The sequence below is a fragment of the Onthophagus taurus genome, chromosome 6 (genome assembly GCF_036711975.1).
Source record: "Onthophagus taurus isolate NC chromosome 6, IU_Otau_3.0, whole genome shotgun sequence".
Taxonomy (NCBI): Eukaryota; Metazoa; Arthropoda; class Insecta; order Coleoptera; family Scarabaeidae; genus Onthophagus; species Onthophagus taurus.
The window spans coordinates 21,305,340-21,429,323 of NC_091971.1; the positions used below are offsets into that span (position 1 = coordinate 21,305,340).

General features: G+C 33.7%; 5 protein-coding genes and 1 long non-coding RNA gene across 6 annotated transcripts; all 6 read right to left on the minus strand.

The window, feature by feature from the left end:
• Window positions 1-2,256: 2,256 nt before the first annotated feature.
• On the minus strand, window positions 2,257-46,360 carry LOC111422698 (uncharacterized). The gene is made up of 5 exons (XM_071196525.1): window positions 46,107-46,360; window positions 12,468-12,618; window positions 2,814-2,954; window positions 2,543-2,758; window positions 2,257-2,361 (listed from the first exon to the last, which is right to left on the minus strand). The coding sequence occupies exons 1-5, from the start codon at window positions 46,358-46,360 to the stop codon at window positions 2,257-2,259; spliced, it is 867 nt and encodes a 288-aa protein (XP_071052626.1).
• A 2,055-nt stretch (window positions 46,361-48,415) lies between these two features.
• LOC139429917 (uncharacterized) lies at window positions 48,416-48,899 on the minus strand. Its single transcript, XR_011640512.1, has 2 exons — window positions 48,781-48,899; window positions 48,416-48,725 (listed from the first exon to the last, which is right to left on the minus strand). It is a non-coding gene; the product is annotated as an uncharacterized lncRNA (long non-coding RNA).
• A 2,826-nt stretch (window positions 48,900-51,725) lies between these two features.
• On the minus strand, window positions 51,726-52,245 carry LOC111422692 (adult cuticle protein 1-like). The gene is made up of 3 exons (XM_023055910.2): window positions 52,164-52,245; window positions 51,933-52,105; window positions 51,726-51,877 (listed from the first exon to the last, which is right to left on the minus strand). The coding sequence occupies exons 1-3, from the start codon at window positions 52,167-52,169 to the stop codon at window positions 51,772-51,774; spliced, it is 285 nt and encodes a 94-aa protein (XP_022911678.2). The 5' UTR covers window positions 52,170-52,245; the 3' UTR covers window positions 51,726-51,771.
• Window positions 52,246-54,471: 2,226 nt separating this feature from the next.
• On the minus strand, window positions 54,472-55,005 carry LOC139430041 (adult cuticle protein 1-like). Its single transcript, XM_071196629.1, has 3 exons — window positions 54,924-55,005; window positions 54,679-54,851; window positions 54,472-54,623 (listed from the first exon to the last, which is right to left on the minus strand). Exons 1-3 carry the CDS (start codon window positions 54,927-54,929, stop codon window positions 54,518-54,520), a joined length of 285 nt encoding a protein of 94 aa, XP_071052730.1. The 5' UTR covers window positions 54,930-55,005; the 3' UTR covers window positions 54,472-54,517.
• A 4,904-nt stretch (window positions 55,006-59,909) lies between these two features.
• LOC111422703 (uncharacterized) lies at window positions 59,910-84,442 on the minus strand. The gene is made up of 5 exons (XM_023055919.2): window positions 83,893-84,442; window positions 83,627-83,843; window positions 61,170-61,327; window positions 60,888-61,085; window positions 59,910-60,817 (listed from the first exon to the last, which is right to left on the minus strand). The coding sequence occupies exons 1-5, from the start codon at window positions 84,337-84,339 to the stop codon at window positions 59,960-59,962; spliced, it is 1,878 nt and encodes a 625-aa protein (XP_022911687.2). The 5' UTR covers window positions 84,340-84,442; the 3' UTR covers window positions 59,910-59,959.
• Window positions 84,443-113,810: 29,368 nt separating this feature from the next.
• LOC139429995 (uncharacterized) lies at window positions 113,811-118,904 on the minus strand. The gene has a single exon (XM_071196527.1). It carries the CDS (start codon window positions 118,902-118,904, stop codon window positions 113,811-113,813), a length of 5,094 nt encoding a protein of 1,697 aa, XP_071052628.1.
• Between the last annotated feature and the right edge of the window lie 5,080 nt (window positions 118,905-123,984).

The window sequence follows — 123,984 nt, forward strand, 5'->3', positions numbered from 1 at the left end:
TGTCATATCTACTGGTTATTGATGGTGTCCTCATCAAGTTGTCTGGTGCCTCGAGTACCCAGTCTCTTAGTAAGAACCTGATATGCCGTGCCTCAGACATCCGATTCCTTGTAAAGGTCTTTCTACTTTTGCTATTTTGATCTTTTAATTGTCGTCGAAAGATCTTCTTTCCTCTTCTATATTGTTCCTGTGTCTCGTTGTTCATGTTTCCACCCATTCCTCCCCAGCTTCCTCTTTGCGTCTCTCTGCGCTTTATAATACATTTTCTTCTGGCTTCTGCGATATCCTGTATCCACCAATATCTCGGTTTTCTTTCGTTATCTTTCTTCGTTCTAGCTTTAAACGTTTTATTGAATTTACAATATACATGAATATCTTTACCATTTATTTTCTTTTTATTTCTGAGCACCTCTAATATAGGTACTCGTGTTTCAAAAGTATCTTGATTTCGATTTCATTGATGGATTCCTTAAGCAGTTTTTACTTGCATAATTACGATCGCTGCTGAAGAACCAATATTTCTCCAATGCTCATGTCATTTCTTGTAATTTTATTATTCGCCGTGTCGTATAACACATTGCCTGCTTTGTATCTGTCTCACATCTTTTATAGTATCTGATCAAACAGTATGCCGCTTTTTACAAGATTAACCTAATTTATTCATACCATGTTTACCAATCACCAAATTTCTGCTTAACACTGCTTCGGGACACAAAAATTGAATCTGAGAAGTTGTAATTTAATCAACTATATTATTTAGAATCAAACGACCAGATCGTTCCATTGTTCAAATATGTTCTGATCTCTTTAACGCTGTATCGCTATAAACTTGCAACGCCTCGACTGCAAGGGGCCTCGGCTTGATAAAACTAAATCTATATTCTCCATTCTAAATTTAACGGAGATGCTGAATATATGTATATTGTTTAATTCAGCAACGGTGTTGTCTTAATAGCAATATCACCTCGCACAATGCTTCTTACATTCTTAGACCAGCAAAAGACAAAAATACAGAAATAAACATAATAAAGCGATCAATATATGGATAGATGGCTAAAAAGAAAAGAAAATACCATCTAAAATTATCTTCAACGTTCCAATCAAACACTCTTGTATAGAATAAAATGCCTATTTCAATATATTTTGGTCTATATGCAAAGGTCCGATATAATTTCTTGTTAATCTAGAGACGTTTTATTACATAACTTCTTGCTTTAACATCTTACATCTCCTATGCGTTTAAAACGACTTAAAATATTTCCAACAGTTGGTTGTTCTTATAACTGCTTTGAGATTCCTAGCGGTCTAGATCTACCATTTTTATCAGCATTTATATAAACAAATAGATCTCGCTTATATAAACAAATAAGCAATATGAAATTTTTATTGTTATTTTAACTATTTTTCAATATGGTTTACATAATCAAATTTAATATTTTGAGGATTAAAGTTTACTTAAAACAAAATTTGAAAAGTTCTATATATATTTATTATTGATACGATTTCAAGTGAATTTCTTTTTTCATAGGTATTCGGTGTAAACCGGAAGGGAAAGGGAGTTGGTCCTCGACCAACATTGATTTTCATCGAACTCCGGGTTCGAATATTGTGATACGAACGTGGCAATTGTGATTTTTCTGTAAAACGTTGATTGTTATAGTTTGATATTCAGTTCACGTCTACCAAGAAAAGCAAATGATTACTTCTCTCTTGACATCAACGCAAAACGAAGTTCGTATAAATGAGAAGGGGTTCGTTTTAATTATTTTCTCCCCGGTGTAAATATCAAACTGGATTATATGTAGATTAAAATAGAGATAAACATTTTTAGGGTCCGTTTTAATTAGAAGCAACATTACAAATAACGAGTTTACATTTTACCCTTTGATTAAATGATAAAATTTAATTTGTTGGGTTAAATTAAATTAGAGATTTTTTTTTGTTTGAAAGGAATTAAACGATTTTCGTTCTAATAAATCAATCAATATTATTATTATGGGGTATAATATAGTAATGTCATAAACTAAATTATCGCCACATAATGGTGTTTGTGTATGAGTGGGAACTCATTATCGTCTTGACGCTTATGTTAATACCATGGTGTGCGTCATTATTGTTTATCACGATCATTACACTTTTTTCTTATCGGTGCATTAAATAAAGCTAAACAATTTCGTATCTAATTATTTTTATATTAAATTATATTTAATTTATAAAGTAGTTAACATTAAAATTAATCTTTATAACTAAATTTTTTCATAAATTTTTGTCGCTGTGTTGTAAAATTTCATCAGGTTTTCTATGTTCAGTTTTTATTTTTCCAATTATTTCATCTGCAAGTGCATACATTTCGTGTACAGTCTAAAAAAATAATGGTAAAGATTACGGGTGGAAAAGAATGTGCGGCGGTTTGATGTAATCATTTTATAGGGATAATATTTCTGAAGACTCCCACACAGCTTTTCCGCGAATATTTTCTTTAGTTGCTAGGCTAATATTTCTTTCGTACACACTGAAAGAAGCGGGAGAAAAAATTTATTACCTCACAGTTTTTCAATTCTTTTATCAATGGATTTTCGTATTTGACAAGTTCAATGCCTTCAGTCCCAAAGTGCGCTTCTTCTTCATCAGTGTCCTCTCCTAAATTATTTTCTATCGGAGACAATGCATCAATTTTTTCACAGTGTGTGCTTTCAAGTATCGGTAAAGTTTCTATAGAACTCGATCGGTTGGTTAACTTTAATCTTTTTGTTTTAGACTAAAATTAATAAAAAATATATTTTGTGGCAATAATTTTTTAATAAATATCTAACATCTTTTTTTGTAGAAAATTCTTTTGGATTAAAATATTTTTCGATTAACATCACTGGATGATTAGCCATTTCAATGGGAGCTTTTTCTAAGGGAATTTTACCAACCAATACCAAATTTTTCACCCTTTCCAATTCTTTAGCCTGAAAATTAATTAACGGGTGACAAAAATTTATTTGAAACCGACGATTTATACCGGTAATAACATCGTTTTTGGAATGTAAAACTTTCAATCTAACTTTACCATTCATTTTCATTAGATCAATAAATCAAATAAATCGTTCTTTTATGAAAAATAGGTAATTTTAAGGTACTGATTACAAACTTTTAAATCGTTTTAAATATTCGAACGAGGTATGAATAACCATTTGTAGCCAGACAATTGTGATTTGATTTTATTATTACTGTTTGTTTATATTAAAACTTACAAAATGTGCATTTTTACGTAGTTTGTGAGAGACGGTAGTGACTTGGTAACGTCAGATATAAGATTCCGAAGATGGACATTTCCGAGAAATTGCGGCTATAGCATCGGATTACATTTCCAACTATCCCGACCATACATTTAAACCCCAAGAAAAGTACAAAGAGGAAACTAGATGCGAGCATTAGCATGATTTTATTAAAATTTAAAAAATTAATTGATCAAATAGAAGGGTTAATAACTGAAACTCTCCAATAAATTCTGTAAATATGGGAACTATAGAAATTCTTGGGAAATACACCAATGGAAGGGGAATTAAAACAAATGCAATTCTTCCAAACTGGTTTTTTGGATAACATCAAGATGAAGAAGAAAAGAAGCAGAAAAAAGTTACACGTTTTGAATAATAATAAGCATTTTATTGTTTTTGATAATTACAATTTTCCCCTTAATACATCCTAATATAATATATGTCATTAGTATATTATTTTCACCCTCTACCCTCTTCCTCCATTTCCATACCCTCGGCTCCTCGGCTCCTCGGCCCAATCCTCCCCTCATCCATCCCTTTGTCTCCTCACCCCCACAACCATTCTCATCCATCGTTTCCCCTCTCCCCCCTCTCCTAAGATCTGCCCTCGGTCCAACTCCTCCTCCCTCAACTCACTGCACCCACTCAACATATGTTCCAACGTTTCCCATTCCTCCCTGCATAGCCTACACCACCTCTCCTCATCGGCCATCCAGTATCTGTTCGCTCTCTCCTCGTTTCCACAACGGAACCTAGCCACCAACTTCTTCCCTTCCTCATCTCCTTCCAATAACAAGTATCTAGGCAGCCCCTCCGTAATTATGTCCCTGTATCTTTCGTTATACCTCCTCTCTTTTATTTGTGTCCTTCTTTCCTGTCTCTGCACATCTCGGTCCCTATCTCTCAACTCCCTCCACATCTCCCTACCCACCCTTTGTCTACTATTTATCTCAGTTACCGAGTAGCCCGCTCGTCTATAATAGTTGTCTCTGTCTCCTTTCCCATATCTGATCGTTCCCTCTCTAATTTCCCTCCAACACTCCCCCAAGATCCCGCAGTTTGGCCTCCCTTCTATTCTTTCTTCATATTTCACTGCTCTCCTGCCCCCCTCCACTCTGACTTTATTCACCTTCACCTCTTCCCTCACTATATACCCCGGTGTTTCTCTCGCCACCCCAAGCACCCATCTCCAGTAGCTAGCTTGCACGTCCTCCAGCATTGCCTGCTCTCTCCATCCCCATACCTCTGCTCCATACATCATCACACTGCTAACCAGACCTTCAAACATAATCTTCCTCGCTGCCACATTCCTTCCAAAGACTCTCTTCCCCAACCCCATACTTGTCCCATCACCTTATTCGCCTTTTTTGCCATAGCTATCACATGCGACCCCTCCCTGTTGTCCTCCCTGAACACATACCCCAAGTAAGTATACTCCCTAACCTCCTCGATCTCTTTTCCCGCACATCTCCAGTTTTCTGTTCTTTCCCCCCCCCCCTTACAAAACTTCATCATCCTTGTCTTCCCCACATTCACTTCCAGCCCGTTCCCCCTAAAATATCTTTCCAACGTTTTGAATATTGAGTCAGTAAAACCATACGATTGTACGAGACTTTTATAATGAATTAGTTGGCAGTGATTATCATATTCAATACATTTGACAGTTAAGTTAACATGCATAATTGGGCTTGTTAATAACGTGGATTTGCTGTTACACCTTATTTAGAAAATGGTCAGTCATGTGCAATCACAACGCGAATCCCGCTGACATTTTCATTTACCGCCTCATGCTCCTGTTTAGACTGTTAACTTAAAAAATGGTGGGCCGAATAATAAGAAATTATAGAAACTTAGAAAATTAGAAAAAAATATAGAAACTGTACGAGTAGTGACTGCAAGAAGTCGTCAAAAAATTGCAAGGCGTCATAACTCATTTCAACCTCAGCGAATATGTTAATAAACATAACTTTTGATATTAGGCCGCTGAAGACCCTCATCAAATTCATGAACAACCTCGCCAAAGTTGCAGCTTGATGTGTGATGTCTGTCGCGATATGTTCGAATGCTGGAAACCATTTTTATTTCACGATAATGGCTACAAATGAGAATACTCGTTTCCTACAAGATGATGCAACTTGTCACACAGCTAGGGTTACATTGAACTTTCTTAGACAATTTTTTCGCTTCACCAGTAAAAATGCGAATATTCATTAGTCTTCACGATCGCCAGACCTGAGCTCATGTGACTATTTTTTAGAGGTACGACTTTATTCTTTTTGGGACATAAGAATTTTGTTATTGACAAACACGAATGTGGAACAATATCCTGCTTTTCCATTATGAAATGATTGAGGTACTTCCCCATTTGTTTTTCCTCAGTGCTCCAAGTGTGGTAATGTTGTGATCGACTAATATTTTATTGAAGAGGTCTACAGAAGAAAACCTGTTGTTAACTTGTTTAATGCACACAACCCTCATATACAATTCACGATTGAGAAGGAGAATAACAACTCGGTCCCCTTCTTCGGATTAATCAATCGCCTTGGATTGGTATCGCAAACCTACATATACAGGAAGGTTTCTCAACTTCTATTCTTGTCATACCCCCAGGATGAAGCTCAATACCTTCGTAGGGATGAATAACCGTGTTGTGCGAATTTGTAATAACACCTTTAGATTAAAGAATCTGAGGCTTCTGTTTACCATCTTTGTGAATAATGGCTTCCCCCTTCTTTAGTAAATAGGTTATAGTTCACATCTGGTTCATCAGCTGCCTCGGGCGACACAGAATATGGGTCTGTCCTCAATAGATGTGTCTCTGATTCACACACCTGATTTGGATGTGTGCCTTGTGAGTAGGTACGTCAAACTTCCGTTTGTACCGGGCCTCACCGACAACCTTATCAGTCTTTTTAAAGACCAACCTCTCAAGTTTGCAAAGTATACTTGCAAGCAGCTAAGGGGCATCTTCTCTGGTTTTAAAAATCACCCCCCTGATGGTCTCAGTTCCAACCTGATTTATAAGGTTAGCTGTCAGGGTAGCAGTAGCTGTAATGTAGGTGTAACGAGCCCATATTAAAAAAATAAACTCAAACAACATCAAAGGGATTGTAAGTTAAAAAAGTCAAATGCTAAGGCCTGAGTAGAACATCACCTATCTACGGGACATACTTTTGACTTCGAAGGTGCATCCATAATCTGCTTGGAGCCATCCTACTTTAAGCGTCTGATTTTGGAGATATTTTACATTCTTAGGGAAGCTGATTCCGTCAGTTTCCGTTGTGACGTTCAGAATGTCAGTGACATTTACTGTCATTTAATCAGTTTGCATGACAGTGCACGTCCCCCTCCTCTTGATGACTTTTCTTTCGGGGCTGTTTGGTTCTAGTCGGCACTTATTATTCCAGTCGGCTCTTTTGTATTGGCTTTCTCTGTTCGGCGTCGTCTTTCTTTCTCTTTTCGCCAACTAGGGAGATTCATGTATGTACAGGGTTAGGTTGGCTGCTTATTGACGGTTATTAATTCTCAATCAATCTGTTTGCTGTGAAGTGTGTGCTGCCAGAAGAGGCTTTTTTAATTTAACGTGGTTGATGCCAATTTTGCATCGTCATTAACCCTCTAATCGTTAGTCAAGGTTTGGATATAAGAGGTTGTCTAGGTTTATACGCAACCATACTGCTCATTACGTCATTGACAGAAAATAATACCAGGAAATAATTCAAATTTTTAAAATAATGTGGGAATATGGGGGAATATGAGGAAAAGGACAATCAAGGATGTAAACAGAATCAATCAGAGAGGACAATCAGCAAACAAAGGATCTAGAGAGCATCTACTACAGGAAACGAGTTCAGGGTCTCGACTCGAGACCCTGAACTGCTGAAGAAAGACAGGGTCGAGCCCTACTGTATGAGGAAGAAGAAGACAAAATTTAATAATAGTGTTGAAGTATATCAAAGAATTATTAATAATATCTCAAGATTTGCACTAGTTTACATACTTAAGGATAAAACTGATATTCAAATAGCTAATTAATTAATATTCTTAAGTACGAAGGCTTTCACGGCCGGTGTGAATTAAACTAAAATTAGAACTAAAACTAGAACTAACACTAGAAACTTTCGGGTTTTGCCGTGCGTCTTTTAATAAAAGGTTTGACGTTTCGGATGCCATGTTGCAACCTTCTTCAGAAACTGGTTCGAAGTCACTTTTATTAAAAGACGCACGGCAAAACCCGAAAGTTTCTAGTGTTAGTTCTAGTTTTAGTTCTAATTTTAGTTTAATTAATATTCCTTTTATATAAAATCGACAGCTATTAACAACTCTATACTATCATGAAGGTAATAACCGTGTAGACAGTACTTATAACAGTGGCATATAACTCAACTATTAATCCATCGTTTAAGTTAATCCCATTTGAAATAGTTTGTGGATACACTCAAGCACGAGATCCAATTGATATAGAAAACAAACAACAATTTATGCAGATTTGCATGAGTGAACACCATGATTTTCCAAAGCAACTATATGGAAATCATCATAAAAAATTATAAAATAAAAAATCAATTTACCAACAAAAGAGTGTCGTAAATATAATAACAAAAGTTGGCCCATATAATATAATTGAAATTATGGATAATAACCGATTTAAAATTGAGTTTTAAATAAAAAATTTAAACAGAAAACGTTATACATCAAAGAAATAAAACGTCGAATTGTTTTAGAATCGTCGTCCTGCCTCATTTCAGGACGACATGGAAATAATTACGTAATTCAATCATTAACATTCCCGTGTATCAATCACGCAGTTGTGTATTTATTTTACAAACAAATTGTTGAAAATATAGAATAGCCTGTCAATTTATGTTAACAACATTCTCGTTGAAATTGTTTCCAAATGTAATTATTTGGCTTTATCTCTAAATGATAACCAAAAAATGAATAAAAATCTTAAACAATAATGTAAGAAGAGATTTAAATTTAGCTATTGTAGTTAACAATAAAGAGAGTTAAATAACAGAAAAATTAGAAATATAATGTTGAGGACGAAATCTCATCTTAAGGGGGAGGAGTTCATCCCTCGAGAAGTCGTAGTCTTTAATCGTTTTTCCTAGAATATAAACTGCTTTTCCGTATCTTTGTTTCATATCTCGACGTCTTAGCTTCAGTTTTAGTTGTGCCACCAGTAGAATTGTTTGCCCATAAAAAATTAATTCTACTTTCAAATAAAGTGGCTTTAATTTCAACCATTAAATTTGTAGGTAAAAGTCATCAACCTTCTCCTATGAGAGTAACTCCATCTTCGTTATTTAAACGTTTAACGATTTACTACATCCCACTCAGATTGAAATCAATTTCGGAAACTCCTCCATATTTAGAACACTCGACCTTGGGAGCTCTCGTTGCACATTAGGTCGAGCTGCACGTTGTTTAGAACTTTGAGACTGTCAGGACATATGTATATTAGTAGTACATGGGTCGACAACTTAGGTAGGTAATCCGCAACCCCCCTCCCATTTAATCGATGGTAACATATACATAAACTCAAAGTCAAAACGGTCGGTATATCCAACTAGCTACAGGTACATTTCATGAAACAACGAAATAAATTGGTGAGACCCCTATTTTATTTCATGAATAGAAGAGAGTGATAGATCGTTATATACTGAAAATTACCTTTTTCAGAAACGAGTTACAGATCATGACGAAACAACTTCAAATATACAAATCGTTTCTAAATCGTGATAGAAAAGATATCAGAAAGTGGTTTACTGACAAAAAATTGTTACTATCTGAAAACTAACAACTACATTACAATATAAGTACGAAGGCTTCTAATTTTCTTCTAATTCTTCTAATATTCGGTTGTCAACTGCTTATCACCTGGTTGTAAGTGGCATTGCATTTGGTTATCATTCTTACAAGTTTTAGGTCTCCTTAGCTACGCTCACAGTGTTTTCTTCTACTTCTATCACTTCGGAATCTGTTCTATGACTCTAACAGTTTCGGTTTAATAAATATTCTCAGTCTCTTTTTCAAATACGACATTATCAAATATCTTTAGTCCTATGCGTAATATCGAAACTCCTCTGTACTTACTGCAGGTCTTTGTGTATAGGCACTATTCATTTTGTATAGGTGCTATTCCCCAATCTTGTGGTATTCTTTCTTTTCTCTAGGCATTATTACAAATTCTATAAGGTTACTCAATCGCTGCTACTCCCGCATTCTTCACCATTTCCGCTGTAATTATTTCTTCTTTAGTAATTTCACTGCTTTCATCGTCATCAGTCCCTTTTGATTCATCTGTTTCTTGATTTTCTATTGAGATCCCTTCTTACTTTCTAACACTTCCATTGAAACAACTGTTTATATTTTTGCGTTCAACAAGTCCTAAAATTGAATAGTTTGTGGGAGATACTAAAAACATACGCCCAGTGCAAAACTCATTTGCTCACACGCTTATGACTAACCTCACAGCTGGCCGAAAACCACTGTATAAACAAATGCGTATGCAAATTGTTGATATTCCTGTGATGGAAACATAAAAGATTTTCTTGCTGTCAGACTAAATTTGGCATTCTCACATTTTTGACTGCCCTGGGGTTCGAGACTATAACCTACAACCATAAAGGAGAAACGTGAAGTGTCACGATATTATTTGGAATGGTTAGAGGAGTAAGACTGAAATCAAGCATCATCGTCTCTAAGAAAGTCAATGGTAGGCAGAGAAACCGTTAACAGGTCACGATGAATCGAATCAAAATCCTTGCTGATGCTTGCTGAACAATCCTGACCAGCACTGATGTAATACTATGGCCTGGTTAAAAACTAGGTTGAAAATCTTCGATTAGTTTATCCCGTAGTCGGTGAGGTGACTTTTCTGTTACGTAACTGGTGACGTGGGGTTATACAAATCCCACTACATATTTTAAATTTGTAGAGGTAATGTATAAATAAAAGCTAGATTATGTTATTTATTCTTGTTTGATATGCATAAGGACATGAAAAATTAAGTTTTTGTTATACAGTAGTAAGTTATACAATGTAGTCAGTAAAGAGGCTTCAATACTAATAATAAACGAGAAAAAAACGTAATTTGAAACACACTTACAAGTTTTCACCAAGTTGGAGAAACGCAAATCCACACATTCTAATTGGCACAATCCTGCAATACAATTTCCGCAAATAGGACTCTTACAGTCCGCACAGACAAATTTGGTCTTTCTGTCCTGATTTCTTGGACACTTTTTACTTCTGACCTGCTTTTGGAGTAATTCTGGAGCAGATGGCTTCTGGAGGATTCTTGAAATACTCATCCGAAATTCACGAGACAAACGCAAATTCACTCTCTGCCAGCTACCTTGCCAAACATTTTGTGAAAACAAGTCTATTTTGTGGTTGATTACGTTGGAAACTAGAATACAGAACGTACGAGTTCACGAGATTAATATTCATTAGTGTAAAAAATATTGCAAGTGGCCACCGATTCGTTCATTTAGTTGTGGAGTACACCGTACATTTCTCGTCTAGTGCATCCACGCCACCTTTTGTTTCATTATAAAATTGAATCATCAAAGGCTTCCCTGATTGTATGTCTGTCACGGCGCTATGGTGCATAGAAGACATTAGGAGAACAGCTTTATTCCGCTTTGGCACAAATGATAAAAGTGTTAGTTCATTTGTAAATCCGTAGAGTGATTGAAACTTTCCTGGTTTTTATTGGAAGAAACTCTTTTGGCACTTCTCCTTTATTTTTTCGTAGAGTACCACAGTAAGTTAGTCCTCTCTTTTTTAGCTTCTGAACAAGTTGTATGGAAGAAAACCAGTTGTCCGGCGAGACGTCGTTTTTCGTTGGTTAGAGTTGCACCATCGCTTCCCTTACCTGAGTATATCTAGGCATTAAGAAGGTAATGCGTCGGTTAGTGCCATGATTTTCAGACCATACTTTCTGGACTTACAGAGGAATACACATCCTAAACTTGCAGCGCCCTCTAAAGCCTACAAGCATGTGTACTCTCCTATAGAATAGCACGTCTGGCAATTGCGTATGAACATATTGAAAATGCCAAAGAATTACAATCAATGTTGGCATGCAAAAAGTTGCAACTATACCAAGAGCATGGCCTTCCAAAACGTTGTTGGGGTTGTATAAGATAACTTCTAACAAATATAATTTTATTGCATATCAACCTTTGTTAGTTACTGCAATTTGAAGAAATAATTAAAAGGAATCGGATAATTTTACCGATTCGTAATGGAAATAATTCGTCGAATAAGTGCTTTGGCAGCATTACGCTTCTGCATAAAACCTCTAATTTCGCAATTTAACGTTCAAGTTTGTCATCAGTTGATAATTCGAAATGTATTAAATACCGTTCGGGGAAGAAAATTAGAAATTCATTATATGCGAAGCTTCATGGAAAACCAATAATCTCGAATGGCATTTACCACGTTCGCTACAAAAACCTCAAATTCAATCACTATTGAATTAAAGATTCTCATAGTTTGGAAATAATAGAGAAATTATTGTAGAATATCCACTCCAAAATTCCTAAGTTTTTATGGAAGTGGTCGTTAGATCTTTAGTGGCGAATCTGTTTCCAGTTATCATTTAACCATGTCCTATTGATACTTGGAATAATATAGCTTTTTATAGGTTTATTACACTTAATACTCTGAAAGCTTCGAAATAATTATTACAATGGTAATCATTAAAGCTTACATAATTGACAATATATTATGACGATAATGTGTTGCTTTTATACTTATAACTCATTATCTGTACTCTATCAGGTCGCAATAATTTTAATAACTAAGAAACGCTGGGTATAGAATCCAAACATGCGACATATTAACCTGTAGATTAAATTACCGGGGCCTTACATTATCGATGCGAAAGGTTGACTAGCTAGAGAGTACATCACTGAAGTTCAATATATCGTGGGCTCGAAGATATTATATCGATCCATTTCTAAAATTTTAATGTCAACGGTAGTTTCATAAATCAGATAGATGTATACTAAAATACAAAGAAATCGTTAAAGTTTTTTATGTAAAAGAACTTACTGCTTTCATGAAAATGAAAAATATCGAAAATCTTACCTTATAGCGAAAAACGGAATAAATATTTGTAATCAGTACCCAAAATTAGCTTAAGTGCGCGTATTTATATAATATTTTGTTTATTTTTTATCTTACCTGTCTACTTGAAATTCTTTTGCTCATATTTTCAGTATAATCTTCAACGATCCTTCGTTGTAACTTTTGCATATAATTTCTATCGGTTAAACTAACTAAATTTGATCCCATTAATTTTTCAACACGTGATTTTCCAACCGGATATATAAGCCTGGAAACAAATGCAATGAACTGAACCGTTTGAAACAAAACTACAAACTAGAAAGATATTTATGCAAATCCACGAAGTCATTGTCGTGTATTCCAACCCTTAAACACAACTTTCTCATCAGATTACACCGTACTTAAAACTTGTGTAAATTGGAACTCGACATGAAACAGGATATAAAAATTGCTTTTTTTAAAGCTTAAAAAGTTTTTACGATACATTCGCATGTTTTCATCAAATACTCATATACCAATCAGAGTATACTTTTTAGTGGATGTATATATAAATCTTTCTTTCTCGTGAATGTTGGATTTTAAGCTTTAAATATATTTTAAGAAAAGATTTTTAGAAAAATGCTACAAAAACTGAGTGTTGGGTCTTTTGTGATTGTGTAAAGTGCGATTTAAATAAAAGATGTTTTGTTACGTTACCGAAAAGAAGGGGTTTTCGCGTCCGTCTCAACCCTCGAACTTCGACCGTGTGCTGTGCGGTTAAAGCTTTTCGAGACGTTACCGACCGGTATAAACACAATTTTGTACGCCAACGTGGATAACGTAACACCCGCCGGAAGTAAATTCACGCAAAGTCGAGGGGTTTATAAAACGAGGGATAAAATTATATTAATTTACGACTTATAAAGAACAAAGAAAGCAATCCTAATAAATTTGAGTTTAATAAATTGGATACAAATGTTTTGTCTTTTTATATATCATGGTTGGATTAACCTAAATTTTCATTATTTTCTCTATCAATTATTTCAAAAACTGTGATAATGTTAATAATAATTTTGAATTAATCTCTAAATATGAACTATGACATGTTTATTAACACATATTAAAAAAATCGTATCTCAAAAAGTAATTGATTATGAGAGTATCATAGATATACAACGAGCTTTAGTATTACTGGTAGATTTGTAGGTAATTAAACCTCATTAGGGAGATATACGAGTCTGTTTGAAAGAAATTGGGCATGATATGCGTGCTTCCTATAATAAAGTGTTGAACAAATAGAAAAACCTGTCATTTGTTTGAAATGGAAATAACAGAAAGTGATGCAAATATTAATTTACAGGAGAGTAGTGATTTACTGAAAACATTATTACAATGTTTATTGATTGGAATTGTGATGGTTCAAGAGGTGATATGGACAAAGTGATATGTATGGTGTCTATGGTGACGTTATAGCTAAAGATAACACTAGACCAAAACCAGACAGTTTGATATAAACACCGGTTAAACGATTGAAGACTCATACAATTTAAATATGCCGAAGAAACTACTTAAAAAACGAACACAGAAAACATATGAAGAAAAAATCACCTCAGAAGAACCTTGTACACTGACCAGTCAACACTACATAAGTAAAATTTATGGTATATGTTATATGCTATTTGGGATACAGAATACCGTTTCAAAAATAGTCGAGTGTTGTGTAAAAAAATACCGACATTAAAGAAAATAGAAAAACGAAAATTCAAAAAGTATTTAAAATGAGAATTGTGCTCCAAGCTGATTTTGTTAAGCAGGGTAGTAACCAACTATTAAACCAGTGTTAGAAGATTGCATAGATTAAATAGTGTTTTCACGAGACATGTAATTTGCAACTTTGTATATAATGACAAGATTGTTATAAAAAGTGTATAACGTAAGAATATATACGTTTGAATAATCAACTTCCGTTATTATATTCCGCATACGGAACAGAAATTATGTCCATAAGTTGACTTGCGTTAGAGTGAAGTGCCTTCTAATGAATACGTCTGCTGTACAAAATAAATATATACGCGAAAAGCTATGTCTTTAAAATCTAAAACGTGTGCAAAGTTCAGCGTGTTTAAAATGAATGTCTGTAAACTGTTTTCCTTAAAAGCAATAGTACTGAGTAGAGAAGCAATGATGACGTTGGTGAACGTCAAATCACGTCAAACTAATGAAAATATAAGTAGCACATAGTATTCTTAATGAAGTAAGTATTTTTAATTTTATTATCACAAAGGTAATTTTTATTTAGGGAACAGCTGAAGCTTTTGGGGTTTCGGTATGTTGTAAGAGAAAGGTATATTTAGAAAGAAATGTACGTAATTGTGTATGCTAATAATAGCAATATCTGTTATTTTCTTCAACGTCGAAGTTATCCATCATAAAATATAGATAAAAAGTGGTTCACCGAGCAGTTGCTTCCTAATTTAGAAACGCAAAGTTTAATAATCCTTGATAATACATCTTATCACTCACGGCGAAAGGAAAAACTGCTTACCTTAACATGACATAAGTGAAAGCTAGTTCACGATAATTATATAAGATAGTTAATTACTATCGTCATCACATTATTTTGATTATCAAAGTCAAAACCTAAGGCTTTCAAAGCCCGTATTATTAAACATAAAACTAAAATTAAAAACGTCCAGGATTTCGCATGTGTCTATTAAAACACTAATCACTGTTTATTAACTACTTCTTAAGTAACCACTTACTCTATTAAAGGACTTCCTGAATCTAAGCGATACGAAAACGAAACATATAATTCATTAACAAAACCCTCAAAATTGTTAAAATCGTTTTTAATACAGGTTTGTAATCAACATGTAATCAAGAATCGAAGTCTTTATTCTTTACTATTATTATTGCATTGTGAATTCAAACAGTAGCGTCATCCACTCTGACAAGCATGTTAAGAAAATACCTTTTATTGTGTACCTATTTTCACAGTCAAAAATGTTTTGAAGAAAAGTCTGGAGAGGTGGGTGGCCACGCTATTAGTTCACCCCAATTTATTAGAAAAATATATCATTATCATGTTTAAAAAACATTGTTGCACGTTATTGTAAAGGAATGTATTGTATATTACACCTCGTGAATGGTGGTTCTTAGCAGAAAATAAAATAATTGGGGTAATCTATCTTCAATCGCCCATTCTAAACGTGCTGTGATATTTGTACATTTTCTCTAATTTTTAATTATTTGACAAATTTCTCTTTCTTCTTTAATACGTCCATTGTCATATTTCCCTAACTTAAAGTTATCCTTTAACTTTTCAAACTCTGCAATGTCTTTAAATCTATCTTCATTGTCTTTGCCTAGGTGTTTTTCCTTTTATCTTTGTTACTGTTTCTGACCAAATTTACTCCATTGTAATTGATATTTACATACAATTTGAATTACAATTGACAATTTATAATCTGAATTTTTGTAATTGTGGTCGCGAAAAGAATATCGTTTAAAAACTGTTACAATAATTTATTATCAAATATCTTATCAAAATTTTATATCGACAATTAAGATACAGCTAAAATCTATCTCAACTGTCTGAGTCAATTGTTTCGTAAAATGGATTTTTCACTTAGTTACCACCTGATTAATTTAATTAAGCTAAAACTAGAACTAACAGTAGAGCTGTCACTAGAATGTTCTCTTCGTTAGAACGTTCGAAGTCTTGTTTCTTATTCGAACTTGTTTTTGAAGACGATTGCAACATGGCATTCGAAACGTTAAACACTTTTTCAAACGATGCACGGCTTTACCCAAAAGTTTCTAGGTCTAGTGTTAGTTCTAGTGATAGTAGCAAAACTGCTTTTAGTTTTATAATAATAATAATAATCTCTTTATTTCCTCGCTTACAAAGAACAGAAAAAAACGTCCAGTTACAAGTTAAACTCAAAGAACTCGCTTAAATGATAGAAACAATGCTCCAATAACAATAACTTTAACTTACATTTAAATAATCTTAAATTTAGAGATTTCAACGGTCTCGGTAGGTGGTTATATATTTTTACTCCTATAAAATTGGGACTATTTGAGGTAATAGCCAAATTATGCTGTGCTATCGCAATGTGATCACAGCGCGTATTATGGTCGTGTATAGCATTATTTTGAAGTATAAGAGCTGTTTTATGCTTGTGGATATAATGAGCTATTTCTAAAATATAAATACATATTACTGGTAGGATATTCAGTTGTTGGAAAAGCGGTCTACATGAAGATCGTTGATTTACGTTGCAAATTGCTCTCACTATTCTTTTTTGATGAACAAAGATCTCTTTCAAGACTGAAGTTGAACCCCATACTGTGATACCATACGTCAGCTTTGGGTATACTTCGGCATAATATATCATTTTTAGTATCTCGCAGCTTAATGTTTCCCGTAATATTCGAATTTGAAATAAAGTTTTATTCAAACTTTTTATTATTTTTTCCGTATTAGAATCCCATTTTAGATTTTCGTTTAATGTTATACCTAAGAGGCTGATATTATTTCTTTGTTTAATGTATTTATCTCCGTACTTCACGCTTAAAGTTGTATGCCACTCTCTTTGAGGCATTCGAAACATAATGAACTTATTGTTGAATAAGTAGATCCATTCTTTCTTTAACCAGTGCGGTAATTAAATAAAATCGAAAATTTTTGTTACAACTGGTTTATTTTTAAGTTTAAGTTCAACCTGACATGTTTCAGTCAAATGACCATCATCGGAGGTATCGTAAAAGGATAGTATTCTTTGTAGATAATATCAAGTTAACGTGGCTCCCGGTTATCTTGATTTATCTACAAAGAATACTTCCACACACATCTGCTAGAAGTTGCTCTATTTTAGTGTATGTTGTTTCTCATATATCCTTTTACGATACCTCCGATGATGGTCATTTGACCGAAACATGTCAGGTTGAACTTAAACTTAAAAATAAACCAGTTGTAACAAAAATTTTCGATTTTATGTAATGAACTTAGATTTGTCCGTATTAAGAGATAGTTTATTCGCTGTGAGCCAGGTGAATAATTGTTGTGAAAGTTTGTTTACATTGGCTTCCGCATATTCTTTCTTCGCTCCGATGACTAACGTCATGTCGTCAGCATAATTAACCACAAAGAATTCGCTTAAAAACTTTGTAATATCATTTATGAAGAGGTTAAACAGCAGTGGCCCCAACACAGATCCTTGCGGAATACCTGTATATATTGGTAAAGTTGTCGAGTTTACTTTGGAGGTTGATCTACCATTCCTGTGCGTTATTTGTACAAACTGATTTCTGTTTGTGATAAAACTTGACAGCCATTTCAGAGCATTTCCTCTAATACCATATAGTTCTAATTTGGTTAATAGTTTATTGTGTAGCATGCATTCAAATGCTTTAGTTAAGTCACAGAAAATTCCGACTGGGATTCGCTGCATTTCTATTTGTGATATAATCTCATTGTAGATATCAATGATTGCTGTCTGTGTTGATTTGCCTTTTGTAAAGCCGTATTGTTTTTCGGAAAGTATATGGTGCTTGTCAAAGAATAATTCTAATCTTTGTATCATAGCAACTTTAAATAATTTCGATTAATGCACTCCAATAATATACAACCAATCAGAGTAATGATCGTTTAAAATTTCGACCAATAACGTGATTTTTTAAGTGGATAAAAGTTACCTAGGTTTTTCAACTGAATAAATCACACGTGATATTTTATAACTGATAAAAACGCGACTACCATATATATACTTTTGTTTACCTGTCACATTTTTGACAACTATATTTAAGTCAAAAATAGTTAATAAATAATTAAAAATTGTCGATAAATTGTGCAATTGTTGTGTATTAATCTCCCTAAAATACGCTCGAGCTTGATTTTAAATCAGGATAATTTTATTTTTAATTCACTCAAGTTTTGTTACCCTTTGGAAATAACTCTCAATCAAAATCAAAAGATAAAATCGCTCCAGCTAAAGCTGTCGTGATTTTATCATGCTTTTGATTTCGAGTTATTTCCATGGTAACAAAACTTTCGTGTAAAAATAAAATTATCCGATTAAAAGTCAAGCTCTTGTGTATTTACCCCCGAGAAAACAGAAATTAGTGATATTGGTCGGTAATTTTCTCTAAGATTTTTGTCGCCTCTTTTAAATATGGAAATTACTTTGGTTGTCTTTAACAAATGTGGAAAAACTCCAGTTAAGAACTTGTTACAGTATTGTAGTAGCCGAGGAGGGACCTCGTCGGCTCCTGGGGATGATTTACTATTTAATTTTCCAATTAGAGTGATAACTTCTGTCTCGGTGTATGGTGTAAGGAATATTGTGCTATCGATCTTCTGAATATGTTCATCAGTTATTTCCGTACGCGGAATATTTTCAATGATTTCAGAAGCTCCCGTAGTAAAGTATTTATTCAGCACACTAGCCGCCTCCAGTGGATCTCTACTTGACTTTTGTTTGTATATTAGTGATATATTCTCCTGTTGTGTTTTCTTGTGCTTCTTTTGCATTTCTTCTATTATTTTCCATACTGTTTTGGTTTTATTTTTCGATTCAGTGAGGCGACGAGTTAACGATGCCCTTACAGTCTCAAATTTTTCTTGAACTAATTCATTTTCTATAAATTTTTTTGGCGCCGTTTTATTTAGGTCTGAAAGAACAGTTGCATAAGATTTAGTTTAATTAACACCTGCTGTGAAAGCCCTCGTGCATAGATTAATTTAAGTATAAAATCGTCAAATTTCGGTTTTCCCCAGTCTTCACTGATCAGAAATTATTCCTATTTGGTGTGGTTATACCCAAAAATTGGTTTAGAAAGCAGATCATCATTTCCTGATTTATACTATGTTCATATTACACTCTATAACAACCAAGATTTAGCATTATTGTTACAGATATCCTAACAAATGGCATCTTAGACAATGATTTTTGGGTTATGTTGATGGATATAAAAGGAAAGGTGCAGAGGCCAAACTAATGTGTAATACCGATGAGATAAAACATTGGCGAAATGAAGTATTTACGAAGATAATTAAAAATGTTACATTATAAAAATTAAATTTTTACAAACTGTATTAAACTTATTTTTACATTAAGCTACGTATATATTTCATTTTACTTTACAGAAAATTTTTCGGTAAATTACCGATATATCAATGTTAAAATTTTCGCTAAAAACTGTGAGTTGTAGCATTTATACATTGAACAACTGTTACATCTTTTTTTGGCCCTATGAAAATCAGTGCATATTATCCATGTATTTTCAAATTACATTCACTTTATCGGCGTTATACAATAAAATACGTTTATTATGTACATGGTTTATAACGTTAAATCGAATTTGTCGCATATTTTCGTTTTAGTTTTTCATTTTAGAATTCATTTGAATTATTAGCTGTACTGTATTAGTTCGTAAAGATTTCGGGATATTCCTAAAGGCCTGTTTCGTGTTTAGTAATAAATTACCATTTTTAGTAGTAGATACAGCAATATGTCTGAACTATGAATAGCGGCGTAAAGCTTTAAGCTTGGATGAAAAGGTGTCTATTGCATACGAAAATAAAAATGGGGTTTCTTAGGCATCAATCTTTTTACATCAATCGATGCAAAAAGATTAGGAAAACTACGTATAAAACAACGAAAATTAAAAAAAATTACTGCACCAAGACGTAGACTGTACTTTTTTAATATGGTTTTAAGCTACAATGATTTTAACTATGATTTGGACGATTCATACCAAAACTTCATACCAACTTTTTCTGTTGATTGAAAATAGTAATTGTACATTTCTCACCTGACAATTCAATAGTCATCTTTCCAAATGGTTTCAAGATGGAGACTAATTCCGTCATCTTCGTGGTAATGATATTACTATTACTGGGCCTTTATCGCTAAAACTTTTTCTGTCATAATTAAAGAAGAATTCCATCTAGTAGACATATCTTGTTTCACTTATAGCTCAGGGTATCCCACTTGCTTTTGCATTCTTTTTAATTTCTCAGATGTCACTACGCTGTGCTTAAAATGAGCTACTAATATTGTACATTTCTTTGTCAGTTGCAGTACCGGTTCGGTTGAGTTAATGGCATCGGTGATACATAGATTTAAAGTATGCGCAATACATGGATGATGTCTTTTTTAAGTTTGTCAATTATTGCATGTTTTATATTAGCTCCGTTGTCACTAACAATGGTAATTATTTTATCCTGAATTTCCCAAGCATTGAAAACCTCTGAAAGGGCAGAGGCAATGTTTACATCTGCATAGGCTTCAGGTATTTCCTTCCTTGCCAAAACAGCATTATGTGTTAAGTCGTTATAAAAAAAGTGAATTATTTTATTATTATTGCTGTTAAACGTCCATATATCAGTAGTTATAGCGACATGATCAACTTATGCCAATATTATTTTAACTTTCTCACGAATTTGATTGTCTGCTAGGTAATATTTTCAAAGATAATAATTTTCTGCTTTGTGCAAGAAGATTTTTTACAATTGATATAGGCTGGTAGTCAGTAACAATCATTTTAATTAAAGTTTGATCTATTTCATCATTTTCTTTGTCTGTAACTAGGTACTAGTTTCATTTGTCAAGATCGTTTCTTGAATGTATGATATGGTGTTATAGATTTGGATAGTCTATGTTGAACTTGAGACTATGTTAATGTGGATCAAAACTGTTGATCTTGGGTTGATGTTGACGGGTTATTATTATGTCGAACTCCTAATTGTTGGAATTCATCTTACCTATATAAACTATCTAATTCAAGATACCAGTGGTGCTTGCGCCGTAAATGGTCGTGGATGTTGGACGTGTTAGCACTGAATTTCAATTGCTTTTTACAAATTTTGCAAGTTGTACTAGACGAATATATTTTAAAAATCTCCCATACAACTACACAACTTCACTAGAATAACAAACAAGGAACAAATTGTTTGAATGAATGAATTTACTCGAATAAATCATTCGATAATTCGAATCATTCATTTACTAATTATTTGATGGTGCCCATCACAAAGTTCTGTTAGTAATGAATGTTATGATGAATTACAAGCTTAGAGTAGAAAACTAGAAGAAACTGCAACAAGAGATTTAATTCATATATCATTTTGGGATTGTTACCATGAAGTTGCTAATGACATAAATAAAGTTGTATTAAATGAAAAAAATCCTATTGGGGTTGAACTTGATTATTAGTCCCGAAGAAGAGCAATAATTGCTCGAAACATTTGTCGCACTGATTTAACTCAATAAAGTACTTTCATCGTTTCGCCAGTTTTTCAATTTTAATTAATTATTAGTGTCCAACAACAAAGATGCTAATCTCGGTGAATAGTGGAGCACCAATAGCTTTTTAATATCCGACCAAAGCCGGATAATTGCCGGATATCTACTACTTTCCACCATACCCAGGACAACGGGCACAGGCAGCAGTGCGGATTAAGAAGGTTGCGAAGAGAAAGCGTTTTTCCGAGCATATTGTTCCTCGACTGTGATATGGAAAAAGACGATGTTCAAATAATAATGTTTGAGGATAAAACATGGAAATTTCGCTCTTGTCTGCTTTTTCCATAGAATAACATGGAAAAAGAAGACAAGGGCGTTAAATGTAATACTCTACAGTGCGTACACGAGGCTGCACATCTTTTTAACACTCCTAAGCAGCAGTAGCGATTTTTCTTGTCTTTACTATAATAGTATCTCTTGTGGTATTATTTGCTATTGAAAATCCAACCTTTTATCGTCAATTGGTTATATACTTTGTGGAGCACGTCATCAAACGCCCGGATGGAGATTCTAAATATTCAAAAAACCTTTTGCCGTCATTTGTTAAGTATTTAAAAAGATGGTGTTGAGCAAAGCCTGTTTCCATACATAGCTATTTTCACTTAAAACGAGAAGGTTATATACCTACTTTATCGGACATCATTATGATAGCAACCACAAAAAATAAATTTACTTGTGTGAGTCACTACCTATATAAATTTCTCACCCAAAGAATAGAGCTTTAATTAAAATAACGGCTCTTTATGGAAAATTACTGAGTACGTTCAAAACTGAAGGATTTGAGCAGTTTATATTTTATAAATTATTACATTATCCTAACTTCTGATTTAGTATTTATCGATTAAATGTTTAATTTTTTACAAATCACACATAAAGACCACAAAGGATCTTTTTCAGATTTAATGCATAGTATTATATTTCATCAATATGTATTAGAAATTAATCAGTTAAAATTTATTTAAGATTAATCCGAATCTGATATACCACAATAATTAAAACGAATCAATTTTTATTTTCTCTATATACACCACACCCTATACGCATATTCTATTCCTGCCGACCCTGTTTTTTGCATCACGACATTTTTACGTTTCCATATTTTTCCTAACCAAGGGATTACAAGAAATGTGATGGTTCGTGACTTTATCGCCGTTCTAATTCTTGGCAGGAACGAATGTGACCTGTCTAAGGAGTTGTAATAAATGAAGCACAATTTTCGTTATATATATTTTTTTGATTTAAAGCTTTTCTGTTTTTCTACATCTTTCTTTTCTTACCCTTCCTTTCCACTTTTTGAATCAACATAAAAAGGGGAACGAACTGGAAAAACAAACAATTTCAAATCAACCAATGCAGTCAAGGTTTGTGGTTTTTCTACTTCCCTGTACGTTCCAGGTATCGGTCTTATTACGTTTCGAATTATCCCCAAGGAAAATTCTTTATTGAACTTTGATTAAACTCAAAGGTTACATCAATAAACACGTACAAGTAACATTTTAACGAATGAAAAATCATTTTCTTGTTCAAATAGATATTTTTAGATTAAATGCTTAAGATTTATTATTATAAACGATGCGGGCTTGTGCATGATTGAGCTTGCACGTATATATTTAGGGCAATCGATTTAAATGCATGCTAAGTAATAATTTATTTTTATTCGAAACAATTTTAGTTTTTTTATTTATTATGCCGACATACAAAATAAATTCAAAAGGTACAATGTAATGAATGAAAGTAATAATTCAAAAACCTCTCAACAAGTTAATATGCGTAATAACATGAGTAATAAAGCAACATGTGCCCAAATATTTACGTAGTCAATTAACCGTGTTATTTATAAAACACTCAACGCGAGCGTAATGAATATTTATGAACCGATAATTAATCGAAAATTTGGTAATATCTGTAAATATTCATGGCAAGTGTCATTGATAAATGTAATTGCATGTAATTTATTATTGATTAGAAATAAAATCCAAATTGAAAATCATTATACAGCGTTAATGATGTACTCAATTAATCTTTTATAAAGACATCTCATTATATTCAATTTAATAATTCGTGTTTTGAACGATAGAAAATAATTACAACTTAAACGATTAATTTTATTTCAAGTTTCCAACTTCGACTGTGTTAAATAACTCGAACTAAATTAGTCGTTTTCACGACTAATTACTTTACACCAAAGTAACCCTCCCCCATACTTTGTTTCAGGAACGACAGTAAACGTATTTTTCATCAAGATAACTTTCAATTTATTTTTATTTTTTTCCGCTTCTTTTTATTTTTTTTTTTCGACAGTTTTACAATTTTCTTCTATAAGAAGTGAAATCATTCAGTCAATCATCAGTCCGTCGTCGTGTGAAATAGACGATAGTCGTGAGCGACTTTACGATTGAATTGGAACCCGTGCCAGTGGAAAATCGACGAGAAATGCGTGGGAGAGTGGGTGAGAATCAGTACAACCCTGTGACATGACCAAACTGGGGAAAAGTTGGGGTGAAAAACATGCTTTGTGACAATGTCAAATCATTAAATATATGCGATTTTTTACCCTCAATACATTGTAATAATAATGTCAATTAATAAATAACAAAACAATTTCAAAACCATTTGGAATGTTTCTTGGTTATTACCAAACTTTAAATCCTGAACATCCCGCTATTTGTACCGTTGAATTAAACGTTCGAAAAGAAAAATTTTCAAGAAATCCCTTCAATTCAAAATGCCCATAAATCAATCAATTTATCAAAATCGAACGTAACCTCCTCAACATAAATGAAAACGTGCGCAAGAAATATTAATATCAATTCATCGGAACCATTCTGTCTTCATTATTAATTCATTTTTTATGATATATAATGATAATCTTCACAACAACAACTTGTTGATTCTTTTAATAATAATACTTTATTGAGCCAAGATACGAATACAGAAAATAAACAATGGAATATTAATCAAATAACAAATATGTAAATGAGGTTCAATGGATACAAGAGCAGAAAAGTCAAATGTGCCACTGATTTTACTTGCACCCTATAAAGTCTATCACTAAGCATCGAACGACCGTAGAACCGCTATAATAAAAAAAACTGTACTCCTAGCAACTTAATTAATATTATCTTTATTAACAAATAAACTAGCGTTTTTAGTAAATAAAATTCGTTGAGTCTTGTCAGAATTGAATCCTCTATAGTATAGACTGTAAATAAGATAGGACCAAGTATAGATCTCTGCGGAACACCAGCAACCAATTTAATAGAATCAGAATATTGTGACTTCACCTTAACCGCCTCCGTTCTATCAAACTGATAACTCTTAAACAAGGAAACAGTACAATCAGACACACCAACAAATATGAGAATAGCCAATAAAAGGTCGTGATTCAAATTTCAAATGCTTTACTAAATTCAAGTAACTCAAACACAGTAGATCTATCAGCATCAAGAGCTCTATATACAGGGTGTCCCGTTAAGCGTACGGAGCGGCTGTATCTCTAGAACGGTAAGGCCTAGAGGTTTGGGAAAAAAATCCTTATAAGTAAAGTGACTAAGAGAAATAGCTGGAAATTATTTTGAAGTTCGTAATTCGACCGTTAGGGGGCGTAACTGCCATTGAGAAACATAAAGTTCCCGCTATCTCAGAAACTTAGACGATGAGCTATAACTTTGACAACATCATTTAATAGCTTGGATAATACCGCATCACTTTTGTTTAGCGATATTTCTCATATCTGTCATAATAAGGGAGGGGGAGGCCAATGCGTTTTCATATGTTTACATTTAATATCTCCTAGACCATTCAACCGATTTGAATGTTTTCGGTGTTGTTTGAAAGAGCATTTTATGCTCTTTTTAAAGATATTTTCAGTAAGGCGGTCTGCTTTAAAACAAATGAGCTAGAGGACGTTATCAGCAGCGATTACATATTTTTGTGATTTTTGAAGAAAAGTTAAATGGAACGATACTATTTACTTCACAGACCCTTAGTCACCTTAAAATTTGCAAAATTTTAGTGAAAACCGCATCTCGATATCGCCACCCGTTCTCGAGTTATAGAAGAAAATGTTAAAAACTCGAGTGCCATCAATCGGATCCAATTACCTCATCGAGAAAAACAAATCACATAACCATGGTAACTGTAAACATGTCATTTACTAACGCAGCAACGTATGATAGAGCGTATGATGATTTATTTTCAATGTTTCGAATACGATGCAACTGCATGGCAAAAATGTGACATTTTTCTCTAGAAGTGTTTTTAAGATTGACTTAGCGATTACGGAAAACTGGCAACGTGTAGCCCATTCAGACATCTCTATGAATTCGTAAATCACATTGGTGCGCAATGTGATCTCACATAATCTGGGAACTCCGAAAACAATTGTCCACAAAAGTTCTCAAGAGAATAATATCTCCACCACGTTGTTTTACATCATGCCTTAACAGATACCGATTATGATAATAGACTGAACTATTACCATTGACTTTTAAATATGATTTGGACAAATCCAAACCTTTTATCACAAATGCTATGGATGCATGAAGCACCTATCCACAAGCTGATGTAAACTTGCATAATATGCATTCTTGGTTCGAGCAAAACCCACATTGCTTTCACTCCTTTATCTATTGGGTAGACTAAACGACCTGACTTTTCAAGAAAAACCAGTAACCAGAGAAAATATGACAAAACACTAAATACTAGTAAAAACGTGTCCAGGGCGCCGAGACTTAAGCAGCGCTTTTTTTTCGTCGAAACTGGATTAAATAAATGCATCGAGGTTTATGGAAGGCATTTCGCTCATTAATGAGTTATTTTTGCCAAAAATTTAAGTTATTCTAATTGTTTTGGTTTATTTTGTTTTATTATCATTGTTGATGTTTCATTGATCCGTTGGCTTTTCAACACGCCTCAAAAGTAGTTTTGAAGCAGTTCTAAGCCTGGATAAAGTGTGAAGGAAGGTTGTAGATAATAAAATGTTTGTTCTCTCTTATTTGTTTCCTAAGGTAACTTGATCCGATTAAGATATACGAATTTTTAACATTTTCTTTTATAATTCGAGAATGGATGAAGATATCGAGATGCGGTTTTCACCAACATTTAGCAAATTTTATGGTGATTAACGGTCTGTGAAGTAAATAGTACCGTTCCATTTAACTTTTTTTCAAAAATCACAAAAATATGTAACCGCTGCAGATAACGCCCTCTAGCTTATTTGTTTTAAACCAAGCGGTCTTACTGAAAATATCTTTTAAAAGAGCATGAAATGCTCTTTCAAACAAGACCAAAAATATTCAAATCGGTTGAATGGTCCAGGAGATATTAAAATGTAAACATTTGAAAACGCATTGGCCTCCCCCTCCCTTATTATGACAGATATGAGAAATATCGCAAAATGCGGTATTATCCAAGCTACTAAATGATGTTGTCAACGTTATAGCTCATCGTCTAACTTTCTGAGATAGCAGGAATTTTATGTTTCTCTATGGCAGTTACGCCCCCTAGCGGTCGAATTACGAACTTCAAACTAATTTCCAGCTATTTCTCTGGCCCACTTTGCTTATAAGGATTTTTTTCCCAAACCTCTAGGCCTTACCGTTGTTGAGATACAGCCGCTCCGTACGCTTAACGGGACACCCTGTATATATATATATATGCAGATAATTTTGCAACGACTTGCGTATACAACTTTTACATGTGTTAAACAAGGAATGAAATTTCAATATATTAAATAAAGAGGTACATATCAATTACAATTGACCAAATAAATCCGTCATGATATATCTGTTCTATTTTAACTTATACAAAGCTTATAGCCAGTCTTCTCCCACTTACGCTAAACAGATACGCAAGTCGCTCCCGAAACCAGATTGTTTATCAGGGAGTATACAGTATGGCACAAGAACGAATGCGGTTGGACGTCAATTTCTTTGGTAGCGTGCTATTCTCGAATGAATCTACTTTTACAAACAAAGTACAAGTCAATAGGCATAACATGCACTATTGGAGCGTTGAAAATCCGAGATGGTTGTGTGAAGTAGAACATCAACGACCTTGGTCGGTTAATGTTTGGTGTGGCATAATTGGTGATAAATTGATCGGTCCATACTTTATTGATGGTATGCTGAATGGGGAGAAGTACCGAAATTTTTTAGATGACGTCTTACCATCGTTACTTGTAGATTTGAACAGGGAAAAAAGACAAAATATGTGGCTGCAAAATGATGGGTGTCCAGCACAGTTTTCACATATTGCACGTGAAGCTTTAGATCGGGATTATGCTGGACGATGGATTGGACGGGGAGGTCCAATTTCCTGGCATGCCAGATCACCTAATGTAACACCTCTTGATTTATTTTGTGGGGTGTCCTTAAGGATAATGTTTATCGCAAAGTACCGACTACGCCAGAAAACATGAAAGAGCGAATAAGAAATACATGCAGAAATAGTAGCCAAGAAAACCTTTTAAGATGTAAAAAAGTTTTATAAATTTTATACTTGTTGTTGATTAATAGTATAATTTAATAATTTTTTTATAAATAAACAATATTTAAAACTGTTTGAATAAAAAAATTATTTAGGTTTTGTCTACAAAAGATGTTTCGCCGTCGTACTGGCAAAACCATAGCCACTGCTTTTATCCATAGATTCAGATTTTGCAATCAAAAACATAGGGTACCATACTTTAGACAAACCTGGTAGGACGGCCTCAAATCTTTAAACTCTTTACCTGGTTTCGTTTTAGGAATAGGAGTCACTAGACCACATTTCCATACCTTAGGATAAACCGACATTCTCAGAGACATCATCTCAGAGACATTCTCAAAAATTGAAAATATGACATTCAAAATACGAGGGCAGCACACCCTCAAAATTTTAATCAAATTCAGTGTACCTATGGCAAAATACATAAACATTTAAAACCCATACTTTGATTTAACTCGCTGAAGTAATAATGGCGGATGTGCTATTATTCTATTTTTGTCACATTCAAAATACGAGGACAGCACACCCTCAAAATTTTAATCAAATTCAGCGTACCTATGGCAAAATACATAAACATTTAAAAGCCATACTTTGACTTTACTCACTGAAATAATTATGGCGGATGTGCTATTATTCCATTTTTGTCACTATCCATAATATCGATTGGTTTTTGAGGGTGAGACGGTTCGATTAATAACAGATTTTTAATACATTTATTTCTTGGAAAATACTGTTGCTCAGAAATATGTAGTTATTTGGTAACGATAGGCATTTTTAGGAATTATTGAGTACGTAACTTCAGAAGAGAGTATATTGTTTCTTTGTATCACATATAAAGTCCTAACAGATATGCTACGGCACAGAATCACTCAGTACACCGAGGACAACTTGGAGAGCACCAAGGTGGGTTTAGAGGCCGCAGATACACCACAGAACAGATTTTTATAGTTCGACAGGTAATTGAAAAAGCATGGGAATTTGACACCACACTATTTAACATCATCATAAACTTTAAGTAAGCCATGCAGTATATAGAACCATGAGGAAATAGGAAATCCTTTTAAATTAGTGAATTTGATATGTATGGTGATGAGCAACTCGAAGGGTCCAGTCAAAGTGTATGGACCCGATCTCATATTGTCCAATATAGTGTTAGAAAACATCATTAATGAGAAGAGACACAATTAACAGCATACACAGATGACAACGTAACGTCATAATGGGGAGATCCAAACAAGGAATGAAGCAGTGCTATGAAGAATTGTGAAGAAACCATGGTGCCTGAAGACAACACACAGGCTAGAACAAAACTGGACGATTGGGGACGATAACATTGAAGCGATAACAATGATACCGTTTAGGAAATACGACAAAGAATCATGGAGGGGACTAAAACATTATATGCATTTAATGCAGTTCTAAGGTCATCGCTTATTCAACGAAATACCAAGATTACTATATATATAATACTTTGATGAGATCGCTTGTTATCTACGGATGTAGCGTGGATACTTACAAAGAAATTAGAAGAAATGTTAGCAGTATTTGAACACCTTCCGTTAAAATAAGAAAATTAAGAAAAATCTTTATTCCAATAAACGAAGATGACAGTTGGAGAGTTATACAAAGACCTGGATATTATGCGATTCGTAAAGATCCGAAGACTTCTGTGGGCTGGACACGTGGAACAAATGGATGAAAGAAGGGTCCCTAGAAGAGTAATGACAGGTCAACTGATCACAAACTCGCCCAATGGGAAGATCTCAAACGCGTTGACAACATAACATAAAGAGTAATTTTTTGAGTTGCTTGTTGTAGGGAATTTGTGAACGGCTGTGAAGTATAGGAGTTCTTGGAGGTATAAATTGAAGGAGGTTAAGGTTCAGTCTATGCTGTAACGCCACTGAAAGAAAAAGAACGATTAATAACGAAGTTCTATTTGAATACCTTTGAATCAAATTTGACGATTAAATATGTATCTAAATATGTATTGCTTAACAGACGGAATAGTAATTATAATACATTTTACAAAACATGGTTTGGAACTTCCCCAAGTTTTAAAAAGGAACTTCGTCATCATCATTGGTGTTAATGCTTGCTGTTTGCAAGTACATACACCATTTAAGTTCGTCTAGATGTACACCATCAAACTTTATGGACAGTAAGTTCGTAATTTTGCAACATTTTTAAATATTTCAAGTTGTGTTTTGTTGTTGTTTATTATTGGTTCATTGTCAGCTTTGCTAAAGTGACTGATTAGTCTGCATAAACGACTTGGTGTAGACAGTATAGTTGACAGCATAGAGACAGGGTTAACTACTGATAAGTGTGTTTAGCATATCATTTATGTACACCCACCCTAACTTTTCCAGTCCTTGACTTCATATCATCAGCAACAACAATTTGGTTTTTTTCCTAGGTAATATTTTAAGATGTCAAGCGCCACACCTCGAACTCTGAAGTATTCCACCTTATTTATCCAAAAATACCCCAGTATAGTTAACATTATAAAAAGTCTTGGATAGATCAATGCTAGTCAGTTCCACAAACTAATTCAGGTTAACTGCTCTTAATACTTCTTGAATAGTAGTATTCATGGCAGTATCCACTGACCTTTCCGGTCAGAAGCCGTCTTGACGTTTCGTGTTTTTTTTAAGAAAGTTTAATTTTTGATATAGTTCAATGTATAAATTTAAACAAATAAATTGCTAAATACATAATGCCTACTAAGTAGTCACAATGTGCTCAATGCGTTACTCACAATGCGTTGTTAATGTTACAGTATCGATGGTGTTAGGAAATCTATTGTTACTCTGGTCTTCTCGGATGTTTCAAAGCAATAGGCTTTCTTAGTAAAATGGACACATTGTTGCATTTATCGACAGGCAAGCTATCGAAGTCTCTTTCAACTATATCGAAGGCGTTATTATCCCGCCAAACGAATTCAGGGGTGTTAATCACTGTGTTAAAAATGGGTAGTATTCCCAAAACCCTCTTATCATTTTGATGTTTGATAGCTGTCTCGGGGTAAAGCTCTTAAAGCTGTTTTGAGTTTAGACACGAACTCAAAGTGTTCTTTCACCACACGATATCTTTACGCATTATGAGCTGACTGGAAGAATATCATAAACTATTCAACAAAGCATTCACGATTCTACTATCGTTCACAAACATCGTAATAGTAGATAGGGTTTTCTCCTTTTACCCTAATTTGAGAAGAAGTACAGGATCCGATTTCTCTGCTCTTCTGTGAGAGAGATCGAATTTATTTAGGCCAAACAACAAATTGAAATATTTACGATAACAAAAAAGAAGATAGAAAGAGAACAAAAAAAATGTATGTAGGTATATAAAAAGCGTTTGCTAAAAAGGGCTATAGGCCGTAGTCAATGCTCTTCTGATTTTTTAGAAATACATTAAGAAATCCCAAATTTCCGATTGATACAATCGCGTTATCGTTCCAAATGACTATATTAATATTTACAAGCAATTTGGAACTATGCATGAGAAGTAATTGAAGCGTATTCGACTTGAAACGTTTGCTTGTTCTTTTTCTTTGCGGAAACCATAGATGCTTGTTTTACCCATTTTATTCTACTCATTTCTTGTGATGCAGACGACCAGCTATCTTCACACCATATTGTGGGTTATCTTGGCGAACTTTTGAATGTTATTCTGTCATCTATGGCAATTTTTGACACTTTATTCCTTTTCATTCGTGAATCATGCTCGTTCAAGAGCCTACTGGAACGAGTCTTCGAATCTCAGGGTACGATTCTTCATCTCGGGGTATCAGAAGGAGGAATTTAAACCAAGGTCAAAAAATGCGGTTCCTCCAATATCAAAGGCACCGACATTTTGTAGTGTTTTAACTGTTGAGGTATTAGGTAATCGGAGTGTTCTCACAGTTCTAAAGCGTTAGCTATTTTCAGGGTTTCTTTGCAACCCTACTTTTTTACATTATATTTAAAATTACTATATAAGACAATGAAACCTATTTTAAAAAGTCCGCAAACCTGGTTATGGTTATAGAACTGGTTATAGAACTGCTAAAATCTATATTTTTAAACCATATGGTAGAAAATAGTAATAAATTAATTTATTGGAAACAAACTACTATCGGTTCTGTGCAATATATTTTTAAATAATTATACAAAAATCATAAATAATAATTATTTTATATTTTTTTATCTACATATAACAATGAACGTCGTCTTAAAACGTCTACACTGCTATATTCCGCCCTTGTTATCGTTGTCTGTACTAAAGTGGGGTTCTAATTGTAGTAATTTACACCTCCACTCTTTTATGACGGTCAGCAATCGTATCCTGTTGAACGTTTCCGTTAAATGTGTAAAGCATAAGTATGCTGGTTTGTTATATTCTATTGGTTTTTCCAATAATTGGTTAACTACGAAGGCCGCGTCGACAGTTAACCTGCTTTTTTTAAATCCTTGTTATTCCTTAATTAGCTTGTTAATTACTTCATGATATTGTTTCCTTGGTCCTGTAGCTTTTCTATGAACGGCTGTAATTGTTCGTGAAAGTATTTAGCTTCCTGCAATGGCCTTCCGATGTCTGGTGCGTAATTTGATATTATGCCTAGCGAGTTTAGTCTGTTATTAAGGTGACTTTTAGTATTTTGTCGTGTTTTATTATATTCAATGTTGGTATTGGTGTCGGTAATTTTTTTTTATTAAACAGGAGCATTCCTACTTCAGGCGTTCTTTCATGTTTGGGTTTTCTCGAGTGGATCAGAATATAATCGTTGTGTTAAAAGAATAAAGTCTTCTTTTCAACAACATCTTATTTTATTTTTTTTTTTAATTTGATTCATTTTATTTTATATTAATTTCAGAAATATTATTATTATACAGGGTGTGACAAAAGTATGGAATATAGCTAGTAAATACGCCTAGAAATCTTCCTAAAAGTGGACGACCTAAGCCACACACAGATGATGACACCATATTAAATGAGCTTTTGGCTGTTCAAGAACAATCTCAAAATCCACTAAGAAATCTGCGCTGAGATAAGGGAATATCTTTTGCATTATCATGCACAAAAGCAAGACTTTTAGTAATTCAATGATTAAAAAAACAAGTTGAAGAGTTTATTATAAAAAATATAGGGTTTGTAAAAACATTAAACGAACAAAACAAAAAACAGAAAAACTACAATAAATGTTCAAATTGGGCACCATTTACTTCCACGCAAATTTTAAGGCGACTTCTAAAATTTCAATTCGTTGTTGTTTCGCATAATTTGTTGTAACTGACAATTTTTTGACGTTTAATGGTGTAATCGGCGTCATTTCAGTTCCTACTTTGATTCTAATTTGCTGATTAAGGGCCAACAATGAATTCCGTGTTTCACGTATCTACCACTCTTCGCAACAAAATCTCTGGAAAGAGTCCAGTTGAATCGCCGCGTCACTGTGGACCTGATTCTGTTTTGGGAAAATACTGCGAAAATTTATTAGTGGATTGGGTGTTGAATTGTGCCAAAATAGGATTTCCTGTAGATAGAGAAGGTCTTCTATACTCAGTAAAGAGGATCGTAGATTATTCCAATATGAAAACCTCATTTTCCAACAATAAGCCTGGCAAAAAGTGGTTTACTTCTTTCCTAAATAAATATCGTGTTCTCTCCCAGAAGCACGCTGAATATGTCAACAAAGCAAGGGGCACTGTTACTGAGGATAAAATACGGAACTGGTTTAAGAAAGTTGAAATTTTACTCACAGAAGAAGAAATTGTGGCAATAAGGGATCCAGAACGCGTCTTTAATATGGATGAGACTTGCTTCTTTTTGGCTCCAAAAGGAGGACTCATTATCGGGGCAAGAGGACAAAACGTTTACAATGAATCTACAAATTAGCACCTCTTACCATATATTAATACGGCCGACTTCCTGCAAGTTTAGTGGCAGCAGCTGCAATCGGATGGGGTATTGGCGAAACAGAAAATGGTTGGATGACATCAGAAAGCTTTTTTGAGTATATAGCCAACGTTTTTTTACCATTTTTAAAGAAAAAATCAATAACATTCCCTGTTCTTGATGGTCATCGATCTTACATGAGTTTAGAAATTAGTCGATTTTGCCATGAAAACAAAATTGTACTTGTGACACTTTACCCAAACTCTACTCATATCTTACAGCCACTCGATGTAACTGTGTTTGGACTACTAAAGAAGATGTGGTAAAGGACCGTTCGCAAATGATGCATTGATCATGATGGAAAGGAAATTTCAAAAGCAGATCTTCCAGCGATATTATCAATTTTAATAAATGAGCCTATAGTACCTGATAATGTTAATTCAGGCTATTAATCAATTGGATTGTTTCCGTTTGATGTCAAAAATGTTGATTTTTCCAAAATAATTATTCGGGAAGTACAGGCTAAAACAATAACTGATGTTGAGAATTTGAAACTTTATCTTAAATACATTGAATCTAAAACTGATCCTGGTCTTCTTCAACAGTTTAAACATGCAAGAAAGGATAGCTACGATTGGGACGGCAGTGTTGAAGCTGTGACGTTATTTATTTATGCTATGGTCAATTACAAGTATGTTGCAAAAATTTTATGCATGTTGGATGACGGTGAGTTTGAAGTACAATGTCATAAAGCTTAGATTAGACTAAGACACATTTCAAAGTGTTACATAATGACAAATGTGCCATTACAAAGGAAGAAATCCTTGGAACGCTTCCAGAACCCAAACTGAAAAATATTGGTCGAAAGATGATTGCTTTCCACAGTGCTGTAGACCTATTTCAAAAACAATAAACGTATTCATCTCTTTAACTTTTGTTGTATCTATGTGCCTAATAAAATCTAAAAATTGTACTTAATTGCGTTTGATTTCTACGCAAGCTAATTATGGTAGCCATAAGTGGAAACTGTTATGACCATAACAGCGGTTTTGATGGCCATAAATGGGGAAATTGATTTACTTTTGAAAATTATTTTTTGTAATAAAAGAAGAAATAAAAATAAATAAAATAGAAGGTGTCTATAGCAACAAGAGCTATGAAATACAATTTTGATTTTTTTCTCGCATGTATTCCATTTTTTAACTAAGATACCGAAATTTAAAAGTTGAATGTGGCCATAACATTTTTTTCTACCCTAAGTACACCAAATTTAATAAAAAATCCATGTAAAATAAACTGAGATTCACACTCTCACCAACTATTGAAGTTGAAGACATAATTAACCAGGAAACTTTTATTTGATACATTTTTCATTTAAATCACAAATAGCGTATTCACTAGCTATATTCCATACTTTTGTTACACTCTGTATAGAGATATTTAATTGCAATAAAACATTATATGCAATCAAATTAGATCACAAATTTTCAATCAATTCAACAGATAATTTAAAACAAATAATTGTTATTTCCCAAAAATATAAAAATACACTTGTTATAATATACATATGAAACATAATAGACATATGAACATTTTTACGAAAATACTTTTAAATTTTTTTAAATTTATGTTTATTACGGAATCTGAAAGAGATTCTTTTTCTGAATCTAGTACAGTCAATATTAATATTGGTTACATAAGAAAATTTTCGTGAAAAATTACTGTAAAGTTTTTTTTTTTTGTTTAATTTTTATAAACCAAATCAACATAATAACTAATTATATACATATGTGCTACAGGTTGTTTTAGTATCTGTTCATTATATTTTTAATTCGGTAGAAAGCGACTGACCCTTCGAATTTATTTAATTTATATTATTCAGGTAGATGAGTATCTTGCGGTAGCTGGCGGTTTAGTCGAGTGTGTAGATTTCGTATATTCAGCTTGTATTCTCTTGCGGAACTACAAGACTGGATCTTTTGAAAGAAAGTTTTAGTTGTCCTATGTATAAAATTCTCAATCGCCTCTATATTTCAGTCGTTTTTTATTTGTTCATTTCTAACAAACCAGGGTGCATCTACTGCTATTCTAATGACTTTGTTTTGTAACGATTCTAATTTCTTAATATTTGTTTTTAATGTATTGCTCCACACCGGGCTAGCATAAGTTATTAGTGGGCGAATTAGTGATTTATATGGTAATATCGTGCAGTAATTCACGTAATCTGTTGTACCTTTGATTTAGCTTGTAGTTGATATGTATACTCCATGTTAACCTTCGATCTAGCATGACTCCCAGATATTTTACTGCTTTTTCTTTTGGATTCCATTTTATTTGGTTATTTATTATTAGCAAGGTAGGGTTTCTTATTCTTCTCAGGGTAAAATTTTTTTTTGGGTTTAGTTGTATATTCCATTTATTCAGCCATTTAATAGTATCGTTGAGTGAACTTTGCAGCTGCTCTATAGTTTCCTCGAGATCATAGTTTTGTGTTAAAATTACCAAGTCATCTGCAAACATTCCTAGACTGCTTAGCCTAGGTATTGGTATGTCATACATATATATGTTGAATAGCAAAGGCGATAAGGAGCTGCCTTATGGGACCCCTGCTATCACTTGTTTTGTCGTTGATATATATCCAGTAATACGTACTATAAAGGTGCGGTCTTCCAAACATGAGAATATTATAGCTCGTAGGTAAATTGACAGTTTTATGTGATGCAGCTTGTACTTCAAACCTTCTAACCACACGCTATCGAATGCTTGTGCTACATCTAGAAAGCCAGCCGCTGTGTACATCTTATCTTCGTAACCTTGTTCTATGATATTTGTAACTCTGGTTAGTTGATGTACCATTGCATATGATTTGCGAAATCCAAATTGGAAACTAGGCGAGATCTTTAGATCGTCAATTATGTCTGATAGCCTGGTATGAATAATTTTTTCCAATATTTTGGAAAGAGAAGGTAATAGGCTTATTGGTCTGTAGTTTTGATATTCACTATTTCTTTTTTCCCGGTTTTGAAAACACCCCTGGAAGATTTTTCAGTACTATATTGGGTATTAAATTGTGTCCTGGAGCTTTCCTGGTTGGTATGTATTTTAGTATTGCTCGTATCTCTTCTATCGTGGTGGGGTCGCATAATGTGTTAACAGGGAGATGATTTTCATTGAATTGTTGTACCAGTGTGAAGAAACGTTGATTACTATTGTTAGTGTTTACCTTAAAGTTTTTTCCAAATAATCTCCAAAAACTTCTACCTTCCTTTTATCTTCCGTCACCATACCTACTTCGGTTTTTAACGGGGGTATATTCTCGTATATCTTTAGGATCTTTCTGGTAGTTTTCCACATGCCAGGGTTGTTGGTATCATATGTTGATGAAAAATTTTGATACTTTTCTATACGATCTTGTTCCAATGCTTTATGTATTGCGTGTGTAAGTTGATTTATTTGTTGTTTTAATTGAGGTTGATGTGTTCGTTGCCATTGTCTTCTGATATTTCTTTTTTCATTTATCATATTCATAATAGACCTTGAAAGGGAATGGTCTCTTCTCATATTAAAGTTAGGTGAGTTATTTATTGTAGAAGTATGGACCGCTTTTGCTATATGTTGCGTTAGCATTCTAACACAGGTGTCTATGCTTTCTATTGTCTGTCGTGGGGGCTCTAACTGAAAATTATTCATAGTATTTTTAAAACTTTCCCAACATACAAATTCGTTGATTAGTCTAGGTATTTTAGAGTATGGAGTCAGTTCTTGATTGAATGTAATTATGACTGGTAAGTGGTCAGAGTCCAATTCATTAACTACTGATTGATGAATGGGAAATTTAAATTTTTCGTTATTTCTAGATCTATAGTCGAGCCGTCGAATTTGTGCAGTGGTAAATCACCGTGACAGGTACTTACAAAAAAAGGGGTAGTCGGTTCTTTCGTTATGTAACCGCCTACTCCCGCCAGGGTCTATAAGGCGCAGCTACACTATACGAGAATAAACCTTCCTTTACAGTCAGATAAGAAGTTATGAATACCGTTCACAGTGCGTCGGCGGCTTTTATTATTTTTTTGTCCCCAGTAACGCGCTCAGTGCGCTACCCCCAGGAGGGGTGTGGTCACTTACTTTGACGAATCCGGACAGGGCGACCTTCGATGTGAGAAATTTACCTACCTGTCACGGTGATTTATCACTGCACAAATTCGACGGCTCGACTATAGAATATCCGGTTGATAATCCCTTCTATAGGGATAATAGGTATTTTCATCTGGTACATGTACATTTCGTTGATATTGATGACAATTTTGCGTTATTTTAGGCATATTTTGATAATATTCAATATGTTTTGATTACTTTAGGTCTGTTTACTTGATTACTTTTGATTACTTAGTAAACTACCTATTTTCACAAAAAGACAAAACAGACAATTAAAGAAAACTTAGCAGTAATAAATGAATTTCTAGGTAACAATCGCAATATTATACCTATGGACCCACAAATTCCCAAATTGTACGCCTTACCAAAAATTCACAAAGTTAATTTGCCAATTAGTCCTATAATTAGCTCAATAAATTCAAGCACCTATCATCTAACTAAAATTTTACAAAAGTTTATGAGGAATAACATTAACTTCAAACCGGAACATGCAATAAATAACAGAAACCAATTACCAGAAATAATTAATAACTTGGAACTGTCGAATCACGTTAGAATGATTTCTTTTGACGTTAGCAATCTCTATACTAACGTACCCATAACAGAAACTCCACTCATTCTAAAAAAACATAAAAACAGAAATCAAAGACGATACTAAAACCGAAAGTTTCCATAATTTATTCAAACTATGTCTAGAACAAAACTTTTGTCTTTTTAATGGTAAAATTTTTCAATACAACGATAGCCTTCCTATGGGTTCACCATTAAGTGGAACCATGGCTGACCTATTTATGGATGATCTAGAGAAAAATTATATTATCAACAATAACAATCCTTATCTTACAGAAATCATAACATGGATAAGATACGTCAATGACGTTCTGGTTTTTATTAAAGATGAACATCAGATTAACAACCTTCACGAATACATAAATAGGCTACACCCCAAAATTAATTTTACAGTGGAAACTGAAATCAAAAACAAGATCAATTTTCTTGATTTCACACTTGAACGTTGTCAAAATAAACTTTTAGATTGTACATACATAGAGTCTTCACCTCGAATCTAGAACAACAAGAAATACAAAAGGAATTCCAAATTATCCAACAAATTGCTACCGAAAATGGTTTTCCACACCAACAAATTCAAAGACTTACTGCAAAAATACAAAGGAAACTTGACTTAGTAAAAACAACTTCTCTTCACGACAACACAAAAAATGCAGAAACTACTTACAGATCGATTAACTTCCCGGGAGACCTTTCTTAGAAAATCAAAAGAATATTTCACAATAACAATATAATAATGTCTTTCAAGAACAAGAATACCATTAGAAACTTGTTGGTTAACAACAATGACAGAACACCTCTATTATGCAAGAGTGGAGTTTATATGTTGCAATGTGATACATGTTCAGCAACATATATAGGTGAAACTGCAAACCAGAATTAAAGAACATAAAGTCAGCCCAAAATCCTACTTCGGTAGACATTTAACCTTCAATAACCATGTGTTTCAAGAAGATAAAAATGTTAAACTTCTACACCAATTAGAAAACAGCAACTTAATGGAAATTACTGAATCTTACGAAATTAATAGCTAAATTATAGGAACAATTAAAATATTATCAGTTTGAACGAACAAATTATTCCCAATAGAAATGAGCTTGGTGGCGACACATTTTTTGCACCACTTGCACCCCACGCCTAAACTTATTGTTAATATTTGAAGATTTTATGTTTTGAATTCGTGATTTTGACTTCTATAACACAGAGCAACAGTGATTCTGCGGCATGAGATATCTTAGTCAATTTTGGTTCATTTTGGTCCACTGAATATAAAACTAGTAATTTATTTGTTGAATTGACTCTAGTTTTTGAGATAAAGTATTAATTTATACAGAAAATTAAATTTTGAGAAAAGAGAATATTGTTGAAATCTATATTTTAAAATTATTTATCCATTCGACTTAAAACAAAAAATAAAACAATATTAACTATAATAAACAAAAACATATCGATAACTTTTAAGAAAATCGTTTTCTGTGTGATTTTCTATTGTGTTTTTGATTAAGGCAATCTCTCTGTAAATTCCAGCAATAATCCGTCATCATATGGTGGTCCCACCGCCCTTTATATCTCTCTTCCATAATCTTGATATCTTGTTGAAACCGCTCCCCTTATTCTTCGCTGTAGTCACCCAAATTATCTGGAAATTTGTCGAAATGGCTGTGCAAGTAATGCAGTTTCACGCTCATGTTAACGCCCAGTTTTTGGAATTTTTTAAGCATGTTGTCTACCAATTCATAATGTGTTTCAGCTTTGTGGTTTCCTAAAAAATTTTCGACAACCAATACGAAGCTTGACCATGCTTCCGATTCAACTTGATTCATATGGTTTTTAAAATCTTGGTTTTTAATAAGGGAGCGAATTTTGGGACCGTCAAAAATACCTGCTTTTAACTTCTCGATACTGAGACCAGGAAATAATTCACAAATATATTTGAAGCAGTCGCCGTTCTTATCTAAAGCTTTCACGAATTGTTTCATAAGTCCAAGTTTTATATGGAGGGGAGGCAGGATAACTTTTTCGCGACTTATTAATGGTTCTTCGATGATGTTTGCTTTTCCTACATCCATGTTAAGTCTCGATGGCCAGACTTTCCTGGTCCAGTGTTCATTTTTCGCTCGACTATCCCACAGACATAGAAAGCAAGGATATTTTGTGTATCCACTCTGCTGCCCCAATAAAAAGTTTACCATTTTTAAATCTACACACACTTGCCATTGATGTTGATCGTATGAAATTTCTTCTAAAACAAGCTTGATGTTTTTATATTCTTCCTTAAGTATAGTGGAATGACCTATTAGGATTGATGCTAACACGTTTCTGTTATGCAGTAACACACATTTCAAACTTCTTTTAGAACTATCTATGAATAGTCGCCAGTCTTGTGGTTGATATTCTGGAGGGCCTATTAAATTTAAAAGCCCAGAAATGTCATTACAATATACGATATCATTCAAATTTGTGAAATAAGGAAGAATATCGCGCTCTCTAGTTCGATAACTTGTTATTGACACGCCAGGATGAAGGCAATGTTTTTCTTTCAGTCTTGACGCAAGAAGCTCAGCTGATTTCTTCGATAAATTTAAATCTCGAATCAAGTCGTTTAGCTCACTCTGAGAAAACCCTTTTCGTGTAGGACTACTTTCTTCGAATTCACTTTCACTGCTGTGTTCACTGCTACTGCTAACGTCTAACATTTCAACATCATCATAACAATCGCCGGGTAAAGAAGTAAATTCCTGTGTTGGTAAATCTTTACTATGCAACGTTGGTGGCTTAGCTGATTGTTGTACATCTGGGTAAATCCATGAACGCTTTTTATACCGATTCATACCCTTTACATTTACAGCGCAAAAATAGCAGTCATCAAAGTGGTTTCTTGGCTCTCTCCAAGTCATCGGTATTCCAAATGGCAGCCCTTTTCGACCTCCTTGTGTCCAGTATCTGATGACTCCACACAAGTTTTACAAACTTTATGCGGAACCCAACATTTATCTTGCTGTCCAAGGTGTTTTCCAAAATATGCCTGATAGGCTTGTTTCACGAAATCGTTTATATTCCTTCGTTGCTTTTCCTGACAGTATTTACCACATATATAGCAGAAATGATCGGGATTATTAACACAGGACTTGCGTGATGATCCACTCATACTTTTTTATTTTCAACAACTACGTCAAGATGACAATAAAAATGACATAAGAATGAGTAAACTACACTGAATAGTGATAAAAAAAAACAATGTTAAAATTTTAAGGCTATTTGATATTTCGAGGGTTTTGTTATTTTAATAAAAATACCAGTTCCACAATTTATACAATGAAAACAAGTTGACGAGGAAAAGAGCAATAAATAAAAAACGCGTATGCGATCCCAGATGTGTAACACTCTGCTATACCACCAATGTTGCTTAGTAAAGATTTACCAATATAGGTGTTTACTTGTAATTTTATGAAATGTTAGATAATATTAAAAACGAAAAAAATAGTGAAAGTGAATGTGAAGGCTGTAGTCCTATACGTCAATGGCCATCTTAGGGTGAGCTTGATATTATATTTTTCCCAATCAGACAACTAATTGTCGATTTATGGTAAATTATGTAAAGCTGTCTTTTCATTTTATATAGATCGGTTTATCACGAAAACTAGAGTCAATTCAAACAATCTAATTTATAGCATAAGAACTTCATAATGATGTGCATTTAAATTGGCTCCATAAAATTAGGCCGCAGAAAAAAAATATTGTTTTGTTCCCCTGTGTAATTTTTGGATTTTATTACTAATTACTTTTTGTCTTGTTTTTGTTTTGTTCATTTAAATTCAAATTTATACTGTGTTTCTAACTGTAACAATAGTTATCTACTTTACCCACAATTCATCTTGTCACTCTGAACTTGAATTTAATCTCTAATATCGAGACTTGATTTATAAATTCAATGTTTAACAACAGTTTTCTTTTAATAATATCAAATTCATTCCAATTAACTAGTTAAGAACCTTTGTTTGCTGATATCTTAATGTGAATATTGTATACATATATTATGTTTTGCAAAGTTTTAATGTTGACGTGAGTTTAGTTTTTAAGTTTTTTTTATATACATTACTTATAATGCTACTTTAACCTTAATTTTGTTTAATGTTACTATCTTATATTGTTGTACTTTGTAGGGTCTAATCTACTGATGAAGGGCAGGGCCCGAAACCAGGTCTAGACGATAAATTAATAAATTATCACCAAAGTATCATTACATAATTTTTTCTTTTAATAGTTATTTATATTACAAGTGGGCTACAAACATAATTACTGTACGAGTGTGAAGAATTGCACGACGAGGTCGTAGACCGAGTCGTGCCACACAAGTACTGTAATTACGCTCTAGTCCACGTGTGATATACAGCATTTTATCTACCGCTGTTTAAAATTACTAAAAAATCAATTTCTTTAAACAAGTCTATTTGACATTTACAAATATATTTTGAAATGATTGTTGACAATTTTGAATTGTCAGTTTCAACAACATGTTTACTCATCTGGAATAAGTGTTTCGAAATGTAAAAACATAACAATTAATGTTTGTAATAAATAGTATTGTTTCTCTGTAAGTAGATAGCACTTTTTCTTTTGTATTGTTGCTCGTTTCAATAAATTAAGTCTGTTCTGATTAGGCTAAAAATGCGTTACGTAATGAAACCAGTGCGGTAATGAACTTCATTACGTAACTCAAATCACCTCAAATGAGTGCGGTAATGATGACTGCACGCAGTCATAGAGCAGTCGTAGATAATAGTATATTATTCAACAAGCGTATAATGGCGGCTGTTACCCACGAAGAAGAAGTTGCAACACGAGCGAGCGAAGCGAGCGAGTGTTGTAATCTGAGTGGGTAACATCCATTATACGCAAGTTGAATACTATACTTTATCTACAACTATTTAATTTTGAAAAAAAAATCAAAAAAACGAAAAAAAAATAAACTTGATAGACATTTCAGACATAACCTCAATATAAGAAAGCTGTCATTTCTGTTAATATTTTGTTTTTTGATTAGTAGGCAGTGTCAGAAGTGTGGAATAATGGCCTCATTATTCAACACTTTGTCTGTCATGGGTAATGAGTGTCATTACCCGTCAAAAATCAATTGTATAACGAATAGATAATTCAATAGTTGTAGATAAAATAATATTAATATTGACTGTACTAAAAAAAATGGCGGTAAGAAATTTAAAATCTACACCAGGGATCTACTACTTCAGGGATTTTTCCATAAATCATTTATAATGATTTTATCTATATCCGCTACTTTACGGACTGTATAATTTAATAAAAAGTATTATTTTGTAGTTGTTGACGCTTACACTAAATGGTTAGAAATTTTTCCAATGTCAAATATCGCTTCGACTTTAACAATTAATGTATTGAGATCGTTATTTTCACGGTTTGGATTGCCCTTAACTTTGGCTTCGGATAATGGCAGATTATTAGTATCTGATGAATTTGAAATGTTTTTAAAGAAAAATAATATAAAACACCTTACTAGTCCACCCTATCACCCATCGTCTAATGGTGCTGCTGAAAATGTAGTCAAAACAGTTAAAAATGTATTAAAAAAATCACTTTTAAATAAAACTAATGGTGATTTAAACTGCCTTTTGAGTCGGTTTCTATTTGATTACCGTAATACTCCGCATTGTACTACTGGAGTTAGTCCAGCAATTTTAATGTTTGGTCGTTCGTTAAGAACAAGATTTTCTTCTTTTTTACCTTTTACCAATAATGAAAACGAGTTTTGTAATAAAGATATTAATGATGTAGCTGAAAAGGTAAAAAGAATCAAAGAAAAACAAGTAAAATATAGTAAGGGAAAGAATTATATAAAGTTTGAAATCGATGAAATTGTATTAGTTAAGAATTACGCAATTGTAAATAAGCCAGTTTTTATTAAAGGAAAGATCGTTAAAGTAATAGGAAATCGTACGTATCTAGTTGAAATTCCAGAATTACAGAAGAAGTGGAAAAGAGATCCAAGACAAATAAGAAAATTTACTTTTGTTGAATCACGTATTCCTTTTGATAGTTCTGGAAGTTCAAATAATAATAATCAGTCTAAAGATCCTAGTAGCGAAAATTCATGCAACAACGAAAGCGCAGAAAGTTTAGTTATTAACCGTCCGAAGCGCATGATCAAACCTGTGGATAGATTATGTTATGAATAATAGTTTATGTTTATTTTTTTTTTTTTAGGGAAGATAATGTAGTGTATTTTTTTTTAAAAACGTTTTGTAAACCTGTTTTAACTCAGTTCTGAGTTGACTTCGCTCGAATAAAGATGTTTGTTAATTATAACAAGTTAAAGTCTTTAATTTGAATATACTCAAAAGTAACTCAAATAAAATACATCACAACTACATTATTTAAATTCATGTCATAAGCTTGTGTTTAATAACTTCAAGAAATTTATAGCACCCTAGAATACACAGAAAGTTGTTGATATTGTATAAGTTGGGTTTTGCTGGTACAAATTCTATTAAGTTCATTACGACCACAAACTAAAATAAATGGGACCGCATTACGTCTTTCACCGTGAACACAATCTAATGCGAACCAGTCTAATGGTTAGGGTTTTCCAGGAAATCTCTGGGACATATTCATCCCCCCGTATGAATGGAGTAACACCCCCACAATTCCTCTTTCACTAGTACACCCGATAATTTATTTCCCAGTTTTTCGGAAATGATCGAATTTAGCGAACCAGCCCTTTCATTTTAACGCCTCCGATGTCACACGTTTCACTGAACAATTTAATTTGGAATATTTATCTTGCGCAAGCAAATTTCATGTTAATTATAAAGTACAATCCAACATCATTCAATGATATTTCAAATAAAATGGAGTGTATTTGACAATTTTAAAATAGATATCCATTTAATTCAAAAGTAGTTAGTTAGGTCACGTGCTAAATTCGCTTTTAATTTATTTGTATTCTTGTTTTTAGTGGATTATTCAGGGAAAAGCGTGAGTTGAGCACGTTGCGAATAAAATGAAGTTGAACAGGTGTCCTTGTACCGAAACCTCTTAAAATTTTACGATTGTATATCCATTTTAAACTTGGATAATAAATTTTCGTTTTAATCCGAAGAACGTTATAAACGTCCAATAAAATTTAAATTTGTTTATTAAGATCTCATTTTAATTTTAATAATTTAAAATAATCGCATTAAATTTTAAATCAATCGATTTTACTTTTTAGACATCTAGTATCGAATAGATCAAACATACAAGTAACAACAAAAAGTGTTCTGGTCGATTTTATAACAGAAATCGTCTTCATTGAGTTACTATTAAAACACCTAGAGGCCTATAGAGTACTTTTACTTACTTGCAAACAATCGGCGGTAAGTTAACATCTTTTTGAAATTTTTTGATTTCTTCTTGCCTAGAAAACTCCGATCGAAAAGTTCCATTACTTCCAATTGAAATTTCCTCATCTTCTAAAATTTCATTCAAACCTTTTTTTCTAGCTATAACTTTATTTACCCAATCATCCACTTCATCGCGGACGTCTCTTCCAGTCTTTTTATACTCAATCAAAAGATGCAATGTTTCCCAAAAACCTTCTTCGTTCATATCCATTACAAATTATTAAATATTTCTTGGAAAATTTATCAATTTTAATTAAAACTGTTCTTTAATGCTGCTTTTTTGTTAATATTTAGTAGATAACGTGTTGAGTTCACGCAGTCTAGAACGTAACAAAGCTAAAACTGTAACGTAGCATGATATGGTTGTCAAAAGTCACCCCGTTTCAACGCGAATGAAAGAGGGTGGGTGACGCCCCCAACTTGTTTCTTTTTTTCGGCGAAAAACGAATAAATAACTCCTTTATTATTTAGGTACGATGAACCTCCAAGAATTTGTTTTCATTTGAAGAAAAATCTGATTTTAAGAAAAATTCTTTGTGGAAAAATCCAATTAATAAAATGGTTTTTATAATTTCTAATAAGATTATATAACTGAAATCGTAATTGGTGTGTCGTTCAACTAAAAATCCAATTAAAACTGACTCAGTTTGGTGCTTGGGGGAGACGGCCATGGTTTTCGAAACCGGATGTAACGGAGTTTACCGCGTTGCAAAATCGAAAGGGAATGTGTTGGCGACGAATACTACATTGCAATTAAAGGATCTCTGCAGTATTGACCAAACGCTTAGCACTTCACTTTTAGGGGTTGTGTAACGCTTTTCCAACTTTTTTTTATTTTTCGTTTTTTTCTATCGGTTTATGGCTTTGTTGTATCTTTTAAAGTTATTTTCGTTTTTGCGTTGTTTTCGTGTTTCATTTTTCGCATGTTAGGCACGCAATCATAAAGTGACTATAAAAAACACTATGTATTTTTTAAATAGTATTTGAAATTGGATTTATAGGTAAGTGCTTATTACGCTTAAAAAAGTTGACTTAACCACAAATAACACAATAAAACTATATAAAACAGTTTCTTGGAAGTGGTTTCATATTTTCATATGTTATGATATTTATAACGTAAATTTATATTAGCAAAAGAAGAGAGTAACAACTACTCGACGTTTACAGCATAACTTGAAGATCTACATCGTGTTTTGTAAGGCAAGATCTTTGCTTTTGCTAGAACACTTGGACTGAGCAAGATAAATTTTGATACGGTTCTATTGGACAATAATGGTTGTTATTGGTTGCGATGCAAGAATTGGTTGATTCAACAAAATGTAGTGAACAAAATAAGGCACAATGAGATAAACTGTATTTTGTATATTACAAATCTAACACAAACAGTTATTCATTGTCAGGTAACTTTTGTTGTGGATCCTAAACCTAATAACGAAGGAGGATGGCCTTCTTCCTGGGATGGTCGATTCCCAGGATTTCCACATTTACTCTATTGTAACGACCAAGATTCTTTTCCACGTATTTTCCAATGGGTTTTTCGGATAACATCAAGACGTCCTATAGACATCACGCTGTTCAGTTATTGAAGACAAGAATGAACCTTAACACCAGGTTAGCCAAGCTACATAATAGAAAACATTTCTTACTCAAGTGTCGACGACATGGATTAATACCCACACACGTCAAGAACGGCATGTAAAGCGTTAATTCTTTGATGTTTGGCGCCAGAGGTGTAATCACTGGAAGGATTCGTGAATTTAATGATGGTTTGGCGGTAAAAGTAATTAATTTTGAAATCGATATTACCTTTTATGATTTAAAAAAGATTAACAATTAAGCAAATAGAACATAGATAGGCTTGTAGATAGTTTACTGTTAGACCTGTTCAACGATTTCGATCAAAGATTAAACTTGTCATACACGAAGATTTTTAACAATACAAAGAAATTAAATATAAAGAAGTTTAAGAAACTGCAAGAGGGGTTTAACTTCAACAATGTATGTAAAAATAATGACAGGTGGTCTATTAATAGAAGTAATGTTGAGGTTCCCGAAATTGTAAAGAATTTTTTGTCCCCTAAATGCGAATAAAATGTAAAGCGCACGGTGCACCAATGTTATCACTAATTTTTTACAAGGAAGATCACAGCTAGAACGCTTTCAGTCTTTAATAAAAAAGGCATTTTTATCAACTAAAGCATTTCTGAGGAAGGATAGAGATGACCCTCTATCAAATTACTATTTGTATGAATGAATCACACATACATACAAAAATCTATTAGTTTATTTGGCAATCAGTCCACATATACAATTTTAAGTAAGGATCCTACCTCCACCATACACAATAGAAATAATCAATTCTCTAAGTTACTGCTAGAAAGGGAGTACATTGACAAAAACACTTATATAAGATTAATTTGTCATAATGGTGTAGCACCCAGATACTATGGACTTCCGAAAATTCACAAACCTGACTGTCCCTTGCGCCCTATTATTTCTTTTGTTGGTTCACCTACATATCAACTGTCTAAATTCTTAGCTAAAATTTTGAGTCAGGCCTCCAGTGAAAGAACCACCTATAACATCAAGGCACGTTTACGTTTATTGATAAAATAAAGGATTTTAAGTTACCACGTGGTTATGTATTGATTTCACTTGACGTGGTTTCATTATTCACTAACATTCCCTTAGAGTTGGTAAAAAAACTTATCACTACTAAGTGGGACTTGTTGGAAATGACAACATCTATTGACAAAGAGCTGTTCGTCGAATTGATAGTGTTTTTGTTTGAATCATGTCATTTTATTTTTGATAAAAAAATCAAATCATCTTTTGGATGAGTGCGTTCCTTTACTCAACTTTACTTTTCCCTTCATCTTTAAGTATGTAGATGATATTATCTGTGCGGTTTCCTCAGCCCAGATTGACAGTGTTCTTGACGTATTTAATGGTTTTGATCCACATTTACAGTTTACTGCTGAGACCGAGGTTAACTCATATATACCTTTTCTGGATACGAAGGTTATTAGAAATGATGACCAGACCATTCATCATCATTCATGGATTTAATAGCCGCTGTTGTGTAAAACGACTGCAGAAAAATGTAACGAACGACGAGATCTTGCAGCTGTTGCATTTGATTACATGCAGAATCTACAACTGCCACAGATCCCTGTACAACATTTCTTTTACCTATCTTAATTAAGTATAAGTGTGTTCTGCATTCACGACTTGAAGACAAACAAATCATTTTTTTATATTTACTATGAGGGTGTAGCTGCAAAAGACCCTAATGATTCATACTGGAGTATGGGGATAGAAAAGTATGTTTCTTTTGATGTACAAGAACTCCTATTGTTTTCTGATAATTGTTCAGGGCAAAACAAGAATCACTGCATAATAAGAGTATGCGTGGTCTTAACTAAAAGTGGAAGGTTTCAGAAGGTGCAGCAGTATTACCCTTTGTGACAGAGATTTTGGAGTGATTAACCACTTAAACATCTCGAACGAGACCTTCTCGCACATCAAATGCGTTCCGATTTGCGCTATCCCGAAAAAAACCCTCGCATTAAGTGGTTAAGCTTACGGAAAGTTGACCGAGTTTATGATGTCTATACATTTGATGGATGCCAAAAACGAATGAATGAAATGAATTCCATTTTCAGTGTCAAAATTTCACCACTTTGTTCATGAAGCAACAAACCCTGGCGTTGTTAAGGTCACGGAATATATTAATGGATTCATGTGGAACACCTTTAAGCTGACTCATCCCAGAAGAGAGCAAAGAATATCCAGATACAATTGCCAAAACAAAAAGTTTGCAATGATAACTTACCAATTTTAGAAACAAAACTTAAAAATATCAAAACATTGCTTCAATGGGTAGAAGACGATTATAAACAATTTTATGAAGAAATTCTTGAAAATTACTTATTAGTTTGATGTTTTGTATTTTTCTGAAGACAGTTGTAGTTCTCTTCTTCTACAGGACGACTAACATTGTCAATAAGCTGATCTTATAACCCAAAATTCCATCTTAAGTTCGAATCTATGGTCCACACATTTCCGAATGGATTTATTAATTTATTATTAATTTCGGGTTTTCAACAATTTCGTTAAGGATTATTAATAGATCTTTATTTCTATAGAACACTTCAGAATTCACTACTACTTCTTTCTTTGTATTTTTTTTTAGTAGTGACTAAAATTTACCATGGTATTTACCATGCCTTGGTTTTTTTTAATAATCATCCTCCAATAATTTCCTAATGCAAAGTTTCAAATAGCTTGTAAATTTTCTTATAGTCACTTCGAAGCCAAATACACGGCCAAATATTTTCTGCAAGCAAATACTAATGGATCTTCACACTGTATGTTATCAATCACAAATATTTTTTAGCACTTTATTTAACCAAAATATCAGCATAAGTAGAATATAACAATTTTTATTTTGTGTTTAGTCCATACACAAAAATGTGAATCTTTTGTAATAGTAGCCAATTTGCGTAAATTCTGAACCTTCAGGAAATCGAAACAGTATATTATCGAATTTGGTTCGCATTGATTCATCAACATTTTAAATTGTTTAGCTTTAAGTTTATCAACTTTTAGGTCTAGTAGAAGATCAGTCGTTAGTGGACTGAGAATAAAATTAAAGTTTATAGAAAGAACTATGTGCAATTACCCATCTTTCTTTTTATTATTATTCTCGTAGCTCTTACAAGTAATTTCAGGTGGCGATCGGCATTTCATTTCTTGTTTTGGCAGTGGCCAACCCTATGTTTGCGTGTTTACGTTTTTTAGTTTAGTTCAAGATCTATCTAATCCTGTGATTTTTGCTCTCAGTTGCTTTCGTTGTCTTCTATTGTTTGCTTTTATATTTACTTAGTTCCATAATATACCCGTCTAATTAAGTTTTGTTTCCTCTTCTCTATAATACAATATTCAAGGGATTGTCTTGTTATATTGTTTCATGCTTTTCGTTGTGTATGCCCGATTCATTGTTATTTTTGTTGTTTAATTTCGTAATAATTCCTCATTAGTTAGTTTGGGTAGCCAAAATATTCGGAGTATTAATAATTAAAAATTTTGTATATAAAACTACTAAACTTTATGGAATTTTGTTGAAAATTTGCAGTTTTATACCTTTTTTTATATAATAATATAATAGTATATTATTCAACAAGCGTATAATGGCGGCTGTTACCCACGAAGAAGAAGTTGCAACACGAGCGAGCGAAGCGAGCGAGTGTTGTAATCTGAGTGGGTAACATCCATTATACGCAAGTTGAATACTATACTTTATCTACAACTATTTAATTTTGAAAAAAAAATCAAAAAAACGAAAAAAAAATAAACTTGATAGACATTTCAGACATAACCTCAATATAAGAAAGCTGTCATTTCTGTTAATATTTTATTTTTTGATTAGTAGGCAGTGTCAGAAGTGTGGAATAATGGCCTCATTATTCAACACTTTGTCTGTCATGGGTAATGAGTGTCATTACCCGTCAAAAATCAATTGTATAACGAATAGATAATTCAATAGTTGTAGATAAAAATAAAAATAAGACACATTTTTGTTTGGTTTTTGTTATTTTATTGCTTAAGACTTAAGAGAAATTAAAATGTTCCTGGTGCTGGGGCGGTATTGATATGTTGGCTGGAAGCGAATGGACCTTCTGGTAATGGAGCAACATGTAAGGATCCACGAGTAGCAGCAACGTATCTAGAAATATCATCTTGTTACAACCCTCTATATTAAAATTCCTCTGTAAACTTACCCAGATGGAGCAACAGAAACAGCAGGTGCTACAACTGGAGCCACATTATAGGCATATGGGTAACTATATGGTGTTGAATAAGCTAATGGAGCAGCATAATGAGTGCTGTAAGCCAAAGGAGCTAATCCTGCAGAGGCTACGGCCAATACGGCAACCAAGGCAATGATTACACACTGAAATCATATTTTTCATGATTTATTTAATTTAAATTAAAAATTAAAATTTTCTTACCTTCATGGTTTAAGTTGGATTGTTTTATATTTGCAAGTTGAGACAACTCTGATAAAATGATCAGTTTAGACCGTTTATATACTCCGATAGGACAAAGATCGATAACTTAAAAAAAATTGGAAAAAAATATGTTTACCTTGACAATAAATGTGGGTCTTTGTTTTTAGGTTGGGTGCGGTAAAAAATCACTTAAATATTAAAAAAATAATCTAAACTATTTAGATAGAATATTGTTCAATTAATTGTTTTTAGGGCATTTATTTATCCTAAATTAATTTTGTAATCTTAATCTCACCAATAAGTGAGACTTTGTTCTTCAGTATAGTATTTTCGATTTATTTGATCTTTAAGGTCAAAATGTATAATAATAATAAGCAACTGTGTACCATACGAAGACACGGTGTAAAGACGCAGAAAACAAAGACTCTTTAATATCATCACGGCATAACATGGTTTATCGACCAAAAAATAGAATCAGTTGATGTCGATGATTTTGTAAAGAATGCTGTAAGTCGAGAAATATATTATTACCACCAGAAATGTAGTACAGGTTTATCATACATTTATTTTTATAATGTGCCTGTTACGAGCACCCTTCTTAAAGATTACGTGACGATGGGATGTTTAAGTTTTCTCCAATGAATCTGTAACGGCTACCATCAACCATAGGATTTACTTACCACGAAATGATCAACGAAAAGGTTTGCTGGTACAGTCTCGTGTTATGAGGCTCATTAAAAGCAATATTTTTGTGAAAACATCTCGAAAATAATATGGAGGAAAGACAGTTTATCTTGACGAAACTTACATTTTTTTAAGATCTCCACTGAAAAGCTGGCATGATGCAATCTAAAGTTTGTTAAAAAAATCATTGCTGAAAGAAGAAGGTAAGCCTAGAAAAAAAGAGTTTTAATTGCAATTTGTATAATTTATAAAGGGCGCAGATTTGTTATTTTCTTCAACGTCAAAATCAGCAGATTGCCACGATTACCACTAATGAACTAAATTAGATACGCCAAGTTTAATAATTGTGGACAATGAATCTTATCACGTAAGGCTAAAGGAAAAAGCCTAGCTTAGTATGGCTAAGGGTTGAATATTTATAAACATAAAATATTACTTACCTTACAAACATGATAAAAACCGAATTATATACACTCGCCAAAAATCATCTAACAAAAAAGTTTATGAACTTTGTGACCACAAAGTAAGTCGATTACGGCCATCTCCTTTTCAATTCAATCCCAGATCGGGTCTGATTGTGAGTGAATAATAAATCACATTGTAATAAACTTATTGGCATAGATGTATAGAATGAAGAAAACATCTTATTGTAAGCTGAGGCCCTTTGTTATAATTATTATATATATTTCTCGGCAAGTTACACACATGAGATTATTTTCAAAAGGCAGGAAGTTCAGAAATTCTATTTATAAAGTAAAGATCGCTCTAGATTCTTCAAACTTCGAAATTTATCCAAGGATTTCAACTGAAGTAACCATAATTCAAGGTTAACTCTTTTACTACAAATTCGAAGACCTCAGAGGCTGAAAAGAAATGCACAGATCTATAAGCGTCATGACTTTCATCTTCAGTATTCATAGAGTAACACAAACTTAGTGGTTTATTGCTAATTATATAAATTTTAAATAGGTAGTTAATTCACATGTACGGAAAGGTAAAGAAGTCTTTGCAGGCGTGACAATGTTACGAGTGTAACTTCACAATATTTGATTATTTATTGATATCAGTAGTTTTGAACTCTTTTCAGTTTATTGCCATAATCTTTTTTTCTTCAGAGAAAATTATCTTTTTCATACTTGCTTTTTTGGTTATTCTGGTGTAAATATGTCATACAAAAATTTCTATAAACAGAATATTTCTTTTTAATCGTTCGTCGTATTCAAGATAACTTAAAACTTTGTATTGTAATAAACAACGCTTTGGATGATTCAATTTATCATTATTGTTATTTTATTTATAGCCGAATCTCATGGAAATTCTTTTAGACATAAATCATTAGAAGTGATACATAACTCTTGAAAACCAAGTCTACTTTGTACGGAGAAGATTCGTTTACGACACTATTCTTCAAAGCGTTTTAATTATTAAAATAATATTTATGTCGTGTAAACTTTTTAATACCCAACCTTACCTTAAATATTTTAATTAAAATAATTAATCAAATTGTAGTTTTTACTGGTTTTAGATTTATTATTGTTTTAATTATCAAAAACTGGTCGATCATGGATTAAATAAACCCTTATGCTTTAATTAAATATTTTAGATAAATTCAATAATAAAACAATTTTCTTTTGGTTTTTGCGATTTTATTAATTAAGATTTAAAACAAATTAGAATGTTCCTGGAGCTGGGGCAGTGTTGATATGTTGGCTGGAAGCAAATGGACCCTCTGGCAATGGAGCAACGTGTAAAGATCCACGAGTAGCAGCAACGTATCTAGAAATATCATCTTGTTACAACCCTCTACATTAAAATTTCTCGGTAAACTTACCCAGATGGAGCAACAGCTACAGCAGGAGCTACAACTGGAGCTACATTATAGGCATATGGGTAAGCATATGGAGTTGAATAAGCTAATGGGGCAGCATAGTGAGTACTATAAGCCAATGGGGCTAATCCTGCAGAGGCTACGGCCAAAACGGCAACCAAGGCAATGATTACACACTGAAAGAAAAAAATTATTTAAAAAGAAATTCATTAATTTAATTTAATGTTATGAATTAAAAAAGATCTTACCTTCATTGTTTTAAATTGGGTTGTTTTGAATATACAAGTTGAGACAACTCTGATAAAATGGATTGTTGAGATGGTTTATATACTCAGATAGGACAAAGATCGATACATTAAAAAAATAATAAAAAAGATATGTTTACCTTGACAATAACCATGTGGGTCTTGTTTTTAGACTGGGCGCGGTCAACGTGTTTTCATTTCGATACCTTTTCCTTGTTAATAAAATAACAAAATTAATGAGATTAAATCAAAATTAAAAAAATCAGGAAGTTTTGTATGATATTAATTTTCACAACTCTAGACGAATTTTAAATGAAATTTATTTTTTTTATTTTTAAGATTTTATTTTTACTTCTATGGTATTGCTAATTTTAAATTATTTAAAAATTGAATTCATAAAAGGCACTGAACTTGAACAAAACTACTTTTGATATCTTGTAGCACTTTTAAAAATATCTTATTTAACTTCTGGTGCAATAAGTTGAAGTGAATTTAAATTTTAAATAAAGTTTTTAAACATTTTTTTCTCTTACTCAATAAATAGATATATATTTTTTGTCTGTTATTGTTTGTATATAATATATTTTAACATATATTTTTGTTATTGTTTTTGTTGATAGAAAAAGCTTGTATGACAAGGTTAAATGTACGTATTGATAAATATCTTATTCGCAAAATATGTCTGGTTGATAGTTCTAATGAAGTCTGAGATATTCACTAACGTATTCTAAAAATGTAAGCTTTTCAGTAAATAACACTATAAAGCCTGAAAGCTATCTAATTTTAGGCCATTTCCCCATTCCCTTTTTGAGCGTCATTTATAGACTGGTCTTTTAATATTTTCATAGATATGGTAAAGATTTTCTGGTTTCAGTCCAAATTTTGCGAATAACTTTTAAAATTTTTCTATGTGTACATCATTAAAACCCGTTACAGCCATAAAAATCATTTGTGGAATATACATATATCCTAACTACATTATTTAAGGACTCATTGACATTTTAAGTTCTGCCTTTCAAACATTTTTCCAATAACTCTGTCTTAGATATATTGGTGAAGGTAGGTTTGATTAAAATCATCGTGTTTTCAGGCAAATGAAGATATTCATTGACTTACTTAGCAGCCATGGGAGGGTCGTTATCGCCAACATCTATATAGAGTTGTTTGAAGAAGTGAATTTAAAAACCTGCACTTAGAAACACGGCATATAATTGATTCAGGATATCCTAAGTCATTTAAACAGGCAGCATCCAATGATAAAATTCAATGGAGGGAGAAAAGGACAATCAAGTCCTTTTCCGATCATCCCTCGATGTATCAGTATCCAGGACCAACAATGGACAGCGAAGAAACTAGGGTAAGTAATTAACCTGTGTGCTTCATCTGTTTTCCTTTTGTTTAAGATATACTAGGCGACTTAAAAAGGACGCCATCGAGGTGAGACATGGGTTAGTCAGCTATGGACGCATTGCCAATAGCAAAGGACTGTCTTTCTCCGTTAAATGGGCCAGGAGTAAACAGACTCTTGCACAAGTATGGGAAATAATCTGTAGGGCAAACTGGATGGAAACTGGAACTTTAATTGTCGTATCAAGAAGCCTGTCCTCAACAAAATGCAGTATGTCGACCACGGTTGGACCATTTGCAATGTTCTGAAAATTATGTCCATACTTCTTGGTCAACAAGGAACATGCATAAAGGAATACGAAAGGGACATCGTATTAGGAAAACCAGAGCAATCAGCAATCGCAGAACATTGCCACATTGTCACACAGCACGATACCATAACATAGATTTAGATAAGACGAAACTACTTGCAAGGAGCAGCCACAAATACCCGAGGTTGACTAGAGAGGCCATAGGATTTTACTGGACTTGATGGAAGATTCCCCCACTCTACACCAAACGCGCCATTTAGCGAATAGTAATTAGTTAATTAATTAGTTACTAGAAACATATATAGAGTCAAAACATATTTCAGCCGACGCACGACATATCCCGGAAATATCTAGTTTTATTTCGCTATCAGTTGTATAATAGACATACTAATAAACAAACCTGTTTTACTTTAATCTATAAATGCCCAAAGCTTTGGGGTTAAAAGGACATCAAATGACTTTAAGAAGATAGTTCAAACCCCGGATTTTCTATTCTTAGTTTTATTTCTTACTTTAAGTGTTTTTTATTATACATAAATATCAAAAACATTCACACATTTTCTTTTGTATTGTGCAAGGAAACAAATTCTACAGAGATTGAGGTATACTCTTGGTCTGCTGTATTTAACAGGTTCACAACATGAACGATGATACTGTCCAGTATTATAGCGAGGATGAACTCTCTTGTGCATCGTTTTCTTATAACTGACAAGTCGTGATTCCATGCTCATAGCATTAGTTTCCTTTATTCCTCCGTAACTGGCGGTCTAGTTGGGTCTAGTGCCTTTTGAGGTGGGCTTTGAAGCGAGTTGGTGTTATCTCCTTTATCTGGCCCAACCACGTAGTTCACGATCTTTCTCTTCTTCTGCCTACTACTTTTCCTTCGACTATTAATTTTTCGAGGTTATCACCATTTCTGCTGATTATACGCCCAAAATATTATGGAATTCATCGCCGGCAAATAGTAGATATGTTGTAAATACTCTTTCAGTATAGATATGTTAGTACGTCTGTCTGTCCACGGAATACGCAGTGTTAGAACAAAATGTTGAAATATTGTCTCACTTTTATTTAGGTTTGAAACACTGTTGTTATTGTAGTCACTCGTCAATGACTGGCGCTTTAGTGTTCTTCATGTCATTATTTAGTTCGCCGATTCATAAAGTCGTCCCTTGCGTAGTGTCTTTTCTCTTTAGTCCTTAGTTGTCATAGTCATTAGTTTTCAAAGTCTTTTCAGTTCTAATTGTGTATATCTACAGTGATAGTTCTTTACAATAAACTTTACTTTACGGCCTTTCTTGCATTTAAATGACAACCCCAATAGGTTATAAATCCAGGACAACGCGACGGAACTAAAGTGTTGTGATGTGATAGTGTTGTGAGTTCGACGAGTCTACGAATAGTCGTGATGTGAGAAGTGCCAACGTGTCTGTGAACAGTGGTGACGTGTAGAAGTATTAGTCAAGTGCCATTCCTTCCTGGATATCATCAGTGTTACTTCCTGGATAGCAGTGTCGCTTCTTGGGTATTTGTTGTTAGTGAAATGAACGGAGACAGCTGTATGTAGTGTTGTCTGGATGATTCCATAAGTGGTGGTCATTTCGCGAAGCTTGTGTAACCAAGCAGAAACCATCTCTCTAGTGACTCAATCGTACAACATATATCAAAGATAGAGTATATCACCGCCCTGGTGAGCTGTCATATAAAAGATTCTAAGCACACTACCAAGTAAATACAAAACTTTTAGATAAGCTTGGTTGTCTGCAGACGCAGCAAAACAAACTCTTTGAAATTTATCGTCAAGGTTGATTGATGAAGAAGCCAGTCTTAACGCAACAGAAACTACACAACACACCTTAGCTGCAGCCTCTAATAAGAAACTAGAAAAGAAGTTTGATAAAAAGAAAATTACTTGTTACAATTGTAAAGAACAAGGCCGTTTTGCCAAACATTGCAAAAACAAAGTAGTAAAGCAAGCAATTCCAAAAACTTTGGAGCTTTCAGTTCAGTTGTAGATCTAAAATTGCCAGACGAGGAGATGTGAATTCTAGACAGTGGCTAAAGTAATTGAAAACGGTGCAGTAAAAGACGTTGCGAACAGAATTACTACAAACGAACAGGTTCAAGATTTCTTATAGAAAAAGGGAATGGAGGTTGACACATGTTCACCTTATGGTCTTGAACAAAATGGTAAAGCGGAGAGAGAACATAGAACAATAGTAGAAAGTGCTTCTTCTATGATTTATAAAAAAGATTTGCCGACTTTCCTGTGGGCAGAAGCTGTGAATACAAAACACGAGGTAAATGAGCCAACAGAAGAAGAAAACGTTTTAGTAGTCATAATAGATGAAGATAAAAAGCCTCGAGATGGCTCGAAGAGCCATGACTTCGAGATAAACTTAGTAGAAGATACTCCACAAAGTTACGATGATGTGGTCAAACCAGACGATGCTGTAATGTAGAAGAAAGCTATACAGCAAGATCTAGATGCTTTAGAACTAAATAAAACGTGGGAGATGAGCCCAACCCCGATGAATAAGAAAACGGTGGATCGAAGAAGGTAAAGTGTCGACGTGATAGTTCTTTATAATAAACTTTACTTTACTTCAGGGCTTTTGTTGCAATTAAATATTAACCCCAATACGCAGCATTCGACCTAACAACACATCTCGAAAGCCTCAATTATTTTTCAATGGCTTCTTTGAGAGTCCAGGATTCTTCACTGTATTGGAAGATCTTTAAAATATTCCAAAGAAAATTATTAAGTGTCATTAAATCGGGGAATCTCGGACACCACCTACAGAACCATTTGTCTGGAAATCTGCGGTCTAGGTACTGAATCACAATATCACTAATTAGCAGTAATGATTAATCTAGGACAAATAACAATTATTGAACACAAGTAATGCTTGGCACATCGTATAAATTTAGCATTTGCAGCCGTTTTACTTAAAGTTTAAGAAAACAAGATATTGATGAAGAATATGACGACGACACTTTTTCTTATATCTATGTCAAAGTTTGCTCTTTGACACAGATATTTCAGTAGCTGTAAAAGGGAACAACAGATGACAAAGATATATTTTCTCAACGTTTGTCTAAAACTGCATTTCTTTGGTTTGATCAATTCGATGACCATCCATGACTTATTGCAAACCAGTAACAACCGTACCTACTAACCTACCGTACCGTAGAAGAATTTTACTTACGAATTTACACTAAAATTCGATCATATCATCTAATTGTGATTTATATAAGTTTATTTTTATAAACTTAAAGACGATCTTTAAATATAAAAAATGCAGTGGTTTCAGTTAATTTTGTACACAGATTTAAATTATTTAATTTTTTATTAAATACAATAATATACAATAACAAAGTTTAACATCTTCTTAAACCAAAACCAACTTGACACGTAATAGTTTTAGGAAATCCTATCGGTGGAATTTCATCAATTTTGCTTATTTTTAGTCTACTACTTGGTGGTGGGACATCTTCAGGCTTTATTTCATCATCCACTTTATCTGCACCTTTCCCTTTTTTATCTGGTTTTTCCTTTTTCGGCTCTTTTTCTTTACCTTTCCCACCTTTTGCTTGATAATTTAATGCTTTTAAAGACCCTTCAACCGGGATCGCAACTGGATCAACATGAGGATGGTTGGTCCAATAAAAATCAACGGAATCATCACTCCAATTGACCGGATGGAGGTCGCAAAAGAAATTACCGATCGTAATCCGTTTTAAAACTGTTTCTGTGGGTTCTTTTTTAATGATTGGAGTTTCTATAACTTTTTCACTTGGGTTGTCATCTTTACCTTTCTTATCTTTTTTATTTTTCTTATCTTTTTTACCTTTCTTCTCTTTTTTAGGTTTTTGTGGTGGTTGAATTTGTTGGTAAATAATTTTAATGTTAATCTTACTTCGGAAACAATCTCTAATTGCTTTTAAATCATCTTCTGGTGATTCTATTGTTAATTCCGGAAATTCAATCATTTTATTGTATGTTTGTCTTTCAGTTTTGAAATTTGGGTTATTCTTTATTTCTTTTTCATTCGGTGCATCATAAACACTGGGTTCTTTTCCCTTTTTTCCTTTTTTTTCTTTTTTCTTTTTCTCACCTTTTTTCGATTTTTTATCTGTTGGTTCTCCTTCATCTATTTCTTCAACATTATCGGGAATATTTAGTTCTTCGAGTAAAGGAAGATTTATTTCGATATGAAAAAAATGTTGGATTCCTTTCTAATAAAATAACGAAAAAATTAATCTAAAGTGCTTAATTGTCATTTAGAGAATTCAAAATGTTGATTACTTGTTTTGGAGGTGGTGGTAAACTAATTATTCTAAAACAGTTAAAAATTAACGCTGGTTTATTACTATCGAGGTTCATAAATTCGAATCCACCTCCAACATCGTCAGTTGCTTTATCTGTTTCTAAAATTTCTGTATTATCCAAAAATAACAATGACTGTAATTTTTTTAAAATCAATTGTTTGTAATTGGGAAGCGCCTAAAAATTATTCGTTAAAAAAAATTACTCTAAGCTATTAATAAGCAGATATCTTTCTTTAAAAAGCTGTAACTGTAAACTCACCCAACATGGATTGCCCTCTAATGACAAACCTTTTAAGTTATTGAGGTCGATTAAACTTCTCACCACACCTCTTAAATCATAGATGTCGTTGTTCGAGAAATCTATACATCTTAAATTATTAAAGTTTTTGCTTCGAAATACGTGATGGAAACCAGAATCTAAAATAAAGATTTGTTTTATTTAATTCATAAAGCAGAAAATGTAGAAGTAATAAAAAGACAAAGAAATGTTGAGGGTGATCTTGCAATTATTACTCGTGGTATAACAACTGTCTTCGGGACAGATATGATAAATGGCACACTACGGACGGTGTCATTTCGCGCGGTTTTCTCCCGCCGGGTCCGTGATGTATATAATTGGCTTGTCATCTAATGATTCCTGATTTATGGTCGGCGTTAATCAAGAGTTGCGACGGCCGCCGGCCACACCAACGACACCTGCACGGCCATCGCCCATGTTACGCTCTATGGAGATGGAGAGAAAAGACTACCAAAGAGTTCAACTCTCCTCATCAGACTACATTTTTTTTATGTTTTGCTTTGCGTTCCTATTTCTACACTTCGACTACTTCGACACGGCCTAACGGTCAAATGGGCATTTCACAATTTCCGGAAGAGAGAGAGTGAGAGATCGCGCTGACAAAGCAATATGATCATCATCTATCTGATTCGAATACTAGATAGATAATTAAATTGGAACCAATTCAATTCACTTGGACGAAATCGAATTTGTAATTGGATGGTTACTATTAAATAAATTTATGATAAAAAAAAGGAAAATAGTTTTCAAAAAAATGAATTGAAATTTACTTATTCTTTTTTATTAAATCAAAACCAATTCTAAAAAAACTATTTAAAAATAAATATTTATTCCCATAACTGCAAATATATACAGAAAGGAATCGAACCAAAACTTCTAGAAATAAATAAATACACACAAATTATCACAATAAAGTACCAAGTTAAATATTCCATACGAAATACTAATACAAAAAAACACTGATTGAAAACATACAGATTTGAGGAAACAAATTAAAATAAGACATAAATCTTGATGAAGGAATTTGAAGATACCGGAGTAGGCTTTAGAGGAGACCAAAATGTAGAGCAAGACTGGTAAATATGGGAAAAAAACCATATTTTAATATTTAGCAGAGTAAAACAAGAATAGAGGGCATCCACTATGTGATATAAATATGAATACAACATAAATGACTGGAGGGTATGTCCAGAAAGAATATTAATAGTAGTAATGAGACAAGGAAAGGATGAGAAAACTACAATAACGGTATATGGACCAAATGCTGGATGATAAGGCAGAAAACAAAAATGAGTTTTAGTAAGATTTGATGGAAGCTGTGGAGAAAGTGAAATATACATTTTGAAAGATTTTAACAGTAGGGTAGAGAAGAGATATAAAGGGGTGGTGGGAATTCATGAAGTGGATGTGAGAAACAATTAATACATATTTAGAAAGTAAAAATATACACAGACACAGTTGAGATATGGTACGGAGAGGGAAAAATCCATTAATCATATTAGATATATGAGCTCCGCCGCTGACTGCGTGGATTAAGTAGGTCAGAAACCATCGTTGCCGGTCCCAAGCCTGGACAAAGCAGGAGCGTTAGACAATGGGTTAACTACCCATTTCCGTAAAAAAGGACCCAGTTCCGACCTTAACATTGATAAACGTACACTTCCTCACAAAAGAACAGGAGGAAGAGACGCAGGAACCATTGTATCAGTTATTAGACGAAATATATGATAAATCACCAAAAAATGATATCGAAATTATCATGGATTGTATGAACGTCAAAATAGGCGAAAACGAACAGTTCAGAGAAACAATAGGAGGGTACTTGTTGCATGCTAAAACTATTGGGAACGGAAAATGCCTAATTAACTTTGTCACTAGTAAAAACATAGGAGTAAACTCTACGTGTTTCCCACACCAGAGTATCTATAAAGCCATATTGACATCACTACCTAGTTCGAAGAAGGTATAAATAGTATAAGAACTACATGGCAAGAAAAATAAGAGAAAGAAAATGTAAATTCGAGACAGTCAAAAAAAGCAGATAAAATGTGCAGAAAGAAGAAAAAGAAATATGGGAACGACCTCATTGCAAAAAATGGAAGAGGAGTTCAAAAATATTGACTCAAAAGGTGCATACACAGGAAAAAATATAGAGTAAAAATCAACTCTAAAACATGGTTCAGATCGGTCCAATTTATTTAGAGTTATTTTTTTGCACTATATAGTGTAGGTGAATAGATTAAAAATTTACACTAAATAGTGAGAAGATGGTGTTTACTAAATAGTGTAAAATCGTTACTCTATAACAGTGTATTATATGTAATCTAACTAGATGTTGTCGTGACTCTAATTAGATACATTTCTAATCTAATCAGTGTAAATTATTAAAAATTCGCTCTAATTTTACTCTATTAATTGACAAAATATCACTAAATAGTGTGTATCTTCCACTTATTAGTGTTAATTTTTAATAGGAAGTGGAGTATTTTTAGGGAAGTTTTACGGTTCTAATAAAAATCAAAATTATAAAATATTTGTTTTTATTTTTACTTTTAATATATTGTATATACTTAAATTTAAAAAAATTAAATTCTGTTTATATACATATATAACATATATAATACTTAATTCATTTTAAAGTTTCCACCGAGTCACCATCAAAACTCCATCTAATGAGTCTTCTATAAGTTTCCTATATGTATAGTTGCACCAAGTTGCACATACTTACCAATCTTCACAAGGAACTTGTATGTAAAATCTTCCGGAAGTTCCACTAATTTCACATCATGAATGTTTTATTTTGGCAAACATATTTAAAATAAAAATAATCGTTCCTTCTTTCTATATCGCGTAAATCAGGTCTCGAGACGCTATCGAGTTCCGACTCGTTTAGTAGATGACCGTTAAATTTTAGCTGTATCACACCACATGTTGATCACGTGGTACCGACGAGTAATCCCGCGCAAAATAGTGCGGAGCCTACGAAGTACCCGAAGGAAAAGTACACGTTTAGTGTAAAATTTAATGTTTTATATATTACATAACTTCACTAACATAAGTAAAAAAGAACTCTCCTTTAGAGAACTGTAAAAACTACTCTATTAAGTGAATAATATATGAACTCTATATTAATATTAAATATAGTGTACATTAGAGTTATTTTTACCATGTGATATTACAATTTTTACTCTAATTCTTTTTACCAACTACTCTAAAATTTTTACACGACACGATTTTTTCCTGTGTACAGATTCTTGAAATACAGCAAAGAGGGATGCAAATCCAGAGCTAATATCTATAGAGGCGAAAGGGGACAAATTGAAAGTAAAATTCAAAAGATAAAAGACATCTGAAAACTATTTTTCCAAACATTACTTGTAACATAAGCTGAAATCAGACAAGATATAAATCAGAGTTGTGAGGAGAAAGAAGGGATAGACCCTTCTAACACTAGAAGAAGTCGAACAAATCAAGGCTCTAAAGAATTAAAAAATGTCAACACCTAACAAAATCTATCCTTGCACTGATAAGGAAAGTATAGGAATAATCCACAAGTATTGAAAAAAAAGCGTTACATCTCTTCTGTGCACAAGGTACAAAAGATCATAGTAAGGCATGTAGACATCGGAAAGGAAAGCCTGTTAACAACAAGATCCAACAACTGGTTGTCTCTGTGATGACATTTATATCACGAGCCGTAGGAGGGATATGGCAAAACAAGCAAACTCATAATTAAAACTACATGGCAAACTTGTGTTTTGTTTGTAGCGGACTGTAGATTTATAGGAGTAAAACAAAAATACCAACACAAAATTCATCACATTAGAAGACAATCTGGAGACAGTGGATTCCCTTCATATACGTAGGAGTGGAACTGAATTCAGCTGGCACCGAAGAAGGAGAAATCCGCAGAAGAATAATCACAGCAAACAAAGCCTATTTTTCCTTATGTTTCACGTGTAAAATGCAAAAACGTATACCGCAATAACACGTCGTGAGGGTACAAAATAGTAATAAGATCTATTGCAAGATACTCAAAATTTTTCAGACAGCGACGGTTATAAGAGCGGAACTTGTGCTGAGAATGGAGGGAAAAAGTTTATCAAAGAATATCTTGGATATATCCAAGAAGTTAGGGAATCCTGAGTTTGCCATAAAGTACCAAACAGGATTAACAGAAAAATTCGAAAGGATGAAAGCTATATAAGTTGATGAAACTGTGGCTGGTATGGGGAAGAGATTTTAAAACATTGTAATCGAGACAGATAAAGTAGAATGTGGTATCAATAAGATAAAAGGTGAAAAACAAACATCATGGTGATCAAAAAAAAAAAATTAAAAGTTGTGCCAAAATAAAGAAAGCGGAATGAAAAAAATATTTAACGGAAACAACGGCGTACGCATATGAGATTTTATCTGTTAAAAAAATGAAGAAATCTAAAACTACTGGTGATGGAACGAGAAAGGAAGGTATGGAAAAATTTCGGCTGTAGGATGGAAAGTGGAATTGAGGAAAACCAAATATGTACTATCCTACAGACTCTATAGTATAGAATAGAGCATTAAAGCAAATAGGAACTGAAAACACCGGAGATCTAATACCATACATCAAAAAAAAAAAAAAAAAAAGGAGAAATATTGGTGAATACGAAATATTGGAAACAAAAATAACAGAAATCAAGAAGAAGGGTATGAATATGAAAAATGTAAGATATATACAATGAATTTGAGAAAGAAATACATACGCTGAAGATATCTACATAAAAAACAAAATGATTACTGAGATTAAATATATGGGTTAAAGAGGAAGAAAAGTAATATTAGAGATCTATAAAAAGTTATGGAATATTATGGTAAAGAAACCTTAGTCATATCTTTAAGGAAGTAGTTTGACTTACGAGGTTTCAAAGATTTGATCAAATCTATAACAAGAGTGATAGTATCATAATGGTGTTTATATGGTCTGTTCAAACGTTTAACTCGTTTGTGTGTTGGTGACACCCATCTTCCTTTGGGTTGTGAATTTCATCCTCTTAGAGAGCGCTAAAGCAGTTTACGGTATGCTTGAAAGTAAGATGTTAACCAATAGTAAATATATACGAAATTTCAAATTATTCGGTTTACTTATAGCCGACATACAAAATAAAAGGTAAATATTGATTGCTCATAGCTCGAGAACAAAAGAGTTGCAACCGTATGTTTATGTAAACAACTTGTGTTATTTTGGCAGTGCTACGTTCTAGTAAAGTTTCTAGATTAAAATCTGAATCACCCTGTACAGACAAAAATGTTTCATAACATACTTGTACTTTTCGTAATTTTTTTTTTTCACCTTCAACCGATACAAGAAAGATCGCATATTAAGTGTGCTACTCTATGCTGATGAATCCAACCAGAGAAATGTGCCCAAGTTCTAGAACTACTTCCTTTCACAAATTTAGTTTCTTTTAAATAAACCTTTTTAGCTTATTGCTGTTTCTTTTCTTCTGGCTCCGTTTGGGCTTCATCTTTCTCCCTATCTGAGATTTTCATAATAACGTAGTAAAAACATTTCAATCGCCAACAGTTATAAAGTTATAACTGTTAACTTTCTCATATGACACATGCTTGAATTTCTTCATAATGTGTTTCATTTAGCCACGTATTTTCCGTTTTTTTATAGACTGACGATAAGCATTGTTATCGTTGTTTTCGTCACTTTCACTGAAGTAGCCGTCTATTGTTACCAGTCCTTTTACCAACTTTGGGTTATTTAAGATTAAGTTAAGAACACCCTAATACGTATACGGACTAAACTTTGCGCTACGGACATTCATCGTTTTCCCCCCTAAAACATAGGACTACTATCAAGGATGAATCCTCTTGATTCTTACTTTACAGTGCGTTTTAAGAGGACTGTGATTGTTATTCCCCCTTACTCTATCTAGACATCGGTAGTATAGCTTACAAATCGAGAAATGACACATTTTTATCGTCAATCACAAAATCAGTCGAGTCAGTAAGAGATCTCTTGTTTTCGTAACAATTGCAATGCATTCGTGCATAATTTCGAACGTGTGTATATTATCATCCGCATTTGGTTATGCAATTCTTATGAAATGTGAACATCATCACTTTTTGCTGAATCATCCAGACCTTGGCTATGTTTTGCATTTTCAATGATTACTAGTACACACTTTTCAATTCATTTAAATCTTTCAACATTGAGTACTTTATTATTTACCTCACTAACAAAAATACTTGACTTCATACAACCGCTATGAGATTTATCAATGAATAGTACACCTGACGGTTGATCAGGTATACTGTTTACATGTTTGGTTGACCTAATGTATGGGAATATTATAATATTGCTAAAATAGTGACAAGTGTATACATTTTTATAACAATTATACCAAAGCTATTTTCAGCAGCAAAGGATATCATAAATAAACACTGGCTTGAAGAAATAGCATCTCCCGTTTTTACCTCAATTCATTTTTTATACAAACAGCTAGTGCAATGGCCACACAAATAGCTTCATCCTTTAACATGTTAACTATAGAACTACTAAACGTCAACTAAATATTGAATTACTGTATTGAACAATAATATTATTCCATTTAGGATAACCATCTAGGAATTACTTGAGAGGTAGAGAGCATAAAATTACCTCAGAAAACTGCGGCAACTTTAGACAAACACTTTAAAGTGTGATAGTAATTTAACGAAAAATATAAAGTAAAATAGTAAATCATTTTATGACTAACACATTTGTTGACCCTATCTTTACATGTTTTGTTAAAACTTGTATTCATTCTAATGTATGATTATTTAATATTTCTGTGTATTTATCATTTATTAATGTCTCTGATTTGTCACAACATTAATACTTATACCGGTGTATATCCTGTGTTATTTATTAGTGTAATTCCATATGCTAACAAGCATAAATAAATATCCTCTTTGCCTTCTTCCGATAATAATTTGTTTTAATTCTGTTTTAATTTGTTCACAAATTAAAGTTAATTGTTCAAACAATTTTGCAGTATCTAGTTGGAATTTTAATTAATAAAATATTAATTATGTTTAAACCAGTAATAAAATTATTTATTCTTATTATTTATACTAATCAATACTTTGTCATTATCGATGTTATTTATTTCGTAAATATGGCTCCATAAATTTGAATCCTCTTCCTGTCACGATTTTTTTTTTATTTTTTTCAATGTATCCTTACAGCATCAATCGTTGATATTTTCTTATTTGGCTCCATAGGATGTTTTTCAATGTCTTTAAGCTGCTTTCTGGATGCCTCCGTTATTACACAACAATCAATCGCTTTTTCCAATGTTTTTCTTTTATAGATTTATCGTTGCTTCCAATTATCAACATTGTTAACTTTAATTTCGTTGTTAGTTTATCAGATCCCAACTCACATTGTCGTCTTTGTCCTTTAATTTACCTGACAAATTGTTCCATGGATAAATTTCCTTGTGGCGTCGTCAAAAATTTATATCCACCGTAGGTAACGTTTCTATTTTGGATACGAAATATTCTTACAATTTTATTTTGAATACCATAATTTTGTTGTTTTCTTCAATTTTAAAAGTAAATGTATTATAGATTTTTATAATATAGTCTCCAATTGTCGATATTTTATGTACTCTCACATATTTGCTTCAAAAATCGCAGACCTATATACATCCGTCATAATTTTTCTTCTTAATAAGGGTTTCAACCTATTATCTTTTGCTTACATTATTTTATATTATTATCTTTTGTTGTTTGGCTGTTCCCAAGGCGTGATTTCGCGCTCACGTCCTTCTTATTTTCCGCATATGTATTTTGTTTCGTGATGCAGTATCGATTGACAATAACCAACTTTGCGACCTTTGGTAATAGTAATACAAATAAACTACCTCATCATTACATTTAGGGAAACTCTCGAAAAAAAACTTAGTTATTGCTCAGTTTTCTTTAAAGGAGATTATTCTATCTGCCTTCGGATTCTTGTATATCTAATATGTTAAAATCCTGTTTTTATGCATCCTCACTAAACTGTATCATGTCTTTAGGTTTTGCATCAAATCTCCATCATGACTTCTAACTTAATAAATGTATTAAGCCTCTATCAAATCCGCTTCATACCTTATAAGGCCTGTATAGAACTCCGTATAGAGCTCAGCTTGGTATCAAGTCTACAATATATTTCTGTTAAGTCGAATCTGTACACAGTCAAGATTGCATGAAATCTGCATCAACACTGTATAGAGGAGACTTTTAAAACTTCTCTAAAATTGAAAAAAATCTTCACACAATTCTTATTTAACTGATTAAAGGTTTTGCAGTCTGTGTCAAATCAACGTCATACCTCTAACTTGATAGATACAATACACCTCGATGCTTTAACTGTCCACCAGGTCTCCATCAAATTTTCATTGACACAATTCCGTAGAATGTTTACATTGTCTCTACATAAAGTCATCAAAACTATATCCAGGATTGGAGATTAATTACAGCTTCAGTAAGACTATTTTGCATCGTTATGATACTTGCTTATTGATGACTTATTATGATTGGAGACTTAATCTCCATTAAACTTGCATCGAGACAATTCTGCACAAAGTTTACATTATCACTACATAAAGATTATTTTCATATTCCTAAACAAATCCTCGCATATGTGACATTCATTTCTTATGACTTATGAATTCGTATCACAGACGTCTTGGACGTATATGACGCTAAATCCGTCCTCCTGAAACCATGTTCTTCGATTATAGCCAAGTTATGCAGTTTATTTACATCTCCACATAATCTTTTGAATTCACATAAGTCCTCGCGCTGGCATCGAATTTCTGATACTTGATAAATGATTAGCTTCATCCGAAAACAAGATGTTGGTATACGTTGAATTGACTGGTTAACGAAGTCAGACAGTAACAGGTATCTTGAAGCTATAATTTTTGCACCAACTGGATTTTGTAGGCGTGGAGTTTTAGATTTCGACCGTTGTGTAAAATACGAAGTAATCATCTACGCACGTTTCAAGCACTTGCACGTTTTTGAATTGAAAGGTTTGGATCATCACAAATACACCGACTTACATTCTTAACATTTTCATCCATTCTTGATTATTTTGATCGTCCAGATTGGTTTTTGCAGTGTTGTACCGATTTTTTAAATCTTTTTGGTCCACTTCCGAATTAGAGGAATGCTTGGTATATTATTTAAGTGACGAAAGACGAATTTTGCTGAATTTTCTCCATACTACAGTCTTTTGTAAAACGTTACTCGCTACACCCCGTTGTGTTAATTTACTTTTATCACAAAATCTGATGACCCTTTATTTCCTAAAAGATATGGGGACTCAAAATGTCGTCAATCCTTTGTTTGCTACGAATAACCATCAAGAATTGGTCGACAACACGCACAATTAAAAACCTCCCGAGTTCAATTAGCAAGTTACCGCTATGAACACGGTAATAAAAATTACTGTTTTTGTAGTTTTTTCATTGTGATTCACAGTAATTACAAGCCGAGCAAGTTTCTAGTGCTGTTGGTCGTGTATTCTGTCTGGGATAAGATTTACATTGTTTTAGGAGTCGGAACATCCTTCTAACAACCAAAGGAAAGCACTCGAGAATCGTTTGGGATTTTTTGTGGCTCCACCGATAATTCGTCCATCCATGGTGCTCACGATACTCAATCTAATTAGGCCGTTTCACATTTATAACCATCATTTCCTTTTCCACCTTTGACAGTAAGTGTATTTATAACAATAATTTGCATAATTTAACGGTTAACAATGATGAACGGGGTCGGCTGACGATCTAAATTTAAATTATCCGAAACTAGTCCCGATGAATAAATTAACAAAGCAAGAAGTTTGTTGTTTTATTACCGATTATATTTATCTTGAAAATAGTTGGAAAAATATTCGTAAAGAAAATGATTATTATATGACCCAAGGAAACAACTTTTAGGATTATAAATATAAATTTGCTTAAATCCAACTATTCCTGATATTTTATTTAATAGTCTTTTTGCATTTTATTAAACATAATTTGTTATAACAAGTTACCACATTACATGAAATTATCTTTATTAGCATAAAAAAATAAGACCAAACAACTAGTTTTAACGTTAGAGCTAAAACACAGCTTTTTATCCACTTTATCCTTCGGAGTGCATACATGGGGCCAATATGACCCCACCGTTCTAAATTTGGCTAACAAATTAACATTTTTTTCTTTATCTTCTTTTCCTTCCATGTATTCTTACGTTACTATAAGTGATAGGCTTTGGCGTATTTAGTTACTATCAGTTATATATAATGTAAAACTAACCTCAGTATACATAGTATGTATTAAAAAGACCAGTTAGTGTCATCTTCCAGTCGTTTACAAAACTAAAAAGAATTACTCTGTAGTTGCAGTTTCGTGTACTGGAGAGATTTATTAGTTGGGGAATCACCGAATTACGATTTCTGTTGTAAACAAACGAGTTTTTCACATATTTCAAAGATAAATGTTAGTGCAGTAGTGTAGTTCCGTAATATATTACTGACTTTTACAATAAAAAAATTATTTTACGTTTTAGAATTACTGGAGGTAAATTATTAGGTGCTTTTTTCTTTGGATAGTTAGTAAAATGTATGTCATTTTTAGTGCCAGTAAAATATGACGAGAAAAAGTATAAATGAAGCGGAACTGTTGGCTCTTTTGGAAGATAATAATTTTCTCGAAGAACCTACACATATTTTATCGAGCGATGATGAATTTGAGCCAGAAGTGATCGAGGCACAAAGTAGTGGTAGTGAAGAATCGGAAATTGAAGTGAGTAGCGATGAAAACAATACAGAAAGTGGTAATGCGACAGAAAGTGATGAGAGTGATAGTTATTTCTTAGGAAAAGATAATGTAACCAAGTGGTATGATATAAGAAGGCTCCAGCAACCGCATGTACTCGTGTGTTGGAAGAACTTGGTGACTAATTTACCTGGTGCAAAACAAGCTGGAAAAGAGGTAAAAACTCCCATTGACGCACTGAGATGTTTTATCAGTGATGATATTATAGATTTCATAGTAGTCTTTACCAACCTGAAAATACAGAGAAACTGCAAATAACAAAAAATTGCAAACTTATGAAAAACAAACAGACAAAGGAGAAATCTTAGCTATAATTGGTCTTCTTTATGTATGTGGTGTGTTCAGATCCGCTCATTTATCACTGGATGACTTATGGAGTACTAAGTATGGACCTCCTATGTTCCATGCAACGATGTCTAAAAGACGTTGCGTATACCTTTTGGCCAATTTAAGATTTGACAATAAAATTGGAAGGTATCCTACCAATAAATTAGCAGCGATTTCAAATTTTTGAACTCCTTTCGTCGAAAATTGTAAGAAATACTACACGATAAGTGAGTATGCACTTTTCTATGAAATGTTGATACCATTTAGAGGTAGGTGTAGTTTTATACAATACCTCCCAAAGAAACCAGCAAAATGCGGTATAAAAGTTTTCGGTATCTTTTTCTTAGGTTTCCTTTCTTTTCTTAGGAGGAAAAGTATATGCCGGTAAGGAAGGCAATGGAGTGGCAAAGGATCTGACCCATAAAGTTGTTATGGAAATCACGCAACCAAATACATATTACAGGTCGAAATTTAACCACTGATAACTGGTACACTTCTATTCCTCCAGGACAAAGTCTTCTTGAAAAAAAATTACCCTTGCGGGAACACTAAAAAAGAATAGAAGAGAAATACCTATTGATTTTTTACCGAGCAAACGTCGTTCTGTGCACTCAACTATAGAGGGATTTAGTCCACAATCAAAAATGCTTTCTTACATCCCCAAAATAAATAAAAGCGTGGTCCTTTTCAGTACATTTCATGACCGAGCAACCACTATACATCCAGAAACAAAAAAAAACCAGAACAAATATTATTCTATAATAGTACCAAAAGAGGAATTGATAGACTGTATAAGTTATGCAGTGCATATTCAGTGCAAACACCTCCTCGTTGCTCCATATACTATCATATGTTAAATACTGGGTATTTTTTTAAGCCCGATAGAACTTTAAATTGAAAAAAATAACACAAAGAATTAAATTTTAATCCAAAAAATGTTTTTGTTCGAAAGATCAATGACCTTGAAGGCCAATTGACAGGACCATTTCTCGAAATAAACCACATCTCGCCCAGATCAATCTCATCCATAGTTTTAAACAAAAAATCATTGATTATGGTGCGGTAAAAATCTCCATTGACCGTAACGCGAGCTCCGGCTTCATTTTTGAAGAAATAGGCCAATGATGCCATCAGCGAGCAAACCACACCACACGGTGCATTTTTGTGGATGTAATGGAGTCTGTAAGGCCTGTTGTGGATTGGTTTCACTCCATATGCGGCAATTTTGTTTATTGACAAACCCATTAAGCCAAAAATGAACCTCATCGCATACACAATTTTGCGATAAAACATCGGATCAGTTACCAACTGCTCTAGAGCCCAATCGGCGAAAGAACGACGCATATGATGGTCTCGTGGCTTTAATTCCTGCCCCACCTGGAACAGGTGTAGTCCAAGATCGTTGCGCAAAATTTTCCACGTAGTGGACGGACAGAGCCCCAATTCCTGCGACTGGCAACGAATCGATAAAGTTGGATCTTCTTACACACTTTCGGTTACAGATGCGAAATTTTCTTCAGTACGCACGTTCCTTCTACGTGTTGGTGTATGAAATCTATCCACAGTTCGACGGATGGCTTGCTCAGATGGACGATTATGTGCGCCATACAAATCACGAAGTCGTCTATAAGTTGTGGGAATTGATTACTGATTTTCAAAGTAAATCTGGATAATTTGGTAGCGGTGTTCAAGTGTCAATCTACTCATGATGATTTGCCAGAGTATACTGATAATAAATATCAAAAAGTGAGCGCAGTATGACAGTTCGTTTAACAGTTAACCCTTTCGTAAGTTCTATCTGGCTTAAAAAAACACCCCCTATAAGTACGGTAAATGCATTAGTATTGTACAACAGCACAAATCCAGACGCAATAAAAGATAAAAAACATTACAGACGACATTTTATAAGAACTGTAGCTTTCATTCTCCTTGAATAACATATGAAAAGAAGAAGTACAATACAAACATTACAGGAACCAGTGAAACACAATTTTAAACGTTGTGTCATTGAAACACCTAGTACATCAAGGCAGTCCAATACTAGTGCTACTGTTACTCCTAAGAAAAGGTCCCGTTGTTCATTTTGCCCCAGAACACAAGATAGAAAAACTGCTAACAGATGTGTTCAGAAAAACTGTAAACGATTTATATGTAGAGATCACAGTGTTATAATGTGTAATACTTGTTATGAAAACTTCGAATAACAAATAAATGTTTTACCCAGTAATCGACCAGTTATTATTAATTATGAAATAAAAAATGTGTTCTGACGCTTCTAGCCTATATTTCTTTGTGGGGTCAAATTGACCCCTCAATGCACAGTATCTTCCAACTTATATGTTGGATGACATTACCCGAAATTTTTACCTACAACGCGTTGTGGCTAAGCTTAAATGTTTACAACGCGTTCTGAGCAATTTCTTCGGTCATTGAGTAGCGGAAAATACTCATAACGCGTTAAGGGTATTTAGGTTTACTCAATAGCCGAAATTAACCAGTTTTGCGCATTGTGGTCACCAAAAAGTACCTACAACGCGTTGTGAGTATTTGACGGTTGCTCACAACGTGTTGTGGCTATTCGATGTTTACCCACAATCGATTGCTTTCATTTTACAGCTAGCAAAATTCTTTCTAAACATTTTTGCAGTCGTTTGCCGTTACAGTACGCGTTTCTACTGTTTTGTTATTCTCAGCTTAAAATTGGTAAATATAATGGCGATGCAAGCAAAATTTGAAACTGCAATACGCTAAATATGCTAAAGCTGACAGGTCATCTTTAATGATCAATGACCGTTATAATACAATATTAAATCAAGTAAAAGAGGCGAAAGGGAAAAGAAAAGACGCAGAATAGCTTTATGTTCTCAAGATTATCGCCGCATTAAACGTTTTGATATACTAACAATTGGCGATCATGATAAACTAATTCAGGCAACAGCAAACTCCGAACTAAAATACTTTTGTAGAATCGAGGAAACATTTGACATTTTAGACTATACACATCAAAAATTAGGTCATAAAAAGGAAAAAGCGATGGGAGAAGAAATAAATCGAAAATATTGTAACACAACACGACAGATTATTGATATCTATTTAAACCTCTGTCAATGTTGTGCGCTGAAGAAGAAAGCAAAATGAAAACGAGCTGTCGTGAAACCAATGGTGATATCTGAAATCAATTCACGATGTCAAGTAAGTAAATAAATTTGTAATTATATTTTGCTTTTTAACTTAATTAATCTAACTACCTATGTCACTTTTAAATTAATTTGTTAAAAAAATCTAGTAAAATAATTACTATAACGAAAATAGTTTAAATAAAAGGTTGGTATAATTATTCCCAGGTAGATCTCATATTTTGAACTATCAACACCATTCAACAAAGTTTATAGTACTGCATCCACAAAAAACAAAGAGCGCTGAAGAAGTAGCAGATATTAGTTTGGATATATTTTGATTAATTGGAGCTCCTAACATTCTTCATAGTGACAATGGCCGTGAATTCTCAAATAAGGTGACAAATTTTTGATAATTTCCTTTTATTTCGATACTTGAGCTTATTTTTCCTATAAACGAGTATTTTGATTCAGCTAATAAAAGAGTTATCCATTAAATGGAATGGCGTTAAGATTGTACACAGAAAACCACGACCTTCCAATTTTGGCTAGGATTGACTCTAAGTTCATCGTAGAAAGATAAATAAAATTCTTGAATGACGATGAAAATTTTTTATTAAATTAGTTCGGTGCTACATGTTTCGACATTTTATTGTCTTCATCAGGCACGACGTCAATTTTGGAAGAATACGTGTTTGAGTTGTAAGAAAGGTCCGGACAAAACAAAAAACCATCAAAGCCAACAGCGGTGAACCATTATGGTAAAAAACAAAAAGGTGAAAAATGTTTGTCAAAATCAATAAAGGGAATATGAAGAGGAAATAAGTATTTAAATTTGTAAGGTGGTGAAAGGGTGATTTAAAGTTATTGAGTTCAGGTGGAAATGAAATGTCAAAAGTGGTTTTGTAAAACATAAAGCAAAAAACCGGAGATTGTGGAAAGAAATATTAAAATATAATAAAAAAAAAATACAGCAAAAAAGGGAACAATGTTCTTCATGGAACGAGAAGGAGAAACATAAATGTGGATTTGAGTCGCTCTTAACAGTTCACATATTTTCGTTGGACTGTCCACCACCTTACAAATTTAAATACTTATTTCCTCTTCATATTCCCGTTATTGATTTTGACAAACATTTTTCACTTGGCTTTGATGGTTTTTTGTTTTGTCCGGACCTTTCTTACAACTCAAACACGTATTCTTCCAAAATTGACGTCGTGCCTGATGACGACCTTCCAAGCCAAGGCTCTGTTGAACAAGCTAACCAAGATGTCCGTAATAGTTTGGTGGCTTGGATGAGAGATAATAATTATACGAGTTGGTCAACTGGTCTTCGATTTGTTCAAAGTTCAAAATATTGGAGTTATCATAGTGGAATAAAAAGAAGCCCATACGAAGCTTTGTTTGGAATTGCACAAAAAATTGGACTCCTGAATTCATGCTTACCAAGTGATATAGTTCAAAATTTAACGACCGAAGAAGAACTTGAAGAGCAAAATTAACCAAAATATCGAATCAAACAGAGAGAATGTAGCAGACGAAGATATCAATGAAAATTTATCACCAGTTTTGATAGTGCAAGAACATCGCAGAGTTTGTTCAGTCTGTAATGAGGAATATAATGAAGAAGTATCTTCCGTTGAGTGCGCAGAACTTTTTTATTTAGGATGTGCTTCTGTACCGGCATCCGATATACCTTTGTCACCTTTGTGCTAATAAACAAGCGATTAGTAGTTCTCGAAAAAGCTGTAAACGCGATTTAGAGGAACAAGCAAGAAAAATGGTCGAGAATTCGAACAAGAGATTTCCACCAGTCTCTGTCGGAGACAATATTTTGATAGACATTAAGATGTGACTAGTCGTCCACAGCCATTGTCACTGTGAAGAATGTTAGGAGCTCCAAGTAAGCAAAATATATCCAAAATGACATCTGCTACTTCTTCAGCAGTCTTTGTTTTCAGTGGACGTAGTACTAAAAACTTTGCTAAAAGGTCTTGATAGTTCAAAATATGAGATCTACCTGTGATTAATTATACCGACGAAATATATTGGCTGTTATAACGGAAGAACTTCATCCAAATATATTTTCTGTTGCGACTAATAACGGCACGCTGAATAAGTTATATTCAAGAAATAAATTTCAACTAGCTCCTAATAAGTTTATAAATGTAACTAATGTCTCTAACAAGAAAGTGACAGTTCGACAAGAAGCAATGATTTCATCGGGATCAAAGCAAGGCTTTGTAAAATGCAATTGTTTAAAAATTTTAAATAAAGCAATAAGTTAAAAAAACGATTTATATGTCTACACTATACATATAGATATTCATTAATGTTAGCCTGGGATGTTTATTGGCTGAAAATGTCCACAATCGAATGTGATTAAATATTGAATAGCCACAACACGTTGTGAGCAACCGTGAAATACTCACAACGCAATGTGGATACTTTTTGGTGTCCACAACGTGTTTTGTGTAAACGTTAAATACTCACAACGCGTTCTAGATACTTTTTGGTGTCCACAATGCGCAAAACTGGTTAATTTCGGCTATTGAGTAAACCTAAATGCCCCCGACGCCTTGTGAGTATTTTCCGGTACTCAATGACCAAAGAAATTGCTCAGAACGCGTTGTAATCATTTAAGCTTACCCACAACGCGTTGTAGGTAAAAAATTCGGACAATGTCCGAGTAACATATGTAACATATACTCCGAAGGTTAATATGCATCTCCTTCTTAATATACTTTCCACTTATTTACTTTTTTCTTTTTTTTCGTATCTTGTATTTCTATCAAAGTTTCATTTTATATTTATCAAGATCTATTTGATTAGATATGGTAAGTTATATTCGTGACGAAAACGATAAACCAAAAATGTAAATATCAACCGAAAGGACACCCAAACAGAGACCAACAACCCAGTGGTCAGTTAGTTGTTGAGTTGACGCTTTTGCCCCGCATGAGTTCGCAGTACTACACTATCTACCGACGGCAAAAGGGTTTTCAGAATTGATCACCGTCGACGATAATCTAATACAAATCCGAATGTCTGGTTGTCACGGAATCCAGGAGGCCGCCGAGATGCATATTTTATGAGAGCGTGCGGCGTTCGACTCGAGCTAATAACGGCCCCCGGTCCGTAAAATAAATATAATGCGAGCACTTTACAGGTGATTTTCCATGGGAAAGTGCGCCTGGCGGAGACGCTCTAATAGCCGGACGACCGGTAAATATTTCACCCGGAGAAGCGGGGGGTGAAAAACACTCCCCTTTCCCGACGACGTTGAAATTACTAGTTGTAACAGTTTGGCACTTGATGATTTCTAACCACTAAGTGTTTTATTACTACTCAATTCACACCTTAAAAAAAATATAATGTCTATACATGTATGGAAATCTCCCATTAAACCCCATACGTTACTTAGGGTGGTAGATTCTTTTTATCTTTTTTTTGGAGGTGTTCAGAGTCAGACTGGATGCTGCGCGTTCCGCTAATGGGCCGAAGCGATGGTCGCGATAATAAATTTACGCCCGAGCATTACGTCCGTAAAGGGTTAGGGGGCCCCATTTCGAAACGTTGTGGAGACCCCAAACCACCCCACGCCAAATGGTGGCGGCGTTAGGCGGCTCCCGGGCTAATACTTATTAACGCGCCGCAACGTATAAACATATTATGATTTAGTGCCGGCACCGGACACTGCGGATGTACTACTACGCCTATGGCGTGGCCGAAACGTCGCGAAAACCAACGTGCGTTCTCTCTACGTTTCGCGTTCGCGCTATATTAATTAACGTGGTCCGGACGCCAAGCCTCCGACAGTAGCGGCTCCCCAACCCAACCAAACGGACAGGTGATGCGAAACAACGCCGTTCGTGCTACGCTAATTACGCCTACGCGATCAAAATTTGCGCCTAACGCGCTCGAAAAGGGAGAAAAACCTTCATACGAGATATGAAACCTGTCATGAAACCGTAAACGGAAATGAGGAGTTATATTTTCGCGGATAATGTTCTTTAATGATGTGTATTTTGTCGTTATATTTCAAAATTTCATAAAAAACTTATCTTCGTTCATTCAAAACATTGAAAGGACCACAGTATGAATCACATATTTAATTAAGACTATTTTTATAGCGCACAACAATTATAAATAAGATAACGTATTTCGTCATAAAAATAAAATTGATAATAACGGTTTGTCTCTGAGTTTGGCGATATACGAGGAAAGCTAGCTGAAAACCTGCAGCTTTTCATTGGTATCTTGGGAGTATCCCAAGTCCTACATAAAATTCCATACCCAACATTTTATAGAACTTTCGGGTCTTAATGTTAAAATCTGCACTTTGAAAAGATGGGTTGGGTTGGGTTAAATTGAGTAAAAAATAGTAAAAAAACTTGATTAAAAGATACGTAAGCAACATTGTAAAAACCCCTTCTCGCATGTTATTAAGTAAATAACAAATTAAGTTCTTCCACGCCACAATCACATGGACCGCGTTATGCATCACTTGACTAAGCGATAAATGAATATATTTATGTTGAGAAAAACGGGACTTTTCAGAATAGATAGGCTCAAACTATTAAAAATTGTTTGGTGCCTGCCCATTTTTATCACAGAACACTGATGACAGCTATCACAAGCACAAAAGCCGTTTGGTCACTCGTTACGTTTTACAATTATACAGGATGATTCTGTAAGTCGTGGCGTAAGTTTAATCACTAAAACTAGAGACAAAATGATGTTAATTCTTGTAAAAATTTTTGAAGAAAATACTCTAGAGTTTGATTTTGTACTTTTAAATTGGTTTTTATTTTATATAGAATTTAAGTCTAACCAGTTTCGGCCCTTGGCCACCTTCAGAGACTCTACATATAGATTAACATCTCTCATCTTATCCATTTTACAAACAAGTTGTTTAATATTTCTTTTTGTTCACATATCAAAATCGAAATTAGATTATTAGTTACTAATTTACAAAATTATAGCTTAAAAAGTTGTAAAATGAAATTAAGTACGAAGTGTTACAAGTTTACAGGTTAAAAATTAAGCACACACCTTTTTTAACAAAAGAAATATTATGAAACTTGGGAAAAATTCAAGAATCATCATGTGGCTTAAAAATCGATGATTTTTTTTAAATCAATGTGAAATGACAAAAAACACGTTAAAAATAAAAAGAAAGTGTGGAAAAGTGACTAACACTAGATTAACTTCAGTTATAAAACTTCTATTATATGATAACTAATTTCAGGTTTAAAATGTCAACCTCAATTTTGACATGTTTGTAATCGTCGGCGTCGTGTAAAATCCTTTAAAATGAGTCCAAACATGGTACGTTTAATTCCAATATTACTCGAGATATACGCAACTTCCGGTTTGAAATGTCAATGTCATTTTGACATATTCTTAATTTTTATAAAAAGTCTTAATATTTTACACAAAACAAAAATATAATAAAATAAAATAAAAAATTAAGGTTGGTATTAATATTTAAAAATTAAATTTGTATCTTCATTGTTGCTAACTTAGGGTTTAATGTTTTTTATTCTAACTTTTTTGTTTTTTGAGATAAATGCGTCATCTTTGAATGCATTTTAAAGGTTTTTTAATGAAGATAAATATGTCAAAATTGACGTTGACGTTTCAAACCGGAAGTGATTGTATTTTCATTAATATTAAAGTTAAATATGTCGAGGTTGGACTCATTTTAAATGATTTTTTATGAAGTTATCAAATATGTCAAAATAAAAAGTTGAAAGTTCGAACTTTTTGGTTTTTTGAGAAAAATGCGTTAAGTTTGGACTCACTTTAAAGGTTATTTTATGAAGATTCCGAATATAATAATAAAATTAAAGTTGACATTGATAACTGAAAGGTTTTTTCACGACTAAACCAGAATGTTTCTAGTTCTCGTTTTACTTTTAGTTCAATAAAAATATACAACATAGTAATACCTTATGTAACTAGCGCTACCTACCGCTGTCGTTTGTAAAATGGCCAGGGCCGAAACTAGTTAGACTTAAATTCTATATAAAATAAAAGACATAAACTTTTAATTTTATACTAACACCTAGAAAACGACACTGGCCCTAAATTCTCTATTCTATTTTTTCAATTGTAGAATTTCTTGGTGTATCTAAGTGTCGTATCTAATTGTAAGTCGGTTCTTAGACGTGTGATGCAAGGTTAGTTGGTCCACATACCCGATGTGTAATTTATGTAATGTAATGTAATTTAATGTAGATCCTGTGTATGCCATATAACGAATGGATGTCAATGTTTACCAGTTCTTCACATTCACTTTCAACATTACTTTCTTCATGTACATGCACATCATCGGTGTTGGTATTACCATCACTATCTCCTCAATCCCTATACATATTTATTCCCATAAATGTTTCTCCGAAATAATTTGCATTCTGCATCTGAATTTTAGGTCAAATGCAATTTATAAATAATTCAAAATCTTGTGTAAACATACTTAAAATGTTTTTAAGTGTTGATCTTTAATCTAACGAGAATATGATCTGACGACATCCAAAACATGCAATAATTATAACATGCAATAGCATGTAGCATGAGCAATAGGTCAGGAGTATATCCTTGATACCAATCATGTTCGGCTACTCAACTACGAGGCACTTAAATCTTACGAGGGGATTGTCAACATCTCTGATGTCGTGGAGACTTACCGTATTTCATCAATTTTATGTATTTTTTATAAATTACATAAAATTTAATAGAATAGTACAAATTGGAAGTTTTATTTTCGTGAAAACAATTGTATGCACAATTTGACGAATGCGACAGGTTCCAAGGTCGTAGATTATTTACGTGTAGGGTTGATTCTGGAGAGGGTCGAAGGGGGAAACTTCGGCCGGACCGTCGTTCGAGTAAAATTTGCCCTTATCAAATTTTTATCCGTCATCTACAGTGACACGAACGGCTCCCCGAGCTGGACGTTGCACAATTGCGAAATATTAAATGTTGGCGGGATTGTACATAATTTATTCGACAGATAGGGGAAAGGACTCCCTCTTTGTTTTTCCATTTTCCCAAATCGCCGTTCTCTCGTTCGTCCACGTTCCTTTTTGAATTTAATAAAACAACTCATTTCCTTTTTTTCTCTTTCTCCCTCAATATATGCTTAGGGCTTCAATAGAACATAATTGTTGAATATAAAAAAAAGGTGTTTTTAAATATTTTTTTAAACACGTTTTAACGCGAAATGCGATACTTAAAAAACCATCCGGAGTGGTCCAATTTAGTCGGCGGTACACGTCCCTGTGACTCCTGCGGGACTCGCATAATGTGCACACTGAAAAATGACGGAATGCATAACAAGCTTAACCTATTAAATTATACAAGTGGGGGCTCTGCGGAACGCTCTTTTACAACTTCTCCCCCGGCCAAACGTAATTAGAAGCACTCTCTTCGGGCGACCGCCCCCCGGGAAACATTGTATTTTAAAATAATTATGCCCGGCAATTATGTGTACGCGTGTCGTGCGGTCTGCGGACCTCAAAAATGAGAAAACCGGCTTTTTACTAGGGCCACCGTGCAATTTCGTTAATTTTTTAAAACCGTAAAAGGCTCTCGGTTTACGGTTCTTTAATTTGTTGTATATTACGTACTCCCCCTTTGTACCTTTAGATGACGTTACACATCCCCCTTCGTTTTTATTTCACGTTAAATTTAATTGTTGCGAACCTCTCTCTGTATGTGCTTTTTTTCATAATTGCTTTTTAACTAAACATAAATTTTCTTTATTATATTTAAAAATACTACCTAACAAAGAATTTTTTTTAATAATTTAATAGAAATTTGAAATAAAACAGTAGAAATTACGTAGTGCGAAGAATCTGGTAAAAGTACACCACGTATAAACATTAATTTCGCATTCGAAATAAATCATATGCGGCAATAATGCGGACCGCACCATTAAACGTTTTCAGATTCGATAAATAACGTGATAATGAACCTGTACGCAGTCATTAAACTGGCCGTAGCCGGCCGTTTATCATCTCAACTCGGAAATCTTCTTTTAATTTATCGTCTCTAATGTAGGGTATTTTTAGTGTTCAAGCAAAACAAGATTTTTTTGAAGAAAAATAAAGCATACCCTCGTTTAAGGAATTCCTTCCCAGTCCTAGGTACCTTAACTTTTTTGGCAATTTTTTGCACAATTTCTCCAACTGGGAGACATCGTTTGCGAATAATTCCAAAAAGATTAACTTCCTAGGAAAAACTTTTCCTTCTGGTTCCGTTAGCCAGTTTCCGGAAAGAACCAAAACTTGAAGATTTTTAAATAAACCTATACGACCATCCAAAGTATTCATCTAAAAAATCTAGTCTAAAACTCAATCAAAAAATAAAATATAATTATACCTCATATGACATGATTCTTAATGTTTTAATTTGCTCGTAAAGATAATCAAAATCAATAACATTAACATGATTTATAGCGTTCATAAACATCTCGTCAAATCCTTCCGTGAATCTATTATAGGATTCCGCTAATTTTCTTTTAGGTACTTCCAAACTGTTTAAAATAAGATTAAAAAGTACTAATTTGTCCCCATTTATTTCTGTATTTTGCTCGTGTGTTGGATTAAAATATCGAAGGAATGTTCCGAAAAAGGATTTTCTAACGACTTCATTTATCACCTTATTAAACGAAACGACGTGTTCTGCTAAAAAGGCCGATCTAGATTTAGGACGATTTTTAAAAATTGTTTCTTCCCAAGACCACGCATTACTGTCGTATTTATCTTGACGGCAAATCGTAATTAATTCCGACTCGACACTGTCATCAGCAGCGAATTTAACACCCATTTTAAATTTTGCAACAAAAAATTTTTAGAACTAAGAATTTTTTTGTTACTGAATAAGAATTTTGTACAGGTTAGATTTATGAAAGAATTGTCAAATTAAAGACATAAATTAATATATAGGTGTTTATGCTATAAATAAAAAATTAAATTTATTATAGTTCTGATATTTACGTTTTCCAGGAACAAATTTTTTCAACAATAACAATTTATTTCAGTAGAAAATGTATAGATATAAATATGAAGATATTCGGAAATTCTGTTTTTTACATTATTAATAATGAAAATTCCATGCCGGAAAAGGCGTTGAACAAAACTAACAACATGAACATTAATTCATTTTTTCATAAATTAGTATTATATTAGAGTACTTATTCGGGACAAAAATGTTGTGGTTTAGAACAGCGTTTCGCAACTCTTTTATATTGAGTGATATGTTTTCGTCTGTATTTTCTTCCGGTACTCTCTGTATCTGAGTTATATATTGTTGGTACTGGTTACTGATACATCGAGGAATGGTACCTGGTCAGATGAGATGTATCATCCACGTTTCGTAGCCATAGCTTTGGTTTCCAAAGACTAGTGTTAAAAGCTGCTTCTTCGAATAGTTCCATATAGAAGTTCTGGGACGTAATCGGCAATCCTTTTGGTATGAATTTTCGTCATATATAGGTCCAATAGGACCAATACAGTGTTCATCTTCTATTCGTATTGCTTTCTGTCCATAACTATGGTGGCATTACCTTTGACTGCAGTCAGGACGGCTACGTTAGTTCACTCTCTTATACTACGTAAAGATTTCCGTTCACCAACCGTCAAGCTGGACTTTGGTGGTTTAGCTATTTTTAACACTCTTGCGATATCTTGACGGGTGTTTTCAGCTTTTGCCGATGATATTTTGTAAATAGTTCTTTTTACTTCACACATAATTTGTTATCCTTTGTAATTAGCCTCTACTATCCATTATAATTTGACTCTGAAAAACTATAGTTAAAAATTGAATAAATCCCATATTTTGTTCCACAATGATATTTATTTTATTTCAATCTATACAACACGTGTTTCGCTTATCTTATATAAGCGTCATCAGGTATAACTAAGGTAATTAAATTAGGTGTTAAAAATTACAGTCAAAAGCTTAAAATTAATAATTACCGTCAGTTACGTCAGAGTTGCAATGCATTAAGAGAAATAAACATGATGAAGGTGTCGAGAGACTTTAATTACAGTTCAAAGAAGAAGAAATTGAAAAACTAAAAAACATTTTAAAAAATTCAAATTTAAAAAAATAAAAGTAAATTAGTTGCAAGAAATATGGTGATGTATAAAATTAATTAATATAATAAAAGGTTAAAAAACAAACATTACCTTAACATATGAAAGTCGTGTGCATGCTATCATGTTTCGAAACGATCTGATGTTAACGTTAAGGAGTTAGTGAGGGTGAAAAGTAAAATTGAGATAGGTGACAAAACCTGCAAGGAGCGGAAAATTTGACTCAAAATATATTTATTAAAGGAATTCGGAAAATAATCTATTCTGGAAAAAATCTGTATAATCGTTAATTAAGAGGTCTGGATTAGATTTGTAGTGTGATCTAATAAAATATTCCTCGTACAGGTCCATCTTTTTGGATTTCTTTAGGTCTTTTAGGAGGGAAATATTAGAAAGATCAGATTTATGTCCCATTGCAGTTAAATGTTTGAAAAAGGCAGAATTATTTTTTGAAATGTGTTCTTTATACCTAGTTTTTATGTTACGCCCCGTTTGACCAATGTAATAACAATCGCAATCTTCGCAGTTAAGCTTATAAATGCCACTTTTATGGTATTGATCGAATTTATGTTTATTGTTGACAAGTAATTGACCCAATTTATTACTGGCAGAAAATACAGGAGTAATGTTATGAAATTTAAAAATACGGGAGAAAGAGTTTTGTAAGTTTGGATGAAAAGGAATAGAAATAAATTTAAGTTTTTCATTAAATTTTGGGAACATCATCCTATTGGTAAAATTATTTTGGGTTTTGTTATAGATGTTTTGAATTTCTTGAAGAGAGTAGCCATTATTTAATCCGATCTTGATTATCTTTTTTAGTTCGATGATAAAGTCAGAATGTTGTAAGGGAAAATTGATTAGTCTATTGAAGAGAAAACGAAATGAAGCAAATTTATGACGTGAACTGGAGAAAGAAGATTTGGGGATAATAGTATCAGTAGCTGTGTCTTTACGGAATATGCTGAAACTGAGTGATGATTTTGAAAAGTCTTTGGAAATAGTAATATCTAAGAAATTAATTTTAGAATCTTTTTCCAATTCAGTGGTGAATTTTAAGCGCACTAATGTTGTTAAAGATATTAGTGAGGGCAGTTAATTGAGCCTTATTACCATTGAAGATAATCAAAATATTATCAACGTATCTTTTATAGAAAACTATATCCTTGGTAAATAGGGAATACTTCTCCGAGAAGAGAGTCTCCTCTAACCTGTTCACAAAAATATCAGCCATGATATCGGAAATTGGAGAACCCATGGGTAAACCATCGGTCATGCGATAATGTTTACCATTGAAGATAAAGAAGTTTTGTTCACAAACTAATTTAATTATAGAAGCAAGATGAAAAATGTCTTTATATTGAACATTATTAAATCTCTTTATATTAATACATAGGAAATCTTCGATTATATTAATGCAATCATTAACAGGTACATTAGAGTACAGATTCTTTATATCGAAGGAAACTAAAATAGATTTATTGTTAATTTGGACCTTAGAAAGTTGTTTTATGAGTTCTGAAGAGTTTTTAGTGGTGTAAATAAAACTTTTTTGAAAATTGGTGTATAAGAATTTCTGTAAGTGTTTAGCGATTAATTCATTAGGTGTGTTAATATTGGATATGATGGGTCTAATGCTTTTTTCAGTTTTATGTAGCTTAATAAGAGATTTGACTGTAGGAGACAATGGATTCATTTGGGTAAGGAGATTCGTGTTGATGTCGAATTTTTTCATACTTTCTTTACAGGTGTTAATAAGTAACTTTAGGTTATTGTTGTATTTAAGTGTAGGGTCTTTGTTAATGTGATTAATGTTATTCTGTATAAAGAATTCACAGGTTTTTGGAGATATAAGCCTCTTTTGGGATAATAACCAACCTGCATTCTTGTCTCCTAGTGTGACAATCAAATTCTTATTATTAATTTTTTGTTTTAATATTCTAACATCATTCAATGTGACTGAAGGTCTATTTTCGGAAGTTTTGTTAGCTTTTGAAATTATATTAGTGAAGTCTCTACGAATATCATTAAAAAGTGGTAAATCTCTATGAATCTGTGATTCTAAAGTGATTGCCAGTTCTACATTATCAATCTTCCCAGGAAAAGCAAATTTATGGCCCAAATTAAAAACATTGAAAAACTAGTATCATATAATTACTACCTTTTCTGTCTTTACAAATTACTTTCGAAACATTTAATCCATACATTTGATTAATTTCCGTAGACACCATTTCCTATACCTTTTTTAAATTTCTCACTTTTAACGATTCAACATTTTTTTTTGTGTTTTTTTTCAAATTTTATATGAATTCTGAGACTTCCAACATATCAATTTATTTTATGTTTAGTGTTAAGAATACAATGAGCATTTAATACGAGTGCCTGATCAGTTTGCAAGAATTTCTACTAATAAAGCTAAAGATATGTCCACACCAAAGAAACAAAGGGGAACATTTTGTTCCTGATTGTCGTAACCTGTTTAGGAAGCAGAAATAGTAACAAATTTATCGTAAACATTCTGTCCACATCAAGAAAACTCATTTTAGTCGCTCATCAGTGATCACGGTGACAACAAGAAACTTTTCGTCTATGTCAGGTTAGTGTATGTTTCAATATTTCAATACAATGTGGTGCGATGATGATTTACAGGCAGCAGTGGCTGCAATTATTACATCATATCTTCATGAAAAACTCATTTGGCAACATAGTAGAACAACAGTTTAGCATTAAGATTTTCGATTCAGGGTTGATCGAAGAATGTCGTTATCCGCCAATTTCTAAACACCCTGTATATGAGTGCTTTACTAATCTCCACCCACAAATCTTGTTTTCTTGTAACGATCTTTAAAATTTGTATCCCGTGGATTCCACAAACACCTGGCATTTTTGTATATCACAATAAAATGTATGATATTTTTTCGGTAGACCACTGGAACGACATATTTTCTGCTTTAAACACATGTTTATGTTACTCGGCATACAAATTTCGGAAACAAGGTGCAGCGTGTCCATATGGCGTCCGAAACTAAAATGTTTATAGATGTTTCTAAATTTTCTAATGATATTTATCGCTAAATACTGAAACAAGCAACTTGTAGGAACATTTATTTCTGCAACCATTAAAAAATAAGGAACATCCAGAAACTTTGAGATACATGTTCCAGGAACTAGCAACATAAACCCAATGTTCCTTTGTGTTCCTTTTGGTGTGAACTAGCTTAATAAAGCATAAGAAATAAATCCTAACAACACTAGATTAAACGTTGTAGGTATTTATTTATGTCATCGACGATTTTGGTCTATTCTGAATATTTTCACTAATTGCTTTTTTACAAAACGTTGTTTTTAGTCGAAAGTTGTCTAGAGTTAATAAAATACTTAAAACCATCTTTAACTTAAGAACCAGCCTTTAAGAAAACGAAGATTTTAGTGCAGTGTATTTATTTACATCTGTATCGTAGTCAGTGATGCTCGCTGGGTAAATACCCGGCGGGTAGGTATTTATAAAATGGGTATTTATCCGGGTATTTACTCCGGCCCAGGGTAAATACCTAAACAGTACGTACAAAAGTGATACAAGTAAAAATGATTCGGAAAAAAATGAAGAGGAAGGTGATGAAATGGATGTTGAAGACGAAGAATTGTCAATGATCGAAGACGTATTATCATCAGACGAATCTGTCATAAATTAGATTAGATTAATAGACCAATCATTGTTGGTCATTTTTTTGAAGTCATCCGTCCAGCTTTTAGGCGGTTTTTCTCTACTTCATCTGTCTGCTCGTCTTCATTCGCGTGAAATCACCCGCCCAGTTCCATTTGAGCTTTGCTATAATGTTGATCACATCATTTACGCCAGTTCTTCTTCGTAGGTCTTGATTTCGTATGTGGTCCCTCAGGTTTACACCCAGCATCGACCTACCCATATTTCTTTGCATTACTTTGACCCTCCTGGCAGTGTAAACGTTAATGTTCAAGTATCGGAGCCATGTGTCATAACCGGAAGCACGCATTAATTGATAGCCTTTTTTTCAAATATATAGAAATATCGATCTTGAAGATGTCTCTAAGCTTCCCGTAGGCAGCCCATGCGAGTGTGATACTTCTGTTTAGTTCGCTTGTTTGATTATCTCTCGATACACGAACCTCATGGCCAAGATATACATAACTGTCAATCCTCTCAATCTCATTATCCCCAATGTTGATGTTGGAGTTGGCAACAAGATTTGTCATAAATTTTGAAGCAAGAGTCGGGCTAAACACGACTCTTGCACACACTTCCTGTACGTCGTTCAGCATAAGTTTCATCTCTCCAATGCTATCCGAAATAAGATTGTGATGAACAATTTGGGGGATTTTGTATCGCCTTGTCTTACCCTACGCCCAATGAGTATTCGGTCAGTATTTTCATGCAATTTTACCGTCATTGTAGCATTGTTGTCGATGTTATAAATAAGTTTGGTGTGCCTATAATCGACTCTGCATTCTTGAAGTGCTTGCAAAACTGCCATCAACTTAATTTAAAATAAATTTTTTATAATAAATCTAAATACCCATTTTGGGTAAATACCCCCGGGTATATATTCAGGGAATCTTTCTTCTTTCGTTCTATCGATTATATACAGAATCAACAATATCACCCTTTGTGATTTCCTCGCTTTGTTCATCAATTCTCCATTTTATTGTTCCTACCAATCGCTTTCTAGATTTTTGATTGGCGTAAAATTTAGATCTTTTCTCCATCAAAATATCCATGGAATTTTCATCATTTCACGAAAACTGTTCCATAGATTGATGTAATTTCTATGTCTAATCTTCTATCAATAGCTGTGTTGTAGTTAGTAGGTCCTTATATTTTTTTGAATTTCAGTATCCTTTGGCAAGTAGGCGAGATGTTTAAATGTCTTTTTTTGAGATTCTACCTTCTTGCTTTTATTACCACATTTACTACTACCACATTTATTATTATTAATATGTGCCTGTCCATGTATTGAACTGGTATATAGTCTTTCCATGTCGTTTATCCATGTCCTTTACAGAACCATTCCTATGTGTCATTGTCAGCTTTTTCAACATTTGCTCTATTTATCAGATTATTGTGTAAATTAATAGAAATATAATTTTATAAAGATTTATAAGACCCTTCAATATGTAACCTCTTCATTTTGCGTATCCAATACATGCAGATTAATTGATATAATTCACATACTTAGGGAGATCAGGCGTGTTCTCAATATTTTTATTGCAGAATGAACCTTTATTTACCTCAAAATATTAATTATATATAATCAACAGGTTACCTGTTGCTAGTCTCACTCGCCGCAAAAGCTTTTTAAGAAATATGTTTGGGATAAATTCCTGGAATTCCAAGTCACTTTTGACGTTGCTTTTCTTACCGAATTCTTAACCACATTCATACTCTTTAATATCAAAAACTGTTGAGAAGAATGAATGAATGTTGTGTGAATTTTCAGCCTGTTTCCAGTACAAACAAACTGTCAAATTCAGAAAAATTTTAAATTTCTCATAAACATGGAGGTCAATGAAATGTAGGTACAGATAGCACCTATTATGTACAGGAGAGTTTAGTGTTCATATTTAATAACTCGAAAAATCTAAGAGATATAAAAAAATTAATAGCTATTTTTGAGCATATGTTAGAACAATTTTTGGAATTCCTATACATATAGGCCGTAGACTTGCGGAAATATGCGTTAGAAGCAAATGCAAATACCAATCTACACAATTAAAACTTCCTGAAACGCTGCAAATTTTTAAAACAATGAACGGAATTGTTTCTGGTAAAATCAACAAATTTGTAATACATTCATATGGAATGGATACCATTAAACTCGATTTCGTTAATAAAGTAAAATCATTTTTTCGAACGTACAGTCCGGTAAACGTATATCATGCCAATGAAAACGAATTAATTTGGACAAAGAAAGTTGAAACAGTTGTTCAATTTATAAATGCAATAACTCACCGTTACACTATTCTTCCAATATCATCAATAGCACCGATTGCGGTAATGCTATTGATGCTAATGGTATAAAAGCATCGACATCAGGCAAATTAACCTCCGATTTATTTGAAGATAGGTTTCTTAACACTGTTTGACCTGTCGCAGGATTGACGAGTTTGTTATTACTAGATTCATGGACAGGCCATTGTCCACAATCTTTGAAAACAAAATTTATTGAGATGTGTACGGTTTTCGAGTACGGAAAGGATTTATTGGACGGTTCTGATGTTCTGATTTGGTTCTTATTAACAACTATTATGTTAACTTATATGTAAGAAACAGCGTAATTAACAATTTCCGCATTTCTTAAAAATTCAACTCTCAACATTCAAATATAAAGATTTATTTGCGTTTTGCTTTTTCAAATCATCATTCGCCACATTCTGGTCTCAAAATGTGACACCTTCTTCTTTATTCGTTGTTCTTAGTGCCAGAAGTTTTTATCAGATCAAAGTTTTTTAATGAAACGGTAACGTATTTTACTTATGAACACAAGTTCTTTCGGTTTAAACTTCAGTGTATTAAGGCATATAGTATCAGAAAGTGTTCTAAATTTTACAAAATGTCAAATAGATCGCGTAAATTAGATTGTGATTGTTTTGGTTACCTTTTTAGACAGTTTATGTTTATAAAGAAAGGAAAACCTACATCAGAAGCATTGAATCTGTCATATTGCACTTACTTTAAGTTATTAATAGGCTACACGTGTTGTTTAAAGCGAAACCAGGAAAGCCGAAACAAAATCCGATAACGCTAATAACAATTGACCAGAATAGTGGAGTAGTCTGAACAATTCGACAAGAAGATCTCCAAAATCAATCAACGAGAATCTTCAATAAAAATTTCTACAACCACGCTACTATCCGTACTATACTTACACTACTATTCGTGCCAAAAGTCAAGAGATTTGCTTGTTGCAATCATTGAACATTTCCATGTAACATACCTTAATTTGAACATTTCGGCTGTGCGGTGTTCTTCTTATCGCGAGCTAAATGAAAAAAGTATCCACTTTGCGATTTTTGGTGATTTTTCTTCACAGTGCTGGTGTGTGTTCCAGACCAATTATTTGACATATTTTACTTAAAACACATTAAGAACACAGAGTCAAATAGTTTTTGAGAAAAAAATCGCAAAGTCACCGGTACTGTCACAAATCAGGTACTTTTTGAAATCACCAAAATTCTCAGTCTGCCATCTGGAGCATCGTGAACAAGTATAGAAAAGACGAGTGACACGCCACCTCAAGTTATAACTGCTAATCAATTTAATAATTACTTTCTGGCAATGCCAGCTATCTTGTCTAACTAAAATTGATCCATTGACCCTCTGGAAGAACAACAACCACCTCGCGTCACAGGATGAATACTTTCAGTTCAGCGTCTTTTCCGATGTTGAGGTGAAATAGCAAATCCTATGATTGTTTTGGTCTGCTGCAATGATTAAACATGTGCGTAATTTGTTAATTACTCCACTAACTAAACTACTGAACCAGTGTTTGTGAATCTATTTTTCCTTCCGCTTTTAAAACTGCTTGTATCACACCTATCTTCAAGAAGGGTGACCGTAACGTTGCCGGGAGTTTTAAATCTACTTAAAAAACCCTACATGCAAGTTAGACACTTAACTTGGTCTTCACCTTGCGCACAGATGACCGAGTAGAACCTGTTCCTGATTGCAAATTTCTGAGTTTATATCTAGACTTGGGCCTTACATGGGCTGAGCATGGGGTTAAGCTAGCCAGTAGACTGAGTTCTGCTGCGTTTTTGCTGAAACAACTATCTGTCACTGTCTCCACTCATGCGCTGCGAACAGTATACATCTCACTGCTACAATCTCACAGCACTTATGGACTAATAGCCTGGGGCCACTCTAGTATGGCTAAGCTCGAAGTATAGATGGAGGTCTGGGATATGGCGACAATTGCAGAGAACCTTTTAGACAGCTTAGGTGTAAGACGCTTCCATGTCTGTATATTCTATATAGAATGCATTAAATATATTACAAACAATATGGATTTACAAACGAAAAATAACCAGTTACATAAATATCGAACCAGGCAACATGACCACATACGGCAAAATATGATCCGATTGGATCGATCCAAAAATGGTGTGAACTATTATTGTATTCAATTGTTTAATGTTTTACACAGCCAAGACAGAGAGCTATATTCAGACGTTCTTTTAAGGCGCCTAAAAAGGTCCTAATTGATAAGGCTTATTTTGATATTGAAGAGCTTGTTGCTAATCCGCCAGGGACAGTTAGACTAGCGAACTCGCCTGTCTAGATTTGTCTTTGTGTTTTGTCTTTAAGTTCTGACAGTATTTTTATATTTTACTTAGATTAGATTTATGCCTATATGTCATATATTACGAAGACGACTGTATACCAATTGGTTTGGCATGAATAAATATTATTATTAATATTATTATGGACGAATGATATCCGCATCCCCACCTCTAACATTAATAGATCTTAAAGATATGGATAAATTCACCAACGAACTGCAATGTACCCATCAATATACTCGCTCAATGACTTTTACTAAAAAAATACAAAATAATAAAAACAATAAATTAAATGCTCAAAACGAACGATACAAATTTTTTGTGTTTAAAAGAAAAATATACTGGCAGATTGTTCAAAAGTTTTTAGGGAATAAAAAAATTGATATGAAGAAACAGTCGAATAATTACTACTAGATTATGTAGAGATGGGTGTAATTTGGACGGATTTTGACATTTTCCTGAAATCTTAAGTAGCACGAGTAACAAGCAATCCTCTAATAATAAGTTTTCGTCGAGTTCTGGGGGATATATGGAGAAATATAACACGGAGGAATATTGTTGTATGGTTGTAATAACTTTTAATGATTCGCTTAATATAAACTTGTAATGATGACACTTCAACTAGTAACCCAAAAAATAATGACCACGATTTGTAAACCAAAAATCTGCTTTCCATGAGGTCAGTGTTGAACAAGCTCTTTATTTTATGTTATGTTATGAGACATTTAGAAAAAGAATAACACATGGTGTATGAATCACCTGCATCGTAATTATTTTTGCATATTTTAGGTAATAAATTAAAACAATTTTTGTATATTTTTTTTATATAAGGATGTCGATAAATTCAAATAGGGAAATAAGAAGATTAGATGTAAACAACATCATGCTACACGGAGGTTTAATTGGCTACTAACACGTTTTGAAATATGTTTAATGGGACACATGCATTTATATTATTTTGGGTTATTAGTTAAGGTTAGTTTAAACGTGTAGGTACATACTATATATATAGTTTCTATAGAATATATATATGAATATATTGAGTAAAAGCATAGGGGGTTATAGGATGATCGGTCAACTCAGCACGCAGATAGCGTTTTGTACAAAAATATTTCAATATAAATTCTTCGATATCCGGGCGGGCGTCCGGACGGGTCCGCAAAAAGTTCGCAGAGGGGCTTTTGTGCGAAGCCCGGGCCGATTTTGTGTAATATTCGCGTACAGGAAGAAGAAATTATGTCGGGATTTTTCGGGGGTTAGGGGTGGTGGCGTAGAGAGCAGCGCATCCCACAGGATATTGGACAGGTTATATATGGCCGCCGGGACTCAATATAGCGCCGTACGTCATGTCCGTTCCGCCGATCCACCCCCCGATACTTGTTTGATTGTTGTTTTACTCGGTTTAGGCGTATATTTGACGTCGCCGTATTTCGACTGATCTTTATCATGTCGCGACATCCGTCCGTCCGTCCAAATCCTTCCACCAAAACGTTCTATACTGATTGATATATTATTACCCAATACCAAAACGTTACCAAATCGACCGTTATACTCATGCGAGTGCGATTCCTTAAAAGACTAGAACCAATGCATATTGCATTTCAAATACGTTTCAACGCATGAAATATTATCTATAGTCCAGTGGTTCCCAACCGGTGCTTCGCGAGCTGTTTCAAAAGGGTTCGCAATAATAATATTATACTTTATGGCGAAATTTTATAGAAGTAGTGGTAAAGTAAAAATTGGCAAAATAATAAAACTAAAAGATTTAAAACAACATAGAACAACAAAGACATATATTATAAAGTTGCGTAGATATAAAAACAGCAATTTATTGCGTGTATTGTGTCTGTAATATTTATTAAACCGTATCTCCGAGTATCGCAGAAGGGAGTTCCCAGAGATAATAAAAGATAGAGATTCTTGAATAAAGTTTACTATTTTTGGATGCGTACGCCATCTAAAGAGTATCTAGGCAATTAACAGCGAAGTTTCAAACCGGGTTCAGCCTAACTTGCAGTAAGAGAAATGCATTGTCGCAGGTTACCAGAGCTTCGTACTGCTAAAAACGGGTGGTTTAGTTGAGTCTAACAAAATACTGGACAAGCAGTCAATTGTCCAATCTTCATCGTCAACACCCGATTTCGGAACAACAAAGGGCGATGATACTAAGAACTCTAGTGAGCTACCATTTCAGCCGACTAAATACAAAAAAGAAATTGATGAAAAGAAAAGACAAAGGCTAAAATAAGACAGCGACTATTTACAAATGAGTTTTTACTTTACTGGGGAAGAATCAAAACCTCAGCCGCTTTGTGTAATTTGCAATGAATTGCTTGCTAACAGAAGGTTAAAACCATCACTTCTTCGTCGATACCTTGAAACCAAACATCCCACATACAAGGATAAACCTGTCAAGTATTTTAGAAGACAATTGGCTGATTATAGAAATAGTGGTGTATCTTCTTTTCTGTCGGCTTCAAAAGAAGATAGTAAAATGGCAGTTTAGGCATCATTTCGAGTAAGCTATAGAATTGCAAAATCTGGACAGGCATGTACAATTGCAGAAAACTTAATTGGACCATGTGCAAAAGATATTGGAAAGTGTATGCTTGGAGAAAAGGCGTCAAAAAAAATTTGACCAAGTTTCTTTATCAAATAATACATGATGAATCATGATTATCAAACTTTTAATTGTTGGTGTTTCTCTTGTGAAACCTTTTTAGCATTGAATAGCTCTGAGGAAGATTGAATAAACAATCGAAATATTAGCACTTTTAGAAAGTTGTTTCATTAATCATCATTTTGACCGTTAACCCCGACAAATTCAGCGTTTTTGAAAAACTATAACATCAAGAAAAAACAAACAAAGAATTTCAAAAACTAGAATAAATAGAGAATTTAACACTGGAAGAAAGGTGAAGAATTTTTAAAGAGATAATGCGAAATAAAGCTATGGAGGTGTGTGGAATGAGAAAATATAATAATCAGAAGAGAACACTCTGGTGGAATGAAGAGGTCGGACAGGCAATCAAGAAGAAGAAAGAGTCATGGAAGAGATACATAAGAACGAATTCGGAATAGGATAGAGCAAACTATAGAACGAAGAGAGATGTAGCTAAGAATATGGTAAGGGAGGCGAAAAAGAAAAGTTGGGAAGAACAACAACTCGGAACAAGTTTAAGTGTCAACATACGGATCGAATAACAGGAAATTATGGAATTAAATAAGAAAACTGAAGGAAGATCAAACTAAACAAGTAAAAGATAAGAACAACGAGGTAAACACAACTACAACGGAAATTCTGGACAGATGGGCGTATTTTTATGTAGAAAAGTTCAAAGATGGAAAACGAATACAAACGATGAAACGATGGGGGGGAAGAGAAGATGAGATAAGAGAAGACATTACAGGCATAGCAACTGAAGAGATAACAATGGAGGAATTAGGAGAGGCAATGATGAAGATGAAAACAGACAAGGTTTGCTGTAAAGACAAGATAGACCCGGAGATGATAAAATATTTGGGAATAAAAGGGAAGGAGTGGCTTCTAAGTATATAATATCAAACCGCATGGGAGTCGGAAACAATCCCGAAAGATTGGAAAGATAATATCATCTTACAAATACATAAGAAAGGAAGCTACTCGAACTGTGCAAAATTACAGAGCCTATACAGTGCCTCTACAGAGCCTATCATCTAAAAGTTACAAATTATACATAAAGATAATAGAAAAAAGGTTAAGAAGATAATAAACTAGAAGATGAACAAGCAGTATAGAGAGAAATATCATGGAAAGGAAAATAGAGACGGGCAATAAGCTACACCTAATATTCTTGGACCTAAAAGCAGCTTTTGACACGGTTAATCATAGTATTATATTTAAGTGTCTGCACAACTAATGGTACCACAAAATAACGCATAGTACAAATGAAGGGAGAAACATCAAAAACTTTTGAAATGAACAAAGGAATAAAACAAGGCGATATCCTAAGCCCATTGTTATTTATAATATTACTGTTAGTTAATATTATAAGTGATAAAAAATACAAGAACAACAACAAATAAATACAAACGGTAATAGGTTATAAAAGTTTGGAACCAGTAAAAATAGATAATTTACTATATACTGACGACATAGTGCAGAAAGCGAAACCACAAAAGACAAGAAAGTTCCTTGAAATATGGACAGAATTGAAAAGATGGGCCTAGAATTGAATGTAAATAAATGTAAAATCGTGATAACAAATAAAAAGGAAATAAGAAATAACCCGAAAGAAATATTTATTAAGGAACAAAAGATAGAAGAAGTATTATCATATGATTACTTGGGCAGTATAATATTACAAGATGGAAGGATAGATTTAGACATAAATGCAAGAATAAGGAAAACAAATAACATATATCATACTTTAAACAAAACAATTTTTGGGAAGAAGGAGATAGATAAAAATATAAAATTGAGAGTGTACAACGCGGTTTCAGTCCCAATATTAACATATGCCAGTGAATGATAGACACTCCAAGATAAACAAGAAGGAAAGATCACAGCAACGGAAATGAAATTTTTACGGAAAATAGTGGGGAAAACAAAGTGGGATAGGATAAGGAATGAGGAAATAAGACGGGAGTAGATCAAGAAGAGATAATCAGCCAAATAGAGAGAAAGCAACTAAACTGGTACGCCCACATAATTAGAATGGAATAGAACACAATAGTAAAAAAGATATTTGAAGCAAAGAATAAGGATAAGAAAAAGAGGGGAAGACCTAGGAAGAAGTGGGAGGAAAGAATAGCAGAAGTTGAGAAGAAGATAGGGAAGACTCTAGCAGATATAAAGGAATTAGCCAGGAACCGGGGCGAGTGGAAGAGGTGGATGGAGGAATAGGAAAACGATTTATCCGACGACATCAGGCATAAGGATCGGGAGAAGAAGAAGACGATATCTATGTGAGAAAGAATTTTCCACATATACTTACTTGAAAGATAAATACAGAAACAGATTAAATGCAGAATCTGATTTATAATAATAATAATAAACTGTTTATTGAGCCAGAAATAATGATAATAAGAACAAGATACAATATTATTTGAACAGAAACAAAAAAATATATAAATATAATTAACAAGGCAAAATAAAATAATCCTTACAAATAAAATAAATAAAAAAGTATTCAAATTACAATGGCTCGAATGGTACAAGAACAGAAAAGGTAGCGACATTACCACTGATTTTAACTTCTACCAAGTCAAACAAAAACAGAAAAAAAAACAAAATCGTATACTGAGTAGAATTTAAAAAAAAATCACACAAACCATCAAAAACAACAAAAGAAAAAAAAAAAAAAAGTAAAATCGAAATTTACAATTCTCATTCTCAACTCTCATTCAAAAATCAAAACTTAGCATCCAGAGTCTTCCGAATAATCAACCGCCTAAACTGCGCGGCTGAACAAGCACATCTACCGTCAGGAGGCAGACAAGGAGTTCCATGATTGCGCAATCTGGTAAGATAAACAGCGACGGAATTTAGCAGACCGGTGATGTGTATTGTTATCGCAAATCTATGTCTCGAGTTTAAATTATGAATATCTCCACAAACCCACCACCTGTTTTAGAGAATATGATACCCTGAGTCTTATCAGGATTTATCCTCAAGCCATGATTACTAATTTCCGTGCACAGAATTTTCAATTCGCCAGTAATAATACGACACATAGATGGAATTTCATCGGTTTTAAAGCTGTAATACAATTGCGAATCATCCGCATACAGATGATAAGAACAATACTCAAGTTTGGAAAATAGATTGCAAGTGTAAATGGTGAAAAGGACGGGGCCCAAAATAGATCCTTCAGGAACACCAGAAGAGCAGATCACAGGATCAGATAAAACAGAATTTTTAGAAGGTTAACCGACTGAACCCTATTTAATAGATAGCTATCGAATAGCTTAACTGCATGAACATCCAATCTAATAATCTTCAAAATACACAACAGGAGACTATGATCAAAGATGTCAAAGGCCAAATCAAAATTAAAATCAAGTAAAATTAATACTGTGGATTTACCCTGGTCCTGAGTACATCATCAGTCAAATCTAGGAGCGCAGTAGCACAACTGAACTGTCTCCTGAACCCGGACTGCTTAAGAGGCAAAATGCAATGTGTTTCCAGATAAATATTTAACTGCTCTAGCATAAGTCTTTCTAAGATCTTTGAAAGAACGGGCAGAATTGTAATGGGGCTCAGATCCTTACAATCAGTAATAGGAACAACTTTGGGAATGGGAACAACAAAACCATACCTCCAGCAATCCAGAAACACTGAATGAATCCAACAAAAATTGAGAAGATGGACAAGCACGTCAAGAATACGGGGACAACACAGTCGAATCATATCCAGGCTGATTCCATCAGATCCAACTCCTGTAGACCTTAGGTTCAATAAAATCTGCTGGATACACTCAGTAGAGACCTCACTAAATGCAAACATGAACGAAGCAGGACGCATCCTATTATAGTTATAAAAACCAACAAGATCAGTATTAGGAGTAACCAAGGAGTCATTTACACTATTACTAAAAAACGTATTGATAACATTAGGATCTAACAAATGAGAAGGCAACGAAATAGCGTAATTTAAGACTGAAACTGTCAGACATTGAGCTTAAGTTTGAACTTCTGTGTTCTAGCAAACAGGCGCAAGTATCGCTCATTAAGAGTGTTGTGTCAATTTTGTGATTTGATTTTCCTGTATCTATTATTTTCGTCTTTATTAATGTAAAGTTTGTGTTTAGATTTTCTACATTTATGTTTTTATTTTTGTTATGAATTAAGAGTGTTGTATCAATTGTCTTGTATGATATAACGGTCATGTCTAACATAGAAAATAAAAAAAAATTCTACAAAATTTTACTTTTTCTTACCAACTACACAAAGGGTTCGTCATTTTTTTTTCTGATTTATAAGGGGTTCGCAATATGAAAAAGGTTGGGAAACACTGATCTATACAATTCCGGTCGTAATAATAATTTTAATAAACATCATTAAAATGCGAAAAATGTTCTTTATTTTGCATAATTTGTTCTCGTTATATTTTCGTTTGTAGTGTTTCCGGAGCTAATTTTTCCGGATGCCATTTTTCCCGGGACAGGTACAGATTTCACACACGATAAAATTCGATATGGCGTCCATCGACAATTACCGAAATTAAAAAAGAGCGCCCAATTATACGAGCGTACGCAAAAGGGTGGTCGCGAACGGGTGAAAAAATTAACCGAAAAATCAATCGCTCCCGTCCGCGTCCCGGATCGCTAATTTGCGACCGGTTAATCAAAGATTGATGCCTCAAACGTCATTTTTCGAGCATTCCATTTTTTTGAACACCTTTTTTATTGTGCACTATTATTTTCTAAACCCCATCGTTCGACCGTCGAAAATGAACGGAACCGAAAAAGTCGCCTCCGTAAATTACGTTTCGGGACCGTTGCGCGGTAGCTGGCGGTTTTCGTGCGGGCGAATGTGTGTAAATTTCCTTAGTTTAATTAAAAACGATTAATCTAGATGCTGTGACGGAAGATAAAACACTATCGTTACACGCTACGCGTGTATATTTCACGTGCCGCCCACCAACTACGGTTGAAACTTGCACACAGTACGTTTAAAACTACTTTTCCAGATAACAATTTGTTTCCTATCTACCTTTAAATTGATTATGCAAATTATCAACATTATTCTTCATTCAATTTCTAATATATTCCGCGCAAATATAGATAACCCGCTACACATTAATTTAAATTTACTTGAATACCTAGAGTTAAAATCATAATTAATGAACCAAAAACCAGTTTATGTAAACTTTGTTGATTGTTTAAATTCTCATACTAACTTTACAAAACCAAACCTAATTTTCCGTGTTTCAGTTTGTATACACACGTAATCCCCTAAAACCTCACCCTATTACACCACCGGTAATTAATTTCTAATACGCAATTAAAATTCTATCAGGACGAAGGCAAAGGAGACCGGAGGCATTTCTGACCAAAACCATGTGGGGCTCCGCCGCTTGTTTGACCAACTTCGCACGCAAACAAGTGCGGCTTTCTCAGCTATTCGGCGCCGTCAAATAAAGCACCTTTGAATAAGACATAAGCATGCTTACACACAAGAATCTCGCCGAATCTCGGCCCGTACGCAAAATTGCATTTTAATCATTAAAGACACCAACCTCAGTCCTTACCACCAGTATACGCGAATTTAATCAAAGAAGAGCGCAACCCCCGAATCCTTTAATTAGACGAGATTTAATAAGGGGTACAAAAGAAGTTTTTGCATCATTAACATCTAAAACATTCATCGACGGGACAATTATCCATAGAAAAGGGTGAACAGGGTGAACAATCGGCAATTAAGAAAGTTTTAAATGCCCTTCCTTGATTGGCGCGAATAGTTTTTTTTTGTCTGTCGGGGGTTCTTTTTCGGCAACGGTGATGATAGGGGGAGAGATGTTCCCCCCAATTCTTGTTTCAAATGAAGGCTCGTTAGTGACGGATTAGTCCCCGTACGTGCTACGGGTTCATGATTTCATTTAACGGACCTTCACCCCTCTACTAGCCGGAGAGGGTAACATCGACGCCCCCCAACCCTTCGACCGCAAATTACTCTCTCGAACGTGGAGTTAGGTTAAACGGGAAGTTAACAGTTTCAAGGTGCGGTTCAAAGTCAACAAAAAAAAAACGCAACGAAAGAAAGTAAAAGAAAAAATGCATTTATAAGAAGAAAGCGTTTAGTGTTAATCATTTACAAGAGGAGGAAGTATACCAAGGACAATTTAATGTCACCCTCTTTGTTTTTAATAGACTGCAAAGTATCGTCTTTATAATTGGCCACTAACGAACGCAACACTCCGCCCCCATTATACGTGGACAAAGAACTAATTGGTATCACATTCCGTGGTCCTTTGAATTTTTGTCAAGGCTTGTCGGGTTCGAGAAGAAAGGGTGTGAGAAAAGAAGAGGAAAGGATGATGATGAAGATCCGAAAAGGAGGAGGGAGAGAAAGAGAAAAGATGGGAAAGGATGGGAAAGGCGTCGTCTAACCCCACTTTTAATGAGACCCTCACGTGCAAAGAGACAACACACAAAGTATAACGACACAACTGTCAGCCGCTGCCCGAGTGCCTTCCTTATTAGTCCAACTTAGCGAGAGCATCACCGCTCCAGACGAGGACTCCCCATTTAAATCTAGTAATTAGGGAATAATTAATACGACTTTTTAAGGGTATTTTTTAAAAAATAAAAAGGAAAAACTTTCTATCTCAAAAATTGGCGTATTCAATAAAAAACATAAAAATATTTTCATTTATTTTAAACTCTTGGCATTTCGGATAACAACCTATTGAGTTATAATTGGTTTAGTATTAAAAAAATAAAATAAGTTTCTTGGCAGAATACACATTATTTATGAAATTGAAATTTTGACATTAGAAAAGCGCAACTAAGAGATAGTTTTGATTGCTGAACAAAGAAATTTTTATATCTCTAATCTTTAGATCGGTAACATATGAATATAAATAAGTAAAGTATCAGACAATAAAACAAACTATGCTGATCATGAAGAGTAATGAAGAAGTAATTCAGATATTGGACAAAACATTTGAGATGACTTCAAAACCTGCATTTTATACGTGTAAAGAAGGAATTACCAAATGGAAAAAACATGTAGTATAAAAACGTCAAAATATCATGTCTAGAAGCTTAGTTAAACATTTACTTGCCTCAAAAACTTCCACTAACACTCTAAAATATGTGCAAAACTATTGGAAACATTTTTGTTTTGCTGAACACAATTGTTCAAGTTTTTTCAAGTTCAAAGTTTCCATTTCCAATGACTTAACGACTACTCTGCAATTCCAATACCATACAATTTAACCTAAAGCTTCTGTTTTCTCATAAAATGAAATTTGTATGAACAGAGACTTTTTCTAAACATTCTCGAGGATATTCTGGGGTTTCCAAATATATTCAGCGATTTAGTAACATCCTTCAAGAATTTTCAAGGCCAACCAAAAAGTTGTGTCAATTTATCAAGGGAATTCGAAACAAGTTGAAGAATTTTGCAGGACTGATTTGACAAATGAAAAAATGTATTATTATGTTTAAAATTTAATATATTAATTAGATCTAAAACGTATTTTGAAAAATCGCTTCATTCGTTGGAAAGCCTATAATTTGGGCTGTATTAATATGTACAAAAAAATTCAGAAAGATTGGTCGAGCAGTTTTTGAAATATCACGCCCAAGAGCTATAAAAACGTAGTTTTGAAAAATCACCTTTAAACTTTCAAATAAAAATGATAAAAACTGTTTTTCCTTTAAATTCCAATACCTTATCAACTAATCTACAATTTCAAACCATACAATAAAGCTTCTATGTTTTCATAAAGTGAACTTTCCATCGGTAACTTTCCTATCTTGCTCTCCAAGTTTTTCTGTACGGAAGAGGTTCGTTGAATTGCTTGTGTAGGTTAATTAGTAAAGGTATTAGTAGTGTCAAAGAAATTGTTAAAGACTTCCAAGGGTCTGGTTTAGATCTCTATGATAGTTCTAGTTTTAAAAATGACTTTTCTTTTAAACCAGTGGAGGTCTCTTTGGTGTTGGAGATGATTAATTCTATTGCCTCATCTGCAGTTGGAGCGGATGGTATCTCCATTGACATGATCAAAATGTCTTGTCCGACTATTTTGCCATATTTAACTCATATACTAAACTGTTGTTTAACTGCACATGTATATCCTATGAAATGGAAGCGTGCTGTGATTGTTCCGCTGTCTCAGAAAGGTGACCCACAGGAATATGGCTACTTGCGACCTATTAGTGTGCTCCCAGTCCTTTCCAAAATTTTAGGAAAGATTATGAAAATACAGTTGGCAGAGTATATGGAACTGAAGGGTTTACTCCTGTCGCAGCAATCGGGCTTTAGGTGTCGGTATAGCTGCACTACATCAATGCTGCATTTAACAAATGATTTGCTGACTACTCTTGACAGAGAAATGAAAACGCCGTAGTTTTCTTGGATTGCTCTAAGGCATTTGATACTGTTTACCACACTGTTACTTGTAAATTATTTCGATATTTGGGATTTAGTGAAGACACAGTATCTATTTTACGTGATTATCTTAGTGATCGCACACAGTGGGTGAGGATTGACGATTCTGTTTCTAGTGATTTGGCAGTAACAAGCGGTGTTCCACAAGGTTCTGTGTTGGGTCCTCTCTTATTTTCTTTATATACTTCGCAGTTTAGCAAATTTATTCAGTTTTGTAAGATGCACATGATACAAACTGTACGCGTTTTATGTGGATGCGGATAATAATAATAATATTAATAATAATAATAGTTTATTTCTTAAATATACAAAACATGGTACATTCAATTCGTCAATAAAAAAGAAAAAAACAGAAAAGAAATACATGAAATTAACTTCAAGTTCCTCTTCCTCTCCCTCTGCTAGGTAATACCCTGCATTTTACTTTCATAGTATTCTTTAATTGAATAAATTTCATTTTCTATTAGGTGTTTCTTCACTTCTGCTTTAAATTTCTTCTCGTCTAATTGTTTTGTTCTTGATAGTAAAGCATTATATAGTTTTATTGAAATATATTTGAAAGTATTTTGTGACTTCTGTACTCTGTGTAAGGGTACCAGTAAATTGTTTCCATTTCGTGTACTGTAGTTGTGAGAGTCTATATTTCTTTCCAATGTTTCTCTTTGCGCATGAACATATTGTAGACAAGAAAAAACAAAACAGGATGGTATTGTCTGTATCTTCAATTCCCTAAAATAACCTCTGCAACTTTCTCTATAACCTAATTTTTTAAGTATTCTAATTGCTTTTTTTGCAATTTAAAAATCTCAACCGCTTCACTAGATGCGCCCCAGGTAAGTGTGCCATATATCGCCATACTATGAAAGTACGCAAAATATACATTCCTTATTTCTTCCTCCGGTAAACTTTTTGTTAACATTCTTAAACAATACAGTGCCGTTGCCAATTTTCCTTTCAATTTTTTTATGTGGTCCCTCCATGATAGAGTTTCCGATAGTGTAACTCCTAGAAACATTGTAGTATTATCTCTAACCTCCTGGTTTTGTTTTGTGAAGAAGGTATGTACGTGTGTTTTTTCTCTGTTCAGTTGTAGATTATTTACTTCGAACCAATTTTTAGTTTCATTTAATGTTATATTTGTTTTTTCTTTTAGGTCTTCTAAGTCTTTAAAACTATTTATGAATGAGGTGTCATCTGCATATAAACACATTGAGTCTGCCTATGATAGTGGTGTTGTTGAATATAATATAAACAAAGATCTTGAAAAAATATTTACTCTTGCTTCTTACCATCACTTAAAGATAAACCCTGACAAATCTATGTGGATGTGCTTTAGTAGTCAAAAACGTGTTGCTGCTCCTGACTTGGCTATTAAGTTGAATGATACGTTATTTAAAAGAGTTTCAGATGCTTAGTGTCTTGGTTTGATTTTAGACAATAATTTTAGATTTAAGCAGATTGCAATGTATATTAAAAAATCTTACTGCAATTTGCGAATTCTCTATCCGCTTCGGTCATACCTGCCCATAAAAGTGCAAATAAGTTTGTGTGACGCATTTTAACTTTATGTCTGTACAGTTATAGTTATGTACAGAGAGTACAAAACAGTTGTCTTAGATTTATCTATGGAATTCGAAAATTTGAAAGAATTTCTTATAAACTTAAAGAGGCTGGTTGGTTGAGTATGTGCAACAGGACGGAACTTTACAGTTTGGTTCTATTCCACAGAATTGTGGTCTCAGGAATTCCGGAATATCTATATAATAAAATTATATTTATACCACAGCTTCGTCAAACCAGGTCGAGAGTCAGTTTCTATCCGCCGAAATTTAGAACTTCAATGTTCCAGCGATCGTTTACGTATCACATTTACAAATCATACGGATCTTTACCAAATGTTGTGCTGCTGTTTTGTCAGCAGTCAGCGGATGTCAGTTGATTCTCATCTGAATTGAGTTTTTTTGTATTATTTTCCAATAGAAAATAATACAAAAATGCTCTACAAGAGCAAGCTTATCAGGTTGTTTTTCTTTTTTTCTTTCCTTTCCATTTTTTTAAATCTTATTTTAATTTACCATAACACATTGGGGTATCATTGTTTTCATTTATTGTTTAAGTTATTTTGTATTATAATTTCACAATTATGCATATATTTATATTATATTTATTTTATATTTATATTTTATACTCATTTAGTTTTACTTTTTATTGTGCATATGTACGCGTATATATATATATATATATTATTTTTCTCTTTGTTCTATATGGGATACAATAAAGTCATATTATTATTATTATTATTACATATAATTCGATGTTCCTTCATTATTTCTACGTGTATTTTGGTTTCCTTGCCAATAACAATATTTAAGTAATTAATTATTTCTGAAATAGCACTATGTTTTTCATAAAACAAACTAGCTTTTCAACCAGTAAGATAGGTAATATAGGTCAATTGACCCAAATCAACCCAATCACAAATCGTCGAGTTGAAGCTTTCATTAGTATTCTGGGTATGGCCCCAAACATCTGATTAGTAGTTAAAGATTGTCTTCAGATAGATCTTTATAAATTATCAATACATATTCTTATGCATCTGGATGGAGTGGTAGAGAAAGCTTCACTAAATAATCTGATCCAGTAGATTAGGCAAACAACGCGTCCCTAAGAAAGCAGTTATTACACTGGAAGTACTTAGAATGTTGCTTTAATAATTTGCTATCACATTCTTAAAACGTTTAACAACATTTCTCTCTTAATATATGGTATTAACATTCAGGGAACATAAGTGGAAATATTTCGTTTGGTAATGTCGATAAAGGTGAAACTCGTATGAATAAGTTAGCGACAATACAAAATCTGCAAAAATGCTTATTACCCTTTTTATTATGTAACAATAGATGAAATATTGGTAGGTTTTCGAGGACGTTATACTTTTAAACAATATGTGTCTAGTAAAACAAATAACTATGGCATCTAAATGTTTGATTGACAAGATCAAATGACAAAGAACAAGTTAGCAATTATCAACATTACTTGTACTGTTGGTAATAAATAAGGGAGATATTCGCGTTTGTCGTTTTCGCAAATTTTTCAGTTTTTGCCGTTAGGGCGAAAACAAATGACGATAGCTATTTGGAATTTTCGGCATTAGCAGTTTCTCGAAAAACGAGATCATAACATGTAAGGTACTTTTTGTCTATCTCTTTTAGTTTTGGAGATAGCCTATGCTGACAACGAATTTGGGACACCTGTATATACATGATATATGCAAGAAACTGTAAATATTAATAAACATAATTTAAAAAAATAAATAAATGTGGAAACTAATGAAGTGTGGTTCATTTTCTATCAGTACGAAATAGAGGGAAGAGTAACTTTTTCGAAGCCGACGGAATTTCAGCGAACAAGACCGTCGTAATAAGGATCAAATATGTCGCTGATGAAGCCTGAATTGTGGAATTATCGCGCGCTGATTGAATGGGAGTTTACACACAGGGCGCGACGCAGTCGACGTTACGTCGACGAATCGGGAATTTTAAATTGGCGAGAACAAAAAAAAATAATAAAATAAAATCGAAAACGGGACGATTTCGCGAATTTAAAAGTGCCGCGTTTAATCGACCGATACGTGACTGCGAATTTCGTCGGCCCTAAATTAGATTGTTATTCACCGCCGAAGAACGCCGAGTACAAATTTGACTACTCAACGGGGCGGAAATCGTGACGATTTAAAAAACGACGTGACCTCAAATTTCACATTCATTCAAACAAAATCATAAAAGACCCGTTCAAGTAGAATATTACCGAAAAAAATTAAATGATGATATGAATCGAAAAAAGTTTGAAAATCCGGAACTGTATTATTAAACCGTAACGATTAAAAAACTAATTACGAAGTGCGTTTGGTTGCACACACGATTTAGCGCAATTAAGTATAAGTCCAGAGGTTGATCCGGGTTCATCCGAGGGATTGCAGAAAGCGGTCGGAGAATTGATATAATGATCCCCGTTCATTACCGGACGCGCCGTGGGCCGCATTTCCAATTAGTGACGACCACGTGTACACTTTTTTACTAAGCACCGGACGTCGCTCCGTTTTAAACATCCCTTTTTCAAAGCACTTTAAGCATTGGTTTTTAGAAATCTTTTACATTTCATTAAAAGCCGTGTTGGTGACTGTTCCAAACTTAGAAGGGAAAGGGGCGGTCGGTCGTTTAATAAAGTATTAGGGCAAAATAGTGGTCACGGCACGCGATCCAAAGGACTCCTAAGGGTTGTATTTAAAACGGGTTGCCCGGGTTACGCATGCAACAAAAGGTGCCGGCGATTAGCCGCCGCTCTAGTAAATTGATAATTACCAGAGCCCGGACAGTTTAGGAAAAGTGCGCCCCTCCACACGAAATGAATTCCATGACAACGTACTTGTTGTCACTTTTGACACCTTTTGATCACTAAGTTACTCTTGAAAATTGATTTTCGAGCGTACCTTAGCGAAGAACTTGCTGTGCAACATTAATTAATGAATTAATAAAAATAATATAATAATACGATTGAATTATTCATTTTTGGTTTTATTAAATTTATAATTAATAAATTAATTCATAATTTATTTCGTGACATAAGGTATGACGTATCCGACAGGTTCGCACCCTTCGATTGAATTTTTGAGACTGGAGTGGGAGGCGTTTTAGGATAACTTTCCTAAACTGTCCGGGCTCTGATAATTACAGTCTTTTAATTTTGCTCGCGTGTGGCGTGATATATTGTAATTGATCAACGATAAAAACCGGGGAACTACAGCTCTAACTACAAAAAGAAATGAAAAGAACATATCTGATGGTAAATCTCAACATATCCAAACACATTTTTAAGAAAACATTACCAAAAAAAAATATACTTTGAAAAATTCGTTTTTCTTTGTCTGTTGTAAACGACCTCTTTCCTTCCAGTAAAATAATGACATTAGATTCATTAAATTTTTCTTGTAGTCATTAGACGAGTTCGCGTTAAAGGGGGGGAATAGCAGAAGAGAGTTGCGACGAAAGCCGTCCGGAGAGTTGGCCGCCATTAATGAGCCGACCGTGCGGCTCACGGTTAATGAATCACGGCGAGATCATTATAAGAGAACCACCGGCCATAAGGCCGTCGTGACACGATCGACCTTCCCGCTAAAGGTCTTTTTTGCTAGCTAGAGGATCTCTCTCGCGCGCGCCTCCCCCCTAAAGGACCGCATAAATATCGTTTTGAAAGGCTTTTATAGCGGGTTCGGGTTCATTATTTGCCGCGAGAGCCCACGGATCGTTTATTTATTTATTTCCTTTTTTTTGAATCTACATTCACTACCATCACGTTCTCTAATTGGGAAAATGACATCGATAACATGATTTTTTTAAACGTTGTTTTAACTGTTTTACAATTGAGTAATAAGACGTCTATAGCAGCGTTTTCCAATCCATGTTACAGGTAAGGTTAACCCTTCGTCTGTAAACGGTTTTTTAGCACCTTCCGTCTGTAAAGGTGGGTCTTTCGGGTGCGGCCGTTTTTTCATCCTATTAATGCACTCAAAAAATTTTATAAACAATTCATGATAATGTTCGAAACCTTCAATTTGATGAATCAATCATAAATTTATCGAAAAGTTACATATATATTTTTTTATATGAAATGAAGAAATTATTTGCCTAAACAGTTGTAGTTGGGACAGGAAATACCCAAGTTTACAGAGGAAGGGTTAAATATAGAGGTGTTACCTTTAAATGTCGTGTATGCATTAAGTACTTTCAAAATACTTGACAGTACCATCATATTATTCTTACGTAATGTATTACATCTTAATTGCTGGGATTGATCCAGGGCGAATGGGAAAAACACATAACTAATTTAGTCGTATATACAGTATGTCCCCAGATTGAGTTACAAAGAGGAAAAAAAAATTTATTACTGATTTTTCAAACTTATCTCAGCATAAATAATGCGTCGGATATATTCAAACCACTAAATCACAGGAACTTTATATTCTAACTATAGAAGTTAACTAATTATTCCCATTTTTATGTAAAAATTAGACTTCCTAAATTAAAAATTTTTCAAGTTCAATTTACGATATATAACCATAGAAACCATAAAAGTTACAACTTATGTTATTCAAAAATATACGGACTAATCAAGATAAAATATGGATAATTAAATAAAATATTTTAAATGTAAATTTATGTAATAACACACTATGTAAGGAACAAATATTATTTATTTATAAGTGAACAAATCAACTATTCATTCAAACAAATCACCTCCTAATGCGGCACACATTTGAAGACGAGTTCTAAATTCTTTATAAGAATTACGAATTTCCGCCATTGGTAGAGACTCTATCGCATTAATTATTCTTAGTTTTAATAGTTCTGCATCGTCTTGTACTGGTTCACTGTAAACAATTTGTTTCAATCGTCCCCAAATATAAAAATCCATAATTGTAAGATCAGGACTACGTGCTGGCCATCAAATAGGATCATTTCGTCCAATCAATTTTTGACGAAATTGTACATTTAACCATTTGGCACGATATATGAATGGTAAGCTGGGTAACTCTTCTCGTCTTGCTAAAAGTTCATTGACCGTATAAAATTTAAGGGTAATTGGATTTACATCACTCCAATAACGACAATGCTGGGAAGAAACAATGTCATTTGTTGAAAAGGTGCTTTCATCTGAAAATACAATAAATTTATGAAAATTTCGGTTATTTAATATTTCATTACCAATCTCACGACAGAAATCCAAACGTTTGGCATTATCACCGGCATCCAAAGTCTGTCTAAATCGTGGTCTAAATGGTTTAATTTTATTTTCTTTGTAAATTCTGGAAACGCTCTCTTCTTCGAAGTGATAATTTTGGAGTTTCTTGAACGGAATTTAATGCTATTAGAGAAGCAGCGTCTTCCTCATTTAGTCTCTTTGTCTACTTCTTTATGGTTAATACAGAACCCGTTTCAAAAATTTTTTTGCTGGATTTTTTGTATAACTACACGAAAACATGATTCACCACTACCATAGCACTGTACTGTAAATAAATTCTCTCTTTCATGGTTAACATCGCATGAAAAAACTTAATCTTACTAACATAAGTTGTAACTTTTATGGTTTTTATGGTTACATAACATAAATTGAACTTGAAAAATTTTCAATTTAGAAAAAGGTCCAATTTTTACATAAAAATAGGAATTAATTAATTTCTATAGTTAGAGTATAAAATTCGTGCGATTTAGTAGTTTGAACATATCCGACGCATTATTTATGCTTAGATAAGTTTAAAAAATCAGTAATAAAAATTTTTTTCCTCTTTGTAACTCGATCCAGGGACATACCGTATAAACCACTTCTTCTCAGTGTTAATTTGTTTTATTTTTTATAAAATTAAAACATTATTTCTTCGACGTTTCGAGCTTTATAATGCTCATTATCAACACATAATTAATATTTTTCAACTAATATTAGAGACGATACCGCTCCAGAAGTATATCGAGATTATATAACTACTCATGTAAAATTGGAGGGAGGCAGTACAATTAACAACATGTGGGAACATTCTAAAATAGTTATAACGCAGTCAACCGAAACAACAGTGGGATATGAGAAATCACAGGTCAGAAATGAATGGTTTGACAAACAATGCCGAGAGATCATAGACTAGAAAAATAAAGAATATTGAAAGAAGCAGCAACGCAGAGGGAGGGAAGTTGAGGAAACAGATAGAAACACGAGATACATACAAGAAAAAAGAGTGAAGCCGTGAAAACAGAGAAGGCATCGCAGCACTTATTGCTGCTAAGTATTCTAGCCTCAGTGACGTTAATTGTTTAGTTTACTCTGGATCTATTCCAATGAGTAATTTTCGATGTTGTGGTGGTCTGTGTCTCTTCTTCTCTTCTTACGGGTCTTGTGAACTCCATATGTTTTATTTTGGGTTCCTTAGTTAAGAGTCCTACTTAGTCTGAGGTTTCTGCTGGGAGTTGAGTAAATTTTTCCCTCAATTCTGCTTTGGTGCGACTTAGGATCACTATGCGTAAATTTTGGCATTCCCAGCTCCCGTATGACAGCTTCTAAAACATTACTTCACAGTTTACTTCAAACAGTTCTGTACGCTCTCCATCTATTCTGACAGTTATCATTGATCCATTTAACGTAATATTAATTAACCTCATCAACTTCTACGGTATACCCAGTTTTGTATCAGCTTCTACGGTCAGGTTCATGTTATTCATGTTATATTCGGAGAACTTTTCTTATATGGTACATTCGGAGTAAGGTTTAAAACGTTTAATATACGTGTTAACGCGCGGTAAAAAAAACCGGGTACAAAAATTTAAATAGGTGCTGAGTGAAGTATTTAATAGAGAAAAAGAATTTATATAAATAATAATTGTAATCTAATTGACGAAAGAATGATGTATAAAATAAATAATATAGAGCTTACGTGAAATAATTATTGTAGTGGAGGTAAGAGATGTGCTCGCAACCACCGTTCGATCGAAAGAGAGCGATAAAAATCTCTTCGCTGAGATTTATCATTACGGCGCATACAATTCGCGCAGTGACAAATATATAGTTTAAGGGTGGCGCGAACATTCCACCCACCAACAAAAAGGTAAGTGAACTTTTTTTACAAACATGAAATAATTAATAATTAAAAATTACATAGTTAGGCAATGCCAAAAAATAACAATGAAAATAATAAAAAAATAATAAAATAAACAAATAAAGAAAGAATTAACAATTTTAAGGTTTAGGAACTTTAGTTTCGTTGGCCGGCAGTGGACAGATTTTTATGGTTGGTCTTGTGAACAGTCCGTTCTTGGTTCGAATTGTTACAACACGAATCACACCATCGTCGCCAGGATGGAGCTGTGTGATTCGCCCCATCTCCCATTTCAAAGGTGGAAGTTGTTCATTTTTTACGATGACCAGATCACCGACAGTAGGAATTGGAGTTGGTGAGGTCCATTTGGATCTTGCTTGAAGAGTGGATAAGTACTCCATGGTCCATCTCTTCCAGAAGTCCTGGAGCATGCGTTGGAGGAGCTTCCATCGATCCAATCGATTTAGGGGAACCTTTGTGTAGTCTGGTTCTGAAATTAAACTATTTAGTGGTTCTAAACATAAGAAATGACCTGGTGTCAGTGGCTGAAGATCGTTTGGATCACTCGATATCGGTGTGAGGGGCCTGGAGTTGAGCACAGCCTCTATTTGGGTGAGGACGGTGTAGACCTCCTCGAACGTAAGACGTTGATCTCCAATAACTCGAAGCAAATGGGACTTTACTGATTTCACGCCTGCTTCAGCGAGACCATTAAAGTGAGGTCCACCAGGTGGATGAAAAATCCAATGGAGTCCTAGACGTGTTCCCGAAGCTTCTGCCATCTCTTTTAATTTATTGTTCGCTCCAACAAAGTTAGTCCCTTGGTCCGACAGGATTAAAGAACATCGACCTCTTCGTGCTATGAATCGACGTAATGCGGCTATGAATGCTTCAGTGGTTAAATCTGTAACTAATTCGAGGTGAATAGCCTTGGTGGACGTGCAGACAAATACGCAAAAATACGACTTAACAGACCGGGAGCCTCGAGTGCGATTCAATGTCGTGTAGATAGGGCCAGCAAAATCCACAGAGACGGTAGAGAATGCCCTCACATCAGCCACTCGACAAGAGGGAAGATCCGCCATAAATGGGGCGTAGGACCTTGGTTTACATCGGAAGCATCGTATGCATTTGGAGATGACACGTTGGATCACTTGTCGAGATGATATTATCCAAAAATGTTGTAGTACGATAGATTGTAAAGTTCTTGGTCCCGGATGTAGGTAAGTTTGATGAATATCTTGCACAATTAGTTCACTTAAACGTGATGTTTTAGGTAATAGCACAGGGTGTTTATGATCGAACGGTAGTGTTGCGTTTTTTAATCTACCACCCACCCTGAGAAGCTTGTCTCGATCGACAAAAGGAGCCAATTGACGATATGGTTTTAACAATGGTTTATTTTCTTTGATAGCAGTGAAAAGTGTAGCAAAATGCTGATTTTGAATAAATCGAATAAGAATATGGAGTGAGTTTTGAATCTCAAAGGGAGATAAAACTAGAGAATAATATCGTTTTTGTTTTTGACAATGAAGAATAAAACGATACATGTATGCAAGGATACGTTTGATTTTGTTGATAGAAGAAAACTTATTGAGAAGAGTGGATAAAATGTGAGTTTGCACCTCAGTAGAATTAACTTGAAGAACTCTTTGTTCATTGTGTATCTCTTTTATTTCAGGATTGATGCGACGATGAGCTGGCCAATTTTTTGGAGGACATCGGAGCCACGAGGGACCTTCCCACCAAAGTTGTAATGGGATTAAGGTTTCAGGAAAAAGACCTCTTGAACCACAATCGGCAGGGTTTTCCAATGAAGGTACGTATCTCCAAGAAGACGATGGTAAAATTTCCTGAATGTAATTGACTCGATTGGCGACAAAGATTTTCCATCGAGAGGATAATGATGCAATCCAAGCTAAGGTAACTTGTGAATCTGACCAGGCGGTAATTGAATCAAAATTAATTTGAGGCGATAAAATTTCTTTTAGATTCTCCAAGAGATTGACAAGTAAAACAGCTGCCAAAAGTTCCAATCGGGGAATGGAAGTTGATTTTAATGGAGCCACTCGTGATTTGGCGCAAAGAAAAGTTGTTGTTATTGATAAATCAGATTTTTGACAACGCAGATAAGCAACAGTACAATAACCCACTTGTGATGCGTCACAAAATAGATGGAGTTGAATTGACTGAGTTTTTAAAGGAATAGTTAAGCGAGGTAAGCGTAAGTTTGAAAGAAATTTAAGATTGTCTTTAAACTTTTGCCAATTTTGAACGATATTGTTTGGCGGTGTTTCATCCCAACCACTCTTTAATTGCCACAATTGTTGAATGAAACGTTTTGCTTTCAGAGTACAAGGAGTAAGAAATCCCAACGGATCGTAAATACGTGCAATGTCTGACAAGATAGATCTTTTCGTACAAGGAGTATTTCGACTGGTATGGGAATAGGAAAAATGATCAGTAGCAGGATCCCATTGAAGCCCGAGGACCTTGATATAGCTGATTTCATCGTAGTCCATTGAAACTGGATGTTGTAAGTCATCTTTTGATACTGATTGCAGGATATTGGAGCAGTTACTTGCCCATTTTCTGAGCTCAAATCCTCCCTTTTTTAAAAGATCTATTGATTCTTGCTGTAGTTGGCAAGCTTCTTCAATGGATGCAGCGCCAGTGACGATGTCATCAATATAGACATTGTTTTGTACAGCCTTTGAAGCCAATGGAAATTCATGCTTGTAAAGATGTGCAAGTTCAATAAGCGTTCGAAGTGCCAAAAATGGAGCAGATGAGACACCGTAAGTAACTGTGTTTAGAACATATTCTTTTATTGATTCATCAGGTGAAAATCGCCATAGAATTCGTTGGAAATCTCTATCTTTCGGTGAAATTAGAATTTGCCTGTACATTTGCTTTATATCACATGTAAATGCGAATGGAAAACATCTAAATTTCAATAAAATTTTAACGATATCTTGTTGTAATTTAGGTCCAATTAAAAGAGCATCATTTAATGAGTGACCATTGGAAGTAACAGACGAGGCGTCGAAAACCACACGAAGTTTGGTGGAGGCGCTTTCTGGCCGTAGTACGCAATGGTGAGGAATATAATAAACGGATTTCGAAGACACTTCAGGATTTGCGATAAGCGACATGTGCCCTGAATCCAGGTAATCTTTCATAAAATTGACATAATCGTTTTTTAGGGACAGATTTTTCAATAATCTGTTTTCTAAAGAAGTGAATCGTTTTAACGTTGATTGATAAGAACTACCCAGTATGGGTTCTTGGTTTTTGAAAGGAAGTGAAACAATAAATCTTCCAGCTTCAGTTCTTACATAATTTTGCTTAAAATGATTTTCACATTGATTCTCTTCCAAAGTTAAAGTAGAACTTCTTGGAATTGATTCAAGTTCCCAAAATCTTGGAAGGGATTCATCTAAGAAAGCGTCGGTAGTTGATAGGCATGTAGATGTTGTTGATGAAATAGAAGATTTTCCAATCAAAATCCAACCGAAAATGGATTCTAAAGCCACAGGATCATTGGGTTTGTTTTGAATGCGTCCGCTGAGGAAAACTTGTGGAACCAATTCTGCGCCAAGTAGGAGATCCACTTCCATGGAATTGCAATCGGGTTCAGGAGTGAAGTTTAAATGTTTAAGATGAGGATAAGCTTTAATAATGGATTGTACTGAAGGTTGATGGGAACAAATACTAGGTGTTATGAGAGCTTTGAAGTCTAAGGATGGTTCGGAATGTTGAATCGGTTGAACATGACATTGAACGGAGCCTTTGTTGCATATGGATGTCATGGAGTTGAGTCCTCTTATCTCTAAAGAAGAGTGATATGAACGAGGAAGACGTAATTTTTTTGACAATTTATCGGTGATAAAGTTGGACATACTGCCCGAATCAATTAAGGCTCGTACGAAGTGAGACTGTCCAAATCGATCTTTAATTTTCACAAATGCTAATGGTAAGATTACTCGTTGATGTTCGTTTTGATTTAACGGCTGTTTGATGTTCCACGAGGTACCCACATGAACTGAAGAAGGTTTTTTAGTATCAAAGTGAAGAGATGTATGATGATGTTGTTGACACATGCGACATCTATGGGAAGATGCACAATTTTGTGTTGTATGTTTGGAACTTAGACAGTTACGGCACAAGTTATGTTCTCTTGCTATCGATAGACGTTCAGCAGATGATTTGGCGTTGAAAGTTGCACAACGATAAATTGGATGTGATTCTTTGCATAATAAACATTTAGGAGAAATCGAATTTGTCTCAAGCTTTAGATTTGTGACTTTCTCTCTAGGATTATTCTTTATACGATTCATGAAAGGTTTTTCGTTGGATGTTAATACAACAGAATCTAATGCTTTCGCTCTTTTTTCTAGAAAATCCATCAACTGAGGATATGTTGGAATCTCAAAAGAAGTGTGCTCTGATTCAAAAGTGGTTTTAGTTTGCGTATCTAGTTTCAGCAAGAGCAAATTAAATAATAGAAAATCCCAATCATCGACTGGGAAACCCAACATACGAAAACCTTCTGTATTTTCTTTAAAGGTATCTATCAACGTTCTAAAAATTTTTGAAGATTCCTCTTTAATAGGTTTTAAGTTTAAGATTTCATGGAAGTAAAGGGTGGCTAGATGCCTCTTGTTTTGGTAACGTCCCTTTAAAGCGTTGTAGGCGATTTCGTAATTGTCATTGGTGACCGGAAAGCCTTTTAAAAGATTGAAGGCTTCTCCTTTTAAGGAAGTAAGCAGGTATTGATACTTGGCTATTGGCGATAGAGATGTGTTTTCGTGAACCATGGTTTTGTACAAGTCGAAGAAGGTATGCCATTCTTTGTAATTACCATCAAATGTTGGAAGTTGAAGTTTGTTTAATTTAGGTGTTTCAGTTATCGGAGAAGAAATTGTGGATGTCGGTAGATCTGACAGATTATGTAATAAAGCTTTGATTTGATAATATTCTGAATCCACCTTTTTACGAATAGCATCTTGGGCATCGAAGTCGACTTCTTCAACCAGGCCAATAATGGAATTGTGTGCGGCCTTAAAATCATCGTAGATTTGCGAAACATCATTGGCTCTTTCAGCAAAAATTTGATTTTGCATAGGATCGGAAGGGTTAGTAGGTAAGGCACGTCCATATATGAACGTTTCAGTTATTTGATTAATGAATATATTGCGTTTTAAGGTTAACTTAGCGAGTTTATCACTCATGATTGAAACCAAAAGAAAAGTTTCAAAAAAAAAAAAAATAATCAAAATAAAAATTAGAATGCTTCCAAAGGGAAAAGAAATCGTCAAAAAATCGAGCAGACAAATATATGAAAAATAAAGATTCCAAAGGGAATGAAAACTTGCGTAAACAATCGCAAAAAAAAAAAAAAAAATTCTAAAGGCAAATTAATGAGTAATTAATAAATTTCCCTTTAAAGAAAAAGAAGAAAAAATAAAAAATTAAATTCTTTAATAATAAAGATAGAAAAGAAAGAAAAAATAGAAATCCTCGACAAAAAATAAATTAAGAAAAATTGTAACTTCATAAACTGATGTATAATTACGTATTCTAACAATAAGTTTAAAAATAAAATAAGTGAAGAAAATAATTCTTGTTTGCAAATGACTAAAATAGCCGTAACCACTTTTTTCAGGTAACCAGATGTGCACCAAGTTGGTTTTGATGAATCGATAACCGTGAAAAAAAGTGGTTTTTGAAAGAACGGATGGCGACCAAATGTGAATAATGGACTCGATAACGGAAAAATTGAATGATAATTAGCGATAAGAAAGGCTAGCAATCACCAGAAAACAATGAAAAAAATCCGAAATCGTCGTTGCCATCCGGCTCGAAGGACCAAATGTTAACGCGCGGTAAAAAAAACCGGGTACAAAAATTTAAATAGGTGCTGAGTGAAGTATTTAATAGAGAAAAAGAATTTATATAAATAATAATTGTAATCTAATTGACGAAAGAATGATGTATAAAATAAATAATATAGAGCTTACGTGAAATAATTATTGTAGTGGAGGTAAGAGATGTGCTCGCAACCACCGTTCGATCGAAAGAGAGCGATAAAAATCTCTTCGCTGAGATTTATCATTACGGCGCATACAATTCGCGCAGTGACAAATATATAGTTTAAGGGTGGCGCGAACAATACGTATACAAGACTTGAAAATACGGCGAAAATAAGCCAAAAGTAGGAAATTTTATAAAAAGATTAACGCAATGAGAGATGAGTTTAAATTCAAGGGAAATATGTGTAGGAACAGATGGGGAGTATACTCAATGACAAGGATGATATACTCTATAGATGGGTCCAACATTTCTCGGAACTTTTGGGAGCGGAGACAGAACGATATAATCCTCCTTATAAAAATAATGTGGAGCCACCCAATATAGATGATATAAAAAGCGTAATTAAAAAGCTACGCAACCATAAGTCTCAGGGATGGGATAGAACAAGTGCAGAACTTATAAAGCAGAGTGAAGAAACATTAGAAACAGCGATTTTTGACATCATTGCGAAAGTACAGTACGAGAAACGGATGCTGATGACTGACATACCAGAACAGGATGCCCAATACATAAGAAATGTAATTATAGAGGATTAACGCTCTTGAATACGGCGAATAAAATATTATCATACACCCTTTTTAAAAAAATATGACTCTATGAGGAACGCGGAACCCAGAATTGGGTTTTATCATTGTGGATTTAGAAGGGGATGTTTCACAGTCGACCCAAATCTTTATACCGTGGCAGATAATGACATAATGGCATTATAATGTTTGACATGACATATCCCTAACCACAAAGATCAGAATTTATAAGACCCGTATCACACACATTTTGTTATATGTTTCCGAAACGTGGACCCTAACAAAAAAAGATGAATCTATGCTAGTTACAGTCGAAACAAAGGTGCTGCGTTGAATATACGGGGGATCTGTGAACAGGGATTATGGAGAAGTAGATATAACTTTGAAATACACAATGAGTGGGTAGGTCATGTGATAAGAAATGGTTACGATGGCCTAGCAAAAAAGATATTTACGGCAGACACAATAGGTACTAGAAGTAGAACCAGAGGAAATAGAAGCGTCCTGTCTTACATCATCTTTCCATCGCTTCTTTGGTCTTCCTCTAGCTCCCTGCCCTTGTGGTATCCATTCTACAATTCTTCAATTCACAATTCTCTCTCCTACCTCCCTGCATTATTTTCAAATGTCCTAGAAATGCTATTCTCTGTACTTTTATGCATATACTGTGTTGGTACCATCCAATTCATGGTTCATTCTTATTTTTCGCATTTCAGCCCCACCTTATATCGGTCCATATATCTTCCACAAGTCTTAATTTGATTTCATCTATTCTTGACATATTCTTGGTGTTATAATAGTGCAATAAATCTAGAGCTTCGATTGTCTGCATAGTACCATTAAATGTTTGCAGGCATCGCAGCACTTATTGCTGCTAAGTATTCTAGCCTCAGTGACGTTAATTGTTTAGTTTACTCTGGATTTATTCCAATGAGTAATTTTCTATGTTGCGATGGTCTGTGTCTCTTCTTCTCTTCTTATGGGTTTGTGAACTCCATATGTTTTATTTTGGGTACGTTAGTTTAGAGTCCTACTTAGTTTGAGGTTTCTGTTGGGAGTTGAGTAAATTTTTCCCTCTATTCTGCTTTGGTACGACTTAGGATCACTATGCGTAAATTTTCGCATTCCCAGCTTCCGTATGACAGCTTCTAAAACATTACTTCACAGTTTACTTCAAACAGTTCTGTACGCTCTCCCTCTATTCTGACAGTTATCATTGTAGTCTCTGTAGTTGTTAAAGTTTAGTGTGTCTCCCTTCTTATTGATGAGCTGGATGACACCTACCTTCCAATCTTCTGAAATTTTTTCATTTTCCCATATATTCTATATTAATTGAAATATGCGTCACTACATGTTCGCTCCTGATGCTTTCAAAAGTTAAGCAGATATTGCTTTAATTGCAATGGCTTTGTAATTCTTTAATTTCTCTAATGTTTGATTTTTTTGTATGTCAATTCCGATACTAACACATCATTTACGGCAGCGTTCCGCAAACTTTTTTAAGTAGCGATCCAAAAGTATCAATAAAATCTTAATGTAACCCATAAGCCGTGTTGCCGCACCGAAGAAAATAAATGTACCAAAATTCGTACTGAAAATGTACTGAATTCAGAGAGGATAAGGTAAAACAAAACTTGTAAAGGATCAGAAACGGTAAATTCATAAAAAAATGTACTTTATCCCTGAAATCGTGAATTTAGTACAATTGTACCGACGGCAAGACTGCCCATAAGACGTTAAATCTATTATTAAATATAATACTTATGATAATAATAGATATTTATGCGACCCATTTCTTAACCCTTCGCGACCCAAAATTGGGTCTCGACCTAATGATTGCAATTAGCTGATTTACGGCATACATATTTTGTACTATTCCTTCCATCTCTTCCTCACCTCCATCGTTTCATTCAAAATTATTCCGTTGTCATCCTCGCATATTACTATGTTTGGTTGATAGCTCTTGGCAAGTTTTTCAGTCGCATTGTAGAACAATCTAAAGGGCTTAAGTGGGATCCAAAAGGTAAACAACGAACATTCGTTGACCGTCGGGAAGATGTAAAACGTTATAGAGTCTGTATACTAGAGAATGAATGAATAATATGTACCTAGTACGTAGAGATGCCATATTCTTACCAGAAAAGACCAAGACTGAAAATGAGAACGGAATGGTGAAAATCGTGGAAGAAGATCCAAAGAAGATAGAGGATAAATAAAGGATAGAGGGGACACAGAATAATGAGTCAAAATCTTGGTGTAAGTGAATGATGAAGAGGTTGAGGTTATGTGCAATGATGATGGAATGACAATTAGCAATTGTGGAAAATGGAAAGAAGCAATAAAAGCAGAAATTAATTTCTTGGAAGGAAATGATATGGTTAAATAGAAAAATTATAGATTGTGAAAAAAAAATAAAAATTAAAGTCTTTGAATGTAAATGGGGTTTTAAGCAAAAGAAAGGTGACATGAGAAATATGACAACATGTAAAGGTCGTTAAGCAGAATTTCGTACTGTGGTTGCTGAGTATCTGTGGCTAATCACAAATAGTACTCAGAAAAGGGAAAATCAGGAAATCTGAACACAAAATCAGATAAAAAAACCTTCTTTCTCCATGTACCTCCTAAGTACTTCAGAAAGGATCAGTATTTTCATTGGCCTTAACTGACGAGGAAAATTTGGATCGAAATTTACTTACTACATTATTTATTTTTAAGATGTAATGCCAAAGTTTTGTGTTCATTGAAAGAAAAAAATTAATTCTGTTCTGTTCCAACAAAACTCTGGAACTGCAATTCAAAAACCAAAATATTTGGTGTTGAATAGATTTTAGATCCAAGTACGGCCCGAAGACGAAATATGCATGAAAAAGCATTAAAAATGGTTCTTCCATTTTAAAATACTTATCTAGCATAAACTGAATAAGAAAACTAAATATAGGAATCGACTTGGAGGTATAGGTTCTGCATTAAGAATCTCATTGAGTAAATTAAATTATGCATAACTTATTAAGTAACTAGTAAAGGAATGTCAGCAACAAATAAGACATTCAAAATAGAGTCAAGTTTTCTCAAAATTTCATTACACTTTGTAATTTCATTATATCATATGTTTTTCAATAAATATCACTTTCATCATGTTTATTTTTTATTATTATTAACCCAACCAATTTAAAGATTGATAAAATAATTTATTTTGAATATGGCATAAACTTTGTGAATTGTGGTTCGCAATATAAAAAAGGTTGGGAAACGTTGCTCTATATCCAAGTTATTCAAAATAAGTATAAAGATTGGTGTTTTAATTCGAGTAAAACTTGTAACTAAAGTTATAATAAGAAAATATAGGATGTTTTAAAAAAAGAAGAAATGTAAAGTAGGAAATGTTGAAAATTTATTCTAGTTTGAAAATTTAACGATAGGGTAGAGAAGTGGCCTGAAGGAAAAACAGACGATGGGGGGTGAGGGTTGTTCGTCTGGACGATACATTGTGTAACGAGGTCTCGGTGCGGGTCGAAAGGACGCTGGCCATGTCAAGTGGAAGTTTACTCAATTTTTTGGAGCGAAAAAAGCCGGTAGAGCCATTTAAACGAGCTGCAACTGGCCCCTCGAAGGAGCGCGCCCGTCGCCGATCCTTGTTGTTATTCCGTCCGACAGAGCGGCCACTAATGGTCAGTCGCGATTTTTACAAGAGAAC

What these genes read in the sequence shown, in the direction of transcription:
- LOC111422703 (XM_023055919.2), bottom strand. Translation starts at nt 84,339, where the DNA reads ATGGGTGTTAAATTCGCTGCTGATGACAGTGTCGAGTCGGAATTAATT. An exon ending in TAGAGGGCAATCCATGTTGG is followed by an intron (nt 61,086 to 61,169) that starts GTGAGTTTACAG and finishes AATAATTTTTAG; the next exon opens with GCGCTTCCCAATTACAAACA. An exon ending in TACCACCACCTCCAAAACAA is followed by an intron (nt 60,818 to 60,887) that starts GTAATCAACATT and finishes TTATTTTATTAG; the next exon opens with AAAGGAATCCAACATTTTTT.
- LOC139429995 (XM_071196527.1), bottom strand. Translation starts at nt 118,904, where the DNA reads ATGAGTGATAAACTCGCTAAGTTAACCTTAAAACGCAATATATTCATT.
- LOC139430041 (XM_071196629.1), bottom strand. An exon ending in GTAGCTGTTGCTCCATCTGG is followed by an intron (nt 54,624 to 54,678) that starts GTAAGTTTACCG and finishes TGATATTTCTAG; the next exon opens with ATACGTTGCTGCTACTCGTG.
- LOC111422698 (XM_071196525.1), bottom strand. Translation starts at nt 46,360, where the DNA reads ATGGATATGAACGAAGAAGGTTTTTGGGAAACATTGCATCTTTTGATT. An exon ending in TTACCGCCGATTGTTTGCAA is followed by an intron (nt 12,619 to 46,106) that starts GTAAGTAAAAGT and finishes ATTTGTTTCCAG; the next exon opens with GCTTATATATCCGGTTGGAA. An exon ending in AAGAATTGAAAAACTGTGAG is followed by an intron (nt 2,362 to 2,542) that starts GTAATAAATTTT and finishes TTATTTTTTTAG; the next exon opens with ACTGTACACGAAATGTATGC.
- LOC111422692 (XM_023055910.2), bottom strand. An exon ending in GTTTCTGTTGCTCCATCTGG is followed by an intron (nt 51,878 to 51,932) that starts GTAAGTTTACAG and finishes TGATATTTCTAG; the next exon opens with ATACGTTGCTGCTACTCGTG.